This window comes from Pempheris klunzingeri, chromosome 19, assembly GCF_042242105.1.
Source record: "Pempheris klunzingeri isolate RE-2024b chromosome 19, fPemKlu1.hap1, whole genome shotgun sequence".
NCBI classification, from domain to species: Eukaryota; Metazoa; Chordata; class Actinopteri; order Acropomatiformes; family Pempheridae; genus Pempheris; species Pempheris klunzingeri.
The window spans coordinates 10727331-10834967 of record NC_092030.1 but is presented as its reverse complement, the minus strand read 5'-3'; the positions used below and the strand labels follow the sequence as shown (position 1 = coordinate 10834967).

The following is a 107637-nucleotide window of genomic DNA, read 5'->3' as shown; positions in this document are numbered from 1 at the left end:
AAGGGTTAAAGGCTTGAGATGGATCTAATAAAATCTGGGTCTCAAACTGTGCCAGACTGTAAAAATTCAGTTTGGAAAAGAGTGTTTGGAAAGAGTTCATGATGGTTGTCTCTCAACTGCCTTGGCTCATATCTGTCAGCCAATCATATTGTTGCTGTAAAACTTCAAAACCGTTTTATGATCTTTGTTATTTCAGGTGATGTTGTGCTACCATGACGTATAACCTTGAATACATTTCTGTTTAATCTACCGAACAGCAAACATGGGACCACAAAACATTGAAGCGGAGGAATGATACTGTGCAGAGAGGGAGAGGAATGGGGGCTAATGAAATCCCACAGCTCATTTTCCCTCTTGGGCAGGTTAATCCAGCCATGCTCAGAGGCACAGAAGTTTTGTGGGCTAATTTTGCAGCAGCCTGGTATTGTTGCAAACGATTTAATTAAAGCAACCACAATGGATCCTTCTTTTGTGAAACGGCACCTTGAGACGGCTTTGAGATTTAATCAAATGAAGTTGAAAGCTTCCAGACAGCATAAAGGCAGTGGTAGATGACAGATATGGGTGGGATCCTCTGCAGCTCAGAACAGGCTGCTTTACTCTGTTGCTATAATAACATTATTAGTCATTTCACTTTTGATCTAATTGGGTCTAGTAGTTGGAGGGTGAGTAATTGTTTATTCACTTATTAGTCATTTTTCTACAATTGCTACGGTCATTTCTGTCACACATCATCTGCTTATGCTGGTGAAATGACCAAATAATCAACTAAAAGATAATTCAAATAATAAACTCTTCAGGCTGTAAGACTCCTGGGCTCAACTTCCATTCTGTAAATTAACACGTAAATGAACCTTGAACCTTATAAAAGCACTTAGTTTTCAGACGTTTAGTCACAGCCCCCCAAAGACATAATTTTCCACTTTGATAGCCATGTACGGCGTTCATATCACAAAAACACCAAAAAGATTTTCATTTTATCACCTTATAAAGTTGTCGGCAAACAGTTGCCTATCGGCCCCCACCAACTCCAAAGGGGAAATCCACGTGTTAATTCTAATGTGCAATAACACATAAGACTAGTTACACATCCAACAGATACAGACCAACAGCAGCATCAGCATGGAGCCATATGTCTGTCCAACATTCACTGTCTTAAGCTTTTGCACTGAAAACTGCTCCCCGCTTATATGTGCTGATCTTGGGAGGGACACAAAAAGACACTGCTGTCCTCCTCAGTTTAAGAAAGGGCATGATATAAAGTTGCCCCACAAGTTAATTCCTATGCATTTAGCTACAAAACTGATGCAGTGGTTCGAAGACAAGCACTGCAAGTAACTTGGGTAAAACTTACACTGCTCTCCCTGATATACTGTATGTTGGTCCATGTTTCTCGAACCCCTAGTTATAGTTTCAAGTGGGGATGCATGATTAGTGATGGACAAGGGGAGGTATGGCAAAGGACATTTTCATTTAATTAACACCTGAAAGTGCCATTTCCTGCAATATAGAGCCTTCAGTCATAACCAGTAAAGCTAGTCTTTCACTATAAAGCTCAGTTTATACAGCAAAATAAAATTCTAAATGACTTTTTCATTGGGTTATGTACTGGTTTAAGCAGTGAATGACCAATAAAATGTTGTCTCAGAGTGACATAATGCATGTATTTCATAGTTTGTCAAGAGAAACTGCAGCTACTTAACTCATCTAAGCCTACTACAAATTTGTACCAAGCTTCTGTTGTGTTTGTGACCTGATTCAATATTTCAGTTTCTAATTCACAACAGACTTTTTACCCCAAACCCTACAAATAGTAAACGGTAAAGGACAGCAGCCTAATCCTAACCACCCTTCATACAGTCCATGTGTGTAAAAGTGTATAGTGTCTCATGCTCAGATGTTATTTCCTTCACCTGATTTCGTTCTGGCAGAACGCCCCGACAGCCACACACGTATTCAGGGCACAGCAACGTAGTTCGTTTGGACATCTTATGTAGTTTTCTTTGGACCACAGTATACACTACTGTGCTGTGCTGTTCTGACTGGGCCTGACCACTCTAATGGGAGAGAGGACTTCCTGTGATTTCACATAAAATACAAAAAACACCCAGTTACAACCGCAACACACTTTTGCACCATGCCCTGCCTCCTGCAGCCCTCGGCTAAACCAGACGGAGTATTTCAGTGGGGGATAACAGTCTGACAGACAGTCTCTTGCTGTGTGCATAGACTGTATGGTTGAATGCTACATGTGTGAAAGGTCCGGATCTGATTATCTGGGAATTATCCCGAGTTTATATGAGACAACGATTTACTACACACAGATTTGCACCGTTAGCCGGTCTCACAGTCAAAGTTGGTTACAGCAAGTCTGAGGCTAATGACATGAAACCTACTGCTATGTGGGCTTTGTGTGCTACAATATATCCAGCTAAGATGATCAAAACACTGTACAACTGCCCATTATAACCATATTCATCAGTAGCAAACGACAGTTAGATATATAACGGAGTATTTAGCTGCAATTTTCTTCTCAGGAGTTGGTGGAGACCAAACCAGAGCTAATAGGACAGTGAATATTGGCTTAACGTGGCCAGAGACATGACTCCATGCTGATGTTCATGTCTGTTGTTCGCTAACAAGTTCACTATATCAAATTCATACAGTGACAATCTGTCAATGTTGATTTTACAGCTCCTTTTTTCTTGTTTTCCAAATGGCCAAAAAAATGAGTTAATAGAGGTTTAACCAATGGAACACCGAAACAGCGTTCATCCCCTCACACCAAAATAATTTTTGTACAGTCCCTTACCCAGCATAGCTTGTGGTCTGACTCTCTCTCTCTCTCTCTAGTCTCTCACTAGCTGCATCCTAATTCAGGGGCTGCATCCCCTGAAGGACATGGCCCACAAAGGTGTGTCCTTCATAGGACCTGAAGGCCAGGCTGAACTCACTCCTCCCCAGATAGAACTAGCTGCACAGAAACACACTCAGGTGTGTATAAAGCAAGTATCTACAATAAAATGCATTGAGCCTCACGCAAAAACCACTTGAGGGAAGGGATTTCAGAAAACTTGTCCAATTTTCTTGTTTTGCATTTTCACGGAGTCTAGAGTTCAGTTGTTTGGAGAATTCTCTCTGTTTGACAGCTGCCTTTGGGTCTTTGTGCAGGTCTCTGTCCGTTACAGAAAAAATCCTTAACGTCTTGCCCAATATTAATTTAGATTTCAAAAATCATCCCTCAACCCCCATAATCTTCACAATCTTATCCTAACTTCCTAACTAAAACTGTAAACACGATTCTTCACCCATCCTGTTATGCCCGCATCTGTGTTTAGAATGTACACAAGACTGCCTATCACTGGCTAACTAATTTGTTCTAATGGACAAGAAAAGACAGGTATTCCTTTTTAGCTTTTGATGGTTCAAACACATAAACCATGTTGGTGGAGCAACATGGCTTTTGGTAAGCAAATCCCACCATTTTAGGAAGTGTTCGTCACACTTATCGGCCCGGATGAATTTAAATCATTATCCCATGGTATGAGTTGCCATTCAATCATAATATTTGAGTGTTCACTTTGGTCTCCATCTCCATTGTCATACAGACATGTCAGTGGTGCTGCTATTTCAGGCTCCGGTCTGCTAACCTCAGACATACATTGTACCTCTTGCAAGAACATATTCATTGTCTCATCCTCAACCTTTCTTCGTCTGTGAGGCTCAATTTATTTATTTCATTCACATAAATGTCACCATGGAGAAACAAAGGAAACTCTACAGTACATTTTAGACCTGCTGTCAGAAATCAGCAGATAAAAATGGAACTAAGCAGTAAAATTAGATGGAATGATATGAAGTAAAATGCAATCTAAAAAAAAAAAACAGCACATCTTGCTAAAGTAAAGTGACTGACTTAAATGGGAGGTAATCAAAGGGACGTGAAGTCACAGAGATGGACGACAGTGCTTTGGATTATAGCTGATATCTCACTGTCAGGTGTGAGAACAGATCATTTTCACCATCGACCGTCATTACACAAGCTTCGTCAGTGTGTGGTCCTATCACAGTTTTAAATCTTATCTCAATTTAGGATGACATTTAGGATTTGGTATTATATAAACATGTTTCATGACTGCATTTGGGAAAAAATCCTATCTTAGGATAGAACTTTTGTGACACTTTGGAGCTCACAGGGTCTTCGCTTTGATTTTCAGTTTGGAAGAACACTCACTCAGATTGTATTTAAAGGTAACGTGGTTTGTTCACAATGCACAGAGAACTGGATAGGTGGATAGATGGGGGGGGGGGGCTCATTGCCTCACAGGGCCTCATTTTTACTTTTCTCATCATTTGTACTCTATACTGGAATATTCTGACCATGCTGACGACAAAAGACCCATTTTGTCATTTAGTTAGGAGGAGATTTAGTTGTTGAATTAGTTAGTTACAACTTTATGATGTAAATGTGACAATTTACCCCCACAAAGCATGACAACCGTGACAAATGACAAAAAATACAAAATGACAGAAAACAGAAAGTGAACATATGTCCCGCTGTCTCCTAACTCATAGTGTTGCAACAGCTGTCACAACACCTTTACATCCTATGTGAAATAGGTCATGACCCTGCATGTCCCACTTTACGCATGAGCTGTTTCAGGTTGTGGACAGTATCAGCTTAAAAGGTGTGATGATACATTCACATCTTTTCTAATGACAGTGATTCATCTGATGCAGCCTCATTCAGTGCAGCACAGAAAACGCAACATCATGACAGAGCCCTGGGCTGAAGGAGAGATGGGAGGGTGGGTGACTGGGTGGAGGAGTGTGTGTGTGTGTGTGTGTGTGTGGGGGGGGGGGGGGGGGGGGGGGGGGGGGGGGGCAAAGTGAAGTTGCCGGCAGGGATCAATCTGACAAGGACGCTGCAGCCTCATCATTTCCATTCATATGCAACTGTTCTTTCACACATGACTGAAGTGAAACATGCCAGCTGAGGACAGAAACCTGCACAGTGTAAAAGTGGTCACACGTCCTCGTCGCTCAACAAGTGCAGAGCCGGATCAGCACTGAGCCCCCCCCCCGCCACACATCCAGAGCACAGGAGGCTGCCGCAAAGATGCTCTCTCTCTCTCTCTCACACACACACACACGCGCGCGCATACATGCAAACACACACACATGCATCAGCCTCTCTGGAAGGAAACAGCCAATTGATGAATACCTCTGTCTGCTTGCGGGGCGCTGGGATCCATTTCCAGAGTTACAGAGGGGACCACGGGGTTTGGCCCATTCTACCTTCACCTCTCCGCTCCACTGGCGATGCGGCGGACAGATGGACCACAGCTGAGGAAAAGGAGGGAATCCGACAGGACACGGAGCTCTGCCATCCCAGGCTGAGGCTCTGCAGCCTCCCAGCCGGCTGAGGTGCTTCCTAGCTCCGCTGAGAGGGAGGGGCGGACCACTACAGCTGTGCTTCGCCAGCCTCTGCCTGCCCCCCACCCCTCCGAAACGGGCACACTGTCAGACAGATTTAGCAGCTGCTTTCAATCAACTAAATATATATCAGCTAAATATTGAGAAGGAAATACAAAAAATAATCACCCAAAGATTTTCTGTTTTTCCCAACAAATATTGAAGCAACCAAAGCACAAACACACATACTATTTTGAGCATGTTGAACATTGAACATGTTGCCTTTTTTCCAAAGCATGGCCATGTTTATGGTTTATATATATATATAAGTCTATTCCCATTTCCAGGCAGCCATTGATTTCCATTCATTTCCGTGCACTAGGTGAGGAGGGCTTATTTTTAGCACCTTTCCAGACCAAGACCCAGAAATAGAATTTCTGTTAAAGTGCAGCAATAAATTGCCCCAAATTCAAAAGCTCTGCACACCGTGCACACGCCTGTTTTCAATGACTATGGCTGATTAGATCTCTAGTTAGTAGGCCGATTGTCCTTTTCCCACAGTAGACATTTTGGCACACATTAGAAAGGACTGGGTCGTTGTTGCTGAGCTAGCTCCAGGGTTCTGGTGGTCACCTTTTCCTGCTCTCTACAGGTCTATTATTATTATATTATGATGGCATCAAGCTCTATGTTGTGATGGGGTTGGTGGTAGCCAGGAACAGAGGGAAAGGACCCAAACGCAGTGAGGTAACGAGGCCATGCATCACAGGGGCAGGAAAACACACAAAGGCAGGAAGTAATACATGAGAAGGAGTTAGAAGTAAAATAAAACAGGGAACAATAACTACACGTTCACAAAAAGCAGATCATGACACTCTACATGTGTACTAATAGCAATGAAGATTATATTTTCAACTTCACCAAGACTTTGCCAAGAGAAATGCTGTCTTTTCTAGGAAGGTCCGGTCCACACTAACACAGTTCCACATATTCACACCTGATAGCTGCCGTTTAACCATTGAACCTCTGAGCATTTAGGGATTAAAGCCCCCGAAAACTTGAACTTCAAACTTCAAGTAATTCTCCATCATATTAAATATTCATGTCTAAGTAAGCCATTCTTTGAAAATCATTATTTATTAAGAGTTTAACAGTAAAAAAAAAAAAAATCAGCTAATCTGCTTGGTCTGGTCTATATGTATGTGGTTCTATTTGACTGGGTTTACAGTGGACAAACAAACATGAGCAAGCAACCTACAGTTGTCATCAGATTGAGATTCAAATAAAATCTGACATCTGATACATGATGTTACCTTTTTCCAACAGAATCAGGGTTTTCTGGAAGCCACATATTAAACATATATTGAATAGTGTTCTTGCTTATTGTTTCACTAAGCACATTGTATAATGAATCTGGCCAAGAAGTGTGTATATACAGATATACATGTGTGTAGTGAACTCCCTAACCTAAACTTAAACTATCTTAATATTAGTATTAACATACCAGACTGTAGTGTACAAGTACTGTACGTGGGAGGGGAAGAGCATCCTCCTGTGCACACAAACAGCCTGCAGCTCATAGCCAAGTTATACAGTCTCAGTAAAGACCTTCATATTGATTTTTTTAATGCCTCGCACCGTCAGAGCTCCAGTGTATGTGTTTTTAATGGAGACTGATTTCCAGCATCCTCACTGCTGCGCTTGGCTGTCTGCATTCAGAGGACAAGCACTGACAAAGAGTTTATTTAGGAGCTGTCAGTTATTACTGTAAGCGATCTGATTCAATATAAAAGCTGATTCAAAGCAACTGAGTGAACACTGATCACCTGTTCTGGGTATGATGATGATGATGATGATCTGACAATTATTTTTGCGGGGTTCATTTCAAATCCTCTCTGTTCTCAGGTGTGAAAGTTAGTCGGCAGCCTTAGGCCTTAATGAAGCCCTGGAGCAGATGCATAATACTGCAGCAAATGTCATGGGATTTTTCTGGAAGCCAATCAAAGTAAGAGACAGAGGAAGCAAATAATCCCCAGATTATGGCATGGATACAGGAGGAATTCTAATTAAAAGAGAATCTATTTAAGATGAGAGTAAGAAGTACAAAAGGTGATCAGTAACATTCAGTCAGTCATTTAAAGATATGACTCATACACTGTATGCTATAAAGGAATCTCTGCCTGTCTGTGCTTCACATCTCAAAAACTGTTGATCCGATCGACTTCAAACTTGGCGGGTGTATTGCTGAGAACCGAAGGCAGTGCAGTGTTGAGTGTGAAGTCGATCGGATGAGCGATTCGAAAACGCTGCAAGCGGCACTTCCAGGAGCTGAGCGATCCACTTGTTCCGAAGGGCCTCACAGTCCGAATGTGAGCGTGGGACCAGTGCAATCAGTCGTGTTACACTGACAGGACACAAGCCAGGCACGTCAGGCTGTCCTCAGGAGGTGAATTCATGTTTTCTCATGCAATGGTGACATAGGAAAAGACATCACGCCAAGGTCCACTCACTACACCAGATGAATATGTATATACAGTATACTGGGGCATCCATTTTAACCACATTCAACAACAAAAAAAACGCTGCTTTGGATATTTCTTTTGTACTGTGGTTATATAATAGGACAGCACAAACATCGGTGCATTCTACCATCTCAACAGAAAAGACATTTTTGTAATCACCCAAACCTTCTTGTTGAAGCCACTTCATTGTCCATGCTGTTGCATGCAGATAATCAAGCTCAGTTTACCATCAGTTTGAGATTTTCACCATTTTCTTATAAATCTTAAATTCACCTCCTGAGTTTAGTTTTCCTCTTGTCAGTCCAATTCCTATTTGCAATCCTAAAATGCTCTTTTTCCTCTACCAGTGCACTGATCTTTATATGTCTGAGATAATCAGCTCTTGAGACGACAGTAAGATCCTAAACTAGCCTTGATTGACTTATGCACCTACACAATATCAGAAATTTGTCTCAGTGATCAAATTCAGGTATTTTATCTGTTGTCAGAGTTATATCACTTAATTTGAAAGAGTTAAATCAGGATCTACAAAGAAACTTCAATTTTCCTTGATTTGTCACAAGTACATTTCAGATTCCTTCTGACCCGGTAGCGCAGTGGATAAATGCACATGCCATCGGCCTGGGGAACCCGGGTTCGACTCCCTCCCAGTCCCGGCTACCAAAAACGGGCGAGGGTTGCGCCAGGAAGGGCATCCGGTGTAAAAAACTAACGCCAAAATCTACAAGCGGATCATCCACTGTGGCAACCCCGGAAGGGAGCAGCCAGAAAAAGGACAACAACAACATTTCAGATTCCTTCTATAAAAAAAGAGCATTATTTGAATAGCAGATGCCAGGCCTGCTGGTGGCCTAGAGCAAGGGTCCAACCATGAGCATACCAACAGGTTACCCCAACCTCCCTGATGCTGCATTCATCCCTAATCCTAGCCCTGACATTAACCCCTATTATAACCACACACCCCCTGACCCTGACCCTAACCTTAACCTTAACGTTAAAACCTCTCAACTGCAGAAAAAAAGAAAAAAGCATGTGACAATAAATTAGGTTTGATTTGATTTGTCACTTAGATATTCCAAAGCCATACCAAGCTGACAATATAATATAGCTCAATATGTAATGCTGCAGATCCCGGTCCACTTTGATTTGATGCCAGGATCAAATCCCAGGTGAGCTTATACATGAAAGGTCATTTAAATTACATTTGACATCAATGTAGAAACTAATTTGATAATGATAATAAAAAGGCATTGACTATGGTGGACACAAGTCAAATGAAATGATTAAGGGGATTCTAGACACATCCACATTTAAAAATACCATTTCAAACATGGGTAAACATTTGAATATTTGAGCGTGAGGACCTTTTAACACCCATGCTCTCAACAATCCTTGAACTTTTTCTTCCAGAAAAGTGTTATTTAGGCAAATAGGGTTCTTAATGCAATCCCTAGTCTAACCAAAGAACCCACAAACAACAACTTCTCCAAAAACTGATTCTGCAGAAGCCAGTTACTCTGGAACCTTTTTGGGACTCATGTAGTTGAGGAGATGCAGAGATTAGACAAAATGTGATTGGTTAATGGTTAATGTTAGGGGGATATGGTTTTTATGGATGAATCCTGTACGTCATTCAGCACTTAGTTGCCTTTCCATAACCACAGAAATTTTAATCACTTACACTGCCCAAAGCAACTTTTGTAGGAGAACATTAAGATGTTCACAATGAATTTTTGCAGATAGAACACACTACATATCAGTATGAACAATTTGTATGTTGGTAAAATTAGATAGAAACAGCTTTATCGGTGATGTGTGTGTGCACGTACAAGGAATCTGACTTGACAAAGAGCAAAACATATATGATAAGCATCAGTGAATAATAACATACAAGGTCTAATATGGAAGATATGTACATGTTATAGCAGAATGTTGTATTCTAATTTGTAGTATGTATAATGGGTAATTCATTGGTGCAGTGAATGTTTGGTTGGACTGATGTCATCAGAGGGATGGCCTGTGGAATGAAACTGTTGTTGTGTCTGGTGGTTTGGCGTGCAGCCCTCTGTAGTGCCTATCAGAAGGGCCAAGTCGGAGCAGGTTGTGTCCAGGGCGTGACGGGTTTCCACTGACTGGGCTGCAGACCCATCAAGCAGACTGGAGAACGGAAGAGTAGAACTGGATGAGCAGCTTCTGAGGCAGGCTGAAATTTGACATCTCCACAGTTTTTAACACTGTTTAACTGCAGGTTCTTATGACTGCACCAGGTGGCCAGCTGTTCATGATCATCAGAATGACTACAAATGATCTGAAACATGATCTGCGTTGCATTACATTTCCTACATACCCTCTTAGGCAATGCAAATTGGTTGTATATTAACAAAGTTTACAGAAAACAGCATTGGACAATGATACATGGGTCACCTAAATACTGTCAACATGCTCACAATGATAATGTTAACGTATGATATAATATTCAAAAAAAAAATTTGGAATCATCTTTTGGGTTGAATAAATATAAGTTAAATTCAATGATGATATGTCCTTAATCCTTAATTTTGAATTATTGAATCATTGGGTCTCACTGCATTAAAGAGTTTGGTCTAGAACTGAGCCAACGTTTGTTATGAACTAGCAGTATATAAATAAAATTTGATTTATTGATTGATTTGTTGAAATGGATGGACTGACCAGCCAACACCACCATCCATATATCAAGGCTGCAAGAAGGAAAGATGACATTGAGAACATTATATAGATTGTAATATATAATCAGCTTCCCTCAAACAATAACTTCATTATATTGCATTTAAATTTGTGAAGAAATCACTGATTTTGGCCAATTACAGCATATTTTCTGAAAATTCAGTCATTAGGGTGCCGGATATCTTATATCATCAAACTCATCATGTGTTTTTAGCTCTTACTTTTTCAACATTTATTATATTTTTACATCAACACATGTTCCTCAGGGTTCAATATTTGGTCCTGTCCTTTTCATAATCCTTAGTGCCTACCTCTTTACTCTATAATTATGGCAATTATCTTTTTAATCAATTAACTGCTAATTTTGTTCATGTCAAAATTGATATTTTTCCCCAAGGTCTACACACAGTTTCAAATCCTTGTCTACACAAATTCATATATACTAAGTCTAAAAGTACTGGAATAATTCATTCAGTGTACACATACAGAACTGTAAAATATGCTCGTGGTAAGTTGCTAAAAACCCCAAATACAAAAAAATAGTCTGTGGTGTTAACAGGTTAATGTGGAAAGATCAAAGTAGCAATGACACAAAGTGAATAAAAAAGTGATTTAATTTCTTTGTGTAAAAAGGCACATTTAGAGGACACATTACACAAAGATTCCACCCAAACATCACCAGATTACTGTCCTGTTCCTGCTACAATTACTCATGGGTCAAATATGCCAAATATTTGTGCAATAAAACAAGTAAGAATCGACGAATGGGATGTTTTTTAAACCAATACATTACTTCATCAATGTAGCTGTGTCCCAGTTGCACACTATATTTCAATGCTAAATGGATTTAGTGCATTCACTGGAAAAATGACTAAATGAAGTACATGCTGAAAGATCAGCATCCAGACTAAACTTGCTTGACTTTAGAGTGAGAGGTTGAGGGCAAGGCTAGGTTAGCAAAAAGGGTGCTGAAGCCTCCCTTGAATGCAGCAAAAGTTAAATGATCATCACAAATGATGCCCCGTTAGTGTGCAGGCTGAAGCACAACTGTAAAATCTCTTTTCATATTATTTAACGTTTACTGAACCAAAACTCAACGGGAGCCAACAGACCATTTCAGACTCATTGTGTCATCACAGTCATGGATTTAACAGAGATCCCGTTATGACTCAAATCAAACGCTTCAAAACAATAAACCATTTTCAGCACAATTGCTTCATATTGATTCAGAGCTTCTACAGGAAACTGTCTGGCCCGTGAAATTTATGCTTTTTAAAATAACTGTAAATCTGCTTGAAAATATGGGAATATGCACAAAAACTCAATATCAGCTGACATTATGAAGGCCTTAAGATGGAGCTATAATGCCAGATGAGCCTGATAATGCAGGAGTTCATCTTCATGTCCCGTGTCAAAATCTAGTATTAAAACCGTTGTTCTTTCATAATTATGTTTACATGTTGCATCTTCCCAAATTAATCTGCTCAAAAACTGTTTACCACACAGTAAATCATTACATAAATTTAGCATCAGCAATAAGCATATGAGGAGGTTAACAAGGGGCAAGCTGCTTAATGTACCCCCCCGGAGGTGTTGCAGCCTGGAAAACACAAATATACACACAAAATGAAAATGAAAATGAAAAACATTTTTACCAGTTATTAAAGGCTCTGCAATGTGAAATTTTCAGTGGTGTCAGAATATCAGCGCATACTTAATAACATTTCCTATAACTAGAAAACACTCGTTTTTTGAATAACCATTGCCACAATAGTGTACTATCAACTTTAGTACAACATGGAATTTACAGTGTTACACTATATAGTAGGAGACACCACAGGTCCATTCGGTTCCTAGTATCCCAGTCGGGCCTGGTCCACAAAGGGACTCGTTTTTAAAGAATGAATCCATGTAAGTAACATTCAGAAAAATTTTCCAAAATGTTGAATCTGTGACGACCTCTAGTATATATTATAGTATCCAACTGGGACACAGTACATGGTCTCTACAATAACCATAAGCATAATAAAACTAACAATAAAACTAAATATTGCCACAATATGTGTTAAGGTAGTTGATATTAATAGACATAATGTGTAATCTTTCAAAGAGGATGATGAGATGATCACTTGGTTAGGTGGTTAGGTCTTCTTTAAAGCCCGAGATGGCAACAGAGTATTCTTTTCTGATGGCCATTCAGTAAAACCCTGCTGACATTTTGGAATGCCAGCAAACATCTGAGAACACAAACATCAATATCTTAAAGAAAGGTGCATTTGGCTTTGTCCCGCATGGACATGTGGAGTATGGATGGGGAGCTATGGGGACTCACGCTGTCCAATAGGCTAGTTTCTCCTCCAGCGTGTGACCACCAGCTCCCACTATGTGACAGAAACTGGAAGCACTCAGCATCAAACAGTCCTGGGTGGCAGCTGCTGTTTGTAGATTCCAGCTAAAGCTTTGGCAGCGCTCTGGATCATCTGGCGTTGGGTCATGCCGGTCATGGTCTGATGCCAGTCTGCTCGGTTGATGTTGGGCACAGTGCGCTCCAGGACCTCACCCACTGTCACAATCAGACCTGACCAGCGCAGGCTGTAATCAGGAGGGGTCAGAGACTGGGCCTGCACGGCGGAAGGTTACAAAGCAGTCTGATGAATTTCTGGAGGTTTCTAAATAAGTGATATTGAATAAAGTTTCTTAGGCTGAAGCTGATATTTATTCCCATCAATGACAATAAACAAGGCTGCAACTACAGCAGTGGAAAATTTAAGCGGCTAAAATTGCTTCTCATCGTATGACTAAAGGATGCGAGATGCCAGTGCCAAGAAAATTAAGACTAAACCTCTATTCTATTCAAACAGCACACAAAGAAAGTGAGGCCCCCCCCCCCCCCCCGGGTTAATACATCAACTCTCTCCTTGAAAGTTCTTTTTTCTTGACCCTGATACGGTGTGATACCTGTGAAAGGGTCACATGTGATTAACAGTCGCTGATTTGTACCTGTTGGACGTGATCCAGAGCCAGAGGAGTTGCCTGAGTGAAGACCTTGATGTGGATGCTGTGACCAGGGTCCTCCAGGATCAAACAGCCGATGTCAAACCACCTGGAGACAACCAGAGGATTTATTATTATTTATTAGTTACAAATACTGAATTGATTATAGATGTGGACAATTCAGTGCAAATATTCACTGGTGCTTATCTACATATGAAACATACATGAATAATTGGCATCACCTCTCAGAAACAGTGTGCATGTCTGAATTTTTATTTTATACTGGCTTGGTTGTCTAAATTATGTGTTTTGTCAAAACTATATATGTGGCACAGGAGGAGGCGGCAGAGATGTTTACAGGGGAAATATTATGCAAAATGCACTTTGTCTTTCCAACGTAAGAGTGCCTCGCGTGTCTAGAGAGCTTCAAACCATGAGAAAAGACCGTTTTCTCAAAGAATGTAAATTATGCGATGCTGGCTGGACAAAACCACACAACAGCCTACATGTCCTCTCACCGTCTGTACAAGTGAAGAACTAGCAGATTTCCTTTATTTTGGATGAACTTGTGATGGAAATGTTCTCACAGCGACTGCAAAACATGACTGTTGAGTGTGTGTAACATTATGTTAACGTTAACATATCAGAAAGAACTTCAACCCCTTGTCTGTTGTTCCCACAGACGCAGTGTTTATCGCAGTGTTATGGAATAGGGTTGTAATCCACTGAGGGAATAAGAAACTAGCTTTGTTTCTCAGTATATATGTGTGTGTGTGTGTGTGTGTGTGTGTGTGTGTGTGTGTGTGTGTGTGTTGGTGTCAGAGGTTTTCTTGTTACTTGTCAGGAAAGAGCTCAGCAATGAAGTTTTCCAAAGAGACCACTGGTTGCTTCTCATGGATCACACCGCCTCGACGCAAGCAGTCAATGCGCTCCTGAGCTCCCTGCGTGTGCGCACACACACACACACACACACACACACACACACACACACACACACACAGCTCAGAAGTGAACTACAGGTCTGAGTTAAACCACTGCAGGTCAATGCTTCCCGTCTTGTAGGATCTGTTCAGTTGGGAACGTTGGGGGGTTAAGTGAACAACGTAGTGAGTTGGAGGGACATTAAAAGTGACCGCAGACATTCAAAAAAATGTCTTCTCATTACAAAGGTCCCCAAATGTTCGGATACCTCCCTTCTGTGTCCCGAGGAACAGAATGAAAGAGGGTTTGTCCATGTGACACTGTCGTCCCAAGAGAGTGGACTTACTTCTGATCATTTAGAATGACACTGTAATTGTCCATCAATGAAAGTCTATAGTTGAAATGATAACTTGAACTGAATAGGTGATCAGAAAAGCAATCAGCAACTACTGTATTTTGATTAATAATGGCCCCAGTCATTCATCCTGGTCCAGCCTGTGAACATTAGCTGTTGTACAGAATACTGTTCAGAATCCAGACCAACATAGAGGCCTGGCCATCTGACAGACTCTGGATGAGGCAAATTCTGTTCAAGTTGTTGTCAGCTGCTCTTTATTGGGAGAGGGGTAATTAACAAGATGTGCTTTTGCCAAATCAATCACTAATAAATATTAAGGTTTTTCTTTACTATGACACTTTCTTGTTATATTATACCTAATTCTCAAAATGTAGGACTTGTTTTTCTAACAAATAATTGGCAAACTAATTGATAATGAAAGAATTGTTAGTGGTAGCTACGGGCCTTCTCCAGACCTCATGGCCTTTTCCAATTGTATTGGAAAGAAATGGAACACGAAAATGGAACACACTAGCTCTACAACATGTGAAGCAGTTCCCAACTTTTGCTCAGAACTGATGAGCATGAAGGAAAAGTAGAATAAAACACAATCCTGTGAACATGTTCCACTGCAGTGGTTCTGCCCTCTCAATTACTTTCATACAGAAAACTTTAAACGATAAAAGCAGGCTGGAGGAGCAGCAGTGAACTGACCTTGACACCGGCTGCGTAGCCCACAGGTTGTGGGGCGATGTTGGACTGACCGGGCTCTCCAGTGACCATGGCCATTCCAAAAACCTCTTGGAAGGCCTCTCTGACCGCCTCCACATACATCTCCTTATCTGAAGTCACCACAATGTCAATGTCCCCGCCAGACTCTGGAGAGCGACAACACAGCAACATTTGTAGAGGACATCTGAACATTTAGCCTGCTTTTTCATCGCGGGGTAATAAGTGATGAGAAGAGTGCAGGTTAACCTACTGATGTATGGAGCCATGCCAGGATCCAGAGTGGTGATCATGGACTCCACTGAGTGCTTGGTTTTGTCCAGGACTGTCTTTACTACAGGGTTTCCTGCTACTCCCTGAGGACACACAAGGAAAACAGAGGAAGCAGAACGACGAATTTTAAAAACATTCACACAGTTTAATTGCATTTTCACTATTTGTAAAGAAAAATGAAATCAAACTACAATCAGCACACAGAAACACACCACTGCATATTTCATATACACACATATACATGCACTCCCCTCCAGATCCAGATGTAAATACCTGGAAATAAAAGCTGAAATGTTGATCTCTTGTCTCATATTCATCTTTTGATGTCAAACCCAAATGTTTTCAGTCTACAGCAAAAATAAAGGAACTGGCCTCACTGTTCCAATACTTTTGGAGGGGAGTGTATATACATCACATATATATCAATCACCTGGAATGAACTACATCGGCAGCAAAACAATGGTAAAAATTTTTGAAATTCAATGAGCTTTCCATCACTATGGAAACCCTGGGAGTTATTAGAGAAAGACCGATATATATACTCATATTTTTCTTAATATTAAAAAATCCCACAATAAGACCCAAACCAACAGTATGGTGTTACAGATGTGTGAGGGGGGTGCTGTGGAGTGTCAGAGGTCTGGGTTTGGAAGCTTTTACTGAGCATGTGAAGGATGCGTTCATGCAACAGTAAAATGAGGCGCGTGTGATTAAAGTAGTTTTACCTTGAAAAAGCCCCAGATGCCTCCACCAGTGCTGGAGTCTCCAGACACTCTCGGATCTTCCCGCTCCTCAGGGAAAGTGATGGGAGATCCAGTATCTATTCCTCCTGTCATGGCTGGCTGATGAACCATGGGGTTCGGCACTACACCTACAAGGTATGATGGGACAGTTTTAAAAAAAAAAAAAAAAACTGCCAAGATTAAAGGAGTGAAGGAGTGAAAGTCAGCATATCTTGGTCTCTGCTGCCTTAAAATAGGCAATTTTAAACCTGTCTCATATGAGTCACCTCACTTTATAGAGGAAGTATAATACTAACTGTGTTTCGTGTTCACATTTTTCAAAATGAATGACAATTCAAGCCGATTAAAAAAGGAACACCAGTATCACATATTGCACTGTAAATGGTGTGTTACAGAAGAAGACGAGCATAGCTCTAACCTGGCATGGCGGTAGGACTGGAGAACGTTGGCATCAGGGGTGTCTGCGGCGTTCGACCGGCGTGACCCCGTGTGATGTCATATCCTGCACTCATAGAGAAGCTGGATACAGGTGGGCCTACAGGGGGGGCCGACATGCCAGGAGCAAAGTGGGGAGGTGGTCTGATGGGGGAGGCCAGAGGGGGCAAAGAGGGGGAGGCAGAAGGAGGGAAGGGAGAGCTGCTGGTGAAGGGGGAGGCAAGTGTGGAGGTAGGGGGAAAGTGGGAGGAGAGGGGTGCGGCTGGGGCCAGAGGGCTGGTGAAAGATGGGAGCGAGGGAAGAGGAGGCAGAGCGGTGGAGACGGAGGGGGAACCGATGGAGACAGAGCTGGTGCCTGGGAGGGACAGAGGGCTGGACAGACCTGAAACACAAAGAACACCTCAGAGACACTTTTCATAGTGACTTTTGTCAAGAGCTCAATGTACAGGTCAGGCTTTCCATCTTCAAGACCATTAATATATATAATATATATGATCCTATCCACTACATTCTGTAAGGTATGATAATAAAATCATAGATATACAGAATCTGTGATATCCTTGTTTTAGTCAGTAATGGAGTGGTAGACCTTCAGGTGTCCTACTCAGCAGGACTGTGCCTGAACGCATCCTGTGTGACACTGACAGAGGCCTGGGGCTGCTGCTGCTGCTGCTCTGCTTTCACTATGTTGCTTCTTTGGACAAAAGGTATCCACAACGTGTTTCATACATAGAGCTCACTACTCATAAAGTTTGCTCTACAGTGGCATGGAGTTACAACACGTTTAATGAGCTTGCTCTCACAAAAGCTCTTATTTTTCTAGCTTTTTCCATTCATTATCAGAATTAAAATCACCCACCAGGGCATGTAACATTAAAATCAGGCAGCATCTCTGAGAGAAAGAAATCAGAATCAGAATTCCTTTAATAATCCCCAGGAGGAAATTGCTTTTGTTCCACACAGCTCCAAAAAGAATAAGAATAAACTTCAAACACAAAAGTAAAAATATAAATATATAAAAGTAAATCCCGGTCGAATAGGGCTTTAGTGCTGCTTTATCCATGCTAATGCAGTCTGCTGACGTTAAGGTCGATCCCACATCTGAGATTTTTTTTTATTGTTTAAAAAATAAATAAATACATTTACATGATCCTTTCACAATGTTCATATTGACTTACTGAGTGGATTTAATTTTCCACCGACATTACTCATTCATTCTGTGCTTCTTAGCAGCCTATTTTAAATTCTGGGATGTCAGAATGCCCTTTAATGCAATGATGCAATGATATGGATTACCAATCTGAAATTTGCCTCCTCCAATCTGACTTTCAAAGTACCCTGACAAGAACTATGACAAATGACACCAACAGTGTGGGCTTGATTAAAGAAGACTGGACGCTCACTGCAGCAGGGGAAACCTGGTGTGCTCACATAGCAGCACTTCACAGGTTACGTCTTACCTGCGGTCATTGGTGTGGTGCCTGCTGTGGTGGCCACAGTCAGAAGCGTAGGGCTGGCAGGAGGTGTAGTCTCAATGCCACTCTCTTCCATCATCTTCTCTGCCTTGACCTACACTTCAGCCCAGAATACAGCTGCAATAAGATGCTGGGATGAGTCCCTCGTTGTTGAGCAAATCACTTTTAACGCATGCATTAGCCTGGTGAAGCTGATTAGTTATTGACCACAAACTTCAAATAAAGACAGACTCACAGCTTCTTTAATGTCAATAGAGAGTATGGTTTATTTCTCAGTGGCTATTTACTGCAGGCAACCTACTCAGTTTTTAGTGCCCGAACAATCTGTGGCGTCATGTTACCTTACATAAAAAAAGATTATGAAGAAAGAAAGAAGCTACACAGATTGATTTTAAACCTGTGAAATCAGTGCACTGGTATCAGATCTGAGCTAAATATCTCAAGATGCTCTGAGCTGAGATTAAGTTGGATGGTGCATCTCTAACTTACAACAACAGTGCATACCCTCCAATGGGCGCAAGAAATTGTATAAGCTGTCAGGCTTGAATAACCAGCTGGGCTCAGCAGATGACTTCCAGGGGGCTCTAAAAGCCTGTTTACCATCTAGTTCATTTTGATTCAATTAACTTCCATCCACAGCAAAGCGCTTAAAAGTCCAAAATATAAACATAGATGTCAGGGAGCTGAAGGTTCCTGCATTGAGGCCCTGTCTTAAAATGTAGTTTAAAATGTTCGATCAGTTCACTTCAGTAGGCCCTGTGCTCACATTAGTGCACATTCCTGAATACATGTTCAACTCCATCATTAGCACAAGTCATCAAGCGCTAACACACAGTTTAAGATGTGGAGGAGCAGCACGGGGTCAGTGGGGGCTCCCGCAGGTTAATCCAACCGTGAAGACACGCACCGCCTCTCCTGCTTGGATGCTTCAACACTACAAGGAGGAACTATTGTGCCTCCTCCACACCATGACGAGCAGCACATACATAACACACACCGCCGTGGTACTGCTCTGCTAAAGGACAACACAGCTCTGTCTCAGATTGTACTGGGTCAATGCTACCTTTGTTTAAAACAACAGCGGCCTATCTAATCAGACATTCTTCAAGCACCGCTTCACCGAGTGCGTGCCTTTGTGTAAAAATGTTGGAGTTTGAAAAGAACTCTGTTAGCTTCGTGTAACGGCTTCCAGATCAGCTGTACACGTGTACAAACAGACTGAGCTCCAAAGACAGATAAATGGATATATGGAAAAGGTGGCATGTACATTTTAAACTGGCGTTAATTCTTCAGGAACTAGGCCCCAGAGAATAGTACGTGTCCCTCCTTTAACACAACAGAACAGACAGCTTGACTACTCACCTGCTAGCTGGACTAGCTAAATACGACTCACTTTCACATGAATGAACCACCGGCCCACTTTGATGACGTCATGTGTTGCCACGTATACTCGACTGTGCCTCCTCCCATTACCGGGAACACCCGAACAAACTTCGTGAAACCACGTGACCACAAGTGTCCTTCGTCATGAGTGTGTGTGTTAAACAGAAAAGATCTATGTTATGACAACTTTTCACTTTTTTCTGTCACTGAACTGTCTAGAAAAGTGTGTTACGTCTTTTCTTTGGCTTTTTTCACACAAGCCCCACGTGTATACACAGAACTGCAAGCCTAATAAAACCTAATAAAAAAAGCCTAATGATAAAAGAACTGCTTTGTTTGAATTTACTTAATCGAAGAAATTAAATCACAAATGTAAGGCTCCAGTTATCTGTCCTTACAATCAAATCGAATCAAATTTTACTGTCACGTAAACAATCATACACAGCATGATGTATAGTGAACGTGTAAAGTTCCGAGCTCCAAATCTAACAATCAGATAAAGGAAAGTATGATATAGATTCATCTAACAATAGAATATATAATGAATCTACCAAATAGATAAAATAAAACCCAAATATATCAATTACAATAAAAATGACAAGTGGAACACTGAACAATATGATTAGTAGTGGTTTTACAGTGTTGTAAAGTGTAGTGGTGATGGCAGGACTTCTGACTGCAACCAAAATAAAATTGCTGACACACATAGCAGCGGAAGGCCCAATCTCTAACCAGGCTCAGAGAGTCTACTGGGAGAAGGTGGAGAATCTGACACTGGTGCTAGAACAACCACCTCTTAATGAATGTCAGCAAATGCAAGGAGCTCATACTTAAATCAGGCCACCCAAATCCTGAACGAGGACAGCATTTTAACGTGATTCCCACTCACAACGTCCAGGTGAGTCAGAGCAGTATGGGCGAGGCGATTTATGGCGTCACCCATGGATCTGTTGGAGTGGTACACTAATTATGGCAGGTCCAGTGTTCGACAAGTCTCCCAACGCACTCCATCATCACAGCGGCCACAGCTACTGGCTGATAGTCATTGAGGCAACTGGATTGGGGTTTCTTCAGGACAGGGACTATTGGCAACATTAGAAGCGGATCGTAATTAGGGACTGGGCTACAGAGAGGTTGAAGATCTTCATGAGCATCCGCGCTGTTACTGAGACAGTGACGGCATGCTTGAGCTCTTCAGCCAGAGAGACGTCTGCAGTCACTGCCCTGGAGGAGGTTGCTTTGTAATCTAGCCTCCTTCACTGCTCTGCGGATGTTGTGTGATGCAGCTTGGTATTAGTCCACGTTCCTGGTTGCAAGCCCTGTAATGTACGTGACTGTGTGGGTCTTTAGAGCATTATGGATGGTGTGATCCACCCGTGGCCTCTGATAAGGAAAGGTCATGATTGTCACCTTAGGGACAATGTCATCCACTAATTTCCCAATGAATCCCACAACAGAGTACGTAAAGATTGTCATAAGAAATGAACCAGAACATGTCCCAATCTCTGTCACACACAGTATCATGAAGAGCAGTCTCTGATCGGTCCGTCCAGTACGCGACCTCCCGCTGAATCCGAACTTCCTGTTTCAGCCGCTGTTAACATATCGATGTTAATTTTTACTGTGACAAAAGAAAGATGGCACCATGCTCCTGATTTGCCAGAAGTGGGGAGATATATGTACCCATCCTTGACCTATGCGTATCAGTGGTTCAGGGACCTTTCACTGTGGGGCATGTGATGTGCTGCCAAAAGTTTCCTTCCTGGTGCAGTCATGTGACCCAACATCAGTTTGTGTTCCCAGGACACTATTTTGAAAATGTTGGTCTGCCTGATTAAAACCTCTGACACAACTAGCTGATTTTAAATAGCTTGTTTTAGTTATTGAAAGGTAAGTTCTTCGGGGTCTTATGGGTTAAAACAGCAATTATATAGTGATTCATATTACTGCGACTCTCTTGCTGATGCTCACGATGATCTGAGGACTAAAATATGTGCTGTGTCCATTATTGCCATCAAGTACTGGAGGATACATAAACACTAGGCATCATTTTACATCATACTGCATCTCCATAAGTGAGAATGGTATTGTCCTAAAATGTGGTCTATCTTCCCAAAAGTTACGCTCAGCCAAAAAAAGGCAAATTTAGGACAAGAGTTTTCAAACCATAGATTATGTATAATTGTATAATCCATAATTAAATTAATCTGGCACTGTACCACATGTGGCTGTGGTCCCTGAAAGGTAGAATGTAATACCTCCTTCAGATTTAGATACAGCGCCTTTCTAGTCATTTCTACCACTCAAAGCGCTTTAACATTACATCCTCATTCACCCATTCACACATCATTCATTCAGGAGGAATCTAAGTGGGATAAAACTTAACTTACCTCAGAAACATGTCATGAGATATTCAAATTTGTGAGGGTCAAAAAGACGTCCTGTTCCTTTAGAGCAGCAGTATGCAGGAGTGGATTCAAATTTCACAGACAAAAGATGTGCCACGAATTAAAAGTTTATTTGAATTTCTCTCATTACAGCAACTCGTCTACAATATGTCCATTAACAAAATGAATATAGATAACTAGGAAAATCTTAATTAGGGATTAGGAAAATGATTAGGGATTAGGGATTGTGTTTCAAATCTACAGTCCATTTGTACTGTTCTATCAACAAAAAATATTTCAATTTAATTGAATATTTACTACTATATCCATGTCCAGATCAAAAGATCATACAAATAAGGTGAAATTCATTTGAAACACTAACAGATTTCACTTGGGATTTCCACCAGGCCACATATTACTGTAAGTGTCACTGGTGCTAAGTGCTATGCTGAGGTAAGTTTTTACAGTGGCAGAGTTTGATGGTTACTACCGCACCACCATCAGGAAAAAGCTCTGCTCCTTGTGGATGAGACTGGACCATTTGGCGAGGAGTCCATTCTCATGTTTGGCAAAAATAATGCAAGGAAAAAAAAAAAAACGGAACTGCAGTAAAAATCCATTGTGTTTAACTGTGAAATATTTCCATCCAAATTTAATAACTTGCCTTTGTGTTAAGTTGTTATAAGATGAGTAGATATCTAAAAGTGAACATTTTCATTTAAAATAAATTAATGGCATTTATCTTGTCTACCTAACAGCTGAAATTTCTTGTTCCTACAATAAGGGGAATAGTTGCATTTTTAGCAGCCTTTATACTAAGGTATAATTTGTACTTATCCTACTTTATACTTAATAAGTACAAATGGTTGTGGAGTGTTTAAGAGGATAAGAAAGTGGAAAATGTCAGTGGAACTTGACAAACCAGGGTTTTATAAAAATGTGGCCACAGGATAGATCATATGTGTCTTATCTTTGGACGTACTGTAGATGACCGTCAGAGCTCCTGCATTAACTTGTCCTAAGATGGTTATAAACGGATCTTTCCAGACACAATCTCTTGATATAGAGAGACAGTAAGGAGAATATATCCCTTCTGAGACACATCCAAGAAATACAAAGGATCCTTGGTGACATCTGGATTGAAACCCTCCTGGACCAGCTTCACCTTCTGCTGCTTGAAGGTCTCTGTCACATCCAGAGAGGTCTGAAAAACACATGCATGGATACAAATGAACAACAGAAATGTACACTTACATACTGAAATTCATACCTAAAGTAATCAACACCTGCACAATTTACCTGTATTCTGAGAAACCACGGCCAGGCATATGCAGGAAGTGTTTTTCCTAGATGGTTGTACAGTTTTGTTCCATTGAATCTGTGGTCCTGTTTTAAGACGACGGCAGCCATACCTGCTCGACCTTCATAACCTACAGACACAGATTGGAAAAAGTCACCAAACTAACCACGGTACCTCCATTGTCTTGCTTTAATTTGCCCATGATATACTGTATAACCTTGGAGGTCCTGAGGGGTAACGTGCCATTAAGTTGCAAATTGAAAGGAGCTACTTACTTCAGTATAATAACATCCTGAACAATGCACCTTACTGCTGGCTTACTTAATGCCATAACTTTGAATTATTTCAACTTTGATCAAACAGCCCCCAAAGGTGTTAGGAATATAATATAATATAATTTACATTTAATATCCATTGCAGAACCTTTTCAACATGGCTACAACTATGACGAGTTGTGTGAAAAATGTTTTCTATTACTCTGTACTATTCACAGTGCTGTTGGTTGGTTGCTGTTTACGTGTTGCACAGAGCTGTCGATTTCGGTTGGCATAAATTGGTATATGACATTTTGTGTGCTTGATTCAAATAGAGTGGAAACTACTCCCAAGCAGCTCAACTCAGCATAGTTCCAGTTGGGTTTTGGAGCTCGCAAATGTGTGTATCTTCCAAAGTCACAGTATTTTTTGTATAAAACTTCCTGTTTCCTTCCTGAGCAGCAGGGATACGTCCTGGATTTCTTGACAGGACAAAACACCAGCAATAAACCTACAACAGACTACTGGGACAAAGATATTCACTTGCTACAACTGAACTTTAGAAATATTTTTTGCTGCTATGAACAAATTCAAACAAATCAGACATTACACTACACTACGGGGCCACTGTAGGTTAAGCAGTATTATAAATCACACTGTAACACATCCAGACAGATACAACAGACCTGGTATGGTGACTCCATAGACGTTGGCCTCCTGGATAGAATCAATAAGACCTAAAACCTCTGACACCTCTGTGGTGGAAACATTCTCTCCTTTCCACCTGTGGGACACATGGTTAGATGCAGTTAAACAAGTTAAATAGTTAAGTAGTAGTAGTTAAATAAGTGATTTTTTTAGCCAGTGGGAGCCGCAGAAACAACATTGACATATCATCATTTTTAAGTTGGTTAAGCTGATAATAAACAGTTGCTTATTTACACATGGAGCAACATGAACATGTGTTGCTTTTTGCCTCATCGTTAAAACAAATCTCATATTTATGCTCTTTTAGGTCTGTTTTGGTCTCCACCAACTCCTGAGAAAAACACCAGCTCTGTCTTTCTGCTTTTTAGTGCTGAGCAGAGAGTGTACAGTGGGTCTTCGGAGCTTTTAGTACAGAGCACTATCTAAGTGTGGCCCTTCACTTTCAATAATTCAGCATGTTGTATAAACATACAAATAATTTCAATCTATATCAGCATTTTAATTACAATAAATATCAGTTCTTATTATAACTATCATAACAATAGCAGCATGTACAGTTATTGTCATTCTACAACAAGTAAATGTAAATGTACAACATGTAAATGAGTAGTATAGTAGTCCCAGTTTGCTACTTAAGAAAATGATCACATTTTTGTACTATTACCCTTTTAGGACACTAAAGGACACTGTTGCACTGTTGCACCAGTACTCCGGCTTCCTCCCACAGACCAAAGACATGCGGGTTAATTGGTCACTCTAAGTTGCCTATAGGTGTGAGTGTGAATGGTTGTCTGTCTCTGTGTGTTGACCCTGTGATTGACTGGCGACCAGTCCAGGGTGTACCCCGCCTATCAGCCCAATGTCAGCTGGGATTGGCTCTAGCCCCCCCCCGGCCCTGAATGATAAGCGGTATAGACAATAGATGGATGGATGGATAAAGCTAAAAACAAGAAGCTGGACAGGACATAAACATTTTACTACTATGTACATATATAAATATATATAAAATGAGTATATATAAAAAACAATAGAATTTATACATAAGAATTTTGTTTTAATAATTTATTGTAATTAATAGTTTAAGGGCCTGAGACGTGAAAGAATTATTAAACCTAACCGAGCTGGCCTTTGTTAGTCTACATCTCTAGGGTTGGAGCTCAAACTCTCCATACAGAGAATGAAGTGGACACTTTAAAATATCGTCAGCCATGGAAGTTTCTCTTCCTTGGCACTTCAACTATATGTTGCAACCTGTTGCAACCAGATATTTATAACACTGAATCTGTTCAAAGGTCTGACCCTTAATAACCTACACACATATCTTTAGGTTTGGTGACATTTAATTAGCTAACTGATATACGTATACCTCAGCAATGCACCGTGCTCATTATGAAGACACTAACATACCTGAAGGTGTCTCCGATGCGGTCACGGAAGTAAAGAAAGTCTCTGTGATTGTGTAGCAGGAGGTCTCCAGTGTTGAAATAGACATCACCAGCTTTGAAGACATCCCTGAGCAGCTTCTTCTCAGACTGGACCTTGTTCCCAGCGTAGCCCAGGAACTGGTTCATAGCTGTCAGAGGAGCCACCAGGATCCCTGCCTCTCCTGTTCACAGAAAGCAGATGTACATTTAGTGGACACTATGTACTATAGACTGAATGACTTTCATGTTAAAAGACTTGGCATGGGATTCATTTACCTATTTGTGCTCGTATGCATCTTCCAGAGTCTGTTCGGACTGGCTCGTACGTTTGTGGGTCATGTCTCAGGAGCTCAAAGGGCATAGAAAGCTGAACAAAAAGAAGTAATAATAGCTGTGACTTGATGAGCTGCTGGTTGAATAGTTACCTTCTGACTAACGTGTTATATTACCAGGGATGGTTTTTCAAATTCTCCATTTTGAAATGGAAATATTTGTACTTGCTTTCTACGATGTTCCCCTATAATTCTACTTTATATCTCTGTTGATATTATACTTGGTGTTAGACTCATTTTAAATTTTGCACTTATTGTTACTTCTTGTACTTTTCACATGTGCTCCATTTAACTACTTAATGTCGCATCTACTGGAGATGCTAACAAAGCATTTCATTGCACATTGTACGTTGTTGAACTGTGACAAATAAAATTTTAATCTTATTTGACTATGATCATTATTTGTTATATTAAATATTCAGTATGTATTATATGAACCCAAATTGAATTATTACCAGCTTTACAGATCAATAAAGCTTTTCAGCTCATTGTTTTAGTTTTATGGCCCACTACTGTATTTCTCTGATTTGGTCTCATCTGTCACATCAGCCTGGTTTACAGCAGCAGCAAGACAGCAATTTTCAGTAAAAAAAAAAAAAAGCTCTGTTCAAACCCTCTGTGCATACCTGCTCTAGCAAACAGCAGACAGACACAGTTAAAGGGTAGTTAGTGAACACAGTGGAGCATTTATCAGCTCCAGAGAGTTGGTGGAGACCAAAACAGTGCTAAAAGAGACTGGACATCAGGTTTAGGTCCATCAGGACACAAACACCACTAACACATTTCCAAAGCATGGACTGACACAGAACACGAAGTCCAGGAGTTCCTCCAAAAATAACTTAAGTTGGATCCCAAAACTGAGGCTAGTTGTAGTCAAATTGCTCAAATTCAAGCTGGATATTGCTTGCAATATAAAAGCAATGGAATATTTTCATTAGAACCACTCTGCCTGCTAAGTGCCCACTTCTGTCACACTGAGATAACCATTAATAGTGGTGTTCCTTAAACATATCAACATATGGCTTGGGCATTTTCAAAATTACATTTCTGCCAAGATGTGACTGTTGAAATTTTATAGTTGAGCTTCTTGGGCAAGTTAAAACAAAAAAAAACAAGATACAGTGAATTACAGAGTGTGGCAAGATCAACATTACTAAATGCTTTATTCTTACCTTGTTGAAATAGCTTGCCCTGCCAATTGCACCGACCTCATCGGTGTAGTTGAGGAAGCCGATGCTGGCCTCAGTCAAGCCGTAACCCTCTCTGATCTTGATCCTACCAAAGCGTCTAACAAACTCCCTCCAAACATCTGACCTGAGACCGCTTCCTGCTGCCAGCCGAACACTGTGAGCCCTCTCCTCTGGAACCTGAGGGCAGGATAAGACTTTGATTGGAAAGCACCATTCAACATTTTAAAAGGAACATTCCTTCCTTTTGGCAAATATGTTTATGGACTTGCTTGTCCAGAGTCAGATGAGAAGATTTATATTACATGCATCTTTGTGAGTCCTGCAGAGAGATGGGTCTGGGCCATGTTTAGACTGGAAGAAGTAGGAAACCTCTAGATATTCATTGGTGATGGGCAGACAATGCCAATGCTTGTTTCACCTCTTAAAGCGAGGTATTTCCAAATGTTGTGTCAATAGATAAATGGTTTGGTAGTTTTATCACTTTAGAGACAAAACTATGTTATATATAATATTCAAGGCAGGTGATGCATGTTGGGATAAGAGGAGAGAACTATAATTATCAAATATGGCGAATACAACTAGAAAAAGCTGATCAAAAATATGGGAACCTTTTCACCTGCTGCCTTACCCAGTAAGAAAGAACATAGACTTCTCTTGTGATGTGCAGCACTTTACGTGCCATTGATAGTGGGCAATAATACCAATAAGATATTGTTTTGTTTTAATTTCTGCCATTCTGTAGTCATGTCTCGGATCACATCATGTGGACACTCGTGGAACTCCAGGGCTGCTGGTGTGGTTTAGGGGGCATTTGGTCCTGTCTCACAGAGGGACCATTTTTACAAATAAAGTTGTAATTAATCAAACTGCAACAAATGGGTGTTCCAGATTTCACCTGGATATATTTTTTTGGCATGAAGGAAGGACAAAGCCCCAAAGCTTCATAAGGTTATGTCCACCAATCGCTAATATTCATGTGAGATAGATAGATAGATAGATAGATAGATAGATAGATAGATAGATAGATAGATAGATAGATAGATAGATAGATAGATAGATAGATAGATAGATAGATAGATAGATAGATAGATAGATAGATGTTCATATGTTCTGAGTCTTACCGTGGGATGGTTGACCAGGTAGCGACAGAGCTCTCCTATGTACTGCACCACGGTCACATTGTGTTTCACACAATCTTTCCAAAACTGACCAGCAGAAAACTTCTTTTTTAACACACATGTTGCACCTGGCGTCGAAAGGAGAAGATAAGAGAAAAGATGGCAAGGCAAGCAGTACAGTAAGTGGTGTCAGACAACATGCTGCCGAAGCACACATTTTTGATACATTCTACATGTCTAACAAAGTCAATACAATTTATTTATAGCTGGAATAGAAATTTCCTCTGCTTTGTCTTTCCTGATCTGTGAGAAAGTGAGAATTCCCTGTAGGCCTATAGAGAGGATATCCGTCTCTATGATGCTTTTCTCCAGCACTTGCCTTGGATTTTATCATGTACTGAATATAAATGACATGTCTTCCAGGAATTGTCTGTTTGTCAAGATCATATGCTGCCATTCCCTCTTAGTTGTATTTACTGTGTGGGAAAACACAGCTCGGTGAAGGTCCAACCGACTAATAATTACAACCTAGGAGCTGCAGGGACAAAATCTCAGTTTTATTTCTGATGAACCCATCATCAGGGATTGGGCAGGATTTCCAAAAGATAAAGTAAAAGCTGTGAGAAACTAAGACGACTTTACAGTTCTAGTTAAGTCTAATTAAGTACTGTCAGGTACAAAACTGGGGTCAGGATGAGGTTAGCCTAGCTTAGCTGTTTGAAAGTTCAAAAATGCACCATACAACCGACCCGCCAAAGCATTCCATTCATGTCCCAGAATATCAATGAATTCAGAAAGTAAGAGAAGATGCTGTGGTATTTAGGATATCATAAAGCCATTTGCTGGTTGTGCACAGAATAGCAGCAGTCAAGGATTGATGAAGCTGAAACAAATTGCAAATTACACCAGCCATGTGTGAGAACAGAATTTTTTGCCAGAATTGTTGCTTTCAAGAGTCAGTTGAATGCAGCGCTTTACTGTGTCAAATAAATCATTAACCTATATCCAACCTTCCCTTTCTCTCCAAGATCCTTGAGAAAGTAGTAGCCAATCAGTTGTGTAATTTTCTAAACTCTAATAGTCTATTTGAGGATTTTCAGTCAGGTTTTAGAGCGAACCATAGCACAGAGACAGCACTGGTGAAGGTTACAAACGACCTCCTTAAGGACTTCTCTCTGTCCTGGTCTTGTTAGATCTGAGTGCTGCGTTTGATACCATTGACCATCACATCCTATTACAGAGACTGGAACACTTTATTGGCATAAAAGGAACTGCATTAAGCTGGTTTAAGTCCTATATTATTAGATCGATTTCAGTTTGTACTAAACTCAGACAAAATTGAAGTTATTGTGCTTGGCCCTAAACACCTTGGAGATACTTTTTCTAACAATATAGCTATGCTGGATGGGATTACTCTGGTATCCAGCTCCACTGTGAGGAATCTTCAGATTCAGATTCGGAATACTTTATTTGCTCCGGAGGGGCAATTTAAAAGGGCATAAAAGTAGCTTAAATCTGAGAGTTATCTTTGATCAGGATCCTTTAACTCCCACATAAAACAGATTTCCAGAACTGCTTTTTCCATCTACGTAATATTGCTAAAATCAGGCACATCTGGTCTATAGATGATTCAGAAAAACTAGTCCATGCATTTGTCACTTCTAGGTTGGACTATTGCAACTCCTTATTATCAGGCTGCCCCAATAAGTCGTTAAAGACTCTCCAGCTGGTCCAGAACGCTGCTGCTCGTGTTCTGACGAGAACTAAGAGAAGAGACCATATTTCTCCTGTACTGGCTTCTCTTCATTGGCTTCCAGTAAAATCCAGAATAGTTTAAAATCCTTCTCCTCATCTACAAAGCTCTTAATGGTCAGGCTCCATCATATCTTAAAGAGCTCATAGTACCGTACTACCCCACTAGAGCACTGCACTCCCAGAATGCAGGCCTACTGGTGGTTCCTAAAGTCCTCTAAAGTAGTTCAGGAGCCAGAGCTTTCAGCTATCAGGCTCCTCTCCTGTGGAATCTCCTTCCAGTTTGGGTTCGGGGGGCAGACACCCTCTCTACATTTAAGAGTAGACTAAAAACCTTCCTTTTTGATAAAGCTTATAGTTTAGGACTGGCTCAGGCCTTGGACCAGCCCCTAGTTATGCTGCTATAGGCCTAGACTGCTGGGGGACTCCCATGATGCACTGGGCTCCTCTCTCCTCTCCTCTCTTCTCTTCTCTTCTTCTCCTCCTCCTCCTCCTCTTCCTCTCCATCCTTATGTCTCTTTAATGTCTGCTACTAACTAGGTACCTTCCCCGGAGCCTTTCTGTGCTTTTCTCATCCCTCAGGTTCCTGTGGATCCTGGTCCTGGTTCTCCTGCTGTGGTTCTCTGGTTCCTGTAGATCCTGGTCCTGGTTCTCCTGCTGTGGTTCTCTGTCTTCATGAATCACTGCTGAGGGTCATCAGCCTCCATCACTTTTTGCTGATATTAGTCGTGTTATTATTAATCATATCTTAACTAATGTCATGTTTTTCACTGTTACCATATTGATCATCATTAGTCATATTCCTATTAGTCCTATCAGTAACCTAGTTACTATTATCATGGTTGTTTGCTGTGCATTTCCACTATGGAATGCTATGGCCTCCATCAGCATCAGCTTCTTCACGAGAGCGCAGGATTCTCCGCCTGGGTCACACACAAGTTCAATGACAGCCCTGGAAACTGTAAAGTCATCCGATCAGGCTGAGAAATTCTGCCTCAGCGTGTGATGAATTTCTTCATCTTCTCTTTGACATTCCTCACGCCCACAGTCTTCAGTATGTTGAAGAGCACCAGCCTCTCTGATAACACATCTATGCAGAATAAATCAGTTTTCTCCACAAAGGCATCATGCGTCCATGTCTACCTCGGGGTTTTCTTTCCCCAGTAGTTGCAGAATTACGGCCCTTACAAATTCTGCCAAAAATCCGCTGCTCCTTGGTTTACTTTGCTTCAAAAAATCCAAAGCTTGATCCCTGAGCCAGTAGATGGAGTAAGAGGTCATCATTAGTAGCTTGAGGCTCCACCACCAAATTGCAGATCAGGTGATGATGCGTACTTGAATTCCTTCTGAAGAAATTAATCTTCATTGTTTCGTCCATAACCTCTTTCAGATCTCCACTTACTTTCAGACAGTGAAGTGCATTAGCTTTGGGAGCGACATTCTTAATTCACCTTCCAGACTCCAGATTGCTCAACAGACTCCTGGAGCACCATCTGGTTGACTTTTTCTAATGACAAGCCAAGCTTTCAAATAGCTCTAACCTCCTGTTTCTAATAATATAAACTGGATAAGATAATATCTTTTTCCACTAGCATGGACATATCCAGCTTTACTAAAAGTTGGAATGATGAATACTTATCAGTCCATACGCGAACATTGCAGTTTTCCATATCAACTTTTGGGTGGCATTTTTGCTCTTCCGACAAACAATTCAAAAGCCTTTACTTCCTAATTCTTTGCAAGCATTTTCCACCAGTCAGGGCACTGCATAATAACATCAAAAATAGTTCATGTTGATTAATATTTCCTGCCAATCCCGACTGCGTTCTGCAATTGTGTTTTCAGAATTACAGATTTTAACCATCACCACAGTGAACTGCCTCCTTGACGAGTGTCTGAGCATTTTCCAATTAATTATTAAGTTATCGTTACTGATTTCTCATGTTTTGTAGGAGTCTGCTCACATTGATAAAGATTGAATTCAGAAAGTGAATTAGGCCTAAATAAATTTATTTGAAGAGTTTGTGCCCGTGCAGGAGTTAAACACTGTAACTACTAGTTGGTGAACATCTGCCAGGCGCAGTGACTTTTTGCGTTACAGTAGGGTTGTCAGGCAAGCTGCACTATTTTGTACTCAGAGTTCCTTCCGAACTTCTTGGAAATGATAATGGGAGATTGTTTGGAAATTGCAAGTGTGTGAAATTACTGAATAGAGAAAACAGTCGCATTCACCTTCCTGCCTCACAGGCTTTGGGGCCATGGACAAACATGAAAAACTTATTGTGAAATGTATGTAAAAACAAACTATTAACTAATTATTATCCATAAATTATTGTTACTAATTTATTGTATTCTATTAATACAATTGTTAAAGGCATGGCAATTTTAGATAAGCACAGTGTGATGGCCCCTCTGCTCTGTCTGAAGTGTAGCTGCTGAACAATGGGGATGTAATGTACTCAAAAAGCTGAGATAGCATTCTAGATTGAGTGAAGTACACTAGTGCTTACCAAGGTGTATGCAGCCTCCGATCCCTAACAGGGAAGCAGACATGTGGTAAAGAGGAAGAGTGATGTAGATGATATCATCAGAAGTGGCTCCACACATTTGAAAGAAGGCCATACTTACAATGGCTTTCAGATGCCCTACACGGGCTGCCTTGGAGAGACCTGGAAGAGAATGGCACCATCAATCAATCAATCAATCAATCAATCAATCTTTATTTATATAGCGCCAATTCATAACAGCGTTATCTCAAGAGGCTTTCCAGAAAGAGCAGGTAAGACCAAACTCTTCAATGTCAAGTCCAAGCATAGTTATTGAGTGATTCCATTGCCATTTGGAACTATTACCGTATTTCATACCACTTTTTAATCAGCGATAAATACATCACTAATTCAATGGACATGACATGTATGTAATATTTTAGTTTAGTATAGTTACTTTGCTTTGAGAATACTAAGTGTTAGATGTCTTCTAACACATTTTTTTCCAGCTTGATGAGAAAACCACTGAGTTTGTTGTTGTTTGTTGAATTATGTTATACTGTAATTTATTTTTTAATCTATTTCATTTTATCTGTTTTACTTTTCGCTGTATGAATGTACCATTGTCTCTCGTGTTCATTGATTAAGCACTTGTGAAACTTGTGAAAAGTGCTGTAAAGAATTTATAAGGGTCATGGGATAGAGGAGTCGCCCGCTGATCACAGGGTTGGTTGTTAAATCAGTAAACCAGGTCCTGTCCGGATGTCTAAGTGTCAATGTTAACATGCTCTGGTACAGCAGGTATAAATATTGTTGATCCTAACTTAGTTTTGCATGTTAGCATGCCAGCATTTGCTAGTTCGTAATAAACAGAAACGGTATTGCCTGCTGATAGAAATGTCATAACTTATGACACTGCAAATATTTGGTCAAAGTATTGGACAAACTGGAATGCTGACTTGATGGTGGCGCTAGATGAAAAGTCATAGGATCACCAGAGTATTTACACTGGGGGAACTTGAATGTCTGAGCCACATTTCATGGCGATCCCTCCAATAGTTGCTGAGAGCAACTGACTGACAGACCGGTACTCCCATCACTATAGCAAAGCAGCTAGCATGGATAAAATATGCTCCTGCACAAGGCCAATGATTCTGGCATGGCAAACAATCCATAGACAACACTTTTACTTAGTCCACTACAACAATCAACTGAATTACTGAAGTAAAGTATCAGTATAACAGGTGATTCCAAACTTTTGAAACTACTTTTGAATGTACATGTTTAGTTCTTTCTGGTCTGATGAACCTCATTTGCTGCTTCATCTTAAAGTCCTCAGAAATGTTTCATTTGAACCTTAATTTCATGACAAGTGAGAAAAGTAATGGAAGAAATTTGTTGAGAAAGATACTCAACAGTGACTAAACGCATTGTGTTTCATTATTGTCAACAGTGTCCATAGTTTTTTAGAATTCCAATAATGCCTCTATCTGCATAATTTAGAAGTGTTTTTTATACAGTACAAGGTGGCTGGCCATCTGCAGGTTATGTAAAAACTGAAGAATTCAAAGCTCATGCAGTACCTGTGGTGCCTGAAGTAAAAATGAAGAGAAAGTTTGACATGATGTCAACTTTAGGAAGATCACTTAGGGTTTCTCCAGACATGCGTTCCACCTTATCTAGTAAAGTGCTGTAATCCCCAGAGGGTGATGTGTGATCCACCACCCACACAGCTATCTTGTCCCTCTTCAGATCAGGCAGCACCTCCTCCACCAAACGCACCAAATCTGGATAAACAGACACAATGGTTATCTCACTGCTGCTCCATCAGGCAAAAACAAAGCCAGAAAACACCATTCCACTCTATGGTCATTTTAAAGGCTATAGTTTGTGGTGTTGTATCAGACTGTATAAAGGTTGAGGTCAACACCTTCCATGATCATTTACAGACATGACATTGAAGAAATTTAGATAAAAAGTCAGTATAATCATATCCTTCTAATTCAGGATTAGATACAATTCAAATACATAGGTGTGCTGATGACATAGTACTTTGCTCTCGACCTGTCAACTATCAGCACTGATAGCATTTCACATGTTCAGAGGGCCTGATTTGAAAAATGTTAATGTTTACTGTACAATAAAGGGCAGATAGTAATATTACAACAGCTGCAATCTCCACATAACCCATTGACCTTGCTGGAATTAAATGATGAACTACAATGAATGAACTACATTTTTAAACCTTTTTTTTTTTTTTTTTTTTTTTTTACATGTTTTGAGTTTGAAAGGTTTGGTAGAAACAAAAAGTTTTAGAATTGGTTCAGGAGATCACCTCAGTCGGCAGCCGCAAATGAGCTATAACTCATATCATCACAGCACGTCCACTAAGAGTGCTCCATTTTCGCAACCGACAGTCAAGGAGTAGTTTCAGATTAGTTTCTGAGGCTGTTGCGGGTAATTTTACCTGACAGAATATGGGAGTTGGTGGTCTATCGCTGTTTGTTCTGCGAAATAAATCTGATGTTTTTGTCAATGGAGTCTGGTGGCAAAAACAAGCCCTTTAAGTGGATGCAATTCAAATGGGCCTGGTTGCCCCAAAGGATTACATTGCAGCCATTGCAGACTGCAAGGAGATCTGCTGAACCAGTTTCAAACCTTTTTTGTTCCTACCCACCATTTTGAACCCAAAATATATAAAACTAAGACCCAGGTTTAAAAATACTGCAGTTATCTTTTAAAGCATTTTACTCACTGTAATTAGGACGTGAAAACTGGTGCAGACGTTTGAGACCTTCATGTTATCAGCTATAGATGTGCCAAAAATATATTATTTATGACGAGTAAAAATCTAAAGCAAATCCTCACATGAGAAGCTGCAGCCTTAATCAGAGGTGTTGCCGGTTTGTTTTCTATTAACCAACTCATATATTAATCCCCACTAAATTCCTCACTAAAAGACAGTCCAACACTAACACATTTAGTCCATTTAGCGAACTGAAAGCAGAGCTGCTCCATCTGTTTTTACTTGTTAACTGACTTCTATAAATCTATAACAAGTTATCTCAGCATACGATATGGAAACATATTTATTGGCCTGTACAGTGTCAGTCACATGGCTGCTTTAACGTGACATCTTATGTTTAACCTCTTTATTTTTATTACAGTCTGCATACACCAGTGAAGGAAGGTAACTACATTTACTCAACTCCTGTGCTTGGTGTATTTCCTTTTCCTGCATATTTACACGTCTACTCCACGACATTTTGCTTTGTCCTTTCATTCTAGTAAAATCTGATTGAATTTTACAATGTTATATGTTGGTGGTAGTTTTTTTTAGTACTTCCTCCTCCACTGCCGTTCAAATCCCATGTTCCACATTTACTTTTTTGTGACTTGCTTACATTCTTACTGCACTGTATATACTATTGCTTTTTTTCCCCCTTTGCCTAGATTTGCTCTTTGAATTTCGAATAATGTTTTTATCACACTTGCATTCTGCACATCTAATGCAGATGCAATAAAGTATGGCAATACCCTTTTCTGTGTATGTGTTATATGCATAAGCAGGTCTGATGAATGCATTTTAGAATCAGTCAGAGAAAATACATAAATAGATCATTTCAGTTTATCTGATGTAACTACAAGAAGGTCATTCGCTGGGTTGATTGCCCTGGACTAAGTCAGAATAATAAAGTCCCTCTTCCTATTCTGCTGACATGGTGGGATGCAATAAAAGAGCCATCAGAGCAAAACTAAAAGTAAAGTGAAGGTCTTTGATGAATTAGAAATTAAACTATGGCAGTTATTATTTTTATGCATTTTGCTTCTAATATGTATTAGAAAAAATTCCACATCTGTACTTTCATGAAGGAAACTATCTACAAAACTGTGCTCAAATTATGGGAGCTCTAATTTGGGAGCCGGCAAAAAAATTCCTCCTCTTCTCACTTGTGTCTTTGTGGAAACTGTGGCCACTCCCATTCACACGGGGAGTGGCTGCAGGAAAACTGTGTGTGCGGATTATTTTAAATGTCCTCAGAGTTCCTGTGGTCGGGCTCGGAGCCCTGTGAACAGGCTTGTCAGAGGTGGCTTCAGTTAACGTGATCTGCGTGAACTGCGTAAAAACCAGAGAGAAAACGTGCCATACCTGCGCCAACAACAAGCGTCTTGGCTCCACAACTATGGAAGCAGTGGAGCAGAGATTTGGCCTTAATGTTGACGTTGAGAAAGGCAACTTCACAGCCCAGTTTGCACAGTCCCAGCCACACACTAATAAAGTCCGGCTCGTTGAACATCAACAGAGCGACAATGTCTCCTTGTCTCAGAGAGCCCTCCGTCCTGAACGCGTTGGCAAACTGGTTACTCCTCCTGTCCACGTCCCGGTACGTCAGGGTCTGCTTCTCGAAGATGATGAAGGCTTTGTTCGGATTCTTCCTCGCCTGGTAGAGAAAACAGTCGAGGTATGTGATGATCCCTTGCTGCATACGAGCCTGCAGCGTCTTTCTGTACCTCCGGAGCTTTAAGTAATAAATCAAATCCATCCAGAAGAAGGGATAAATCATCCCCTGGTAGAGAAGGAGAGCCAGCAATCCTGCCGCGACGCTGCTCAACACCAGAGTTATCATCTCTTCACGCGAAGAAAACACACTTCACATGAAGACTGCTCCAAAACTTTTGAAGAACAGGCAGCAATCGCGCATGTCTTTAGGAAACCTGCAGCCAAGCTGATAGCCCAGTCATTATGCACAGCACAGCAGCACCGGGACAGCCAATGAGCTGAGAGCAAGGAGATCAACAGTTTGTAGATGGGGGGGGGGGGGGGGGGGGGGGCTCAGTGTGTGCTAAGTGTTACATTTAAGTGACTTCAATCAATTACTAATAATTCAAATCTAAGTATATTCAAACAAACCTATCAGAGGGTCCTTTGTTTATTTGCTGACTGATCCAGCTTAGGAAAAAGACTATGCTAAGAAAAATTGTTGTCCTGCATTCTGAATCCAGAGGCTTCATTTTCCTGATCACCATGTGATCATTACTACCTGCAAGAATAAAACACTTTGCAGTATAGATAGACAGATAGATCAATATTCTTGGACCTCATCCACCTAGTGCAGGGACAGTACAGAAGCACTAACCATGGCAGCACAAGATCAATGCGCACCACACCAGACAGACAGGACCCCAGGTGCAGGCTGAGCAAAGATGCTCCTGACACAATCCAGCACATAATAGCAGGCAGGAAGAGCGTATATGGAACGCCATAACCAAGTCGCTGGCATAGTGTACAGGAACATCTGCACTGAGTATGGGCGGGAAGTCAGGATGGTCAGAATGGAACTTAGCAAACTTAGCTAATAAAATCGATCGATCGACCCTCGGAGGACTGAGGGGGCAAGTGAACATTGATGGTCGCTCAACAATTAGTTGTATATCACCCACAATGCATTGCAGTTATGTATTTGGTGCATCCTTAGCGGATCGTTCGGGCTGAGAGTGTCCAAGGGCAGGTGCACTCCCCTTAAATCTCCACCAATCCACATTGAAGTTAATGTGTGTGTCATGCCTTTGCTTTTCAGCCTCGGTTTTCTGTTAATGTTATCTGGTCATGATCCTGATTTTGCCTCACCTGTCGCTTTGACCTGCTGTCTGACTGTTGGACTTTGGATTGTAGCCTGCTCCTTGTTAGATTTGTTTGCCTGTTTTTGACTGCCTCGTGGTCCTGTGAGCCTTTTCTACCTTATTTTTGTGAATAAATCATTGAACTGCACCAGTATGGTCTCAGTTGTCTGAATGTGGATCCTTCCTTCATATTCCCTTTGTCCTGGTTGCACATGACAGGTCCAGGCCTTCCTGCCAAAGAAATCAATGCAGATAGAATGCAGACCACTCTAAGAACTATATATATTTACAGTAAATTTTAAGGATCTCTGCTTATGATCTGTGCTTTAACGAGGAATGGAGCAAAGACATATGGGCTAAGAAGTTGGAGAAAATGCACCAGAAGAATGAAAATGACACAGACGGGAGGAAGGAGCTGTTAATCTCCATGAAGGCCTGTTTTAAAGCTGAAAGGGAGAACAGAAAGTTGGATTAACACATTGAAGATCTGGAAAGAGGCCCTACAGAAGAATCAAATGCCGAATAATCCAGTGAGCTTCATGCTCTGACAGCAGGTGTTAACCAAGGCCCCCCCACACAGTGAGCTTGAAATGTGACACGCATTCAAATCTGTGTGTCCTACAAAAAAGCCTCTTCAACCATAAAAGTCCACCATGATGGATTTTTTCTTGCTAATCTGAAAAACAGTAACATGTACATTCTGGATTTTCACTGTATCAACATGAAATTTGGTACATAGCTCAAGATTCATCAAAGCCATATGTGCCAATGTGCAAGAACAGTCCGGAAACATGGTTGCCATCCAGAAGCATGGTTGCCATCCATGAGGACACATTGCACAGGGTGCGGCTTAGCAGGTAATTGGCCACAAGTCATTGACCATATGTCCAGTCATCATGAATCTTGTTAGATATCTTCACTCCTTGTTTGGGATAGGTCTAGCCCAACCCATATGGTACGCCACAAATGCCAAAAACATGTACCTCAAAATCTGGTGGACAGACATTCTTTTGTATTGCTATATAAACACCAACAGCCCAAAGAGCATGGATTTACTTTTTGGTTTGCTGACTGTATCATCTGCATATAAATGCATTCTGAACTTAGTCAGCTTTATTGGAAAGAGATTAATATATATACAGAACAACATAACAACATCATTCCAAGTACACTTCCCTGTGGCACCACATAACTGAATGAAAATAATAGCTTTCTCGAGTACTATATAGTATTAGTATTTTGACATTTGAGTAGACTGTAAAAGGTCTCTAAATGACTTACAATGACTGTCAACAAATTCAACAAGATGCAAAACTGTTTCGTCATATTATGTCATTTTATTCCAAAGCATTTGCACATATGGTACTATAATGAAAAACAAAACCCAAAAAAGCATAATAGATGGAATCCCATGGTGGCATTGTGACCTTACGGGGGAACAAATGTGCAGTGGCAGCTTGTGTGTAAATGATTTTGTCCTCCAATGCTTGAGATCTTGGCAAGATCTCAGGCATTTCTTTCAAAGCAAACATATATAGTGATCATTTAAATACACAGAGAGGGAAAAGATTCCAAAAGAAATACAGTATATGTAGAGGACAAGGGTGTCAAGTTTCCCAGTTTTCATAATTGTTCAGTGCTAAACCAAATGCCACATTTGTTCCTGTTTTCAAATTCGGACATAAGACGCTGGGTGATGTTAATATCTTTACATCAGAACTGATCAAACTATATACATTATTTTACAAATATTTGAAATAGGCTCAGAATAGCTTAAAACAGTTTGCTATTTTAGGCCATTCAGAATACAGGGAAAACAAAAAGGACAATACAATCATTGAAAAGCAAAATTTTTCTGAAACAATTTTATGATGATATATGATATATGACAATGTTCAGTACAGATTAATAGTGTGGACTGTTTCTGTTACAATTATTCTTTCAAAAAGCAAAAGTCCAGCTTAAGCTTGCATTTATTAGACGTGTTGAGCCCTTTACATTGCACAGTAATAAAGATCAGCAAGTGTGTTAGGTCTTGTACATGACTGGGCTTCACTTTGATAGGTTGTTCTCTGAAGTGGTATAATCAAACAAGATGAAGATATAACGTCATCATTGTGGAATTCATGTGGCACAGAGAGAACAGTTTGTTAGGTTCTTCAGTCTCAATATGGTCACTGATGGAAACACTTCACATAGTTGGTGATAAATCCTTGTGGTGAAATTAAATCATAAATAGCTCCAAATGTGGTGTATCCATTTTTGCTGGTTGAGTTTCTGTTCCAACTGTTCTCCGCCTGCTTTGAGGTCAAATCCCTGGAACTAAATTTAGGGTTTTGCACAGGAGGTGATGCTAACAGCAAGTTCCTAGTGCTGTTGATTGTGATTGGTCAGGTAACAAACCAAAACAACAGCGACGACCATCTGTTTGAAGAATGACAACCAATTATTAACCACTACTACTAACAGAGAACGCTTGTTGGACAAAACAATTTGTCCAGAACCCCATAAGTTCATGAGGAATTCAAGCCATTCAAAGAGAGCTGGAGGTGGAGGAAAAAATTCTATTATCCCTTTTCCACTGCAGAAACATTACAAAACAAATGTTATGCAATGCAATCTTAAGTTTTGTCACATTGTCACAGGTTCTGATTCTGTTTCCACTGTTTGCTGTTTTATGAAACTAAATTTGTGCACTGCTCAGGAGGTGACACTAAATACAAGGATCCAGTACAGAGCAGCATAACATTGAAAAGATTAAACTTGGTACACGGGAGCAGAATGAAAAACTACCAAATAGTTAAATGCACTTTAACATTATTTTGGGCCAACAGTTAGCTTGTACTAGCCCCAGCAGTGCCATGGATTCCTCATCTGCAATAAACATCTTCACATAAAAAAAAACAAAAACTAAAGCAATAACAAGATTAGTGCCATTTCTTCCAATGTTGCTTATTCCATATATAAACATATACATATCTGTCTGTGAGAATATGTGAAACATATGTAAAACATGTGTAAAATGCAAAAAGTGGAAACAAAAGGAAAAACTGTGCACCAAAGGATTTCACCGATCTACTCATTAGTTGAATTCCTATGTTTGCTGCCTTCTAGTGGTGGGTATTTTAACCATAAGGTATGCTCCATTTCCTTTCGCAAAAAACTTTAAATACTGCTTTAATAACACTCCATTCATGCATAGCAAAAAGTACGTCAACACAATGAGCAGACAAAGAAAAAAAAAATGTATTTAACTTATTTTCAGCATGATATCAGAAAAATATAGCATATAAGGAAAAGGTAATGAGCATTTTTAAATTTTTTTGATATTTTGTATGTGATACAAATGACCACATGACTTCAGTGTCTCAGCCTGTAACCTAAATTCTGTCACGGTGACACGTTTTACAAATACCAATCTGAAATCAAATCCAAAAATCAAATGTTTCAGTTTAATTACTGAATAGCATCTCTATTTGGAGACAGGGACAAGTGCTTGAAAATTGAAGATTCTTGCCTGTGTTTTTGTTATCTTGACTCTACCTATTTGGTAATTGAAACGTGATATGCAAATTAGGCAGGCTGTCAACAAATATGGTGCATCTCCAGCCAAGTGAAGCCATGTGTGATAATCTATGCAGAGCTACATGCAAGGCAAGAGTCACGTGACAGACAGAGACACAGATCACAGCATCTGCAGGCTTGCTTACTAAGCCAACGTTACTTGTGCTGTAAGAGGGTTGGCCAGGTGAATCTTGCTCATCGGCCCCTCAAGAGTCTCCTCAAGCACTGTTCAACTTGATCAGAGTGCCACCTCATACCACCTCTGGATAGTCTGCGCCATCCAAAAGCATTCAGATTGCGGTGTGTTCCTCTTGCACCTACACCTGTATGTTACTGGATCCAGATAAAATATGAAAATACAGATCATATGCTAATACAAAGGGGAAGCACAGTGAACATGGGGTACCATGGCAGTTGCACTGCTGCTAATCCAGCCTTGGTTCCTTTGCTCTGATCTCAGATGATCATTTCAAATGAACTGCACTGGGTTAGCAAGATGGATAAAATTATTCATCAAGGCATGAGGAATATGCGCAGAACATGGTCCTAAGGAGAAGAACTGTAAATGGCATCATAAAGATATAAGATAAAAATGAAATCTCTATCTTCTAAGTATTAGTCTGTACGGTATGTTGATTCACTGAAAAGGAAATGATCTGAAGTTAGCTGGAAATGACTTAAAATCAGAAATGGAAATTGTTAGAATGAAAAGGGGCTCAGCTTGGAACCTCTTGGATTTAACAATTTGCAGAACTATGCTGATGAAAATAATCCTTAAATGGAATTTGTACCTTTGGTTAACTTAAATGCTAATTAAACTCTGACTGCATTTGATGCCATTTTTATCAGCGAGCATCAAAAACACTGTCAGCAGCTTGATTCAACTACTCCTCATGAAGAATCTAATCTTTGATATAACTGCTAATATTCAATCAAATTAGCCATTTTCTAACACTGTTACAAAAATAGAGATCTGAGTGATACTGAATGTTATATACAAACATAAAGGCTTCCCTATGCTTGAAAAGAAGCACTCACATCTTGATATTGGAATTGTTTTTTGTAACTTCAAACAATCGAACAATCATGGCCACTTTTTACACAGCGACTGGCCAGGTGTATGGGGCAATGGAAAGGTCACTTTTTGTGTGTACAGTGCAACATTACGAATGATTTGTCACCATCTGAATGAGTGTATTATTGCCATTTGTACAATCTGTCGCACTGAGACTACAAGACAGGCAAAATGGAGTTCTTGTAGAGAAGTTGGTCGGGGGGGGGGGCAGACAGAGGTTATGACAGCAGGCTTTTCATTCGGCCCTCGAGTGTGACCACTCAGAAAAGGTGGAAACACAACAAAAGCTTCCTCCCTGACATGTGGAATGACCTACGAAGACTTCATCGCAGTTTTTTGCTGTAAAAAAATAACAGCTGTAGCTCCAAACTTTGTTCAGAAAGAAGTCATGATACATAATAAGAACGATAGTGTCAAAGTATAACAGCAAGAAAACAAGTGAAATGTTGTGGCTATAAAGTGTGCCTGTTTGTGGAACATCCAGTGCTGGAGCTGCAGACTGGTGGTGAGACCTAGTCTCTGTGCCATCATTCACTGTCCAGCTCCTTGTGGTCTGAGGGAGGACTCTCTCTGGCTGGCAGGAGGTCGTAGTGACAGGGGATGTGGCTGTTTTTTGGTAGATCATACGGATCTTGACCAAACTGTATTTGGCCATTGCTGTCAACAGCCGGCTGGATGGTGCTCACAGTCGGCTCTGAAATCAAAGACAAAGACGTCAAAGAATCAGATGCACAAAAAAGAATGTACAACATTTCTACTGTGGAAGCTTTAGCATCTCTTTTTGGCATCACTGTGATGATGTATGTTGATTTGTCAGGTATTTATTTCACCACATCAGCCAAGAACATCCATTCAGAACATTCTATAAAAATATTCTCAGTTGAATTTCCAGTATATCACCCCTGATTTGATAACAGCGGTGCATCATGTGGTTAATGAGACTGAAGCATACTTCTCTAGGAAGCACTCATTGACAAATAACAAGTGTAAACTTAAGCTTCTCACCAATTTCATAGACATTCCTGTTATTGGTCGGGCTGCTGTTGCTAATCTCAGCGTATGGGGAATCCCGCCTGGCTGGTGACTTCATTTCCACGTAGCCACACTCTGTGTTTTTGGCTGTCAGAAGTGGAGGGTCCTTTATCGTGGCATATGGGTTTTCAGAGCTGTTGAGGGAGCAGGAGCTGGCGTGATAGAGTGTGCCCTTCACCAGATCTGGATGACATGCACAGAGGAGCCGACAAGTGGTTAATACCATTAAACTGAGCAGTCAAGCATTCATTTTCTAGAATTCTAGGACCTACCTCGTAAAGATTTCCCTGTGTATGTTCTGTCAACTCCGTAGGCTCCTGGTATGAAGAAAATTGAAATGACAAAGGTCAGTGCAAAATAAAAGCAAAAATTATACCAGAGACTATTGGGCTGGAATTTTCTTAAAGTGTTCATGTCACCATACATGAAACAGAGGGGCAATAATTGAGCAAAGGTCTTGCATCCACAGCAATTAAAAAGTAAATAAAACTGATTTGCCAGCAAGCAGTTGTCAGATAACTACGAATCTCCACCACTAAGCATCTCTGTTTCTATGCCATTTAACTTAAAATCATTTTTTATGTCCATCCAAATAATGATATCAGTGAGACAGAAAATAAAAGCAGTCAAAAAACTGGTGTCGGGTAGTCATGCGTTTGGTTAGTTACTTAATTTATTTTTTTGCTTTTGGCTTAAAAACCAAAGAATAAAATCAAACTCTCCGGACCATATTGAATTGCATTGTATGTATTCTTTCACATCGCCTTAAATCATAACATGGGTGAATCATATTGTATTGCACTGGTAGTTACTTCATACATATCTTTAATATATCAATGTTGGCAATGCAGTGAGTTGCGTACTGCATCGTCCTCAGCGATGGAGATGCATATCCATCATATCTAACATTATAGTTTCTACTTAATGGTTAAAAAATGGAATTGGCCAGAATGCTTCCTTGAGGATGTGTATATGCCTTGTAGTTCCTCTTGCTTAGCTTGTATTCATCTGTTTGTATGTGTTTTCTTAATTGCAGCTCTCTCTCTCTCTATCTCTTTCTCAGTTCATTCTTGAATCCTTAATGTTGAATTCCTGAATCGTTGGGTCTCTCTCTAATTAAAGAGTTTGGTCTAGACCTGCTCTTTATGTAAAGTGTCTTGAGATAACACTGTTATGAATTGGCGCTATATAAATAAAGATTGATTGATTGATTGATTCAGTTTAATTGTTATTGGCGTAAATTTTACAAAAGAAATGTTGCCAAAGCATCAAAACAAATGAATAAATAAAAAGGAAATAATAAAGAGTAAAGTAAAGTACAATGAAATGAAAATGAAAATAATAGGAACATTTAAACAAACTAAGCTTTTGGAATCCACACATAACTGCATGATGATCTATAGTGGGGTGGTGGAGCAGAGGCTCACTATCATTCAAAGCCAACAAAACAGAAAGATACCAATTTGCAGCATTAATTATACAATATACATGAGCGCACTATAATGCATTCCATGTCTTACCCAGTTCATTAAAGCAGTCCCCTTGTTTCCAGTCTGCAGGCAGTGTGCCAGTGTGATTAACCAGAGGACCCCTTTTTCTCTGATCCACATTCTTCAAGTTCACAAACAGCTGGTTGTTCTTGGCCTGAAAATGGACAAACAATTCGTTTAGAGACACATTCTATACTTACATTGAATTGCTGCATCTCCATCTCTTTGCACTTCCATACCTTTCCATATGGACCATTGTTAACATGTGGGGGGCTGATGCACTGTGTCAGAGTATGGTAGCTGGGGTTAGAGAAGTAGTTGCTGGGGTGACCCTCACATGTTGGTGGGTGAGCATCTGAAAAATGACAAGGTGATGAGAAGATCTTCTCAGGATGCACTGTAAGAGTCAGTTCATCAGCGCTTTCAAGGGCATGAGACCCAAATTAAAGCATCTCAAGTGGGTCAAACTAAAAAGTGTTACCACGAGTTCAGTTCTAGTGAAGCTCCAGTGCTGTATGGCACATATAAAGTGCATTTTGTGTCCATTGTTGGTAACTGCAGAAGACATATTTCCTGCACTTGGCAATAGTGGAATTCAACATCTTTTGTCTTGTATGCAGTAATGATGCTAGAACTAACTACACCAATAACTAGAATATAATTCTAAACACAGAAAAACATTCATCACTCCCTACTGAAGTAAGATCCAGTCACTATATTCTTGCTATAATCTTGCTTATTGCTAAACTTCAGTGGGCTTTTGTTAATTTTGTTGTTCTAGAGTTTTTGACTATTTCCATCAGTTTGGTTTGATAACTGCATCACCACACAACACTAGCATAAGTCAAGTCTACTGTCTGCCCTCAGTTTATCACAGATAAATCGCCATGTGATACATATATAACTCGAAAATGATCAAGACAATATGCAAAGATAGGTATGAGATCATTCACAAAAAACAAATATTTAAAAAATCAGCATTGCAAACAACATTTGCGATTCTGATTTGTAAAATATTCCAAAATATATTGTTTACATTTGTGTGCTTGCTGGTTGTCTTCTTCTCCACTGCCTTTGTTGGCACATTGCTGAAATCCTTGGCATGTCATCGCCACAAAATGAAAATTAGTGGAGTAGTATGAAGTATTAATATTAGAAATGTGTATATTATTGCTGCATTACGTGTGCATGTGCATCCTCATGCATGTGCACAATGGAAGTGCACTAGATTTACTTTCATTGTGTATCATAAAATCCAGTGGGCTCTGAATCTGGATTTATACTCAAGGGGGAATCCCCTTTTGATTGGTAGTTCAGCATTACCGCCAGCACATTAAACAGGTTCATCATATGTGATTGGGCCATCTCGTGCTTTGATAATATTCTCCCACAAAGTGTGTTTATAGTCTCAGTCAGTCATTCATTCTTTGTGATATGCATTTACATTGTTAAATTCACAGTGATAGAGAGCAGGAATTGCAATGATGTTTTTGTTGGATGTGTGTTACTGAAAAAGAGAAGATAACTGATCCTTTTTTCAATTTGCTTCATGTTTGGAGATAACATGATCATTAATCTCCATTGACATCAGAAACAAACACATAAGCAGACCATGATGACCAGTTGTAGATCTTGTGTTTCCCATTGTATTTCTGGAGCATATACACTACCTAGTATATTTTCTAAGCACATAAAATACTAGAATGCATGAATTTGTTTTTTATGTTACTCACTAGTAATCGTTATTGTTTCATGTACAATAGGAAAATAAAAGCCCTGGTTTCTGTAAAATGGATTATCCAGTCTTTCCAGCACCATAGACAAGTTCTGTTATAGGTATAAGTAGCATTCATATAATAATTCTTATTATTATTGGTTAACAGGACCAAGGACTCCATTCAGCATGAAAAACTTGAGTGTTTTTGTTACACTTCAAAAAGACCTGCCTAAAATGTCTGGGACAGTACATGTTACTAAGCTGGTTGCAGTTTTAAGCAGGTCAATCTGTAATTTACCTGTGATGGTGTAATCAGCAGTGACCCTCATAGCAGGGGTGTAGGTCACAGCTGGCATGGTGGGCTCTTTGCCCTTCTGCTTCTTCCTGTAGATGATGAAGAGGAGGAGGAGAAAGAGCACCAGCAGCACCAGTACAATGATTCCTGCGATGGCCCCGATCTGGTAGGTGTCCACCTGCATGGCTGCACTGGTCAAACTGTTGAGGCTGCCCACCACCACCACACCAGCTGCAGACAGGAGGAGTTACAGTCTGTTTGGTCCGTTTTCAAAATGAATCTTTATGATTAGATAACCAAGGGAATCTGATTACAGATCAGATGATGCCACTTTTATTGAGGTGTGTCCTCACCTTGGTCACAACGAGCTCCTTTCCAGCCTGGGTTGCAGTAACATGTACCGGTCATATGATCACATGTGGAGTTATTTAGACAGTCACAGACCTGACGGCAGCCATAACCATAAGACCCAGGAGGACACTCTGGAAAATAAGAAAAAACAGTAATCATTATATAACTCAATCAATATCAAAATATCAAAAAATCTAAATCTAATGAATCATTATACATGCATATATAGTTGCACTCAACATTATTCAACCCCCCCATTGCAAATTTAGATGTATTCTCAAAATTCACAAACTTTGAGCTGTGTTCTATGAACTACTCAAACAAGAACAACTGAGAGCCCAACACATCAAGTCAGGTGACTGTGACGGACACTCTAGTATCTTCCAGGACTTTCTGAAGCCCAGCCTTGGTGGACTGTGAGGTGTGCTTGGGATCATTGTCCTGTTGGAAGGTCCAATGACACCAAAGCTTCAGCTTCCTCACAGACGGCCTGACATTTTCTTCCACGATCTCCTGATACTTGATTGAATCCATCTTGCCCTCCAAACGCTGCAGGTTTCCAGAGCCAGAAGAAGCAAAGCAGCCCCAGAGCATCACTGAGCCACCGCCATGCTTCACTGTAGCAGGATGTTCTTTTCAGCGTCTGCCTCATTCTTCCTCCTCCAGACATACTGCTGATCCACAGACCTGAAAAGTTCCACTTTTGTTGCTCTGCTCCACAGAACAGAATCCCAAAACTTCTGTGGCTTATTTATATGGATTCTAGCATATTGGAGCCCACTTGTCTTGTGCTTTTGGGTCAGTAGTGGTGAATGTGTTGGAGTTCAGTCATGGAGGCCTTCACTGTAGAAACTGAAAGCTCACCGCCTGCTGCCACCAAGTCTTGCTGCAGGTCTTTTGCAGTCACTCGAGGGTTTTTGTCCTACTGCCTCCTCAGAAATCTGGTGGCAGTCGTTGATAACTTCGTCTTTCTGCCACGTCAGGTAGTGCAGCCAGTGTTCCTTTAGCTTTGAACTTGTGAACTATGCTTCTAACAGCATCTCTAGGAACATTCAGAGCCTTTGCTGTCTTTTTGTATCTTTTTCCTTGTTAGTGCAAAGCAATGATCTCCTCTCTTAACTTTCTGGTCAATTCAATACAACATGCAACCAAACATCACTGTGAACTAACCTCTAGCCAGTCAGAATATTTGATCAGATCAGATAAGATAAGATAAACCTTTATTCGTCACACATTGGGGAAATTTGCAAATTTGCAGCAGCAAAATGCTCTTTGCCTGAAATAAGCAATAAAGACTGTGTGACATACATGTTGTTCTATCTCAAGCAGACCTGATGCACCTAATGAGGCCCTTGATTAGTTGCATTAATTTTGAGACTGCAATAGTCATTAAAAGTGGCATTTTATGTTGAATTTATAGAAACCACCTGTAATATTAGTTGTGTTGAGCTATTTCAGTTGTTCTTGTTTGAGTTGTTCATTGAACACAGCTGAAAGTTTGTACATTTTGCTAATATAACCTAATTTGCAATGAGTGTTGGATAACTGTGAGTGCAACTGTACATAAATACATACAATTACAAATACATATGTATATAAAACATACTTTGTTCACAGTGTCGTCCCATGAAGCCTGTGCGACAGGTGCACTGCCCAGAGATATGGTCACAGTCAGCTCCATTCCTACATTGGCATGTCTGAGAACAGTCCTTTCCATAGAAACCTAATGGACAACCTGCAGGGGGGGTCATCATACAACACATGATATACTTTCAAAATGCTCTTTGCCTGAAATAAGCAAGAAAGACTGTGCGACATACATGTCTACTCAAGTCCCCATAGTGTAAAACATTGAATTTGGTTGAAGGTTAGAATACACGATTTTGTGTTAGTGTGTGTGTTGACTGACGTTGTGTGCAGTAGAGGCCGGTCCATCCTGGGGTGCACTTGCATTCTCCATCATAAGCACTGCAGTAAGCTCCATTGTGACAATTACATGTATGGATGCAGTTGGGTCCCCACTGACCAGGTGGACATGCTGCTCGGGGACAACAAAATCTTAGTGCTTGTACTCTTTAATCACACCAAACCATAGCTATGAATCCTTGCAAAATAACTTTTTTTACACTCCAGTATAACTATTTAATGAGGAAAAAGTGCTTTACAGGACAGTACCACTATAAAACACATCATCTTCGCTAAATATCTGTATCAGATATAAATGTATTGAACACACGCTGGGAGCAGTCACTGCCAATCCATCCTGGATAACACTGACAGGAGCCATCGATGGGGTTACAGGTGCCGTTGTTGGTGCAGCTGCAGCTCCAGGCACAGTTCTTCCCAAATCGACCACTGGGACACACTGCACACAAGACACACTTTAGCTGGAAGGAGTTACAGGATTTTTCTGGCATCCTGGAATATTGTTTGTTGATTCGGTTTTCTGTTGCATTCTTATCGGAAACAAATGGGGAGCATTCTTCTCATGTCTTAAGCTTGTTCAGCAGTGTGAACATCGTATGACCAAATGTTCCGGTTAGTAAACAATGTTTACAGTGTATAAAACCCTGCATGGACATGTTATTTGAACATGGATCATGAGGACCCAGACGTGTCCCAACGCAGCAATATTCATGCTAGCAGCTGTCCTCAGACTCACATGCTTCTTAAACAGCCTTGTTATTGGGGACATTCTGAGAAAATTCCTGTTTCATAGAAGAATTTTCTTGGAACAGCACATAATAACTAATGCCACCAGAAAGCTGTGATCAGTATTAGCCCACATGGGTTGAACCCTGAAGCCTTTGTAACACAGTAGAAACAGTGTGCTGCAGGGTAACTCACCTTCATTGCACAGCGCCCCCTTGAAGCCTGGCAGACAGTCACACTGTCCTGTGACGTGGTGACATGGTCCGTTACTGTGGACACACTGTGGACAAGTCTGACTGCAGCGGTGACCAAAGTAACCTGGAGAGCAGACTGCAGGCAAACAAGAGCAAACAGAAAGATTTAATTTCATTGGAATGGAATGGAATTTTAACCCAATTCATTTAGGTGACAGATAATTAGTCAATCAACAACTCAGATTGTAATGGGAATGATGGGCAAAACTTTGAAAACATGACTGAAGTTGAAATAAACTTCAAGAGTCAGTCAAAGGTCAGCTGCATGCATCTTGCATCAGCATGTGGTGTTGATGTAGGACTTACTCCTCTGACAGGTGGTGCCTCTGTATCCTGGAGCACACTCACAGGTTCCTTCATCTGGAGAGCAGGATGCTCCATTCTTACAGTTACAAGGGAGGGAGCAGTTTGGGCCCCAGCGGCCCTCTGCACACACACTGTCACAGTGGATACCTGCTCACACATACAAACACACACACACAGAAACCTTTTGGCATATTTCATAATGAATAGTACTGAATGCATCCATGCTAATCATAATCCGAGGGGACACAACAGCTAACGTTTATTTACATCACTGGCAATGCAAATACTAAAAGGTGGTATCACTAAAAGTGGTATTGCCGAGGTAGCAAGTAATATATTATTATGTGAGCCGTCTCCTTAAGTTCCGTCTCCCTCTAGTACTAGCTAGGCCAAATAAGTTCAGACTCCAACTCGCTATTTAATGCCCAAACTTGAGGAGAGTTCTAATAATCCTTTCATTTCACTCGTGGAAAAAAAGCAATAAGCATATTTCCTAAAACACAGAACTATACCTTTAAATTTAACTGAAAGTTGCAGACTCCTTTCAGCCAGGAGGCTAGTCTGGTCTAATGTGTGAACTAACACCCTCTGTCCTCTAGGCTTTCATTATTTTCATCTTTACTAATCTTATAGAATGTACTTTAATAACTAAATTGATAATTAGTGTGTTGATTGTTATTAAGTCTCACCAGTCCATCCTGCCAGACAGCGGCAGTGACCAGTAGAGTGGTGACATCCATCAGCATGGCTGCAGTCACAGCGTTCTTTACAGTCCAGACCATACGCACCATCCTGGGACAATGAACAGAACTTCACTAACATGTACATTCACATAACATGCAGCACACATTCAGACTCAGACAGAAGGTTTTTATGCTTTTTCCCACAGCTTCATGTGGTGATATATTAGTATACTGCATCAAGCTTGCAGTATTAGATAAACTGCACCAGTACCAATGTCTGTAGCCTCAGAATAATGGTCATGCATGGTCAGCTCTCATCTTAACAAAGTTGGATACTTGTATGGAACCAGAGTTAGAATTTTTGTACAGGCTGTAAGAAGTGATATAATAGAAGAGTAATATAGGATGGTTTGTTGTAATTTTTATGTCATTTATTTAGTTGTTTGACAACATTAAGTTATATGAGATTTTAAGTTTCTAATTGCGAATACAAAATAAGATCTACAGTATTATTGTACAATGTGGGAAATATCAGGTTGAAACATACAAAAACACCAGTTGGATCATTAGAAAAGGGTTTTCCAGTGGACTAGAATGACGATTTGACCTGCAAACACTAGCAGTGTTTATGCTTTTTCAACATAAAGATCTGGGAGCATCCACATGCTCTCACCTGGCAGTGGAGTTCACACCTCTCTCCTCTCCAGCCCGGGGCACAGGTACAGTGACCGTCAAGCACGTTACAGGCTCCTCCGTTTCCACACATGCAGGTGAGGTTACAGCCCAGACCCCAGGTACCACTGGGGCAGTTGATGGAGCAGTCTACCCCATGCCAACCTGATTAGACAAGGTCAGTAAGATTCAAACAGACACATACAACACTTGCAATTAACAGTAGTTGGCATCATAGTGCAGTGTAACACAATACCTCTAGCAGAGTTTCCTTGATATATAATGCTGACATGCAGGATAGTTATGATGGCTTTGTAAAAAGTATAGATTACGACCGAAAAGTTGGTTTGCCTGAAAAGATCATTGTGTTTTATCATGGAGTCACTCCATTTAACTTAGAGGAGAAAGGATGTGAGCCTACAATAGAACATACTGTCCCCGAAAGATTACAAAACAACTAGGGCTATAATAAGACTATAGACCATTTCCATGTGTTGTGAAATAACAATTGCACCAAAAAAATGTAACCTGTAACAAATACATTTGTATTTCATTGTGAACAGAAGTAGGATGGAATGTCTTTTCATAACATTAACTTATTATTAGGATACTTAGTTATTGAATACTGAATTATAATGTCATCCAAATGCATATACTCTATATTCACTGCTGGCAGACCCATGTTTTTATATACTAGAACATGTTTACATGGCATTTAGTCTTCTCTTTCCCCAAATTAATGATTTAGTATAAAGGTGAGAACAGAAGTAAGGTAATGTCTCTAGTTAAGGCTTGAGCTATTCACATTTAACTTCTGTAAGTCCGCTGGAAAATATCAAAAAGATAATATTTGACCAGTTATCATTTCTCCTCTTTTCTTTTCATCTCCTGCATTTCTCCCCTCCCCCTCCCCTCTTCCCCCTTGTCCTCTCTCCCCCCCCAGCTCACCTGGTTTACAGGAGCAGGACCCGTCCACTGGTGAACACTGAGCTCTGTTCTTACAGTTACAGCTGGAGGAGCAGTTCACTCCATGTTTTCCTTCTGGGCAGGGTACTGAACAGTTGGGACCCTGAGAAGGTCAATATAGTAGATAAATAGTTAGAACTGGCTGTGAACATCAGACTGTGATTAAGAGATGGCGCAGCAGCAGAGCCTCCTTATATTGTCCCACACAGCAGCAGTTATGGAAGGTGAAGTACTATATTTGCTCACATTAACCACCTGTAGAACCTCATTCTATTAGTAGAAGAGAAAAATCTGTTCTTAGTCAGTATGAATGTTTACGACATTTGCTTTGAGAAATATGATGCTTTCCCACAGAGTACTGATGTTTCCATGGCGAACACTACTGTGAGGGCCATAAAAGTGCTTTAAGCAGATAAACTACACATGGAAACAATGAGGACTTGTCTACTAGACCCGAGTTCCAAACATCATTCTTAGAAATGGTCGTGTGGGGTGTGCACTGTGTGAGCTGGGTGAAACCTGAGTGTGTTCTGATGAGCCACGGTTTGAGCAGACATTAGCCGAAGAAGCTCCTTCTATGCTCACTTAATAAGATGCTTTTTTTTAGCGGTTGGTTTTATTATAATGATCATCATAATCGATTATATCGTTTTGGAAATAGGCTTATTTGCTTTCTTTGCATCCGCCTATGTGTTTACAAGAGAGCTGGAGTCAGGATGTGATTAGATTAGTTTAGCATAAAGACTGGAGGCAGGGCAGAACGGCTCTGTCCAAAACACACCTACAAGCACCTCCTCAGCTCACTAACACACTCTATCTGATGCTAACCACAGACAAACAAATGTAAAAATGACAGTTTGTAGTAGGTAGTCATGCTAGAACATGCTGGAACTGTTTCTTGGCAAACAATACATTCAGAAGGACTAGTTGGATACTGTTGTTCCTCAAGAAATACTTCTCCTCAAACCAAATAAAACTTCTATTTCTATATTTCTTTTATCCAGTTAAACATGTTAATTACTGATTATATATATATATATATATATATATATATATATATATACAGTATATACAGTATATATATATACACACAGTATATACAGTATATATATATATGTACTGTATATATACATACACACATACATATATATGTGTGTGTGACACTTGAATTCTATTACTTATTTATTCATTCATACAAGAAAAAAAAAAAGGTTTGTGCATTTGGTGATATTGGTATAGTTCTGCTGCCACTAGATGTTACTAAAGAGCCATATTTTTTATTAGTAGCACCTTTCAGGTCTACTGAGTAAGCAAAGACATCGTTGCACAGCAGTATAGATATTTTCAGTGGATTCATTTTCGATCATTTTCAGTTCCTTAAGTATTAGTGCCTGCTCTGGCCGGGGTTCGCTGGCTATGATTCAGGCAGTTGAGAGCAAAAACTACACTTTAGAAAAAAAAGAAAACTAGCTGAAACAATATTGTGTGCTTCAAAATAAAATTAAACATACAGGTAATGTCTTTTGGTTTAAGTCTTCAGTTTCAACTGAAATGAGCAAACCTACTATTGAAACTGACTGAAACTAAACTGAATAGAAAACAAGAAATATAATCAAAATCAAAATAAAAACTAAATAAAAAAACACAAAAGTATTATAAATCTGGTTGAGAGCCAAGCAATGAGCCCAAAGCCAACCATATACTGTATCAGACATACTGCATAAGTCTTAAAAAGCCTTAAAAAATGGTTTACCTTGAAACCTGGCGCACAGATACACTCTCCGGTCACGCTGTGGCAGTCAGCACCATTCTGGCATTGGCACATTTGCTGGCAGGACTCGCCATAAAATCCTGGGGTGCATGTCTCATTGCAGTAGAGGCCTGACCAACCAGGTTGACACGTACACTCCCCTGACATTGGATGGCAGCTGGTGACAAGACAGGAACATATCATAGTTACAGATTATTCTTAATTCTTGGTTAGTTTTTTGCTCAAACTATAGCTCTACAACTGCTTCATAAATTAAGGATTCCTAGACAGACAGACAACAGCAAACATTCCAATAGCAGTGTGAACAATAAAGACTAATAAAAATACATTTCACCCTGGTTTTAATGGCTAAATTCAGTTAGAAAAGGTATTGTTGCATCTGCTGGTGAGAGATTCAGCTTCTGATCAGTCACCTCATATACTGTCTGCAGCCCATGTAACTGGGATCAGTCAGGCAGTTCATCTGTCCAACATTTGTGATAGACCAGATCAGAAATCATCCTCTGGTGTCACAATATTGCCTCTCTGTCACTCCTTTCAGCTATTCCCACTATTCATTGCCATTCCCTACCTGTCCACTAGATGCTCTCTGACTTTCAGTCTCTTCACTCCCACATCCAGCCACTCCCTGCTGTTAGTGCCAGATTGTCAGTGTTGCTTCATGCCTCTGCTTTCCAGCCTCAGCTACCTGTTACCTGAAACTGTATCCTGAAACCTTGAACCAGTTTCTCTATTTGCACCTGACTACTCCCCATCTGCCCTTGCCTTTTCCCAGCCCCAATTCTACTATCCTGTAGAATCAATACAGCTTCTGTTTGGACTTGTAACCCATGCCCATGAGCTTTGTGTCTTTTCTGTCCCTGTGTGCCTCTGTTGTCTCTATTTGGGTCCTTCCCTGGTTGCCTGTACTCAGAAGTCATGAAATCTAGGACCTTGAAAACTTATATGTAATTGAATGGCACTAACTAAACCCTCATTAACATGAACAGATTACAGCCAACCAGGCAATTCACCAGAGACCCAAGGGGTCACTGAGTGCTGTTACTTTGACAGAATGGTTTTTAAATTACCCAGCAAGCCCAGATCTCTGAGAAGAGAGTGAGGCACCAGCCGAGGTTTAAAAAAGAACAAAGGTCTCAGTCAAAAGTCCTTTAGAGAGGATGAGGGGCCTTTTAAACATTGGTACTCAGGGGCCCATCATTTCATAATCCCTCATTTAAAGCTTGTCACTAGGGAGACAAAAACAATAACTTAATGTGAAAAAATCATTAGTGGCTGTTTATCTGGGATAACACATTCATTATTTCATACAATACGGGCTAATGAAACGCACTGACTACTCTCTCTCTCTCCTTTGCTCTACCACGTGGTCCATGGTCCGGATAGAAGAGCTCTAACAGCGACTTTATTAACTCAGTAAACTTAGTAAAGTTTTTTAAAAAGGTGAGGCAAGATTTGACTGACACCAAAGGACTGAAAGTCTTCAGGATGTTTTTCCTTTCATACAGGCAGGGTGAGGATTAGCTGCAGTAACACAGGTGGAATCGGCCTGTATTTGTTAGTAACTGTGTTTGAGTGACAGCTGGCCCACCTGACACAGCGCCCCCATTGAAGAGGAGCGCAACAGCTGTTCTCCGCAACGACACATGCAGCACATACAGCACCGCCAGCTGTGCCAACCTAACTGATTGCTGACTACTGGCCCACAACAGTCAGCTGTCAACAGGCCCAACGATCACACCGACAAACACATACAGGCGACACATGAAGTTTAACACCGGAATATTTTGGAATATTTTATGCAACAACATTTTACTTCTCTCTGATGCCTCGGACTGATCCACCGGACTGATCCATTGGCCTCATCGACTGCTGGACTCTTTATTAGATTGTTTGTTCACTTACACTTGTTTATTTCAGTGAACTTTGTAAAGCACTATGAGACACTCTGTTGTGATATTGGGCTATACAAATAAAATTGAATTGAATTGAATTGAATTCTTTTTCAAGATGTTCACATTTGGCAACAGTAAGATTACCCTATCTAATAAAATCAGAATCAGTGTTTTTGGCAAGGTATGTATGAACATACAATAAATTTGACTCCAGTTTTAAGTAACTCAATGTTGCACACAGGTCCAATAGAAAAGTTCTCAAATAAACATACACATATAAGCAACAATGATCAACTTTATATGATGCCTTTATAGGTCAAGTGATTATGTACATTATAAACTATAATAGACTATGCATAGAACAAAGTTTTAGCACTATTCCTGCGTACCTGCGTGTGTTCTGGGCAGAGCATGGACACTTCCTGTCACAATGGAGGCCGTAGTGTCCTTCAGGACACAGCCGAACATCACATGTTTCCCCCGTGTATCCTGGCTCACACAGACACATTCCGTTGGTGTGGTAGCACTTGCTCTTGTTCTTACAGCGACACATCTTTGCACAGCCAGCACCATAAGTACCAACTGGACACTCATCCTGGCACCTGCTCACAGCAAGAAACACAGTGATATCTATGGTGAATTATTTGAAAAGATGGAGGTGATCAATAATTGTTCTATTATAGGCTACTGCTACCCAGATGAAGTTTCTGTGCAATCCTCGCACAAAAATGAATTAACCCTGCAAACAGCTTAATAAATGCTAGTGTGAAAATCTTAAAACCATACGTCAAGAGTATGCATTTGGCATTCAGAATAAAATGGAAGAATTATGTTCCAAAAAGATTTTTAGTAATGTAATTCATATATAAACACACATATGTATGCCATATGCCAAATTGGTTGAGGTTGTTCAGTGTACAGGCATCATTTTGCACAAAAACTATATTAGGCTGACACACACAAACACACATCACCATGCACATGATCCCCTCCAGGCATAGATAAAAATAAAAATAATGATGACAACTCACTAAAATATAGCAAAAGTGTCATGGATCTAAACAATTTGCACACTTGTTTCATCCACGACATTCTGTTAACTACAGTGATGATTCTGTGATGGTTCCATGGCTCATTCTGAATCACAGTCGGGAACACAGCCCTTCAGCTAATGTGGCAAACACAGCAAACTAAAACAAACAACTTGCAAACAAACAGTTTGAAAAGGAACACAGTGGGTTCTCATTATCTCTTCCATGATCACAGTGTAAATATATATCAGTCCAACCACCAAATCAAGCTAGGATTGAAAATGAAATGTCCTCTATGCCATCATTTAGAGCAAGCAAGAAGAAACAGGGCAAATATTAACTTTATTGTCTTTTTGAATAGTTTTAAGCAGTTTGATTTTACAGAACCTTCACTTGACAATGACATGATATTATATGGTCCCCCTCCCAGCCCCCTGTTAATGGATTCCTGTGGGTTCGGGTGGGGCATGGCCGGCCCAGTTCCAAGCAGGGCTATACCATGACGTCTGGCTTCCCTCAAACCCTTATTTACTCATAAAAGTGCACTTGGAAGGGCTATTCCTGTCTCGTCACTGGTCTGCTAAAGTATATGGTGTGTGCTCTCTGATACTGCTAATTATATGGGCCTAAAGCCCTGCATGGCTTTCTTTGATTTGTCTGTCAAAACCCAGTCAGTGTTTCCTGGTTGTATTTTCTCTTTTCTCTCAGGAGGATATAGAAGACTTAAGCAGACACAGATGATCTGATTTGGATTTTGTTTTGTTTCACTCTTCAGCATGTCATAATCAGGTCCAGTGAGGACAACAAGCTCATGTCTTCTTTAATTCTGGGGTAGATTTTAGGGCTTCAATCTCCCTGAGCTACAGATACATTGTAATTGATTTAATTTTTACTTCACTTTAAATTTTGATGGAAATTAATTAGCAGCAGAATTAGCCACCAATACTAAGAAGTGTTACTCAACACGGGGCAGTGGTAGAAGAAGTACTGAGGTCATTTACTTTCATAAAAGTAACGATGCTACAATTAAAAAAAGGCTCATGATGTTTATACTGCAATACTGCAGTTTCTTAAAGCTACCTCTGTGCTTCCTTTTGACTCTTTCTGTGGAGTTTATCAATTGCTCTTATCTTGTTTTGATAGAGCATTTGTTGGAGACCGGCTTCACTGATGGATGGAGTATTTCTGACAGGAGGACAGTTTATGTGGGATTGAGTAAATGTGTTCATGGCAATGAACAACATGTCATCCAGTCCAACAGTGTGGCTCACTGATGTGGTTTTAGTTTTTAGTTGTTTTAGGATGGTCTCTGGTTTTGGTTATTGCATACCTAATTTTTTCAGTTTTGGTGTGTTTGACAGAGTAACATACTAACTGACTAATATAGAACAGCTGCTATCAAACTTTAAACTCATTTTATCACCTTAACTTTCAGTTAACTACTTATTTTTCTCTTTCTCTCTCTCCCTGTCTCTCTCTCAGTCAGTTGTCTATCCTCTTCCAGGTCTCCGTGGTGGAGAGGTGGTCATGTGGCTCAGATTTGATCTGTTTGGTGACACCTGAATTCTCTTAATGTCCTTCTAGATCTATTCTTCATATATGTTTACAAGCTGTCTACTGCAATTTTAATATGTTATCCGTCCTGATAGAAGGAATCCTCCTCTGTTGCTCCTCCTGTGGTTCCTTAAATTGTTTGCCAATTATTGTTTGGGGCCATTTTCCTTACCCAAATCCAGGGTCTCAGGATAGAAGGTGCTGTGTGCTGTACAGATTGTGATACCACTTGAGACCATTGTGATTTGTGAGAATAGGTTATATAAATCAAATTGATTTGTTTGACCTTGTATCATCTCACTACGCAGCTACTGTCAATAGAGCTTAAAATGTGCCAAATGGTTAGCGAGGTCACACAATTATAGCATGTTTTGCTAACTAGTGCTAACCAAAGCTGTTCTGCAATAGTGTGAAAACGCTGTAATGCACATCTTTGTGTTATACAGAGACATAGAATAAAACATTTTCAGCCAGTTCTTCACAAAATGCACTTTTAAACCAAATGCATCACAAGCTGACAGAGAATTATGGCTTCATGTAACATATTGCCTCAACATACTGCAGCAATTCTATCTATAGATAATGTACATCTGTACTGCAGCCTCATGGTAAGGAACAACTATTCTGGCATGTGATATTATTGTCTTGCTTAGGTGCAAGGCCACACTGTGATCTTCTGATTTTCCAATAACTGTAAACAACACCACCCTGCCACAAAGTAACTAAACATATGCACATCAGATTAGCTGATTATAAATATGAGGGAGACACTGAATTAGCTGATTATAAATATGAGGGAGACACTGAATTACAGGGACTTGTTAATCCTACAATTTACTTTCTTAGAACACACGCCATGTTTTGTTCTTGATGCAAACCCTGTTGTGCGAAACACAGTAAAATTATAAAAGGCGCCACATTGATGCACTCATAAATCAAATAACCAAATGTTGTCAGTTGTGTCATTGTACTAATCAAATCCAGATTTGTGGTGCTGTTTGTTCACATAATAACACTCTGCACCGTCCAGACAACAGTATGATTTCATGGAGATGCTCTCTCCGCATATTGAGCTGTTGTCGTCCAACCATTTTACACTTGGTGCACATGCTCCACTGAAATAGAGTCATCCACAGGTATATAGAGAAAAATTTGCCTCAGTATTGCCAACAAATGTGTGTTTTATCATCCATAGATAAAGCAGAGCGAGCATCTTTCTGATTCAGTGCCTTGAAATACATTTTTCATACTACATGCTGCTGTATAAGGTATGGTATATGATTAAAGTTGCTCTTGCCGTTCTCCTGTGTATCCAGCGCTGCAGAGACACTGTCCAGTAGATGACACGCAGAAGCCGTTGTTGTGACACTGACATTCCTGGGAACAGTTTTGTCCAAATCTTCCCTCTGGACAAGGCTGGCCACACACTGTACCCTGCACACAGCAATGACAACATGAATATACATACAATGTTTAAACTGTCTATTGTGTGTGCTGCTTGAATGTTTTCTAGGCCTGCTGATGATTGACAAGAAAAAAGATGAACACATTTCCTAATCATGGACACAACTCCTCTATTCTGTATTGCAGTCTGTAACCTCAAGACCAAACTCTGCTTCTTGGCAAGAATTCAGAGCTCCTATCACGTTATGACCTCATGATAGTGATTTTAGGAGACTTTGATGTGCATGTCTGTTGCTTTTCTTACAGACCATCCGAAGAATTATCGCTTCTGCGGGCCTTTTGACTTTATCAAAAATGTGAACTGAGCTGCTCCTATCATGGCTTCTCTCCTCTGGTTCAGCTCAGACTGACATGTTATCAGAGGACACTAGAGTGTGTGAGGATACTATCACTGCTTTGAGCATTAAGTTGTCTTCCTCTTTTCCCAGGTCTTGTACATTGCTGTGTCTTTCACGAAAGTCTGCAGATAAATTCTGTCAGGCCCTCAGCACCTCTGATTTCTCACCCAGTATTTATTCTTTCACTGTTTATTCATTTTAGGTGATTTTGAATGATTATATAATCTACTGTATACGCTGTGCTACTGCACACATGATCATTGGGACTATGAATCCCAATAAGCTTTTCTTCTAAAGAGTTCAAACAAACAGTTGGGGGTGTGTACCATCCATCCTGAAGGACAGGAGCACTCTCCAGTCACATGGTGACACACTCCTCCATTCTGACATGGACATCTCTCCTCACACTGCTGCCCATGTTTTCCTGGAGGACACAGCTCTTCACAGCTATGGAGACAAAGAAAACAGCATCCGGTTAATATGTGTCCACTTTTAGGGTTACATATGGACGTTTACTTTATATAACAATACTAAAAACTTCATTCTTAAATGTTCAGAATTACAATATTGCTGCATGCTAATTATTAGCGCTGCAATTAACCTCAAACTTATTCAAATTTGAAAAAAAAATGAAATTTCACACAATATGTAAATGGGGAGAGGAAAAGTGAAAGTTACTTATATAGAGTTTCCTTCACTGATCTCTAAAGCACAAGCAGACTGGTAGGGCTTAACATTAGTGCAGATGTCATTTTAAGTATCTTCATGTCCCACCCACAGGACAGATCAGCATGACATCACAGGAAGCTGGTAGCAACTCCCTCTGCACAGGCCTCCTCATCTGAAATGAGCCTACTGTTGTAACAAAACTACTGCAGAAGTTATTTTTATAGCTTGTTTACTGACTGAGAATGCTTTGCATACATATGAAGAGTGAAGATATACCAGATATTCTTCAAGGTCTTATTTAACCCATCTTAATCACGTGAGCCTCCCTGTTCTCCCTGTTTCTCTAGTCAACCGACCCATAGAAACAGACAAGCTCATACTCCTAAAACAAACGCACTTGAGAAACTGGCTTTAGAAATAAAATGTTTTGTGTATGTTAACATCTCCAGCAACACAGAGTACACTGGGCTTTTACTTTAGCGTCACTGATGGGATTCGAAACAGGAAGCAGATTCTCACACATTCTCTCCTCTGACTTACAAAGCTCCAGTGTATCCTGGTGAGCACTTGCATTCTCCGGTCACATGGTGACAGGCCGCTCCATTCTGGCATTGGCATTTCTGTTGGCATCCGTTACCATAGGTGCCCACTTCACACAGGGCCTCACAGCGCCAGCCTCTGTAGCCAGGAGTGCAGATACAGGCTCCAGTGATGGGGTTACACAGGGCTCCGTTCTGGCACTGACACCTGTTACTGCAGTGGGAGCCCCAGTGGGTACTGTCACAAGCTGAGGGAAAGATAAAGGAAAAGAAGCAAGATTTAGTTTATCTTGTTTGTATCATGGCGCTTGTTGTCATTTGTCATTTCGAACTGGTTGCCAAGCTTCATGTTACTCTCATCTTCCACTGTATCAATCTACCACAACTACCACCTGATGAAGAAGACAGTAGTAGAGGGACACTCAGAGAGCAAAGACCTCCTCGAAGGCCAATAGTCCAGTCTTCTGTGATAATCTGCGAATCTGTAACCTACAAAACTATAAGAGCTGCGTACTGATCTCAAAGTGGGTCCAAGACAAAGAACTAGTTTACACTGGTGTTGGACCTGAATCCAAAGGAATTCAACTGTGAATACTGCTTAAAAGACAGGTTGGTGGTATGGGTGCTTGTCTAGGCTACAGGTGTTATCATTTCCTTATTCATAATCCATGAAAAGACTGATCTGCTCACACTCATTTGACCAAGTATCTAAGGTATAACTGCACCTCTTTACTCCAGCCTAAGACACAACGCTGTCACTGGGGTTTCAACAAGAAGCATGATCACATCCCATTCTTGCCACTTTGCATCGACTTCCTGAGGCTAAAATTTGCTGATCCTTTTCAATGATTCACATGGTTAAGCTCCAAGTTATATTGTTTATATGTTAAAACCCTTGTGAGCAATAGCATCGCCTGAACTGAACATGAGACTTGACAGTGAGCAGTGTGCCACCACATCATCAGTTGAACTAACCCACTAGAAAAAAAACAACTCTTGAGGCTGAAACCAAAGCCTGCTCCTCATCACTGACATGAAAACCAACAAGCAACCAGAGACTCAATTACTGTGTAGCGAGGCAGGCTACGACCTGAACCCACCTCATTAACCTTTGGCTGTTGGATTTCAGCCTTAATCAGGCCACACCTCATAGGCACGACTGAGATCCGCCATGTATCTGGCCTTCCCATCACCATTTGCCGTGGAAGCTCCACCATGTGTAGCCGCACTAAACTGGTAAACCTGAGAATGTGTTGGACCACATGTTTATTCTGGATGTCTTTCATCTTGTAGAAAACACGTAAGGAAGCCACTGCCCTCTCAGGGCCTGGCAGGGACTGGGGGCAAATAGGAGGGAGTCACAAAGGTTTACAGTGACTGCCAGACCTTTCATTATGGGACTCCACGTCATGGAGGTCTATATTCAGTAAAGAGGTAAGTGAGATTTTTCACCAGGAAAAAAGACAGAAATTTAAGGTTTAGACAAGGACTTCACTTTAGCTGTAGTCAGCTGACTGTTTAGCAGGTCATTAGCCTCTGAAGGTTAACTTTTCATAGTTTTGGCTGATATTTGTATTGGTTGTAATAACACTGTATTAAACAAAGAAACTGACTGGTTTCTTTCAAGGCACCAATCAAGGCGCAAACTAAAACAAACTCCAAAAAACATATTTCTGTTCCACTGCAAGGTTTACCCTATCTGCTTCAACACACGACACTTTGAAAAGGATCAAAATATGGGGTGACCCAACAGCTGAGTGGTTAGGGCACACAAAAATGCCCACAAATTGATTAGAAAATGATCAAAATATGTGTCAGTGGGATATGAAACAAGGGAGACCAGTGTCTGTTAAAAGATCAATTTAAAGATACATTTTGTGTTTAACTAAGAAGCATTAGCATGGAAACATTAGGGAGAAGTGTGAGCTAGTTCAGACAGTAAACTGGAGTGCACTGCTGTACTCACTGCAGCATATATCCAAGCACACGTTTGATCACGGCGGTGTACAAAGCCGTCAGTCCTCTTTTGCTGCCAAGCATGCTGCCACATGGCTCACCTGAAAGCTATCTGCTGCAGTTGTTAATACAGCATTTTAAGGTTGTTTCAGACTGCTGTTTCCGAGGTCAAAAATACATTTCACTGTCAACAAATTTGGTGATTGTAGTGGAATTCTTAATTTTTAATTAAAATATCATTTTAATTTGTCTACAAGATGTGAATTAGTTCCCAAGTACTTTGGTCACTTGTCAATCATCAGTCCAGAATTTTTTTTTTCTAATCCCACAATATGATCTGGTAATTAATAAAAACTGTTTTCCATCTGTTCTGTGGGATCATGGAGGCTGAGACCGACCTCTGCAGCCGATTGTGGTTTCACTGCTGATTAGAATATACACAAGGCAGCTGCAGTAAAACTAAGTGATTGCAATGATGGTGTCCCTGTGGTTTATGGTCAGATGTGACTTAACTTTCTGGATGTGTGTTTAAGGTGTAGTGCAAAGAACAGATGTGCAGTCACTTCAGAAGAAGGACTTAATTATAGAAATACAAAATGAATCAAAGTATTTTCAGCTTGTCCTATGTGAAGTAATAAAATAACTTTTGACGGACACAGACACCCTAAAGAGTGGCGCCGGTCACTACCTACTAGCTAACTTTACTGGATTCCTGTCACATAAAGTGTTAAATGCTGATCATATCTCTTGTCTGTGCTGGATATTTTGTTATCCCACTGTAAATATTTATAACACTGTAAACAAAAGAATATATTATATCATGAAAAATCATAAATGACCAATAGTTTACACAAGTACACACATTTATTCTTGAACCTAATATAATAATAAAACTGCAGATGGTTTTCAGGTGAGGCATGTGGCAGCAGTATAATGATGATGATGATGATGATGTATCATTATAGTCAACATTTGGCCATTCGGAGGCAATGAAATAAGCTATTGGTACACTATCACCTCATTGTTATGGCGAACATGCCATAACAGTTGCCTATTTACACATTAAACAGACCCAGAGCAAAATTATTATCTGTTTGGAGTTTGTTTGCATCCACCTGATGACTGTAAATCCAATTCACCCTCTCTTCGCTCTGTTTTGGTCTCCACCAAGTACTTGCCGAGAAAGATATCTGGGTCTCATGCCACTAAATGCGGCAGTATGTTCACCAGCTATCTGTCTGCTGTTTTGTGCTCACTCACTGCATTACAACTGGTGTATACTGGGTTTATCAGTTAACCAAGAGTTTTATACTGAAGGCAGATGGTAGCTGAGTGCTGCTGCTAGAAAAGAGAACTGCTGAGGTGAGATAATTCTCTGCAGGTTCATCACCTTTCAGATTTCACAAAATCTTGGTTATTTGATTTACTGTTAATATAACATGCTGATTAGTATATTGGTTCATTGTTAATGGGTATAAGTTGTTAGTTTTTCAAGCATCAGAGACATTTCATTAGTGGGTAAAAGTTCATTCTTAACATTGGGAACTAGTTTCACAAAAAAACACTCTTAATTCAATGCGACCTCACTAGTTTTTCCAGTTTTCTAGTCAAGATGGGTGACATCTGCTGTTTTTTTTTTGTTGTTTGTCATTTATATACATTATTTTCATTGGATACGATTATGCATACATTGCTATGTAGATGCTTTTTTAATTATTTGTGTAAATAACAGTGAATTTTCTTGGGGCACAGTTTCAGGCTCTCTCCTCCTACATAAACACAGCTTGGCGTTTGTGTGCCCAGCATGCAGAGTAACACAGCCATCTCCAACCATTCCACCATTCTGAAGTTGTTCAAGTGATTAACAGGCTTCTTTTATTCCCCCTGCATTAGCCTGCTTCACTCTGACCTGATAAAAAGTGCATACTTCCTTTTCCTCAGGCAGTCTGGCCCTATGTGACAAACAGTGTGAGGACTGTAGGGGGAGGGGGGAGGCACAAAGGGGAGGAGGAGATTAGAGATACTAAGATGCACATGTAAAACCCTCCTGCATTCAAATCTGCCATCCTGCTACCTTTGTGAAACCTGACCTAGATTGAAGAAAGGCCAAACTCCAGGAGCTTGGGGCTCCTCATCTACTTGCCGGAGAACAAACTGTTCTCTTTCATTGGCCAGTTCAAAATGGCTGTGAACAAAAACATTGCACAGTGCCAGGGTTTGGTCACAAGGCTGTATGCATCACAGTCCAGGCAGGATCTCATGGTTTTCATTCTACTATGTGTTCATCAATGAGAAAAAATCTATCAGACCTCATAATGTTCAAGCATCATTATCTAAACCGCAACAGACAGCTGTAGATATGCAGTGAAACTTTTGCATACATGTATCTTTACTTGAACCCAGACACAACAAGTCATAAAAATGAAAAAGAAAAAGCTTCTTCACACCTCACACCCTGTGATATTTGAGGTGGGAAGTAGTCAGTCAAGTACAGAAAAAGCCTTGAGCCAGTAACTTGAGCTGCCAGTTGTTGAAAGTTGGCTCAGCTCTGACTGTCCAGACTGGGGAGGGATTGGGATGTTTTTCCATCTATTTAGTGATTACCCAGTCTACCAGGCATGGTGCACTCATGGGAACAGCAAACGCCTTGCACACCGATACGGAGGATTCCCAGTGAGAGAAAACATCTGTAGCATTCCTCTAGTTTTCCATGATGATCAGGAATGTGTGTCCTCCTCCAGAGTTTTATTGTCATATTCCAACAAAGCTGTCTCACCATTAAGCAGTGTCTTTATACGGGGATACTGCACCTTTAAACGTGTAAAACAAATAACTGACACCACAGATGATCTGAAATTATTTGAAATGACTGACGGGTACAACAATTATTGGAAGTGGTCTCTGCACATGAGCAAAAATGGCTAATAATACAATAAACATACACAATAAAATACATCTGCAAGAATACAATTTTTGATAAAAACAACACAATGTGTCACTGAACTATAAAAAACACTTCAGTGAAACTTTCATTATTCCTCCCTTATTCACCCTCCTGCTCTGTTTTCTAGACTGTCGGACTTCACTTCATCCTGAGAGTGTATAAATACTGCCTTTTGAATCTACAATGTGCACTGCCGTGTAAAAGAATTAAACAAGATCTGTTGAAATCATTTACATGCCACAAGACTCAACAGAGGAGGTGCTCAGGGGAAGGAGGATAGGTGCTGAGAGAAACCAAAGGAAGTAGAAACAATGAGCCCACTGTGAATTTAGAGGGCAAAAGTGGCTTTGAGAGAGAGAGCAGAATCTGCGGCACAATCAAGTTGGATTAAAGTTCACATGATCCACCAGGAATCATGAGAAAGTCCAGGGTCAAGTGTGTGACACTGGGAGTGGCCAGGATCCTGGACAGACTGAGTATGACTACACAAATCTCCTGGCAAGGTTCAGTAAACCACAGATGAAGAAAATTAACAGAATACAGAGATGCATGCAAAAATATGCTCATGTGGTTCTACAAGACAAATATAGATAAATAGTACATTAAAACAATGATTTCAAATAATGACTCTCTTGAAGTAAATGGCTTTTACTGAAAAGAAAAATGTGAATGGCCATAATCATAAGATATACAACTTGATAACTTGATTTTACAAAATTCAATATTTCCATCAACTGCTAAACAGGTTCACCATTTTTAACAGACATTAATATATTATACTCAAAAATAATTTATGTATTAACACCAATCAATCCTGTCTATGTTTTTAAATGTTTATGTGCAACAGCAAATACATTCTGTCAGAAATGTGATCCCACCCAGGTTACGTATTTTACCGACATTCTGAGGAAAAGGAATGAAGTCTCAAAATGTTCTTACTGAATGCATCCGCAAAGCATTCACTGAAAACGTACTTTGCACAATATCCACTTGTGGACTTGAACATGATTCATGTTTTTATGATTCTGTTTAAGACTCAAAAATGAGGAAATTAAGTAGTTGAAAAAAATGTAACAAGGAAAAGGTGTATTGAAGAGTAAATGAATAAAATCAAATTTCTTTTATCAAATGAATATCTGGAAGATATATACAGCACATCTAGTTGTTGTTGGTAAACTTGAAGCCTTATATTGTGTTGGTATCATGTGTACTAAATCACAAGCTCCAGTGCCTCAGGTCATTTCCTACCACGCAGTTTTCTCCTCCGAGTATTAATGCTTTGCTTTGAACACAGCCTTCCCCCATTTCCTGTTCTTGGCCCCCAAATTGAGCCTCAGACATATTGTTGAGGCCTGCTGACCTGTAAAACACAGTTAATGCACCAGAAGCTTTGGTGGCTCTTGAGGAAATTAAAGACATGTTACTAAGGGGGACAGTGAATGAACATTGGCTGAATGCTGTGATTGACTGACCCAATATAACTGCAAATGCTTCTTTTTTTAACAGACACAGTTTGAACTATTTCAAACATCTCTCAGAAAAACATTTCACCAAATAAATTGCATCCAAAATATGAATATTAATTACACTGAACCTGTTCCTTTATGACAGCTTCTCTATCACTCACTGATGGTGACAGAGCACAGCTCGGGTGGTCTGTCTGTCTGGGCTTCAGTCCGGAATTGATCTGTGGACTGACTGGGCTGATTTATTGCACCAGAGACAAAGACCAGTGGTTACTAGGGAGGAAGAGATTAAGAGATGCTAAGCGCAGGAAACATGTACTAGTTAACCTATAAGATGATGTGGTGTTCTGTACATCCGTTTTGATAAGCTAAAGTTCGATCAGAAAATATGAATTTCTATTTATGATTAATCCCTTCAGTAGGAACTAATGGAATTGAGAGAGACAGTGTGGGGAAGTCTGAAATTATCTCGACTGAAAAATGTGAAAGTTGGGGGAACGTGGTTTGGTGGCAAAGCATGTGAACATATTGTGGCTGACTTTGAATAACCCAGTGAGTTAATAAGGCCCGAAAGGGACAGCAGGATAAAAGACTAAGGTCGATAGACTGGGTAAAAATACTTAACTCGTATTTAAATCTTGGAAGAAATAGAGAGATTGTTTGGTTAAACTGGATTATTAAAACCAGTACTATTCCTTCACTATTGCAATGTCACCCACATCCTTTTCCTTTTATTCCTTTTCTTGCTCTCTTCTGTCTCTTTGTATCTAATCCTTTTCTGTGCAATGTGTATGATGGCACCATCCCATTTTGCTCAATGAAATGCTTAACAAATACACAGAAAAGTTCAAATAAAAAATTATTTCCACAATTAAGAATCAAATTCCCAAGTTATTCATACGTTCAAGTTCCTGCTGACAAGAGAAACCTCCTTTTTTAAAGATGAGTACAGAATGTGTGAGAGCAGACAGGCCGGGCCTAGTGGGGCAGAGGAGAGCCCCCGGGCCCAGACACAACAATAAGCTCCTTTATTACAGGCTGACACTGAAGACAGCAGGGGCACACCCTGTGGGCTCCTCATGCATATCAACATATGGGACTACATGGAGACACATTCTTAGGCTCATAAGCAGAAACGAGAATAACATCCTAGAGACACTGAGTGGACACTGTCTGCAAGTCTGGTGCAAACAAAATAGCTCATGTTTCAACCAGTGGTTATTAAGTGCCCCAAAGACACACAAACAGCAGTTTTAATGTGCTGATGAGTTCAGGCTACCACTGAGGCAGATATACAGCACTAACATTAGCCTGAAGACATGCTTATCTGAGGTCTGGGATTTTTGAATGTCATCGGATGGAGACACAAGACAAGAGGAGAGGACTTCCCAAATTTGTCCACAGATGCTTATATAAAGATTGAACTTTTAGAGTTTGGTCTCAAAACAATTTGAATACATCAGAGAGGCTCAGCAAGATGGAAACAGAGTTTTAGTGTTAACTCTTAATTTTATCAACCCAAACCATGAAGCGTGGCAGCAGCACAGACAGGAGACTATAGTGAAGAGAAGAAAAAAGCAGATTTCTTCTCCATAGAGGAATCACTACCAGGAGTTCTTCAGAGATTTAATATGCGCTCCAAGAAAGATTAAAAAAGAATGGGACATCAAAGAATCACAGGCTGAGCTATTCTGACTCTTTGTCTCTAATGTGGTCCCTAGGGTTCAAGCTCCAAAACACTGGAGCTCACATTTCCCATAATGCAACCAATGGCGTCTCTTTGTCAGATCAACCCTGCCTGGTAAACAATCACACCTTTCAAACTCCATGTCCCAGTACAACACGCAGTTTGTCATAAATTTGGAGAGTCCGAGCTAAAGCTGAGATTAATTACAGCAGTCTGATGTCACCAGTGAAGACATTATAAAACTGTTTTCTGGCCTTAATGCCAGTTCTTTTTTCTTAATGACTATTCTTTTAAGGCCTCTATGAAATGGGCAATGGAAACTGCATGTTCAGTACTATACTCGTGGGTCCAACCAAAAACTGAAATGACTCGTGACAGTAAAAATCCACTTTTTTGCCTGTTCTACTCGCTCAAAGAGATGCGTGGAAGGGGCTTCTGTTCCAGAAGTGTTTCTCCCATGTCAGTTGGTCAACACAGAAACACAAGAGTCTCCTGGAAACTGTTATCTTACAGGCTCATTGTGTGATTTTGTGATCAGATCTGGAAACAGCAATGAGCCTCAGTCCAGACAACAGCATCGATACTGGACAATCCTGATGCTCTGTCTTTTCATTGTTGCTGTCTACTATATTGGTGCATGGCAACTACAGTATGTGTAACGTTAGGAAAAGATCATTGTCATGGTTTTAAAAAAAGCAAACATTAATTGCAGTCTGGATTAAAATGTGAACTCCAATCTGCTGCATATCAGACTTTCCATCATCACCCCCCACCACATAAAAGACACACCACCTCCTGCATTGCTATTGAAAGTTGGCACTGAACATAATTTCTAAGGATGCTGGGCTGGAAGAGGCCACTCAGAGCTGTCTCATGTGAGGTCTCAAATGATGAAAACACGCCATTTAGATTTTGCTCCCTATATGATGTCATAAGGGGGTTTGTTGAACATGTGACCTCTTCCGTCTCTTCAACAGCCTGACTGTCCTCGCCCACTGAAAAACTCCTGATTCCACGAAGCACACAGTTATGTTCTTCTGAGACGTGTGAGTGTGCAGAAAGAGGCTAGAAGCAGCTGCAGCAGCCATTTCTGCTATGAGGAAAATATTTTGTTTTTGGTCAGTTGAAAAATAGTTGAATAAAACCTTTAAGAATGTAATGATATTATTTCATGAGACCTTTAAGGAGTCAGCTTATTAACAGTTTTTAGATTCTTTATGTGGTAACATCACAAAGATATTTTTTGTCTTTTAGCTGACCAAACTGAGTCTTTAATAGTTGCGATGTGCATTGCATTTACATCATTCTGTTCGGTAAGCTCTCTGAAATTAAGTTTACCTTTGAAAACATTCATCATAAGCAACCCACATGCCAAGAGCAACTTTCTCAGGGACAGTCACCTGACAATGAAGTAAAAAAGGTGGGTAAAGATGGGTCGAATAAGGTTCTGCAAAAGATCACTAACGTTTCAACAAGACGCACAAACACAAATTCTAAAAAGAAGAAGTACAGTGAATCCAAAAGTGTTTCCACAAACATGCAGCCAGTCACAGAAAGAAGAATGGGCCATTGTTAGATCTCAGGATGCTTCAGCTGATGACCATCTCAGATGATAAATGTGAACAAGCTGTAGTGACATGACCTCAGAGGAAGTGGCTCAGAACACTTTTAACAGCTCTGACAAACTTCTGACAAGATACTACTTTTACCCATGTTTGTAAAATACTGTACATTTACAACTGGAAAAAAACAAATTGCTGATTTGATGCTGATGGATGCTGTTATCCCAATAATGCAATGTTGCTATGGAAATAAAGGAGCTATTTGCAGCTGGCCAAAGAGAAAAATGACAGCTGATGGCTGATGGTGAAGGCGGGCAGACATGGATCATGTTGACATATGAATGAGAGACAGAACTGTAATTCAATTGAAAAATAATATCAGCCTGAAACGAGTGCCTGTTGAGCTTAGCCAGACCACAGTGGAGAAGCACAAACTGAGAGCCAGTGCTGGCAGACAATAATCTGGACCATATCCGCCACAAACCACAAACTGTCCTACTGTTTTGAGTTACCATGTCCTGACCTGGTGACTTTGACTGATGATTCCACTTGGGGCAGGTAAGGTGCTCACCAGAACTTACAGTGGTCATTCTCTGAGACCATGAACTACCATAATACATTTCATAATCTGTCCAGGAGAAAACACCTCTGAACCAGGAAGTTGGACAGAGATGGACTGAGCAACAACACCAGCACGGGACCGAGTGCCACAGTAGCAAGGCAACAATAAACAGATATGTCTAATACTATGAAGATCAACACATAGCATATCATTTATTATATTCACACACAGTGGTGGAAAAAGAATTGTGATCCTTTACTTAAAGGCACAGTTCAACATTTTGGGAAATACACATATTCTCTGTTTTTTGCGAGAGAGTAATGTTGAGACACATATTGCTCTCATATCTGTGTGCTAAACTAGAGGTAGGATTAGCAGTTAGCCTAGCTTAGCAACAACTATCTCACTCTCAGAGAGAATGCAAATAACATTTCCCAAATTTGTTGAACCATTCCTTTAAGTACACACAAGTATTTTAATTGTTTGGTTGACGTGGAGGTAATTTCAATTACGTTTTTTTTTATTTCTTTTTATATTTATACTGATGAATACATAGTATTCTAAACACTAAGTTAATTACTAACCTTACATACAAAATTTCTGTCTGCAAACTGGCTGTAAAATGTAGTGAAAGTAAAAGTACTTTTTTTTTTTCCCTTTGAAATGAGGAGTTGAAGTTGAAGTAGTTAGTAAATTACATGTATGTTACATTTGTACTTAAGTACAGTGCTTGAGAAAATGTATGTCTGAGGCAAATAAAACAAACAAACAGTGTGCGTTGCCCCTGTGGCGTGTCTGACTGTTGGTGCTGGTGTGGTACAGCACAGCAGTCAGTAAGATGATACCACGGCCTGTTTTTCCTCTTGTGAGTTCAGAGTGCTTTCACACAAAACCAGATTCTGGTACACAAAGAAGTGACTGCTCACAGACAGCAACAGCTGGAGGACTTACCACTGGAGCAGTTGGAGCCCCCCCAGCCTGGCTCGCACTGGCAGGTGTTGGGGGCCATACAACGGCCGTGAACACAGCTCTCCGCACAATGAGCTGGACATGGAGGAGACAGGAAGACGGAGATCAGAGTAGTCACTCACAAAGATTTAGAAATATACATATCTGCATTAGAAATAGTCATGTAGAGGTTAATAAATAAAGTTTCAGTTTATACATTCCCACTTGCTGAGCTGTAGAACTAGGATGTGGCACTTGGATCTGACTTTCGTTATAAAATTAGAACTTGCAGCTCTACTTGGACTCTGTTGTGAGACTTGGCTTACTTGAGACTTCCACGTTTGAAGACTCGACTTGAGTTCATCTAAAACAGGATCAGACCACTTTGTTTAAAAGCCAGTCAGCCAAGGTATAAATAATCATTGTTTTCCAATCTAAATGGTTTTCTCTGGGACAGCAGTGTGGTTTTAACAGATCTTCAGCCAAATGTTTTGTTCACATGCATTTAAATGTTTTGTTTTCTGCTGCAAGAAGACACTAATCCAGATATTTAATGAAACCAATGCATTAACTACTGACTCAATCCAGAGAAAATCTACTAAATTTAGTCTTAATGAATTTCAACTTCCTTTCCAATCTGACTCCCATCTGGAAATGCCATACTGCCTGGAGAATCTGGCAAATCCTCCTTCCTACAGTGTTTTGTTGAGGCACTCCGTGAGATTCTCGAAGCGGCATGTGATAGTTTTTTATACAATAGAGCCTTTTCACACAAAAATAAATTCCCCTCTGAGTTCCTGGGGCACATTATCACAGCCCCTGCATGAATCAAACTGTGGTCTCCATCTCCACCAAAGTAAACACAAATTATAATTTTTTTTATCGCCAACTACTTCCACCATCATGACAACAGGCTCTGTGTTAACATAATGGTGTCTTTTACTGTCACTGCTGAACAACAGTTGTTGTTTTTGCCTTTGGCCACTGGGACTTCACACCTGTTACTGCCTACTGGCTACTGATAAAGAGGGGTGGGGGTAGGGGGGGGTACACTGGCCTCAGAGAAGACGGAGTGAGCAGTGTCACTCAGCTGAATCGTGTTTCCCAGTTTGCTCAGCATTTAGAAGCAGCATGTGATCACTGGTGACGATGATGTATGTTGTCCACCTTCAGCACAGGCGGCAAATGAGGCTGAGGATGGCTACTAGTCAACTAATTATCACGGTGAAAGAAGGTCGAGTAATGAAGTGATGAAGTCATATTAGAAAATTGGCTGGTAAAAGTGGCTGGTGGTTAGAAATTAAGTTTTGACCATCCCACAAATGTGTGTGTGAGAGAGAGCATGTGTGTATTTACTCACGAGCACAGATCTCTCCATTCTCGTAGAAGCCTGGGCAGCACTGGGACTTCCTCCTGTACATGGTCTTCTCTCCTCTACGATAGGCTGTCCTGTAGCTCACCCTGCACACAGACAGGAAGCGAGGTCATGGAACTAAAACATAAAATAAGATGTGTTTAACAGTAGCTCGTAATGCATGGCTTAAAACATTTCAACTTAATCCACTTTGGATCTATTATAGCTGATTTCACGTCAATGAGATCTCTTGAAAAGGACCCAAAAAGTTCAAGATGAAATATATTCATATATCTTGTATTTTATTTTACATTCAGTGGCCATTTTATGGTAAAATGCAATCCAATTCCTGTCCAGGATGTACCCCACATCTTACCCAATGCATGCTGGGACAGGATCTCGCCCCCTGCAACCCTGGACTGGACACGTAGGTATATGAGTGGATGGTAGATAGAAGGAGGGAAATATGCATGGACTGATATATTAGTTTAAATAATTCACTTACATCTGGATAAAATGAACATGGCAATAGATATTAGTTGTTTATGAAATAACTTCACTATTGCTTATCATATTGCATTGTTGTTTTAATTGCATTCAATGGGGCTTTGTATAAAAAGTTGGAGGAATATCATGTTTCTTGTCACACACCTTAGTTGCCTGTATCATGTATAAGCGAAACATTTGGTGGACTGAAAGTTCTCAGTATGTGGTCATAGTTGCTCATGAAGATTCATTTGTCTATACACCAGATACACAAGGTACAAGACGAGATCTTCACTGGCATGGATTGGTGGTAAAAACACTGTAGTATGCTTTGGAAAAAGATCGACAGGTAGGTGAGGTATACTGCAAAGCACAGAGTAAAGCACCACTCTCTCCACACTCACACGGACACATTCTCATCTGCATCAGGCCTCAGTGATGGGGTCCTCACCTGTGTCTGGTGCACTTGAACCAGTTGAGGATGTCGGTGCAGCTGGTGTAATAAATCTGATCAAAAGGATGGGCGTATGACTCCTGCACTGTCACTGAGTAACTGAGACCACAGGGAGAGAGAAAAGGGAGAGATATCAGGCATGAGAAGCAGAATTTGTGTGTGTGTGTGTGTGTGTGTTTATGTGTGCGTGCAGACATTTCATGCACGACATCCTACCACCCATGTTATCCGACAGGACACACCTCTGCTCCGCCTCTACAAACCACTGACTGTCTGACAGTTTGGCATTATTTTATGTAGAGTGTGTGTGTGTGTGTGTGTGTGTGTGTGTGTGTGTGTGTGTGTCAAGACAGGATTATACCCCCCACCCCTTCACCCCCCAACTGCCTACTGTACTCTGTGTGGCCCTGCATTTCTGTGGCTCCCATTACTGACTATTGCATACAGACTTGTGTCTCACAGCCAAATCAAAAAGACTTTAGGGGGGTGGGTGGCAAAGATTACCTTATGACTGCCTTGTGAGCTGGTCTCACTGCAAGCTCTTTGGAGGCATGCACTTTTTACTTCGGTTACTTACTGTGCATCACTTATGGCTGCAGTTAAAGACTATTTTCATTGCTGTTTATTCTTAGTTCCTATTTTTTGTCAATTATTTAATTTCAACATAACTAACACTAACCAGTTCCTGCAAGAGCCTGCAAAAAATGTGCAAAGGATAAAAGAATGCTTGCAAATTTGAATACCGCCATGATTACATAAAAAGCATCCTTTTCACAACAACTGTAATATCCAGCCTTGGTCCCAACACATGCTAAGGACTTTATTTTCTTCTCAGGTAGAGCTTACTCCAGCAAGCCTCTCCAGTTCAAATCTCAGCAAAACATTTGAATATAATAAACCATCTCTAACCAAACACATGAAATTAACAACGTGCTTTTCGGCACTTGTTGGGTCTTTACATGCCTAATTCAGGGCAAAAAAGCTACTTGAAAAAGGTTTCAACATCTGCCCTGACTACTGTCTACTAACTGTTACAGGAATGTTCAATAACAATTCATATTTAACTTCCATAATAGCAGCCAGTGATCAGGTAATTATACAGTGACGGCTGGTTTAATTTATGTTTCATATGTTAACTGTGAATTTTATACGACTACATATTCAAAGGTTATTGCAGTAAATGTTTTTTACACTTACATTGCAACTTGGGAGACAATTCTTGGGAAAGTTCTCAAGCAGCCCAAAGCAGATGGTTGTAATTCAGACATCAATTCATCAATATTTTTAAATACTCTAAATAATGGCCTTATTATATCCCAAAAGTTTTTTAAAAAAATTCTGGATATAACTATATAATTTGGTCTTAATCAAACGGAGAATAGAGACCGCACTGAGCAATCAGCATCGTTCTAGTTGACTAATTCCAACTAACTAATTCCAACTTTTAGTCAGTGCAAAAACTGAAAATGCTAAAAAAAAATGTGTTTACAGGCAAGCCTACAATTCGACATTTATAGAAAAAATTCTCAAAAATAAATTGATAATGATTGAATATTTACTTAATATTTGAAATTCAAAACTTTTTAGGACATTTGTTACTCCAATAAGTGTCTATTTACATAGTACTTTTCAGGAAACTTCCCGAAAAAACTCAATCATACTGACCCATAAAATGAACTGTTTGCATTTATTTCAATTTTCAACTTTGAGTGCACCTCCTTAGATCCTTGTTTGTTGCTTTCTCTTGTGTGGTTATCCAACCAACCCAAACCCTACCAAAAGCAAAAACTAATTCTGAGAATTGTTCTGCTTTCTCCTGCTGTTTGATTGATTGGTTTAATTTAAATTGCTATTGTTCAGAAAAAGAACAGCAGATTCATTTTGTAACACAATTTTCTCAAAAAATCTTGGTGGGAGTAAGACTTTCTTAAAAAGTCTAACTACCATCGTGTCTCCTTCCACCTTTCTACCCTCTTCACACTCTTGGCTTTAAGCTCTGAGCCTCTCTCTGCGTCAGTCTTCAAGACGACACAGAGGCAGGCTCTGAGTGCGTATGCAGCTGTTTCCTCAGATTAGCCGCTGAAAGGCAATATAGCTGGGAAATCTGCCTCCATCTTTCTTTCTGAGATGTAAAAGAACTCACTTAATGGATTTCCAAGCTTCCTTTTAATTCAGGAATTACCCAACAGATTCATTTCCCCTTATTAACACCTTTGTCTTTAAAGAGTGTCATTTTTTTTTGCAAAAAGAAAACTAATTGGTTAAAGTATATGAGAAAATGAATGAGTTTATGGTCCCAATCACTTGTTTCACATCTTCTTCTGTACAGCATATTGTTTTTTTGTAAACTATGCTTCCATTTAGAGTAAAATTGACGATAAAGCAGGATACGCTTTAGGAGACCAGCCAATCACAGACAAGTCAGGTCATGCCTAAATCTAACTAATCAGAGGTGGGTCTGAAATGAAAAAAATCAAGCATCATCACTTCTAGCTCCAAAAAAACTGTGACAGCCAAAACGACACATTCTAGGCTTCAGAACAGTAGTCCACAAACTAATGAGTGACTTCACGGTGGCTACATCCACTTCTTTAATACGGTCTATAGATCCAGCCTAAAAAACAAGCAATAATAATGATCAAAATGTTCCACTGGTGTCTCTGGCAAAGTGAACAGTGTGGTGAGAATTAACATACAACAAAACATAACATGCCAAAAACCTTACAGTTTATATTTGATTTTATATTACATTTATATCAAACTGATATTGAACTTTGATCTGCTGATCAGTGAGGAGGTGGTGAGATCAGTGGGAACTTGAACACAGCGTCAAAGGCCTTTAAAGAAAGCGTGGTAGCATTGTGACTGACCTCTCCCAGTGGCTGCAGACATTGGGATCCTCTAGGTTGAGAGAGGAAGTGATGCAAGGCAGGAAACAGAAGGCCACAGCCAATAGGACGGTCCTGTGGCAGCGCAGTGACACGGCCATCTCAGTCAGAGCTGCACGTTCAGACAGGGAAGGATGAGGAGAGGACACAGGTTAACAGTCTGCATCAGAGGGTTTCAGTTTGACAAAATATTATAAACAGAACAGATATTTAAACAAGGCTGTATGAATTTGACAAACATTTGACACACATCCACTAGGGATTGAAACCTTTTCTATTTGTTATAATTTTATGTTTCCTCATTGAGGTCTTCTCTTTTGCTTTTGTTTGCACAATCCGGTCAGAATGAGAATTCCTGAGGGCCTGTACGCTTTGCAATTTGCAGCATTCTTTCACCACTAAACACATTAGTCACACACACTTTCAATGGGAACCTTTAATTTCCAAAGTGGTACCTTTAGGCAAGAGTAAATGTTTGATTCAAACAAATCTGGCTCATATAATCAACAGTATTCAACACAGTTTTATCTTTACTGGCTATTGTGGAGGCACAAACATAATGAGACTCATTTCTTTTTTACACAGCTTTGGTATTTTGTTCACCACAATGACAGAAATCCAGTGGTGGTTCCACAGTGCTCTGATATTATTTCGATATTTCAAAGCATCTTGTAATGATAAGGAAGACCTACACAAGGCACGCACATTTTCTGTCTGAGTAGCAAAGCTTCTACAGATTGACAAAAAATCCAACTTGATTGACTTTAGCCACAAACACTGTACTCATTCGAAAAACAAATCAATAATTGAAATTAAAAACTATAATAGCATAAAAGCTATATAGCTGCACCATTCCATCAAATGGAAATATTCTACATGCTTAGAGTGTGTCGTCGGCTACACACATAAACATATTCATATACATGTGTTCTCTTTGGAAACTTAAGGATCTCTACCAGAATTTAAAATAAAGTTCTTTTGGTTTGAACAAAGTTTGTCTGTGTATCATAGTCTGACCTCTCAGTCCCTCCTTTCAACTTTATTTCTTTTTTAGAATATTCTACTTATTCATTTTCAATATTCACAGTATAACAAACAAAGCACAGCACAACTTAACACATTATATCGATTTAAGTATTCCACCATTATCAACAGTGTGCACTGGATTTACGTTGAGTGAGAACAAGGAAGTGCAAGTGTTGACAAAAGCTTGCAGGTTTTGATTTATTTGTTGGCTTGTTTACCACTTGAACCTTCCTCTTCCTCACTCATCAGGGTAACTGTGGTTGTCTGGCATAGAACTGAAGTGTATTGAAGAAGCATGAGGACACAGTAAACCCAATCTGTGCAGCCCCCCGTGCGTGTTTCTCAGAGAAATATATTCTACTGAATGGCTGTCTACTCTGTGAACAGCCTAACAAAGCATCTTGAGCATCAGTAGTCCTGTCACATCAGACAGACTGACAGACAGAGGACTGTAAAATAAACCCCAGGCAGGAAGAAGTAAACTAAACAAAAACCAGAACAACTGCAGTGATTATCTCACACATATCAGTGAGTTCACAGGGATGATCACCAATTTTTAAACAAAATATCTCCTCAGCTTGCAGATGGCAGTTATGTTTGTAGCAGTGACCCAAAGCATGCTTCATTTTGCACTTTGAGATTTGCTAATGTAAAGTGCTCTACAAATAAAATGCATTATTATTATTATTATTATTATTATTATTATTATCATTATTATTTGAGTTTTTCCATTCATTCCAGGCAACGATTGGTTAAGTTTCAATTCACTTCCATTCAGTAGTTTTAGTCCTGTATCGTTTAATATGGCAATACAGTGCTTTGTTCGACTGTTTGTTCGCTTACACTTGTTTATTTCAGTGAACTTTGTAAAGCACTGTGAGACAACTCTGTTGTGATATTGGGCTATACAAAATAAATTGAATTGAAGTGAATAGAATAGAATTGAATTGAATTGAATTGATTGGTCAGATAAGTCAGAATTCCATTACCATACAAAGAACAGTTTAATAACAAAAATGGCTGATATTGTGTTCACTTTGGTGGATGAACTATGTCAAACACGTTTAAAGTCTCTGCACTTCACCTCCTGATGAAATGAATGAAGACCTACTGTCAACAGTAATAGAAAGTATTTGTGATTTAAATTCAATAGGCTGCTAATAGAGTGTACACAGGGCACATACATGTAATTCATGACAATAACAACTGGATCTCATTTAGGTGAGCTAGATTTAAAGCCCTGCGATTGTGCATGCTGGCTGACTGTAACAGCTTACTGGGACAGATGTCAAATCTAACACACTCAAAGGATTTGCTACGACAGCCTTAGTCAAGTATGGCCAGTAGCTTGGCTCATGCTCATCTGTGAGTCATGTCACTGACTTTATGACTCCTCTCCACCTGCACTATTGTTGCAGTCTTGGAGCAGAGCCATAATTTATTATATTAGCAGGTGCCTTTCCTCAAATGAAAAGGACTGTATAGCATTTCGAGCTGGTACACTCTTCACCAGATTTAAGACCAGTAGGTCTCACCTGCAATGTCCAAAGAATACAGGTGTTAATCAATGGCATTCATTATCATCAAGTACAAAAATACACATACACAATATATAACTTAAGTCTTCAGAGAGTGAGTGCACACGCATAAAAGACTAAAACATCTAAATGGGCCGTGGAGAGAAATACAGTAGATAAAGTAAATGGAAGATTTAAGTACTCCAGACTGTACTTTTAACGTTAGCTCCTGTGTGGGGCGATTCATGACCTCAACACCTGCATCTCAGAGCGTGGTGAAATGAAAACCAGTCACACATCTACATGTCTGATGCACACCAATGTTACTATGAACTTGAATGCATAAAGGAGGACAGGGAAGAGAGAGGATAAGCTGAGGTAAAAGTTTCGTTGGAATTGGACGCAATAGAGGACATTTAGAATTACAAAATAAAACAGGCAGTACAGCCAATCTTATCGATGTTTGCTTATGTAGGTCATATAGATGCACCAGTATTAAACGGAGAGTGTTCCATAACCAGTTAAAAACTCCTCTTAGTAGGTTTAATACAATTCTAAGATGGCCATGTGTACTGTGTGCTGAAAATGCTTCTGGCTGCTATAATCACCTTCCTTCATAGTCTGACACAATCCCGTCTCAAGTTCTGCAGAGTTAGAAAACCTCAGAGGAGGAGTAATAACCTTTTTAGTGAATTGGTGAATTGATTCTGGTTCCAGTCAAATGGTCATTGTGATGGTAGTTCTTTGCCATGGAGGACAGCACAGCAAGCAATATTTCTTTCAATGTACAAATGATAAGATGGACAAGAAGCAATCCAAACCTACCCATTAAGTTTAATACCAATGCATTTTCAAAAACACTGCCATGGTCCTCAATGATGTGTGTTTATACATTACAAGAACATGTACACGATTAAAAATGATGAGAAAGACTTGTGTGTTAAGATCCAAAGCATAAAAGTATCAAACTTAAATCCCTAAAGGGATCTCAAGGATTTTTCTTTCTTCTTCCTAACTGGTACTGAAACAGCTGGTAACTACAGTGCAAGCCATAGCCACTTTATTACTCCAGCTGCTTGATGAATCTCCGTGTTAGTGAGTGAGCTAAACTCTTAGGGGCCAACAAAGTTAGCCCTGTGTCTTCTGGCTAGACCCTTTTGGAAAACGTTAGTTGATGGAGGAAGCCTGCAAGATGTCTCCAGTGGCTGTATGGCTGCTGACAGTGTGTCTGTAAAGGCGGTTTATGGGCCAGTGGGGCCAGACCTCTCTGGTTTCACTGAGAAAAGAGAGGGCACAGCTGCAGCCACCAACGCTGAAACCCTCCCCACCCAGGACAACTGCACTGCTGCACAAACAAGGACCATGCTGTGTGTGTGAAAGGGCTCCAGACACACAACCCTTAATGGAGCGGATTAGGCTGGACTGCACAACTTTGATACACTGTTCCAGGCAGCACAGTATTGACGCCTCTCTGTCCGCTCACAAAGGACTGCCAGGAACCGAGATCTGCTGTCTGAAGTCTCTCCAGGGCCAGACAAAAACTGCACTAAAGCCATGGACTAATATTAATTTGTAGACACATGCAGTTTGGGGGGCACGTTTTCTTGAGTGCAGGAAGCATCCAAATGTACCAAAAATGAGACATACAGATTTGTGTGATCTTTATTGCTAGTTTTTCCTCTGTCAGCGAATGCTTTAGTATTTGCTGAGAGCTTGTTATAGCTAACAGCTGATCACAGAGTTGTTTGTCCCCTCAGAGCTGATATGGCTATGAGGTGGCTATTTGCATGCACCTGCATGGCAGTGTGCTTTGTGTTTTTTATGTATAACCATAACATTGAAAATAAATGATTTTTTTCCTAGCTTTAAACTGATGCTTGTATGGAAACAACTACACTGGGTGGAAAGTAGCAATATATTAACATTTTCTGTGCAAAAGTTAAACCAGCAACAAGTTACTTTAACCTGCTTGGTCAAAACAACAGAGCAGTATGGCCACGCTATGGATGGATAAAAGTGACATTTATAGATGAATGGGTGCAGCAACAGCTCTGGAAACACAAAGCTTCACTGACCAACATCCATGTACAAAGTACAAATCAGCACACTACAACAATTAAGCGTATTTTTATGTCAATGTGTAATTTATATACACTGCCAAACTCAACTCTACTTTTATCAGCTAGTCGTTAGTTAGCAGTTTGAATTAACATGTTTTTTTCAGTCTAAGAGCAGAAAAAACACTTACTGGAATTATTATTTTCATTCATTTCAGTTTTCTGTGTAGTTTGTTTGTTTGACTTGGTGTGTGGGGTTCTTCAGGAAAGAAGTGGGCGTGAGTAACACTCTTTCCCATCAAGGCTCATTGGTTGTGCCTGACAAAACAACAGCTGAAGCTGATGAAGTGGGCCTACAGCTGACTCTAATGGATGTTGAGCAAGCCTGAAAAAGTACAGCTTGGACTGATTATAGTACACAACTCTGACCACATAGTGTTGACTCTGGCCAGCTGAGCCCATAATGTGCTAAAATGATCATCATACGGAGGATCTCAAAGAAACATTGGGAAAACAACCTCCCTGACTGGAAGCTACTGTAGCTGTGTTGCAGCTGACTCAAATATGGCTGACAATCACAACGAAATGCTTTACATGTGCGACACACTCCTTACTGTATGTATAAGTTATCAAATATTCTGTGATGACAGTCTCAATTGGAAGACGTAGTCACAAAGATTTCAATACTTATTAAAAGACTGAAACCTCTGAGAAAACACTGCATGCATCTATGTGTGTATTGTGTGTGTGTGTGTGTGTATTTCTTGCCTGGTCTTGTTGGCCATGCTGTGTTTTGGCTTTCATCTCACACAATCAGCTGTGTGTGTCCTGCAGTGAGAGCTGACTTTCCCTCACTCACTTTCACTGGGGAACACAGTATGTGCCATCCTGCAGTGTGTCTCCATGCACACGATCGCCCCAGTTATTTTAAGTCATTAGCTTCAGGCTTCAGTCCAGTTCCAAGAGTTAAGATTTAAATGACCTTACATGGACTGTACATGTAGGCTCTGTCTCCACATCACAGCTCGATTCCATTGCTTATTCTAATTCTAATGACGTTAATCACACAACGGTGTTTGTCAGCTGATCCATCAAAGATGGAATATTATTGCCCATGTAAACACATGTGAACTGCACCTGTTGGAAGCCATTAATTAGTTCTGCTCATACTGTTACTTTAGAGTGAATGACACATCAGCTCCTTTTCAGCATTTTTACTGGCAACATCAGTGCTTTCATTTTAACTGTCTTCTTCATGCCTTTTACTTCAACTGATACTTCAACTTCAATTAGCATTCACACTTCACTGAGACAATTCTTTCTGGGACTTACACAAGTAACGGACACTTCGCCTTTCAGTACTTTAATTTCGAATTGCCACATCAACTTCTTTTAGTTCTTCGAATCAATATGTGAATGTGTATATGCAACTCATATATATAAATATACTCCCTGTAAATAGAATTTTAGTTTTCCTTTTTAATTTTTCCTTTAGTGCTACTTTATATATATAATTTATATCTTATTGCTTATGTTCTACGTTCATGTTCTATTCTAATTAGTTTGTGTGAGTATAGAATGGATGAGACTATAATCCTGATATTGTATAATGACAATAATAAACCTGTGAATCCGTTAAGAGCTTCAGCTTCAGGTAATAATTCCCAACAACAACATCTAAAAAGCTCTAATCATTTAAGACGTTTAGTTTATTCAAAGTATGAGTAAGTTGAAAACTTTGACTTTTCAGTTTTACACCTGCAGCTTTGAAGGACATGCTGAGCCCTTTGCTACTAACAGACACACTGTTACACAACGTGATGGCATACTGGGAGTACTGGTTCACTCCACAGTCCGCCTAGATCCAGTGACATGTCTCTCAATACAGAAGACACCAAACATGAGCAAGTAAGACAAAAGGTCTGCAACACGTTCACCTGGTTGCAACTGACGGACACTATAAGTTTTCCTTGCAATTTCAATTTCACTTTTGCCTTTTGGCGGTCTGGAAAAGTGTGTGTGTGTGTGTGTGTGTGTGTGTGTGTGTGTGTGTGTGTGTGTGTGTGTGTGTGTGTGTGTGTGTGTGTGTGTGTGTGTGTGTGTGAGAGAGAGACAGAGAGAGAGAGATATTGGCAGGTGAAACTTATTAGACCCATTAAAGTCTCTCTTGGGTACTATCTGTTTTGCCTTTTGCCAGTGAGTCCTTTACTACTCTTAACAGGAACAGGTGGTGCACTTGGAAAAGCTGTATACTGCAATGGCATGACAAGGGGTCTGTGCACATCATATACAGATATACACATAATCGTACAGCTTTGTAATGCATGGTGAAAGTCCAAGGTTGTAGATTGCAAAAGGGCCCCAGTGGCATGTACTGAAAATCTCTTATAAACCCTCAGAAGTCATGAAGGTGGAGAACACACCAGCAATGAAACAGAAATCCGACAGATGCTCCAGAAATGTAACAATATGCCACAGAAACACGTCCAAAGGAAAATACTCACATTAGTCATTCTAAGAATTGTGGCCTTTCTTGCTACCTATTGCAAACTTTGCACTTACTACATATGTTTGGCAAACAACTTTGCCTGAACAAGTAGTGTAAGCCTGCTGAAGCTTTCAAAATGAACTTCAATTTAACATTAATTTCTTCATTTATTTCTTTTTGAGTCTAACCAAAAATAAATGCAAAGAACTCCCTGGATTAACTATTGTTGAATCTACATCCAGGGCAAGCTAGCTGCCTAACCAGCTGTTCAAAGCTTCAGGCGCAGGTTCAGTTCCAGTTTGGTTGTTCCCAATCCCATGAGTCTTAGCCACAGATGCACTCCTCATAACCTCTTGTTTTAGCTTTTCAGAATGATTGTTAAAAGAAAGCCTCTATGGCAAACATTTTCTGTTCAAGGCTACTGGAACAGAGCCTTGCCTGAGGGAGGGATGTGACTGTTGTTTTATTAGACATAAACCCTTTTCAGACATGGAATGCTAACACTTTTGGTTTCATGCATCTGCTAAAGAGAAGGCTTTTTGTCATAGACAGACGTGTGATTTGCATCAGTGTTCATTCCACAGATATGTTTCTGCTTCAGTCATTTAACATTATTGATGAGATGCGACCCAGTAACACACACAAAAATCCCAGAACATGGGGGGTTACTTCATATTCTGATGTCAGCGAGTGGTGGAAGAACTACAGAGAGATTGCTACTGGCAAAAAACTTTAAACTTTAAAAACTTTTTAGATTCACAGCCTGATTACCACCCACCTCCAACACATATCAATACATGGCAAAGGAAAAGGAAGACATGTAGCCCCCGTGAATATTCTAAATATGAAGAAATTCAAATACACCTGCCATTCAGTAAGTCATGAAGAGCAAATTGAAAACAAGCCTTAAGAATGTATCTTCATTTAAAAAGAAATAGCTTTGAAGAAATGAAGCATCTCCTCTTACATGATTACACATGCACCAAAGCTGTAGCACTAACTGCTAACCTGGACTTTTCATGGCGACGTCCCTGAGGAACACCATGACCCATGTGCTGGACACACTCACACCTCAGATCCTGAAAAACATCTGTTTCTTTAAAGCAGAAGCAGTTCACTCCGGCATACTGTATGTTCTGACTCCTGTTCTTACACTGCACACCACATTTTGGGTTTAAGTCAGTGCAGGTGAAACACATGTGCTCAGATACATTTTGCAGACACAAAACATACAATGCAACCTGTTGGTCCATTAGGGTACACTTTCTTTTTCACAAACAGAAACAATATTTGCAAGTGCAATATTTACCAAATACAAGCCAACAAACAAACAAAAAACAAAAATCACAGTCAAGTGTGCCCAGCCCAGTGCGCCTGGGGCGTGCCAAGCTGACTTTTGGTCATTTCATGGCTTAGATACCAATGTGGTGCAGTCAAGGAAATCTGTCAGTGCACCCCTGCAAAATGCCAGTGCAAGCTATTTCAAACTTTATTTAAACTATAGAAATATAATCGCACAGCGTCAATACATCAGCTACAAAGGAATGACAGCATATCTTCCATCAAGACACTGTGTTGCATGACTGTAAAGTAAAAGAAGGACTGCTGCACCCAGTTTTGTTCCCAGAAAATCTTCCCTCCTAAAATAGTCAGACTTTGTGGCAAAGAGCAGTTTGGATTCTGTTTAGTGGCGTACCAAGGATTTCTGGGATCTCACTGTCAGCGGATGGGAGAGGTAGTGGATGTAGGTCATAACTGTCAGTTTTAGAATTTAGAGGTTTTGCCTTCCTGAGGTGCAGTTTATGGTTTGATTTTCAGTTGTAGTTCTGTGTTCTTGAAATGTGATATTCATGTTTTCTAGACTCAGTTCTGTTTGACTTTTTGGCCAAAAAGAAAAATGAATTCAACATTTCCTAGCAACATTTTCAACTAACGAACAAAAGCAGCATTTCTCCTGTCAGCTGGATACATCAGACCAAATGAAAAAGTTCTTGTCTATGTCGACTGGGGGAATAAGCTATGAGGTGAGTGCTGCTACAGACAGCAGTTACTTATCCTGCTCATTGCTTAATTAATATAACAATGAGAGGAAGAAAAAGTGTGATCATTCCACCTGGTCCGCCTTACAGACAATGTCAGAATGTTAGAAAGCTGCAAAAACATACGTCATTCATTTTAATGTTGATGTATTTGACATGTGCAAATCATCAAATATATGACAGTTTCCCCACAGCCATATATTTTGCAGGTAAAACCAACCTAATAACTAACTACACGTCATTAACAGATCAGATTTTATTTTCTCATCCCTCTAAAGTGGATGAATAAAATCGTCAAACTACAGTACACATGCCAGTCTCACAGATGTGTTGTGTGGGACTTAAATATCTTCCTTCCACCTCTGCTTGGAGAGGCTGTGGAGTGTCTCACAACAACAAGAACAGAGCAAAAAGCTATGGATCACACTTTCTTCACGCCGATTGCAACTAAAACAAAGTCACTGATGAATGATGATTGTTCCTTATCCACTGAACCGCGGTCCAGCCATGATCATCAATATCAACATGTAAACAGATCACAGAAGCACACTGGCTGACCCCGGGGAGGGGGTGGGGGGGACTTTTACCTTTTCTATGGGAGACTAACGATCCTGGCCCGGCTCATGGGTCCGTCCTGGTGCTGATGGAGATATATCCACTGTTTACTGATGGGGAGGGAAAGCAGCAGTCAGCCTCCTGAAAGCCCACCACACATGAAGCGCAGCTCATCGGACGTGAGTAGCAGAGTTCCGTCGGATGAGACTGTGGACTGTGAGGGGGGGCACACACTGACACCCCCCACCTCCTCCTCCTCCTCCTCCTAACACGGGCCCTGATGACATCACCAGCCTCTCCACCAATGACGGGCTGTCAGCGTCCTGTACGTTCAACTGCTGCTCAATACTTCTATCACCTATCTGTGAGTAGAATATGACTGAGTAAAGCAGATCTTCCTTTTTCATTCTGACTTGTTCAAAGTCAAAGTTTTGTCTGTCACAGAATGCTGTATAGCTTTTGTTTTAAACTTTTTTTTATAAAAATGATAATGTTCCTTCTGCATCATGATCTGTGGCCGTGTAAGTTCCCCTTACTTGATACATTTGAATTCATATTGTTTCATTTGCTTATAAGACCTTTATTATTTCAGTTCACTCTGTGCTCACATGGTGCAACAACCTAACTTCAAATTCCAGCCTGGTAGAGCTGGTTATTCCGCTTTGTGTTGCCTCCACTGTACTGTGTACTAAATGGGAACTTGCAGAAGACAGGACAGTACAGAGGTACTCTAGCAGGTCTATCCAGCCAAGGTCTTAACTTTAAATCAAATAAATCCTCCCACCATTCTAAATAATCTATTTGGAGATTGTATACAATGGCTTTATTAATGATTCAAAAAATGTACTAATTGTGTGTAGATCAGTTATAAGCCCTAAATAAGAATATCCTTGTGTTTGCCGGGTTGAGATTAATTTAAACATTCTTGCTCTCTAATAAGGCATCAAATCTGTAGTTCCAAATGTTATAACACTCATGAAGGGTCCAAGTGTGCAGGTGTACATTTTATCAAGCTGTTCATAAGCTTTTGGTCCTGATGCTCTGCAGCCCTTCCTCAAAGATGATGTGGTCAAACAGCACAATTATGTTTTCCTGATAACTAAGGAGCTAAAACAAAAAAAAGGCTGATGCTGCAGGGGACAAAGACCAAAATGCCTCAAATGGCTCACAGTGTCTGAATCCTCCTTTCCAGAAACAGTCGGAATATGACCATTTTTCTGAAACCATTTGCATTTTTATGAGATAGTCAAGTACAACACCACAAATACTTCTGAGGAGAGGCTGTGTTAAGTGCGCATCATTATCCTCACGTGTATGAAGCACTGTGAAGCATCCAACAGAAATCACAGACAATAGATTAGATAATGTGTCCTCAGCAGAGATCCTGACAGTAAAAGCAGTCAGCAAAATGTGTGGAAAGACTGAACTCTGCTGTTTATTACCCCTTTGACTCTGCTGCCACCTGCTGGTTTAGACCTTCTCCACAACTCGTCAAAAACAAGCTGCAGTCTGATTAAATAAGAAAATCTGAGTTAAATCCAAACGACCTTCCACCAACTAAAAATGTAAAGTATTGAATCATTATTTCATCCTTCCTCAGCCTCTACGCTACTAAATAGGATGCGCACTTATCTTCGTTGTTTTCCCTTTAACAATTATTAGAAAAGGTATTTGCAGTCAAGATTGACAAGAACAAATTGATGTAAATGATTATGACCACTAACAACCTCTAGCGAAGAATCAATAGCTGTCTGCGTTTTGATGAAACCGAAGTAGATTCGTGGAATGTACACTTATAATCTGAAAAAGTGATTTTGTTAAACTACTACTTTTAAAAATTAACCCGGTTGCGAGCCCTCCAAATCTGTTGGGAAGCTTTTATTCTGAAACAGAAAATCTGAGCGGAAGTCTACTTTTGATTAGAGCAACCTGCTGGTGGATAATTAGCCTTCAAAATAAAATAAAACACCCAGCTCTTGCTGTGAAACGTATCATTAATTAGATAAATCATTGTTGCATTAGACCTTGAATATATTTTCTATTGATTTTAAATAATGGCAACTGTACGAAAATGAAGGCTTTCAGGACTAGAGTTCTGCCGATTTCAAGAAATTACGTTTTATTCTGAAAAATGAAAACCCCGACTGTAGTCCTCTTGATCTTGCTAATGTAACACAGACACGGTATGGTGATGAGTAACCTGCCTCTTGTATGAGGAGGGACCGTTAAGCCGCTGTGAAGTTGGCTTTAAAAAGATACGTCTAAACGTCGGTGTTTAAGTTGACGGTGAGTCGGGAGCGGGCTAAAGTGAGCTAACAGTTACCGTTACAGTACCGTGACGTGTTAGTGACTGACGTTAGCTTATCCCACACGGTACAGTGGTAACGTTAACCAGCAGCCGCGAGACTCCGGAGGAGGAGGAGAAGAAGACGAAGGGACGCTAACGCTACCCGGGAGTCGGAACATCTGGACGATTCTACGCGGCTTGTAACGGGAATGGAACTTTGCTATAAAATATTTGTACCCTGGGGGGGGCTGTGGTACGGTTCTGAGTTACAGTTTCCAATGGGACAAGAGAGCTTTGTGGATGGGGCTGACTATTCTGAATGGGGTGTATGTTTTTTTAGGTCCACGAATTGAGCTATCAGAGGTGGGAAGTGTATTTTTCCACCTATAATGCTCCTCAGAGATGTTGGATGCCCCTACACGTCAGCACGTCCCCAGACAACGGCAGCATTCATACATGTAACTCACACCGTCCACCGCACGGCCGAACTCTTGGTAGGGTGAACAGCAATGGCTTTGAAATCGAGGAGACCGTGGACGACCGTGATTTTCGGCGTCTTTCTCGGATTCACCGCGTCCTCTTGGCTCATTGTACCTCAGGTTCTGGAAAGTAAAAGGAAAAAGTCGCCCGAGTGTTTGTTCTACAGGGACTCCTCCGCAGGTAAAGGTCCTGGCATCCTGGGGAACAGCGCGCCTGTGAGAGACCGGGACAGCCCGCAGGCCAGTCAGGAGGAGGGCAGGACACTCAGGACTGGGAACAGTAGCGGAGACACCGGGAGACCCGTGAGCACACCGCAGCATTTCCTTTATGTCGGCGTGATGACAGCCAAAAAGTACCTGCGGACTCGCGCCGTGGCTGCGCACCAGACCTGGGTGAGTTCCATCCCCGGGAAGGTGGAGTTCTTCTCCAGCGCCGGCTCTGGCGCCGTCCACGTGCCCGTCCCCGTCCCGGTGGTGTCGCTGGCAGGTGTGGATGACTCCTACCCGCCACAGAAGAAGTCATTCATGATGCTCAAGTACATCCACGACCACTACCTGAATAAATACGAGTGGTTCATGCGGGCAGATGATGATGTTTACATAAGAGGTGATTATTTTGAGAATAGTAAAGCTGATAGCTCCTGTTTGTGTGTGTGTGTGTGTGTGTGTGTGTGTGTGTGTGTGTGTGTGTGTGTGTGTGTGTGTGTGTGTGTGTGTGTGTGTGTGTGCGCGCCAGAGTGAGAGAAATACACCCGTGTGTAACCCCCTATGTGTTTTTGAACATACCAACTTTAACCCTCAACAAAATGTAACCACATTTGAACAAATTTTAAAGGCAGGGCTGATTTAACAATCAGGCAAACCCCAGACCCTCAGGTGTCATATGCCTCAAGATAGGCTTTGCATTATGCATTATGCATTATGACCCTGATAAAGACCACAAGTTGGTCTTATAATAAAGCTGTTCTACTGTTATTCTACTTTATTCTTTACTCTATCAGGAGTTTTGACCTCTTCAGACTTTCTCTTTCTGCGTGCAGCTTTAAAGAAGATGACGCTGTGTCAGAGATCCCCACTCTGCTTCTTTGTTGTTGCATTATTGCCTCTGCTGTGGAGGATAATTCTGTTTCACAACATCTTTGGTCTTATCTCTGTAGTTGTGGCCATCCATCCTATTGGTAATAACATTATGCTCACCAGCTTAATTGATGAGATATGGGAGCATGGCCACCAGATCTAAAAGGGAAAGGGTCAAGAAACATGAGCTGTCAGACGATCAAGTTGGAAACTGCCCCCAGGTAAAGGCAGACAGACCTATCCATCACAGTTCACAGACGTACTTACTGTTTCAACAGTGACTTATCTGCAGTTTTCCTGTGCAGTGTTTTAGGTGTAGCTCATTTTAGCTTTACCCCCAAAACCAGCTAAACTACTGGTTTGTTTCCAACCTGTCTGATCATCTGACTCCTCGGCTTCTCGCCCCGTCAGTCTTTGTTGTAGTGATGTCACCGTGTTCCCACATCTCAGCAATTACATAAGTTAGGACATTTGTAACATAGTTAATCGTAATGACGGCCAGAGCTAAATGAGGCTCACCTTCTGATTAAGCTGAACCACCTTTTAAACTTGTATTTGCATGAAACAATAGATAACATAATAACAATATATCATCATTTTGTTAGTTTTCTACTGTAGTTTATTTTGATTTTACTGTTTTTTTTACATGTTTATCCTAATTTTCCAAGTTTTGAACCTGACCCTGCCCAGAGTGACTGTGTTATGAAAAAGCCTTTATCCCACTTCACCCTTTGCCAGGTGAGAAACTGGAGTTGTTTCTGCGGTCCCTGAACAGCAGCAAGCCCCTTTACCTCGGCCAGACAGGCCTGGGCATGGCTGAGGAGCTGGGCAGGCTGGCCCTAGAGCCTGGAGAGAACTTTTGCATGGGAGGCCCCGGGATGATCTTCAGTAGAGAAGTGCTACGCAGGATGGTCCCTCACATCAGTACCTGTCTGAGGGAGATGTACACCACTCATGAGGATGTGGAAGTGGGCCGCTGTGTGCGACGCTTTGGGGGAACACAGTGTGTGTGGTCGTATGAGGTAGATCTGCTTTCTGTTCTTTCAGGTTCCCAAGGAGTCTGTATTCAGTAACAGTGAGGGAAGTTGATCGTTTAATTCAGAACTGAGAAACAAGGAGGACTAGTTTTCATCATGGAAGCCCTCCTATTTAGTTATGCTGTGTCACAACCCAGCTGTTAATGTGCATACACAATGTTCTTATTACCAATAGGCCAAACGTACGACAATAAGATCCAATAAACCAAAATTAGTAAGTTACACTTTATTGTAAAATTCAGTTTCACAATTAGTTTCGACCTAAATGTGGTTTATGCCTTTTCACTTTAAGTTAGTGTAATTAGGTCATATAGTTTTTTAATTTGTTATTTGAGTGGTATGAGTACGCAGTAAATGTGTAATGAAAAGAACGTTTTGATTAAAGGCACTGTTAGTTTAGTTTGATCAAGGTGGCAATGGGGTGTGTTGTTTGTACTGGTACTAGGACACCATCTCTGCTCTTATCATGGTGTTACAACTCTTTCGACAGATGCAGCAGCTCTTCTATGAGAATTATGACCACAACAAGAAAGGGTTCATCGAAGAACTTCACAGCAGCAAGATCCACAATGCCATCACCCTCCACCCCAACAAGAAGCCTGCATACCAGTACCGGCTGCACAGCTTCATGCTGAGCCGTGAGATCTCAAGGCTTCGTTACCGCACCATCCTGCTCCACCGCGAAGGCCTGATTATGAGTTCCCTCAGCGATACAGAAGTACTGTGGGAGGACCAACAGCTGGGGTCCCCACCTTCCTACATGCTCTATCAGCCCAATGAGAGAAATGATGTCATTGAGTGGGATTTCCTTACTGGCCGCCATATTTATTCTGCTGTTGAGAACAAGATGGCTCGACAAAGCCTTGGCAACTTGTTTCGGACTGCATTGGAAGACATCATACTCCAGGTCATGGACATGATAAATGAGAATTCAAAAACACGTGGCCGTGTAATTGACTTTAAAGAAATTCAGTATGGCTACTACAGGGTGGATCCAATGCATGGCGCAGAATACATCTTAGACTTACTGCTTCTGTACAAGAAACACAAGGGCCGCAAAATAACAGTGCCTGTGAGGCGCCACGCTTACCTTCAGCAGTCTTTTAGCCGACCCTTCTTTATTGAAACTGAGGCGTTAGATGTGGCCGAACTAGTGACTGCCATCAACTCTGAGTCCCAATCCCTGTCTTTTCTATCCAACTCTTTGAAATTCTTGTCACCTTTCCAGGTCTATGAATCAACCAGGGAAATGTGGGAGCAAAGCCAGAGAAAGGTTAACATCCTTGTCCCATTGTCTGGTCGCTATGACACCTTTGTCCACTTTATGGAGAACTTTGAGAAAGTGTGTTTGATACCCAAACAAAATGTTAAGCTCTCCATCATTCTGGTGGACAATGAGAGCAACCAGAACAGAGGAAAACACAGTCAGTTAATCAAAGAGTACTACAGGAAGTATCCCAAAGCTGACCTGTCCATAATCCCCATGACAGGCAACTTTTCACGAGGACTGGCTCTGGAGCTGGGCTCCTCACAGCTTGATAATGACACTCTCCTCTTCTTCTGTGATGTTGATCTCATCTTTAATGTTGATGCCTTGCAGCGCTGCAGAGACAATGCTGTGCAAGGGACACAGGCCTATTTCCCCATTGTCTTTAGTCAGTACAATCCCAAGATGGTGTATTCTGAGAAGGCTCCAAGAGAAAACAAATTTGTGCTCACCAAGAAAAGTGGTTTCTGGCGAGATTATGGCTTTGGAATCACGTGTGTTTACAAGAGTGATTTACTAAAAGCTGGAGGTTTTGACACCTCGATCCAAGGCTGGGGATTGGAAGACGTAGACTTGTTCACAAAAGTTATTAATTCTGGTTTAAAAGTGTTGCGCAGTCAAGAACCAGGAATTGTCCACATTTATCATCCTGTTCACTGCAACGTAAGTCTTGAGCAGAAGCAACACAAAATGTGCCTTGGGTCAAGAGCAAGTACCTTTGCATCAACGATACAGTTAGCGGAGCTGTGGCTGGAGAAACACATAGAGGCGGGGTATAACAGAACTTCATCCTGATGTTCCAGCCTCATGGACTCCTTCATGCAAGTTTACCTCAGTTCTGCTTGAATGCAGACAGCGATGGACTTTGTTTGTTATGGTGTGACTGTGGATCAGAGGTCTTCAGAGGCAGGGCAATTTGATCTAGAAAAGAACCCAAGACTATCCAATTCAAAATGCATTTTTGCATTTTGCCTTAGGGTTTGGGTTGGAGTAAACTCTAATTCTCTACCAGTGTCATTTTTATTCACACATAAACGACCTCCAGAAGTCACCAAATGATGACCCAAAGACATCAAAGGCAGAAAAAAATAATATATTACAGTCGAATCATAGTGATGGTGAAGGTTACACACAAAGTGCTGCTTTAATGTGTTGCAGGTTTTAGTATGCAACAGAATCACAGCTTGCACCTCAGTTAACCAGAGAATTGAATACTTTAATGTGGATGGCTGCTGTGCCAGGAGCAGCACCGTCATGCTGCATTACACAACCTGTATGTCTGGGTTGATGTTCCTGTATGTGCAAGAGAGAGAGAGAGAGAGAGAGAAAGAGAGAGAGAGAGAGAGACCGCTTTAATGTGCAACCTTAATCTCCATGTGAATTTTTAGAAATTCTCTCCTGCAGACCAGAAGCTGAGGCTGTTTGGTCATTTAGCCTGCTCAGCTATTTCTCTCATTTCCACTCTCAAAGCCTTTTTGTTTCTCTCTTACGTATGATTGACTTCATTTGTTGACCTTGTTTTTATTCATGCCAAGCCATGGGGATCCAGCAATTCACTACTGTCCTGAGTGTGCATCCTACCATTATCAAAACAGTCGAGAACAGTTAATAGAATGTTTACAAGGTGCATAATACACTGTTTCCCATAAAGTTGGAATAATTTTGTTTTCCCCCAATTTTGTTAAAGCCTGAATACACAGTTTGCAAAGGTTAATTGTGGTTTAAGTTTCACTGTGACATGTTTGGAAGAGTTTGATCAATAAAGTTGAGAAGATATACACTTTATTTATCAAGAATAAATCACATTGTCACAATCATTTCATGAGAAGAGGTAAAAAAACATTTTATTCCAACTTTATGGGCAACAGTGTAGTTATCATGATCATGGCATTTGTCTTTGTAAAAGTGAAGCAAATGTTTGTTGGATTGTTGGACTATTGACTTGAAAATTACAAAAAATGTCTTCTACAAATGCCAATGTTGGAATGTGGAGGGAGGGGATTCAGATGCTGTTCCATGGTACGAGCAGTTCATTGGAAGCATAGTGATCCCATTAAAGTCACAGGCACAATGAGACAATCTCTAACATAATGAAGCTCCGCTCAAGACAGTAGTTGCATTTGATTGGCTGACTAATGTAGCAAATCATTGTGTCAAAATGTTGGCTTGTCTCTGGTTGTGTCATTTCCAAGGTTTTGGACAGACCCGACACCTGCAGTGATTTCAGTCTGGACTGAATAGATTTTTTATCACTGCCACAGTTATTACAGCGTTTTCCACTTCTGCCTCAGGACCACGTTACCAGCATTGCATCCATTTTCTTTTATTAATATGATAGCCTACTGCCTATTGTGAAAAGGAATAATAATTGGAACAAGCTCACAAAACAGCTTTAAATTAGCCTGGTTTCTACCAAAGGGTGCTGCTGCACCCATGACAAAGTTTTTCCTGGAAACTCTACATACCAAATTATTTACTTTTAATAGGAAACTTTTTTTGATCTACCATTTATCATAATGCAAGACTAAGCAATTATTTTTGTCATGAGTACAGCAGCTGTTTTCAGACGTTTGATTGGCAGTACACAAATAAATGTGAAATGCACCTGTAAAATAGCAGATTACTTTTAGCTTTTATGTTACAGTTTTTATTTATAAAAGAAAGAGCTTAAAGCTTTACAGTGTTCTACACACCATAAACATTCATCCATACACATTTTCAGTTTCACATTTGTACGGAACAACACTGCAGGAAAAATGATCTCATTAACAAGAAAACTATCTCACGATCTTAATTACAAGGTATGTTTTTGTTTCCTTTTGGGAATGCATTGCACTTCTGTCAATTTCACTGTGGTGGGTCATGTGCATAGATTCTGTCAAGAGTTAATGGTTTCGTTACCAAAGTGTAATTGCTTTAAAGTCTGCTAGCAATAACAACTGCTAAAGTAACAGCTGATTATTTATAATAAATGTCTAACTACATATATCCGTTCAGCGTGGTGTAACTATAATATATTAAGTGTGTGCATCCTTGAGTGAAAGAACATTTCAGAGTAAAAATTAATCAAAGACACTTTAAGATGCTTAAATCGACCCATTTAAAGTTGGTGCACGGCCACTAGTATTCAAAAGCAAATCAATCAATCAATCAATCTTTATTTATATAGCGCCAGTTCATAACAGCGTTATCTCAAGACTCTTTCCATAAAGAGCAGGTCTAGACCAAACTCTTTAATTAGAGAGGGAGCCAACGATTCAGGAATTCCAAATTAAGGATTCCAGAATCCCCACATGAGCAGCATCAGATATTATATTAGGACACAGTGGCAGGAAGAACTCCCCTTTAACGGGAAGAAACCTCAAACAGAACCAGGCTCAGAGGGGGGGGGGCTTTCTGTTGGGTCTGTGTGGAGGTTGGACAGAGAGAGAGAGAGAGAGAGAGAGAAAACAAACAGCAACCAACATACTAACAACAGCTATAGCACTGACAATAGGAATGTGACTAATAAATGAGCACTATGGTAGCATTGAAAAACATGACGAGTGGCTGACATTCCTCAGCAGTGATTCATGCTGCCAGAGAACCACAGCAGGAGAACCAGGACCAGGATCCACAGGAACCAGAGAACCACAGCAGGAGAACCAGGACCAGGATCCACAGGAACCTGAGGGATGAGAAAGCACAGAAAGACTCCGAAACCAAGTTAGTAACAGACATTCAGCATGAGACATGATGGAGAGGAAGAGGAGGAGAGAGGAGCCCAGTGCATCATGGGAGTCCCCCGGCAGTCTAAGCCTATAGCAGCATAACTAGGGGCTGGTCCAAGGCCTGATCCAGCCCTAAACTATAAGCCTTATCAAAAAGGAAGGTTTTTAGTCTACTCTTAAATGTAGAAAGGGTGGGAGCCTGATAGCTGAAAGCTCTGGCTCCTGCACTACTTTAGAGGACCAGTAGGCCTGCATTCTGGGAGCACAGTGCTCTAGTGGGGTAGTATAGTACTATGAGCTCTTTAAGATATGATGGAGCCTGACCATTAAGAGCCTTGTAGGTGAGGAGAAGGATTTTAAACTCTATTCTAAATTTTACTGGAAGCCAATGAAGAGAAGCCAGTACAGGAGAAATATGGTCTCTTCTCTTAGTTCTCGTCAGAACACGAGCAGCAGCGTTCTGGACCAGCTGGAGAGTCTTAAACGACTTATTGGGGCAGCCTGATAATAAGGAGTTGCAATAGTCCAACCTAGAAGTGACAAATGCGTGGACAAATTTTTCTGCATCATCTATAGACCAGATTTGCCTGATTTTAGCAATATTACGTAGATGGAAAAAGGCAGTTCTGGAAATCTGTTTTATGTGGGAGTGAAAGGACAAATCTTGATCAAAGATAACTCCCAGATTCCTCACAGTGGAGCTGGAGGCCAGAGTAATGCCATCCAGAGTAGTTATGTTAGAAAATAACATTAACATCAACAGTTTCCACAGTAGACAACATAATATCCTAGATAAACCTCATTGTTGATAATGAATGATTATCATCATTTTGGATCAATGTAGCCGCAAGGAGGCACAAGCCAGTGTCTTATTGTGCCGGTCCCAAGCCCGGATAAATACAGAGGGTTGTGTCAGGAAGGGCATCCGACGTAAAACTTTTGCCAAATCAAACATGCGAATCGAATCCATACCAGAACGGTCGAGGCCCGGGTTAACAACGACCGCCATCGGTGCTGTTCACCTACAGGGTGCCGGTGGAAATTGGACTACTGTTCGTCGAAGAAGGAGAGGAGGAAGGTGTGTTCGTAGGAAGAGAGAGAAGAGGAACGCCAAGAGTCTAGGACTGAGAGTAGGGACTTTGAATGTTGGAACTATGACAGGTAGAGAGTTGGTTGACATGATGCAGAGGAGGAAGGTAGACATACTGTGTGTCCAGGAGACCAGGTGGAAAGGTAGCAAGGCTAGAAGTTTAGGAGCAGGGTTCAAGTTGTTCTATCATGGTGTAGATAGGAAGAGAAATGGAGTAGGAGTTATCATGAAGGAGGAGTCTGTTAGGAATGCCCTGGAGGCAAAAAGAGTGTCAGATAGAGTGATGAGTCTGAAGCTAGAAATCGAAGGTGTGATGTTCAATGTTGTTAGTGGGTATGCTCCACTGGTAGGATGTGAGCTGGAGGAGAAGGAGAAATTCTGGTTGGACCTTGATGAAGTGATGCAGAGCGAGGGAGTTGTCATTGGTGCAGACTTCAATTGACATGTTGGTGCAGGAAACAGAGATGATGAGGAGGTGATGGGCAGGTTTGGTATCCAGGAGAGGAACACAGAAGGACAGATGGTGGTTGACTTTGCAAAAAGGATGGAAATGGCTGTAGTGAATACTTTCTTCCAGAAGAGGCAGGAACATAGAGTGACCTATAAGAGTGGAGGTAGGAGCACACAGGTAGACTACATCTTGTGTAGACGGGGTAATCTGAAGGAGATCAGTGACTGCAAAGTAGTGGTAGGTGAGAGTGTAGCCAGACAGCATAGGATGGTGGTGTGTAGCATGACTCTGGTGGTGAGGAAGATGAAGATGGGCAAAGGCAGAGCAGAGGACGAAATGGTGGAAGCTGAAAAAGGAAGAGTGTTGCATGACTTTTAGGAAGGAGTTGAGACAGGCTCTGGGTGGTCAGGAGGTGCTTCCAGATGACTGGACAACTACATTGAAGAGGATGAAGAGTGGAAAGGCACTCGGTCCTGATGATATACCTGTGGAGGTATGGAAGTGGCTAGGAGAGGTGCCAGTAGAGTTTCTGACTGGGTTGTTCAACAGGATCTTAGATAGTGAGAAGATGCCTGAGGAATGGAGGAGAAGTGTGCTGGTGCCCAATTTTAAGAACAAGGGAGATGTGCAGAGTTGTGGCAACTACAGAGGAATAAACCTGATGAGCCATACAATGAAGTTATGGGAAAGAGTAGTTGAAGCTAGACTAAGGGCAGAAGTGAGCATTTGTGAGCAGCAGTATGGTTTCGTGCCAAAAAAGAGTACTACAGATGCAGTATTTGCTTTGAGGATGTTGATAGAGAAGTACAGAGAAGGTCAGAGGGAGCTGCATTGTGTCTTTGTAGATCTGGAGAAAGCTTATGACAGGGTACCCAGAGAGGAACTGTGGTATTGTATGAGGAAGTCTGGAGTGGCAGAGAAGTATGTTAGAGCGGTGCAGGACATGTATGAGGACTGTAAAACAGTGGTGAGGTGTGCTGTAGGTGTGACAGAGGAGTTCAAGGTGGAGGTGGGACTGCATCAGGGATCAGCTCTGAGCCCCTTCTTGTTCGCTATGGTGATGGACAGGCTGACAGACGAGGTTAGACAGGAATATCCATGGACTGTGATGTTTGCAGATGACATTGTGATCTGTAGTGAGAGCAGGGAACAGGTGGAGGAGAAGCTAGAGAGGTGGAGGTTTGCCCTGGAAAGGAGAGGAATGAAGGTTAGCCGCAGCAAGACGGAGTGCATGTGTGTGAATGAGAGGGACCCAAGTGGAAGAGTGAGGTTACAGGGAGAAGAGATAAAGAAGGTGGAGGATTTTAAGTACTTAGGGTCCAGGGGTCTTACAGTCCAGAGCAATGGAGAGTGTGGAAAAGAGGTGAAGAAGCTTGTGCAGGCAGGCTGGAACGGGTGGAGAAAAGTGTCAAGTGTGATGTGTGATAGAAGAGTTTCAGCTAAAATGAAAGGAAAGGTGTACAAAACTGTGGTGAGACCAGCGATGCTGTTTGGTCTAGAGACAGTGTCACTGAGGAAAAGACAGGAGGCAGAGCTGGAGGTAGCAGAGATGAAGATGCTGAGGTTGACCAGGATGGATAGGATCAGGAATGAGTACATCGGAGGGACAGCACATGTTAGAGGTTTTGGAGATAAAGTCAGAGAGGCCAGACTGAGATGGTTCGGACATGTCCAGAGGAGAGATAGTGAATATATTGGTAGAAGGATGCTGAGTTTTGAACTGCCAGGCAGGAGGCCTAGAGGAACACCAAAGAGGAGGTTTATGGATGTAGTGAAAGAGGACGTGAAGGTAGTTGGTGTGAGAGAAGAGGATGCAGAAGACAGGGTTAGATGGAGGCAACTGATTCGCTGTGGCGACCCCTGAAGGGAAAAGCCGAAAGGAGAAGAAGAAGAAGATCATCATTTTGGATCATCACTGAGAGGTGTGGGTTTGGATGACATCTGCCAAACTGATGCATTGTTGGACTGCTAGAAGAAAAGCAGTGTACATTCTTCAGATACTTCTTATTTCATAGATTATATTGATTACAATATTGTACGCAAATACCACCAGAATTTGGACCATCATTATCCTGTTTTCTTGTGTCTAACATCAGTTTGTCAAGATGGAGAGAAAGAAATATGAGAAAATAGGAACGAAAATACTAGAAAATTGAATCATGATTTTTTTTATTCTAGAACCAGAGCAGGCAGAAGTTAACAGGGGCATCCCAACATCACATCACAAGAGACCAGTTTAGCTTGCAAAAAATATGAATGTATGAACAGATACACACAGCTCACACCCCAACATGTGATCCCAGTGGAGGCACAACACATGAAGCATGCAGTGTCACAACTTTGTAAGATTATGTTGATTTTTAGAAATTCTTACCTTAGACTTACCTTACAGAAATGTATGTACATTTGGCTCCACAAAAACAAGCTGTCCAGTCCCCCAAAGAAGCACAAACGTGACGGTTGACTCGTGAACAACAACAACAACAATCACACTAAAAACTGTACAGTTATTTGCAGGGACCAAACAGAGGCATTACAAGAAATAGTAACTGAATGATTTCTGATTTTGACACCATGTGAAAAAGATAGGGGGATTACACAAACGTCTTTGCCAATCACTTAGAGCACAGGTTCATTCTTAACTCAGACAAGAATACACATTTATCACAGGTCTGTCTGTGTCACAGATATGTATTGTATTGTAATGTGTACAAATACAGATGCAAGTGTACAGAGTTCCACTGACTAAAATATTCACAACTGCTGTGAGGCAAATAAAATCAGACAATGCAAAATTAAAATGGAATGAAATATCCACCAATAAAATGAGACAGAAACAACAATAATAAAACAGAGAGGACATGTTGGAAATAAAGCAAGGTGCTAGAAAAAAATTGAAAAGATGTGGTTTTAAATAAATAATAATAAATAAATAATTTATTTCATGTATGTGTCTGTGGCCAATCCTAAGTAGTATGCTGATTTCCTTGTTCCTTGTTTCAGTTTTAAAATTATACTTTTAAAGTTGTGAATGAATTTTAACTGAATTATTGGTTATTTTATGCAATGTGTGTATCCAGTCTTTTAATCAAAATCGACATGCTTATGAATCAATTATCCATATATTTGTGAATATTTCATCTTATTGTAGAATTAGATATAATGTTCTTACTTAATTTATTTATTTGATGAAATTGTTTGTGCTTATTCTATTTTTTTTTTTTTTTAAAGTATTTTACTGTCAAGCTTCAAACAATAGAGAGTAGTAATGCGGGCTGTATTATGGACGGACACTGAAGTCTACTAATTTTCTTGTGGAACCCAAATGCAGCATTGCTGATGACGTTGCAGAAGGAAAACAAACATGGCGTCCGGGCAGCAGTGGGTGTTGGTGGAAATGGTGCAAGCATTTTATGAGGTAAGTTTCTCCTTTTTGGTAACTCTGTCGGGTAGAATCGTTTTCTGGCGGTTCCAGGTAGTCCCCGTATATTATTAGCTACACGTTGGTGTTTTTAAATTGACATGGGCTGTTAATTGCAAACTTCTCAGCCAGGAAGTAGCCGTGGCCTGGGGAAGGTGTTTGACAGACTCTGGCACCCAATCGCCTGTTGTGTGTTCGCTGCTCCCTCCCCGGGTTAATGTTAGCTCAACATGGAGAGGAAAACTAACCAGGAAGTTGGCTGGAGGTCCTCAGCTTCTCCCGTGGCTCGCCTCTAAAGTAGAAAATAATAGCCGAACGAATTCACTGGACGAGTTACAGCGTTGAAGCCAAGATGACTATTAAAGTTGAATGTGTCATGTGATGAACGTTAGTTAGTTATGTCATGAAATTGTGCTTTGCTGCCCAGAAAGCGTGAAGATGGTACCTAACGTTAACCTCACATGTTTCCATCTCTATTTCTGTCTTAGTTTATTAATGAAAACGTGCGTTTACTAAAATGCCTATTTAGCAGTCAGAGGTCCACCACCTATTAAAGCCATGTGTGAGTTATGTATTGTATGGTGGGTGGCAACATTCTGCTATACTGACAAATAGACTTTGTCAGCGATAGAATGATTAAGTCCTGGAGTTATGTGGAACAGTGCCATGAGTTCTAGATATTTTTGTACAGTCAGCAACCACCAGTGGAAGTGATTTTCATGTCCCCGTCTTCCCCAGGCTCCTGCTTATCACCTGATTCTGGAGGGTATCCTTATACTGTGGATCATCAGACTCCTCTTCTCTAAGACCTACAAACTCCATGAGACGTACAAGCTGACAGAGAAGGTAATCCCAGTGCTGACAGGGAAGAAGAAACATTAGCAGTGTTTTCCACGTGTCACCAAACAGCTGTCATGTGGTTCCATGTTACAGGAAAAGGAGGACCTGATTGAGGAGTGGCAGCCGGAGCCCCTCGTTCCTCCTGTTTCCAAAGACCACCCCTCTCTCAACTATGATGTTGTCACAGGGTAAAACACACAGGACACCCACTGCTCTCCCCACTGCTTTCAAATGTTTGCTGGAGCAACGGCTCACAGAAGTGTTCCCTGTCATCACAGCTGGGCTGTGAGCGGATGAAATGCATCAGGAAAAAGGCCCTACTTGTTACCTTAGAAAACTTGTTCCTAATTAGTTTATAGTCTCAATCACTAGTCTTTTTCAATACAGCATCCAGGTCCAGTTTAGATTAAAACAGACAATAAATTCATGTATGCTTTTAAGCGGGGCCACCTTGTGAATAACCAATCAGAGGCGATCATGTCTAAACCTGACAAATCAGAGGTGGCTCCATGCAGAATTCAGGTTGAGGAGAAAAAAAATTGGTGACTGTCAGATGCCAACAGTAAAAATGGCAAACCCAAGGTTTCAGAACTGTAGTCCACAAACGAATGGGTGAGGTCACAGTAGCTTTGTCCACTTCCTACTTTCTGTCTATGGGTGCACCTAATATACTGACAACTGGGTCTAAATTCAGTACAAATGATCCACACAACTCTTATTTTAGATTCTAGTACAGATCCCAATGTTTCCAAAGAGATCAAATAAGACAAGCTGATCCACTCCATCTGATGAAATGCTTCACCAATAAAATAGGACTTTGGATTTCAATATACTACTGAATTTAAAGAACATGATACAAAATGGACTGTCAGACTGATTTTAACAACCTTAAAGCGGGATATTAAGGTAAACTGTTGGTTTCACAACCACAAAGAAATTCTGATGTCTGCGCAAAGCAAGATTGTCTCTAAAGGTTGGGGGTGCCAGCAGTCAGAGGAAGCAGTCTATCACCATGTGCGTTGGATGCAGATATGGATCCAGATAGAGTTTAAAACATCTCCGTTACAAAAATGCCAAATAAATTTTTCTAGGCTCTCCAACTACTGCCTGGCCCTTAAATTGACATTGCTGACATTATGTCACTGATTGTAGCTTATCACATATTCAGAGTAGCGGTGTATGTATCAGCTCGTCACAGCAGTCATTTAGAAACCGTGTTCCCATTACATAGTTTGTCCACCAGAGAGCACTTTATTTTTACACTGTAAAGTGTCCTGCTCACCAATCTGGGTCAGAATTTCTTAAAGAAATGAATGTTAAATAACCCTTAACAAAACTGTTCTTGCTCCCTCTCTTTAACAAGAAGAACTGCTTCAAATCAGCTGGGAAAATTCATCTCATCCTATTCAGTATTTAGACAGCACTGTTCTCACCGAGCCACATGAACCAAACTAAGTGAGGAAGTGGAAGTGCTAGATACTTTTAGACATGCTAAATTGATTTGTTAAAAAAATCTTTTTGACAATGACATATGCAGGCATGTTACTCAGGATTAACCCTAACGTTTTCATTACAGGCCTCCCAGCCACAAAATCATAATCAATGGAAAGGAGTGTATTAACTTTGCATCCTTTAACTTCCTGGGTCTCCTCGACCATGAGCGGGTTAAGGTCAGTACTTATCATTTAAGCCGTTGCTACCTGTACTGTTATTCTTCCTTCTTTCCACATGCTGGTGAGTTAAGGAGCGGTGCATACATTCTCTTTTCTTCTTATTTCAGCAAAAAGCTTTGGCATCGCTGAAGAAATATGGAGTGGGCACATGTGGTCCAAGAGGCTTCTATGGAACTTTTGGTGAGTGAGAAATTCTTCTCCGCATTTCATCTTCCATTAAAGTTCCACCATCTGATATCCAGTTAATTCGGGGGACTGTAGGCTCACGCCTCAGCCTATAAATCGTGTTGGTCATTGGAGGGAAGCCTACAGGAATCTTACCTGTGGTAACAGTTCATTAAGCTCCTGGCCTCAGCTTTTCTCTTCATATTTGCAGTTATACTATGAGTTGCCTTTGTATCAAGGTAGTCTAAACATTTTCAGATCCACAATTAAGTGCAAAGAACAGATCCACTTTAAAAACTAAAGTTTCTGGTTAAAGAGCACCATAATTATTGGTGGGCCAATTACACAAGTGAGGCTACAATATTCATTAATTGTATTTTTTAATAGTTTTACTTTTTGCACTCAAAATTATTCAACCCCCATTGCAAATTAGATGTATTGGCAAAATTTGCAAACTTTCAGCTGTGGGGGTTGAATAATTTTGAGTGCAACTGTATATTACATAGTTTGTACATTTGCGGTTAATGTACTAAATATATTTATTTACCCACCTCCACAAATAACCCTCACACCTTGGAGAAATACTGCCTTCGACTAAGACGCTGATTAGAAACAGATAACTTGTGAATCAGTGACTTTGTATTCGGAAAGAAATTGACCGTAACTTCAATAGTTAATTTAGTTGGAGCCATCATTACAGGAACTACATGTGAAAAGTACCTCGTTGGGGTTCTCTTGCAAATTAAACACAGCAGTTTTTTCTTGTTGTTTTTAATATATTGAATGCATCTCCTTCTGTTGCAAAGCCATCTTTTAATAGCTTAAAATCTGCTCTGTTTACATCCATGTTTGCCAGCTGCCGGTCTTGTTCTTGCCTGCATTTGTTGACAGGAGTTAATATGTTCTGTCATAGTAAAACCAAATGAACAGTGAGCTCTGATGCAACTCATTAGTGTTAACTGTTTTCTTTGTGTTCCTCCGCCAGATGTTCACCTGGAGCTAGAGAGTCGTCTGGCAAAATTCATGAAAACAGAAGAGGCCATCATCTATTCCTATGGCTTTGCAACCATTGCTAGTGCCATCCCTGCCTACTCCAAGAGAGGGGACATCATCTTTGTGTAAGTACTGTCTTTATTACCCAAGATGTTTACATCTAAGCACTTGTTTGGTTTGGGTTCTGTAGTTTTGTGTTGTGTGTTTAGGGATGAAGCAGCCTGCTTCTCCATCCAGAAGGGTCTTCAAGCGTCCCGCAGCTTCATCAAATACTTCAAACACAATGACATGGAGGATCTAGAGAGGCTGCTCAAGGAGCAGGAGCTTGAGGACC

At 40.6% G+C, this 107637-nt stretch overlaps 5 protein-coding genes across 7 annotated transcripts in view; 2 read left to right on the top strand and 3 right to left on the bottom strand.

Moving 5' to 3' along the window:
* Positions 1-11239: 11239 nt before the first annotated feature.
* On the bottom strand, positions 11240-19976 carry prrc1 (proline-rich coiled-coil 1). 2 transcript variants are annotated; one of them, XM_070851108.1, is made up of 9 exons: positions 19913-19976; positions 18536-18667; positions 17059-17457; positions 16623-16768; positions 15878-15980; positions 15610-15773; positions 14475-14578; positions 13644-13746; positions 11240-13264 (listed from the first exon to the last, which is right to left on the bottom strand). In XM_070851108.1, the coding sequence occupies exons 2-9, from the start codon at positions 18627-18629 to the stop codon at positions 13055-13057; spliced, it is 1323 nt and encodes a 440-aa protein (XP_070707209.1). In that variant the 5' UTR covers positions 18630-18667; positions 19913-19976; the 3' UTR covers positions 11240-13054. The 2 variants fall into 2 exon arrangements, with proteins under 2 accessions (XP_070707209.1, XP_070707212.1); XM_070851111.1 differs by having other exon boundaries at positions 18536-18644; positions 19913-19959.
* Positions 19977-22954: 2978 nt separating this feature from the next.
* On the bottom strand, positions 22955-37512 carry LOC139218654 (long-chain fatty acid transport protein 2). The gene is made up of 10 exons (XM_070850303.1): positions 37035-37512; positions 34468-34671; positions 32909-33067; positions 28650-28774; positions 27511-27705; positions 26283-26373; positions 25990-26188; positions 24561-24658; positions 23620-23750; positions 22955-23524 (listed from the first exon to the last, which is right to left on the bottom strand). The coding sequence occupies exons 1-10, from the start codon at positions 37510-37512 to the stop codon at positions 23348-23350; spliced, it is 1857 nt and encodes a 618-aa protein (XP_070706404.1). The 3' UTR covers positions 22955-23347.
* A 6160-nt stretch (positions 37513-43672) lies between these two features.
* On the bottom strand, positions 43673-79232 carry megf10 (multiple EGF-like-domains 10). The gene is made up of 24 exons (XM_070850323.1): positions 79114-79232; positions 76241-76342; positions 75310-75410; positions 73953-74045; positions 62826-63072; positions 61943-62063; positions 61112-61248; positions 57619-57831; positions 55317-55491; positions 53546-53666; positions 52599-52762; positions 51932-52034; positions 51243-51389; positions 50878-51012; positions 50267-50395; positions 49940-50068; positions 49637-49765; positions 48033-48161; positions 47683-47910; positions 45907-46022; positions 45698-45821; positions 44450-44494; positions 44151-44360; positions 43673-43839 (listed from the first exon to the last, which is right to left on the bottom strand). Exons 1-24 carry the CDS (start codon positions 79230-79232, stop codon positions 43673-43675), a joined length of 3384 nt encoding a protein of 1127 aa, XP_070706424.1.
* Positions 79233-91609: 12377 nt separating this feature from the next.
* chsy3 (chondroitin sulfate synthase 3) lies at positions 91610-95884 on the top strand. Its single transcript, XM_070850879.1, has 3 exons — positions 91610-92186; positions 93395-93678; positions 94184-95884. The coding sequence occupies exons 1-3, from the start codon at positions 91610-91612 to the stop codon at positions 95753-95755; spliced, it is 2433 nt and encodes an 810-aa protein (XP_070706980.1). The 3' UTR covers positions 95756-95884.
* Positions 95885-103560: 7676 nt separating this feature from the next.
* The window catches only part of sptlc1 (serine palmitoyltransferase, long chain base subunit 1), a 9663-nt gene continuing 5586 nt past the window's right edge, over positions 103561-107637 (top strand). Inside the window, exons 1-7 of one of the 2 annotated variants that reach the window (XM_070850445.1) lie at positions 103561-103629; positions 104371-104478; positions 104566-104660; positions 106049-106142; positions 106253-106325; positions 107296-107428; positions 107513-107637. The exon at positions 107513-107637 is cut by the window's right edge and continues 5 nt beyond it. In XM_070850445.1, the coding sequence (XP_070706546.1) occupies positions 103576-103629; positions 104371-104478; positions 104566-104660; positions 106049-106142; positions 106253-106325; positions 107296-107428; positions 107513-107637 (682 nt within the window). In that variant the 5' untranslated portion in view covers positions 103561-103575. Of the gene's footprint in view, positions 103630-104007; positions 104074-104370; positions 104479-104565; positions 104661-106048; positions 106143-106252; positions 106326-107295; positions 107429-107512 lie in introns of those variants that run through there. The other variant, XM_070850446.1, reaches the window with a different exon arrangement.

Bases quoted from the DNA above. Each gene is read 5' to 3' on its own strand.
- prrc1 (XM_070851108.1), bottom strand. From the start codon at position 18,629: ATGATGGAAGAGAGTGGCATTGAGACTACACCTCCTGCCAGCCCTACG. The intron at 17,458-18,535 runs GTAAGACGTAAC...TTTGTGTTTCAG, and splicing joins CACCACACCAATGACCGCAG to GTCTGTCCAGCCCTCTGTCC. The intron at 13,265-13,643 runs GTACAAATCAGC...TCCGCCGTGCAG, and splicing joins CTCTGGATCACGTCCAACAG to GCCCAGTCTCTGACCCCTCC.
- LOC139218654 (XM_070850303.1), bottom strand. From the start codon at position 37,512: ATGATAACTCTGGTGTTGAGCAGCGTCGCGGCAGGATTGCTGGCTCTC. The intron at 28,775-32,908 runs GTAAGCACTAGT...TTTCGACGCCAG, and splicing joins CGGAGGCTGCATACACCTTG to GTGCAACATGTGTGTTAAAA. The intron at 23,525-23,619 runs GTAAATTGTGCA...TGTGTTTTTCAG, and splicing joins CGTGGTTTCTCAGAATACAG to ACCTCTCTGGATGTGACAGA.
- megf10 (XM_070850323.1), bottom strand. From the start codon at position 79,232: ATGGCCGTGTCACTGCGCTGCCACAGGACCGTCCTATTGGCTGTGGCC. The intron at 50,396-50,877 runs GTGAGTTACCCT...TCTTGTGTGCAG, and splicing joins GGGGGCGCTGTGCAATGAAG to TGTGTCCCAGTGGTCGATTT. The intron at 50,069-50,266 runs GTGTGTTCAATA...GTCCCCGAGCAG, and splicing joins TGGCAGTGACTGCTCCCAGC to CATGTCCACCTGGTCAGTGG.
- chsy3 (XM_070850879.1), top strand. From the start codon at position 91,610: ATGGCTTTGAAATCGAGGAGACCGTGGACGACCGTGATTTTCGGCGTC. The intron at 92,187-93,394 runs GTGATTATTTTG...ACCCTTTGCCAG, and splicing joins TGATGATGTTTACATAAGAG to GTGAGAAACTGGAGTTGTTT. The intron at 93,679-94,183 runs GTAGATCTGCTT...CTCTTTCGACAG, and splicing joins AGTGTGTGTGGTCGTATGAG to ATGCAGCAGCTCTTCTATGA.